Source organism: Camelina sativa, chromosome 4, assembly GCF_030686135.1.
Source record: "Camelina sativa cultivar CO46 ecotype springtype chromosome 4, ASM3068613v1".
Taxonomy (NCBI): Eukaryota; Viridiplantae; Streptophyta; class Magnoliopsida; order Brassicales; family Brassicaceae; genus Camelina; species Camelina sativa.
Window position 1 is genome coordinate 6,759,963 of NC_141883.1, and position 140,369 is coordinate 6,900,331.

Genomic DNA, 140,369 nt, shown 5'->3' on the forward strand with positions numbered 1-140,369 from the left:
GAATGATTTTTTTCTGACCCATTTTCTCTTGTGACACTTGCTACATCGTGGAAACGTAACGATTAGTATGATGGGTGGGCTGATCAGTCTAGCCTTTTCTTGAAACACTAACTTCATGTTTCTTCTTCTAACCTCCAATTTTGACACAAACAAGCCCCAAAATTTTCAAACTCCAATACAACTTCATAAAACTTGTATAAGACACAAGACACGAAAAAAAGACACAAAAAATCCGACAAACGATTCAAAACGAATACTACATGAATCACCAAAAACGCTAAAACACCATATATCAACTTAGTTGCTTAGGTGAAGAGGTGAGCATTAGCTTGTTTCTCCTTTAGTGAGCATAAAATGATTTTAAGATTATGAACCGGTTTTTTAGAGGGGTTATGTTTTTGTGAAAGTGATACTTTACATTAATTTGGTGGTACATTGCTATATTTTTAATAGAAAGAAAAAAACTAAATCTCAGACATAATATCTTAGTGTTCTTTTTAATGGTATTTGTATATTTTTTGTTGTAATTCACAGAGATCATATCTAGATCTCTCCAACTCACGCCTCCTTGATTATGCATGAATAAAATTATCTTAAAAATATTTAATAAGGTCTAGTTACTAATTGTTGAGTAGTTTGATGGAGGTCATCCAAGTTGTTAATTGACAAGTGACAAACTATTTCAAATCAGATAGAATGTTGCTAGTCATGGGTATGACAAATTAGCTTTTGTAATGTATCACAACTATGATGTGAAAGCATGCAAGACATGATCAAACAATTGATGGTTTTATATGTACGCCCAAATTTAATGTTAGAGAGTCAATGAAGGAGCATCCAAAATTTTGTGAACAAATAGTCAGTGAAATAAAGAGTTCGTGAGTTGAGAATTCTAAGACGGAAAATAAAATATTACATGTATTTGAGAATTTAAATAGACGATAATGAATGATATCTCCTGTAGTCATTCTTGTTGGGTATAACTTAAGAGCCCATTAATACTTAATGTTCCAGAAACTTGGTAATTCTTGGCTTCTCTTAATGTAAATTATTTAGATGCAATATTTACTTGTCATGTCGTGATTCATAGGTAAAAACAACATCTCTCACAATTTCCTTATAATTTATGGCATCCTGGTAGGGAGTGTTACCATTATATTATACGCTAGCTAGGAATGATTTATCGGTTGTTTTCACAAATGAGTCGGTTTTGTTGAGATTATATGAAATACTCGAACGAAGAAGCATACAAAATGAATACGCTCAAAGAAGAACATATCATACAAAAAAAAAGTGGAGTAATGCATTGAATGACCCCTCATAACGCTTTGGTTAATTATACATTGTATAAGCTTTTCCTGTACAATAAATTCACTTTCATAAAAATAAAGTTTCAAACTTAATCTACTATTATTTAGTTGATTCTAAATTATGTATTAAGATATGGTGTTGTTGAATCTGATATTTGTAAATCATGCAATGATATTTTTATAATTTAATGTTGCAATATTAGAATTTTTTTCTATTTTTTACTAAAATTTGGTCTTATCTTGAACTCAAGCGTTTTTTATTATTTGCATACCAGAAAACAATAGTAGAGATAAATTAAAAACATAATTGTTATATATATACATATACATATATTTTGATCACCGATGTGGGTAATGATTAACAGGAGAGATATGTCGTATCTTATGAGGGCTTGACCAACATTTGTTCCCATTTTGGTATGTATGGACATTTGGTTCATTTGTGAACGAAAGAGAGAAGTGAAAGAGTTGTGGTTCCAACACCGCCAATAGTGATAGATCTACCAAGTACAAATGGGATAACTCAGTCCGATGATGGGTTCGTTTGTGTGAGGCAGAGGGGTATGAAATCTGGGTAGAGTATACTGAATGGGAGAACCGTGGCGGAAGGGATGAATCTAGAGATGGGAAGAAATCTTCGGGATCTACGGCGGATGAATGATTTGGAGAATATTTTGAGTACAAACAGTTTTGGAAAGTTGAATGAGGATTTGGCGGATAAGGAAATTAACGCATAAGGTTTTCGGAAGGGGACAAATAAGGAAAACAAAGATCCTAGAATGGCAATATTTCAGGGAAAGAGTAAAGTGCAAACAAAGGCTTTCGTCGTTGGGTCTAGGCCTACGGTGAAGCATAATGGACCGGTTGATGGGGGTAGAGGTAAAAAGAGTGGTAATGGTAAAGGGGTCATCTTAAGATGCCCAAATAACATAAAATTGCTAAGCCTGATAAGGGTTTGTGTTTTGCCCAACGAAAGAATAAATTGAGCACTTTATCATTGGAAAGAGAATAAGATTCTTGAACAAGTATGTGGGAGATATGGGGGCTGTTTCGTTAATGTGAGCACATGTAGTAATGTAGAGGGGTTGGTTCTCTGATTCGGGGCATATTGTTCCGATTGCGATGAAGGAGGCGCATGAGACGTCCACGGATATATCCCAAGAAGTTAACGTGCCATCAGAGGTGGCGATGGAGTCCCCCGATGCTTGACGTCTTTCTCTGGTTATTTTAATCATGAAAAGATTTTCAATGATTAATTGTCTATTGTGGAATTTTGGGGGCAAATAAACCTCAATTTTGACGATCGATTTGTTATTTACTCAAGAAGTATCATACAAATGTATTTGCTATCTTTAAAACCCATGCTGGAGGAGATCGCGAGGATCAAATTTTTCAAGAATTGGGATTTGAAGATAAGTTCAAAGTAGATATTGTTGGTTAAAGTGGAGGCTTATGGTTGTTATGGCGATCGGGGATTGGGGATGTCGAGGTGGTTGAATCTGTTGATAAGTTTATCCATGTTGTTGTGGTGAATAGAGTGGATATTTCAAATCTGATTGTGGTTTATGCCGCAACAAGCATGAGAACTAGCTTATGAGGTTGGTTAAAGGAGTTAGTTCATGATTTGACTGGACTAGTGGTGATTAGAGGTGACTTTAACATGATTGTTCGCTTAGATGAGAGTACGGGGGAATGGGAGATTGACGTCTGACTCTTTGGCATTTGGAGACTCGATTAATGAGATGTCCTTGATTAATATGGGCTTTCAAGGGAATCAATATACTTGGCGGAGAGGAAGAGTGGAAGCAAATTTTGTGCATTTTTGATTGGGTGTTTTGTTGTCCACATGCACGATTAAAATGGCAGAAAGCTAGTATTAGACATCTACCTTTTGGCATCTGATCATGCACCTCTTTATCTGCAATTGATGTCGGAGATGATTGGGAACGTGAAGCGTCGACCATTGGAGTTTGAGGCTACTTGGCTGAGTCACCATGGGTTTAAGGAATTGTTGGAGACTTCATGGAATAGAGAGATTGATACTCGAGTAGCTTTGGTTAAGCTCCAACAAGTATTGAGAAAGTGGAACCGTGAGGTATTTGGAGAGATTCAGGTTTGAAAGGAGATACTGCTGAAAGAGATGGTGAAGCTGCAGATTCTCATAGAGCGTAATCAAACAGATGAATTGTTGGAGAAGGAGGCGACTCTGGCCAAAGATTTGGATGTTGTATTGGAACATGAAGAGAAGATATGGTTCCAGAAGTCGAGAGAGTTTCATGGAGATAAGAATACGAATTTCTTTTACACTTCTATTATTATTCAGAAGAAGCGAAATATGAGATGTTGAAGGATGAGGCGGAGAGTTGGATAACAAATGGCCCGGAGCTTAAGAAGCATGTTGTGGAATATTTAGGCGGTTGTATTTTTGTTATGTGGATCAGATAGGCGTTCAACTCTCATGGGACGGCTTTATTAGGTTGTCATTGGAGGAACAGACTAATCTTAATAAATATTTTCTAGTGACAAAGATAGAGAAGGCTATTCATAGTAAGGGGAAGTATAAAGGACGTATCTGGATGGGTTCCAACCCGTTTTCTATCAGAATTTTTGGGAGGTTGTTGGAAAATCAGTGGTCCGCTTTGTTCTTGATTTTTTTGCCATATAGAGAGTTGCAAGAGGAGAATAATGATGTTATTGTTGTGCTTATTCCAAAGATGGGGAAACCAGAGAATATAGCACAGTTCAGACCCATTAGCTTGTGTAATTTCTTGGTTAAGATTATTACGAAAGCAATGGTTAGGCGGTTAGAGCGGGTAATAAATAAGCTAATTGGACATGCACAACCGAGCTTTATTTTGCGGCGCTTAAGCACAAACAATATTGTAATTGTGCAAGAATGTTCACTCCATGAGACGTAAGAAAGATACAAAAGTTTGGATGTTATTGAAGCTTGATTTAGAAAAAAAAATTATGACATGATTCGCTGAGATTTTTTGGAGGATATGCTGAAGACGGTTAGGTTATCAGAGCAATGGTTCAGCTGGATAATGAGTTGTGTGCCAGGGGCGTCTATGAGTGTCTTGTGGAATGGAGAGAAGACATAAGCTTTTAAACCATTAAGAGCTCTAAGGCAAGGTGATCTGCTGTCTCCATATATATATTTGTGTTATGTATGAAACGATTATGTCACTTGAATGAGGTAGAGGTTGAGCGGAAAGCATGGAAACTGATCAGTTTATCTAGAGGTGGCCCTAAACTTTCTCACATTTATTTCACGGATGATCTAATTTTATTTGATGAAGCCTTAGTAGCTCAAATTCGAGTGATAAGGAGTGTGCTGGAAAAATTCTGTTTAGCATATGGCAAAAAAGTAAGCTTGAAAAAGTCTAAATCTTTATTTCAGAAAACGTATCGCGGTAATTAGGCAAGTCAATTAGTTATGAGAGTGGGATTGGATCGACTTGGGAATTGGGTAAGTATCTTGGCATGCTGATTCTTCAAAAACAGATTATTAATAAAGAAACGTTTGGGGAAGTATTGGAGAGGGTTATTTTGAGGTTGGTGGGGTGGAAGGGGAGAACGCTAAGCTTGTCAGGTAGAATTACTTTACTAAAATCATTGTTGGCTTCAACTCTCGTTCACTCGATGAGCACAATAAAATTGTCGTCTCACACTCATTATAAGCTGAAGTTTCTAGATATTTCTTGTGGAGGAGCACTGCAGATAAAACGAAAATGTTATCAGTGGCATGGGAATCAGTTTATTTTCCTAAAAGTGAAGGAGGGCTTGGTATTCGAACAGTGGGTGTTATGAATAAAGCTTTGATTTCTAAGATAGGGTTGCTTTTATTGCATGATAATGATAGCTTATGGGCGAGAGTAGTTCGCAGTAAGTATAAAGTTGGAGATTTTAAGGATAGATCTTGGATAATGGTAAGAGCAATTGGTCTTCTACTTGGCGAACCATTGGTATTGGCTTGCAGGAGCTGGTCTATAGAGATTTGAGTGGGATCATTGGTGATCATTGAATGAGCCTTTGTTGGATACGGTTATTGGTGGACTTCCCACTGGGTATGAGCAGTTGACAATTCAAGAGCTATGGAGAGATGATATTGGCTGGGATCTTCCTCAAATAGTATCTTATGTGACAGAAAACCGGCGGTTGAAACTTGTGGCCATTATTTTGGATAATTGGACAGGGGCGAGGGATCGATTATCGTGGAGAGAGTCACTGGATGGGAGATGCACTATAGTTCTGCCTATACCTTGTTGACAAATAATGGGTTATCTTAACAGAGTAGGAAAAGGTTCTATTCTAGTGTATGGCGTGTGGTGGTCCAGAGAGGGTAATGGTGTTTCTTTGGCTGGTGGCTAGACAATTGAATATGACAAATCAAAAACGCAATAGACGTCACTTATGTGACACTAATGTTTGCAAAGTGTATAAAGGAGGGATGGAAACAATTCTTCATGTCTTGCGTGATTTCCCCGCAATAGCTGGCATATGGACTCAGCTATTATCGGGTGCAAAGGCGGCAACAATTTTTTTGAGATTTCTCTGCTGGAGTGGCTTTATGAGAACTTAAGAGGGGGTTGTAATAGGGCGGAGGGGACTTCATGGTCAACAATGTTCTATTTGGCTGTTTGGTGGGGTTAGAAGTGGAGGTGTAGAATTGTTTTTGGAGACACTACATTATGTAAGGATATAGTACAATATATTAAAAATCTCACAAAAGAGATTATTTTCGTTAATATAGTCACTAGAGCTGCAGCCTCATCTTCGAGTAGATTCGAGAGGTTGGTTTGCTTGTTATGCCCGCAGGCAGGTTAGTATAAGTTGAACACAGATGGGGCGTCTCATGGGGATCCAAGACTGGATACCGCGGGGGGGGAGGTGGGGGGTGTGTTCTACGAAATGAGGATGGTATGTGATGTGGAGGTTTTGCGTTGAATAATAGGAGATGTTTGGCAGAGTTATGGGGGTCTATTATGGACTTTAAATAGCTTGGGACCAAAGGATAATGCGGTTGAAAGTTGAGGTAGATTCGGAAATGGTAGTAGGATTTTTTAATAAAGGATAGGGGATTCGCATCTGCTATCATTTTTGGTACGTTTGTACCATGGCTTTTTATCAGAAAACTGGATAATCCGTATGTTACATGTATATAGGGAGGCCAATTCCCTTGCTGATGGATTGGAGAATTATGTATTTTCATGACAGTTAGGTTTTATTTCTTTAAGTATAACCCCAAGTGTGGTGGCATCAATAATTATTGATGATTTGTCGGGACCTGGACGTCCCATTCGTTTGTAATCTTTCTACATTTTTAATAATAACCGGGAATATTTTGCTCTCATTGTCCGACCAAAAAAAATTATATATGCTTATATTGTTCAAAATATAATATAATTTATTGTGCTGCTTTTATATAGAGAGTCTATAGAGATATTGTTGAGAAAAAAAAAAAGAAAAAAAAGTCTATAGAGATATTGTGAGGTCTATTGTATGATGGAGCATACAAAATAAGTGTGTTAGAAGGTAAATAAAGTATTTTCTTGACAAGGAAAAGGTTAACTACATTGTTTTTTATTGAATAATAACTTTTAAAGGCTAAAACTTGGGTTAACCACTAGATAAGAGGCTTACATGATATAATATTTATCTGGTATTATTTAGATCATTAAAATAGTAAAAAAACAAAAAAAATAAACTATAATTTATTCTTACAAAATAGAAAAGTCTTAATTATGTATTTGAATAAAATTGTTATTTGATGTGATATTGGTAAATCATGCTTCAAAAAAATGTAAAATCTTCTGTTCTTCTGAATTCAAATGTTGTAAAAATCTTAGTATATAAAATTATTTGAAATAATGTTTATTGAATTATCATGAGTAAATTATATATATATAACTAATTTATTAAAGTTATATAAAATATGTGAAACTAATTTTAAGTTACTAAAAATGACTCTACCTAATTTAATAAACTAAAATAAAATTAAAAATAAAAAAATAATTAGTAATTTATAAGTGAATTTAAAACATACAAGTTTCAATAAGAAATCAGACAAAAAGCACATGTAGTTTGTGCAGTGACCTTAGATAAGAATATTGTGGGTGTTTGCATGATGTACACTTGTACATAAAGGAATTTTTTTGTTTTGCTTAAAATTTGCTATAAAAATGGCAATTGGAACAATCCAGGAGAAAAATAATATGAAATACAAAAATTATATTTATTTTTTAAACAAAATCCAGTAATAAATAACATAGAAAAGTATAAATATAAAAACTTTGAGAAATAAGTGTTTATTGTGGGATCCAAACCCTTGACCTTCCAATTAACGTGGGGCACTCTTCTCAAATGAGTTAAGAAATTGTTACTGATAAATTATTACTTAAATGATTTTTATTAAGGTGTATGGGGCACGTGCCCCACTTAATGCACACGTAGATCCGCCCCTGCATAAGTGTATAAACTATATAGACACCAAAAAAATTAGTTTTTATACTTATCAAGTTTTCGACAAAGCATATGTATTAAATTCATGTATGTTATATAATATTCAAATTTCTTCTTAAATTTTTGATATAAAAAATTTCTCCACATTTTCTATTAAAATAAAATTATTTTTTAATAGGCCTTCTAATTCTTTAAGATTGAAATAATGTTATTTTAACTATTTCAACGGAATTTTTTTTCTTGTATATCACTAGTTAAGTAAAGTGACTCGATCATTTTTCATAACGGACTAATGTGTTAATGTGTGTTCGAGATCTGATATGCATAACTTTTATAAAATTTTAAATCATAACCAAGTAACAATAAATAATAGATTTAACTCATATTTTATTCATCTTTTCTATGTGTAATAATTAGCTTAGCAATATATGTTTGAGGCATTTGCAAAAATATCATTTTTCTATAAACTTTTACAAAATATCCTCTTTTGTTTTCTATTTTCAATAATACTCTTTTCTATGTATAATATTATTAAATTTTAAATTTTAAACTCCAAATACTAAACCCTACGTCCTAAAAACTATCTTCTAAATGTAAAATAAAGAACTCAAATCTAAAAAAAAAAATTAAAAATTAATATTATACAATATAATTATGTAAAAGAGAATAAAAATAAAAATGACTATAAAATAGATATTTTTGAAAAAGTGTATTTTTTTTCTACACGTGAAAAGAGATATCTATAAAAAAGTATTAGATAATCAGCAAGGGAAATGTTTGTTTACTGTATTTGTTTGTTATAAAATAATAGTACAAGTTTTATTTAATTTACTCTATATATTTTAAAATATTTAATATTTAATTTACTTACTTTATTTGAATTTAACTTGGTATATGATACAATGTTCAAATTTGTGAGTTATATAAAGGTAAAATCTATAAAATAAAACAAAACTTGTATTGAAGCGGTCGTGTTTAAAAATCTCGATTTAAATTTTTATTTTTTTTAGTTGTATATGTTATTGAATAAAATCTAACATTTGTGATTTCTTAGATTTTAATAAATTAGATAACATATTTTATATTTTTAAAATATAAGCAATATTATATTTTAGTTTTAAAATGTTTTTTTCATTATTAAACATTGTAGATATGCAAATATTTAATTTTAGTTTTATAAATAAAATTAAGTTTTATAATTGTTCTAAATAGTTTGCTAACTATTTGTTTCCAAAGATTTTTGAAACAATAAATAAATCTGTTAAATAATTTTATTAAATAATTTTGAAAATGTCGCTTTATTATTTTATAAATCAATTTAATTTTTTTTGTTAGTTATTAAATCAATTAAAATGTAATGACTTTTGTAATATATCATATGATAGTAGGATTAAACTTTAACAACATTGCTTAAATAAGTATATAGAGATTTCTAATTATTTCTCCATATGTTTTATCATAATTAATATTTATAAAAGTTAAGTGGTAAAGAAAAGTAAATCTAAAAAAAAAAATTAGAATCTTCAATTAATTGTTTATGTTTAAAATTACACACGTATTTTAAAATTACACACTCGATAATGCCTTTATGGATTAAGCATTTTTATGGGTTAAGCATTTTGTATCAATGGATAAACAGAGTGTAACATGATCCGTGAATGAAAGTTATTGTAGCCAAAAAAATAAAATTACACACGTAATTTAGATTGTTGGAATCTCACATACACACTCACATAGTCACATGCGTGTGTTGTTCCTTCTTTCAAGGTCCCCACACATATCTTTAATTGATGATCCTTAGCTTGTCACTCTTATAGCCACTCATATAAACGAAGCTTAAGCCACTTGACACTACCATTAAAACCCCATAAGCTTTGTTTTTTCCCACTTAGAGCTTTTCCATCAAAACTTCCATGACATTACATAACCTAAAAGCAAGACGCTTTTACCTTTTTTAGACATTTGCTTATCGTGAAGATGAGAGGAGTCCACGTTTTCAGTTTATGTTTCTTCTAAGATTCCTCTTCTCCACGCGTCTCTTAACGCGTATCCTATCACCGACTCTTTTCCTTAAATGTGTACGAGAAACCATTTTCATTTCTTTTCCCAATAAAAACTTGTGAATCCCAACAATTCAAAGTTTCTTTATGATTAAATAATTACAACAACATTAAGCGTTAGGAATTTAAGTTCTGTACGTTTTCTCTTTTCTTGTTTCTATTAACTTAATAATGATATGGATTTTTGTGTAACAAGAAAAATAAAAGACTGATTTGTTTTGAGAGTTGACATTAAGGAATTGCATGTAACGCGCATAAGAGGTAAGTAATTAAAGTAAAGAGTTGTTTCCACTTTTAATTAAATCGCAGCCACAAATAATGGGGTTTCTTAAAAATGGCTTAAGTGTACTTAAACTTTTGTATGATACGCCAAATCAAGTGCTCATTCAAATATGGAAACTATTTAACTTTGCTTTAACGAGTAGGTTTGCAATCACTCATAGTCCTTTTTTGTACATTTAAAACATAATAATTATTTAATTATTGTTGCGATAATGTAATACATGTTATAATAGTGTTATTACTTATTAACCTCACAAGATTATATATGTTTCAAAATAGGGTTGGGTGTTACGGGTCTGATGATACGTACCAGCATGGACTTGGGGGTACCCATATACAACATATTCAACTCGTACCCAAATCAAATGGGTCACTCAATATTTTCGTTCGTATCTAACGCACATTTGCATATGTATGTTAGTCCATTTGAATTGAGGACTAAGTAACTAAAATACAATAAATGATAAAATTCCTATTTAAAATAAAATATTAAAGTTACGTGGGAATTATATTTCTAAAACCCTCACTTATTTTGTTATTTTTAATAAAGGTTAGTGTATTTTTTTCCTTTTGAAATACCCAAAACCTAATTAAGCATCTCTTAATTGATCAAAATTTATTTGCTTAATAAAGGTTATTTTTAATAAAGGTTAGTGTATTTGTTTATTTTGCGTCTGTACTTTACAAAATTATTTTATGGAAAAGTTTACATGATTAAATAAGTAAAAAGTGTTAAAACTTTGCTTATAATTATTTTTTAAGTACATTGAGTTAATCAAAGATTAGATGACCATTGATCATGTTTATTGGCAAGCAACGAGGTCGCAAACTGTTATTTAAAGAAAAGAAAAAAACTCTTGGTATATATAAATTGGTTACGTCAAAGTCCATCTAATCACGACTTTTGTTTTTGATCAAGATAAAAGCATGTTAACGCGCCTAGGAAAAAAAAAAAAAAAAGAGAAATAGAGAATGGATGTGGCAACAAAAGCAAGTGAAGGGTCATAAATTTGTATTTGGATGTAAAGGGCTATATTATTAATTTTTTGTTAGGAATTAGTCACTTTTCACTTTATGATAAGTGGATTTTAATTTGGTTAGGGATTAGAGTGAAGTTAACTTTTAGAGTGTCAAGATCGTTGTGTGTCTCCATCTTTGTACTTTCTTTTCCATGTCCTTAATTTATTTTTTAAACGAATAGAAATAGAGTATAAGTTCAAGTTATCTATATTTAATTCAGTTAATTAGAGTCGTTATTTTCTTAAAGTTAAAAATTAATGTACTTTTTGTTGATTTCTTTATCAGAGATGCCCTACAAAAGCATATAGTAACGATCAATCGAGTTGTTGAAGTACATAGCGAATTTATTCTACATTACCGGGTTATACCGTCAAATCTTTTATGGTCAACGATGATGTGAATGTATCGGATAATCTAGATGTTGACTGTGTACAGATTGAGTTTATTAAGTACTAGGATCCTTTCAACCGGTATGCAATCCGATCTAAACCAATATTTATAAGACCGATTCAAGAATCAAGCTTTACACTTAGTTCACTAATTCAGCATAACTGGTTTACTACTTTTTCTTAGTCAAATAGTCAAACCAAACCACTACAAAATAAAATTAGAGAACTCTAAACATAAATTGAAAATTTTTAATATTAATTTTTTTTTTAACTCAAGTTATGCGAATTGTGTGTTAAAGATAAGTGCGAAAACGATATCGCACGTTCGGTCCAATAGCGATACCACTAAATCATTTGGCTTACGTACTAACTGTCTTCGTAATATTTGGTAATATCATGTTGGAATGCAAAACTGAACAATGAAATATGTGCCACTATGTAAATTTTGTTAGTACATATAAGAAGGTAAAGTTGATAAATCGACTGCTAATCAAAACTAACATGATGATGATGGTCAGTAAATTTCATTCTAACAAAGTTAATATATTGATTTCAATTTATAATAAAATGTAACATGTACTTAGCGCGTTAACGTGTTTGGGAAATCAGCATGAAAGTAAAACAACTGTATAATCTACGTAAGCATTTACTAGCTTAGACAAGATGTTTTTTTTTTAGTTACTCGACCTCCTTTTGTCTTTTTGTTTGGGACAAAAATATCTGATCATCTCATGGTAGAAAGCCCAAGAAGGCCTCCTCTGTACAGATTTTAATTTTTTATGTAAATTTTCAATATATGTATACTACCACTCTTGAAATCAACTTCATATATCATCCATGGTTAAGTGGTAGTAACACCATGAGTTGGTGCGAGAATAATAATACATACAAATCAAGTAACTATGTATGTGAAACTATATGGGAGTATATGCATGTATGCGTGCATCATCCATGCATTAATGCATAAAAGACACTTCAGTCTAATACTTATATATATACATATGGCATGATGGATGAAACCATGTTATTATAGATGGTTAGGTTTAAAAGATACAAATACATAGTCCCCATGTGGGTTATAAGTATAGTAGAATGAAACAAACCCTAACGAAATAATAATTATGATTAATTAACACTCTAAGATTAAGGTAATACATAATTAATTAAGAAATGAGATTAATTAAAGGTTGCTAATCACGCGGTGAATTTAGTCTCTATAAAAGCAGTAGCTCACCTTCCACAACCTTCAATATCAACTCACCACAACCTTCTCTCTTACTCTCTCACTCCTTTTATATTCCTCTCTCTCTATCTATAAAATATATATATATATATATAATTAAAATTCGATCTTGTGTATATAGAATCAAATTAAATAAAGAATAACAAAATGGAGAAAAGAGGAGGAAGTAGTGGAGGTCCAGGAACATCAGCAGAAGCAGAGGTAAGAAAAGGACCATGGACGATGGAAGAAGATCTTATTCTCATCAACTATATCGCCAACCACGGCGATGGTGTTTGGAACTCTCTTGCCAAATCTGCAGGTAGTTCGTTTAGTTTCCTTTTGAGATCAAATCTAGTCACAAATAATTTATAATTACAAACTAGCTAGGGTTTCTTCATAACATGCAAAGGTAGATTTTACTTTACACGGTAAAAATATACTTTTACCTACGTTCGTTAATTTCTTTTTGTTTTTACATAAATAAATATATGTATATACACACAAATAAACAATATTTTCATAACAATTATATGCTCTACTTTTTTTGACATCGTATAATATGTATGATCTATTATAATCATTCTTTGTTGAAGAATCAATCTAAAAAACGTTTTTGTATGTGGATCATATATATATATATATATATATATATGCTTAAGTGATGGCCTAATGATAGAATAAAATTATGTAAAATAATCAAAAGAGTTCTATATAATGATTAATGATGTTATGTGTACGAATGTATAGGTCTAAAACGCACCGGAAAAAGTTGCCGGCTCCGATGGCTAAACTATCTCCGCCCCGACGTACGACGGGGAAACATCACGCCAGAGGAGCAACTTATCATCATGGAACTTCATGCTAAGTGGGGAAACAGGTTACTATAATTTACTTGAGAACATCAACTTTGAATCGTTTTATATACTCTTGTAGCTATATGCCACGTAGATCTTTGAAAAGACAATAAAGCAAGACATTTGGTGACTAAAGCAAAAAAGTGTTTATTACCTTTGTGATAAGCTTTGATCGAATTTTGTTCAGAGACGTACGTAGCTCGCTAACAAGAGTTTTTTTCTTTTTGTTTGCACGTGTTGGAATTTTTATAGCCACTAACATTAAACCTCGTGCGTTTTATCAAAAACAACATATATAACTCGTGCCTATATTTCTCACCCAAACTTCATAGCTCTACATATTTTTCCCAAAAATCTTATATTTTTATGTTTTTACGAATAAAGTGTTTCAAACTTATTCAAGTGATTTTCCCATGCCTGTGTACTTTATTCGATTTCTATTTTATTTGTTTATATGTATAGAGCTGGAATATATGCACCAGTATACAAGGTACAATTCTCTAATTCAACAAAATAAATGGTATCTTTTTTTTTCTTTTCAAGGAAGTGTGAATATAGTTTCATTTTATCTGTAATTAACTAGTTACAGATTTGATTCTTAGGTTTAAGGTCAAAAAAATTTCACGGGAAGAGCCAAAATAATACTCATTTTCGTAACCCTTCTTTTCTTTAACTTTGGAGTTATTTTCTTTTTAAAACCTTCAAAATTTTAGTGACATCTTTTTCGTGTTAATCATAGAATTACAGTTTATTGACGCATTTTTTTTTGAGTTTTATCAGAAAAAAAAATGAAAAATGAAAATGAAAAAGATCCAAACATTGTACATGTAGCAATAGTACAAACCTAAAAAGCCTCGTGACAAACACAACTGAAATAGACGTAAACCTTAATGTTTTGGCTTCATCTAGACGTACTTACATTGGTCCTATGCATTCATATACTTAAATCTCTCTTACCCCACACCAATATACTTCATTATCAGGTCATAATAAACTTACGTTAATAGTTAAATGATGATGCCACTAATCAGTTAATATTTAATTGATTGTATGATTAGGTGGTCGAAAATCGCCAAACACCTTCCAGGAAGAACCGACAACGAGATCAAAAATTTCTGGAGGACAAGAATCCAAAAGTACATCAAGCAAGCGGATGCAACAACAACATCGTCCGTTGGGTCCCATCATAGCTCAGAGATCAACGACCAAGCTGCAAGCACGTCAAGCCATAATGTCTTTTGTACACAAGATCAACCGATGGAGACTTATTCTCCTACACCAACGTCGTATCAACAAATCAATATGGAATTCAACTACGGTAACTATTCGACGGCGGCCACGCCGACAGTGGATTATCCGATACCGATGACGGTTGATGATCAAAGCGGTGAAAACTATTGGGGTATGGATGATATTTGGTCATCAATGCATTTACTGAATGGTAATTGATTGATTGATCCGGTGGACACAACATGGAATATTAATTGAGTATTTATATATGATTTTTAGGAGTACTATTATTAGTACGTGACATGTATATGTTTTTGCCTCGTTGTCGAGGTTTGGGGATATAATTAAAATATATAATGTTATTTATCTGAATCCTTGATACATAGATTGGATCTTTATTGAACACATGCTATACATAAATAAAATTGTTGAAGGGGTCATATATTTTTTGGATATTTTTATGTTATTAAACTATATATAGATATCCGCAGAACATCAATTCGTATTTACGTATGATTAATAATTCGTAAATAAGGTTTGTTTATTTACTTCCTTGTTTAGAAGTTTTCACATATATTAAAAACATACAAAAATGTCTAATTAATCCTCATAGCACAAAACACTAAAGTTATACAAAAAGTGGGTTTGGTAATATCAAGTTATATATATACACAGAAACTAACGAAACATCAGTTTTCATAAAGCAACAAATTAACATATAATGATCAGTTATGAATTGTTTATTTCTGTAAAAGGTGTAATCTTAAGTTTATGTAATACTGAATTCAGTGCAAATGAATGCACCAATCTCGTCGTATGCATTTTTCTTTTAACTTATTAATGTACTATCAAAAGGTCATTTTTCTTTTCATTTGATAACCATAACATATGCGGTAGTTCTCTTAAAGATAAAAGCCTTTATCCGCATATCTCATGTCATACTCAATCAGTACAATTATCCATTAACCAATTGATATATAATTACATATAAAATTATAGTTAAAACATTCATACTATAATTTAAATATTTTTTTTTTGTTTTGTTTTGGAATGTAAAAACAGAGCAAGACATCAAAACAAATAACGTTAAAACAGAGCAATCATTTTGCGCGTATGATGAATACGAGAAGCAACTCTTCAACGTTCATCCATATATATATGTACACACATAAACATAGGAGTTAGGCATGTATATAGCCTATAAACATGTGGATCGATGTGTGTACCATATCACATGATGACGTACTCATCATGAAACATACATAACCTAATGTTACCAATCACAACAAGACACGTATCACATCGTGTCTAAAAATAGATAGTTTTTGGTACAGTTCACGTTGCCCTTATTCAACAATTTTTATCCATTTTTGGGCATCGCCATTCAACATGTAGAACCCGACGTGAGCCTAACTCCACGAATCATAGCCACAACCTCTAAAACCGAAAATATCAACTTATCTCAATAAATGAATAAAAGTTTACATAATGGTTCCGTTTCATTATTCTATCCATACTTCGAAACCAAAAACATTTAACATGAAAAGAATAAGATTCAATGAGGTACGGACGCAAAGGCTAGCTAATTGTGAGCCGCAATTATATAGATTGCCATACATGTTGATAATGATAAAGCCAAAAAGAGTCGACTATAGTCTACAGATGATATAAACTCGTAGAAATATGTACATCTTATTTATTACTATGTATGAATCGGGTAGATTAATTGGGACATGATGTTAGGTTTGGAAGTGTTAAGCACTATAGAACGAGACGGCAAAAGCATTAAAAGCTTTACCGAACTTCTTAACTTTAGTCTTTAGGCAACGACACATTTTGTCCGAATGAAGCATGTGTAAAGGATAAATCCAAACTCCACTTACTCTTCTCTATGCATTGGCTAGATTAGGAATAAAATGTAGTATGTTTCAACTATTTATTATTAATAACGCGCAACTATATATGTTTTCTAGATTTATGCCTAAGATTCCTAATAAAATTTAAGATTATGTTATTATTTTAACAAGCAACTATTTATGCCACATTATATTTCTTATAGAATATCAGAAAGTGAGAAAACTCGAATTATGCTTATTCTAGATTCTATATTCTCAACTGTAAATTTATGAATTCGAAATATATAGATATGGAATTGGGCCACATGTTTATATATATGATTAGGCCAACGTTTTTATCATGTGGGAATTGTCGACTTCCCATGTGAATAATAAAGGAAAAATCACATGGCGGGTCGGTCATCACGAACATATATATATACAAGTTGTTTATATATAAATTTACAATATAGATAAACGTGGAAGAATTGGGTTTTTTATCTTCTCTATATTTGTGTGTTTGCTTGTGCATTGTTCTAGCCTTATGCCTTAGCTGTACTTTCTATATATAGCAAAAACCATTTTCTTCCCGTCTCAATGAGTTTGACATTGTAATCTTTTTTCAGTTAATGTTGAAGTCGGCTCACATCTATCTAAGAAGATTTTGACTATTATCGATGGAGTTACTAAAGTAGCTATAGCTACGTTTGTAACTAATTATCATATCACTAGTTAATTGGTTGATACTATTATTAGTTCGGTTTTCTCAACACTTTTCTCTAAGTGATGTTCAGCACTCCGATCCCAGAAATACACCGACGTGTAGTAACGGATACACAAAAGAAAATAATTCTATGTGAATACGGTTTCACCAGGCTAATTATTCCAATTCAATTTCGATCAGTCACTTGGTTCCGGTTTGATCAAGGTTGTTTGTGGTTTAGATCGACTAACTCTATCGGTGCAAATCATGCATTCCACGCGAAACTCTCTCTGATGTTGAACGTGAAGGGTCGATTTGAGAGTAACAACTCTTTCGATAAAGAGCAATAAGTCATTTGATCGATTAATACGTATAATATGAAATTTTCGTGATTAAAGAGCGTTTTCGATTTGAAAGCTAGGGTTCAAAACTCAGTCTGAAGATTTTCGGTTCCCACCTAATCCAATTAAATGATATATGCTATGTTAACCCAAGGTTAACAATGCTAAAACGTCGTCCACTGGTAAAAATAGCCTACTACCTTACACGAAGGAGACATCACACGATATGGCTTGCATGTAAGAGAAGGCCCATATGTATTTGGTGAAAGAGCCCAAAAGGTAGGCCATATCCAGTCGTCCACTGTTCATGAACCAGATGATCTATTTGAGTTTCTTTGTCTCTCTGTTCCTAAGCATATTATCATAATATACCATACCATTCTTTTTTTTTTGCTAAATAGTTAATATCATATAATGAAGGATGATTATGAAAATATACCATACCATTCAAAACCTAAATATTGCATCAAAATGTTTTCAGTCTACAAAAAAAAAAAAAAAAAAATGAGAACATCATGTGGTTTTTGTTTACTTCACGTATCCTACCATTCAGAAACAAAAGTTATATAATTTAGTGATGATCTTATGTACTCTACAATAAAGAAAGGATGATTATGAAACGTATGAGCCTCTTGGCCGAGATATGTATCTACGTTTTTCTCTATAAAAACTTCGTTTTCTGACTAGCCATAAAATATAGAAGTATTCGTTTGTAACGTTTTGGATTATATTATCTTCGTTCGGAACATGATCCTCATCTCGACCACACATCCCAATACGACAACCACCTCATGGTCTATACACGTGACAAACTACAATTCGTCATATCTATTTTTTCTTTCTGGTTTTTAACGCTCTACACAAGTCTCCAATTTGTTTTTTCGTATCTTTTAGAGTCAAATTGACAAAGAACAATTGAAACGGTTGGACAAAGATGATAAAGCTTCTGTTATCCGGATTCTCTCACTCACCGTCTTATATTGATAGTCATTGTTATCACGATTTCTCGAGTGTAAAACAATCACAAAATTTTAACTGCGTTTTACTTGGATGGCAAATTTTGTTACGACAATAATTTATGTAATATTTAAATACTACACATTCGGTATGAAATCATAACGCACATTAGTTCATGCACTATTACTTGTAATAGCATGCAAGAAAATTATTATTTTAATATATATATATATATATATATATATATATATTTTTTTTTTTTCTAGAATTCAAAACCAATTCCTAATTGGCATGTAGAAAGTTAGTCCCTTGAGTGTTTCTCAAAAATTCTAAAATGAAAATATTTTCTCACTTTTATTTTATTATTATTTTTTATATATATTCTTTAAACCTCTAATGAAAATTCTTTAATGCACATGATCTAAATGTGAACAAATTTTTTATTTATCTAATATGTTATTACTATTTGAATCATATAGTATTTTAGCACAATTCATTTGTTATAATTCAGAAATTAAAAACTTGAATGGATGTTGCACACAAAACAAACTAAACCGTTAAAAAATGAATCACTTTATTTTATGACAAATTTGAATAATTATTGCAGACAAAACAAATTAAATCGTTTGAAAATAAAATCAATTTATTTTTAGAATGATAATAGTCTAAATGCGAACAAATTTTTGAATAGATGTTTGAATAACAAATCACTTGAAGATAAAAATCACTTTATTTTTCAATAGATGTTGCAGAGAATTATTTAATGCACATGGTCTAATTGCGAACAAATTTTTATTTATCCAATATTTTATTACTATTTGAATCATATAGTACTTTCGTACAATTGATTTGTTATCATTCAGAAATTAAGAACTTGAATAGATATTGCAGACAAAACAAACTAAACCGTTAGAAGATGAAATCATTTTATTTTAAGACAAATTTGAATAATTATTGCAGACAAAACAAACTAAACAGTTTGAAGATAAAATCACTTTATTTTTAGAATGATAATAGTCTAAATCCGAACAAATTTTGAATAGATGTTTGAATAACAAATCACTTGAGGATAAAAATCACTTTATTTTTGAGTAGATGTTGCAGAGAATTCTTTAATGCACATGTTTTAACTGCGAACAAATTTTTTATTTATCCAATATTTTATTACTATTTGAATCATATAGAACTTTCGTATAATTGATTTGTTATCATTCAGAAATTAAGAACTTGAATAGATATTGCAGACAAAACAAACTAAACTGTTAGAAGATTTAATCATTTTATTTTAAGACAAATTTGAATAATTATTGCAGTCAAAACAAACTAAACCGTTTGAAGATAAAATCACTTTATTTTTAGAATGATAATAGTCTAAATGCGAACAAATTTTTGTATAGATGTTTGAATAACAAACCACTTGAAAATAAAATCACTTTATTTTTGAGTAGATGTTGCAAAGAATTCTTCAATGCACATAGTCTAAATGCGAACAAATTTTTTATTTATCTAATATTTTATTACTATTTGAATCATATAGTACTTTAATACAATTGATTTGTTATTATTCAGAAATTAAAAACTTGAATAGATATTGCAGACAAAACAAACTAAACCATTAGAAGATGAAATCACTTTATTTTAAGACAAATTTGAATAATTATTGCAGATAAAACAAACTAAACCGTTTGAAGATAAAATCACTTTATTTTTAGAATGATAATAGTCTAAATGCGAACAAATTTTTGTATAGATGTTTGAATAACAAACCACTTAAAGCTAAAATCACTTTATTTTTGAATAGATGTTGCGGAGAATTCTTTAATGCACATGGTCTAAATGCGAACAAATTTTTTATTTATCTAATATTTTATTATTATTTGAATCATATAGTACTTTCATACAATTCATTTGTTATAATTCAGAAATTAAAAACTTGAATGGATGTTGCACACAAAACAAATTAAACCGTTAAAAAATGAATCACTTTATTTTACGACAAATTTGAATAATTATTGCAGACAAAACAAACTAAACCATTTGAAGATAAAATCACTTTATTTTTAGAATGATAATAGTTTAAATGCGAACAAATTTTTGAATAGATGTTTGAATAACAAACCACTTGAAAATAAAATCACTTTATTTTTGAGTAGATGTTGCAAAGAATTCTTCAATGCATATAGTCTATATGCGAACAAATTTTTTATTTATCTAATATTTTATTACTATTTGAATCATATAGTACTTTAATACAATTGATTTGTTATTATTCAGAAATTAAAAACTTGAATAGATATTGCAGACAAAACAACTAAACCATTAGAAAATGAAATCACTTTATTTTAAGAATATTTTAAATAATTATTGTAGACAAAACAAACTAAACCATTTGAAGATAAAATCACTTTATTTTTAGAATGATAATAGTTTAAATGCGAACAAATTTTTGAATAGATGTTTGAATAACAAACCACTTGAAAATAAAATCACTTTATTTTTGAGTAGATGTTGCAAAGAATTCTTCAATGCATATAGTCTATATGCGAACAAATTTTTTATTTATCTAATATTTTATTACTATTTGAATCATATAGTACTTTAATACAATTGATTTGTTATTATTCAGAAATTAAAAACTTGAATAGATATTGCAGACAAAACAACTAAACCATTAGAAAATGAAATCACTTTATTTTAAGAATATTTTAAATAATTATTGTAGACAAAATAAACTAAACCGTTTGAAGATAAAAGCACTTTATTTTTAGAATGATATAGTGTACCACAATTTTATTTCTTAGTTATCAAAGTTGTTTTCTTTTTATGCATGTTAGATGTCTAAACGTCGTCTTTGTCGGGACTTACCGTTTGGTTAACGTACTTTTTGATTTTTTTTAACAAAAGTTAAGCTATAGTTAATCTCTAGAATAACACGATTCATTGAATCAAATTTCTGTGAAAAAATTTGTAAAAATAAACCGTTAACCATTAAAGTTTTTTTTCAGCAAATTTGATTTTATTAATTATAGAATCTGTCAATATACAAAGGTTCTAACATCCGACTTGGTGGATTGGTACAATCACTGTAAAAGTCAGTAATCATTATAAAAGTCAGTATTAAGGCATACTAATTTTACCATTTAAGTAAAAACATTTATGCCAACTAGTTTGAGATAAACAATTTCTAATTTTTTTTAGGCTATAAAATATAATTTATAACTAATAAATTAAAAAACGGTGAATTTTCAAACTAATATTTTCGACTCACACCAATCATATATATGGTATTTATAATAATCTCATTTACCAATGATGATGGGCCGAGCAAGTCGTGCAAGCAAAGAGTTAAGCTAGGTCCACAAATTTAACGGTCCAGATCCTTCGTTAACTTAATCTTTACCGTTGGTTTATTAAAGAAGTCAAAGAAGGGTAAAATTGTAAAATGACCAATACGAAATCGTCGAATATCATTCACTAAAAGATCCATAGATAACAGAATTTTCTATTTTCTTCTGTGCCTCAAAAAAAAAAAAAAAAAGTATTTTGTTTTCTCGGAAAATTAAAAACAAAAAATATACAAAACCATCGTCTTTTTTTATTTTTTATTTTTTTGTTGTTGTCAAGCATACAAAACCATCGTCATGTTTAGGATTTTCTCGGGAAAGTGATAAGGAAAAAAACATGGGGAGAGCGTTCGTGTATGTAATTCTAGGTGGAGGTGTTGCTGCTGGTTATGCAGCTCTCGAATTCACGCGTAGAGGTGTCTCCGATGGCGAACTCTGTATCATTTCCGAAGAACCCGTAAGCAACCCAATTCTATCTCTTTAATCTCATCGATAGATTTTGAATTTTTATTCTTGTTTCGATTGCGAAATCATCCTTGTTGTTTTGGAGTCCTGTATCGGCTCTGAATTTATCAGTTTTTTCTCACCTGAAGAGTTTGAATTTATTTATTTATTTTTCTTTTTTAAGTGACTCTGATGTTTTGTATAACTATGTCACTAGTTTTTGGAATTCTTGGTGTTGATTGAAGATTTGGGTTTTGGTGGTTAGGTATTATACTTTGTTAATTGAAGTATCAGAAGCTCAAGCAACAAACCTGATCAGTTTCAATCAAATCTTACTTATACGTGTTTAGTTCGAATTTTGTTCAAGGTCAAGATTTTTGATATTATGTGCAATTTGTATATGGATGTGATATAATTGGGGTATTTGGTAAAAGTTACACTACTTGTAGAGTAGCTTTGCAAGAGTCAATACATTGTTAGCGTCTAGCCTTGAAGGACAGTACAATTTTGTGGTTTACCTATTAGTTCCAAACAGCCCTTGACTCACTATTTTCTGGTTTGTGATTCGTGTTTTTTTCACTCATGCTTGTTTTGTTATGAAGTGTTGGTTGTGGATTCTATGTTTGTTTCGCCCCCTGTAGAAAATAAGCTTTGGTATTTGCTTTTTTTTTTTTGTTTGTTTTCTAGGTTGCACCGTATGAGAGGCCAGCCTTAAGCAAAGGTTTTCTGCTGCCAGAAGGTAAGAGAAAACCTGGTAGAGTGCTGTTTCTGCATTTGGAGTTAGGAAATGCATATAAGGAATTTGGTTATAGTTTACTCATTAGGCTTTGTAATGGTTACTCATGATCTTATCTGCAGCTCCTGCACGGCTTCCTTCTTTCCACACTTGTGTTGGTGCTAATGATGAGAAGCTCACCCCGAAATGGTACAAGGATCATGGTAATTACTTCTGCACATTTTTATTTATTTATTGAGAAAGTACTGTTTTACTTTGGCTGTGACTACACACACTACATGATTCTTTCAGATAATTTTGTGAAATACTTTTGTCAGGAATTGAATTGGTTCTTGGAACTCTTGTTAAGTCAGTTGATGTGAGGAGGAAGACTCTTTTATCTAGCACTGGGGAGACTATAAGTTACAAATTCTTGATCATTGCAACTGGTGCCCGGGTATGGATTGCACAAGAATATTTATGTTTGTAAATATTATTGTCCTTGGGATTTATTTATCTGTGATTCCTTATTATTAATAACTGAAGTCTTCAGTCTGAAGACAATGATTTGTAATTGTGGAATGTCTATTAGATGATATATGCTAATCAGCTCACTCCTGAACACTGTTAAAGGAATTAATGTTATTTTAATACTTTGAACACTGAAATGCTAAAGTCATGTCCTTATTTTTAATGTATGTGGCTTGTGCAAGTAGGCGTTGAAGCTCGAAGAATTTGGGGTGGAAGGCTCAGATGCTGAAAATGTTTGTTACTTACGAGATCTGGCCGATGCAAACAGGCTTGCCACTGTGATTCAATCAAGCTCCAACGGGAATGCTGTTGTTATCGGTGGTGGCTACATCGGCATGGAGTGTGCTGCATCTTTGGTGATCAACAAAATCAATGTGACGATGGTTTTCCCAGAGGCTCACTGCAGTAATTACTCTTAATTATTACTCAACTTACGTGTAAGAGAGAAAGCTTGTGTATTTGGCTTGACTTTTTTAGTTTCTTATGACAGTGGCACGTCTCTTTACGCCCAAGATTGCAAGTTTGTATGAAGACTACTACAGAGCTAAAGGCGTGAAATTCATAAAAGGAACGGTTTTAACATCATTTGAGTTTGACTCGAATGGAAAGGTAATCTTTTCTTCTTCAGCTTGAGATTCAACTTGAAAGATGTCTGCTACTTTGCATCTATGTATAGAACTAAAGATGGGAAGAATCAGGTGAACAATGGATACTCTTGGTCCAATGATGAAACTATGAAAGAGCCTTGTTCTGTTCAGTTTGTTTGTTTATTGTACGAGCTTTTCTGGTTTTTGATTTACAGGTCACTGCGGTCAATCTCAAAGATGGGAACCAATTACCAGCAGATTTGGTTGTGGTTGGAATCGGGATACGACCAAACACAAGCTTGTTTGAAGGACAGTTAACAATAGAGAAAGGAGGGATAAAAGTGAACAGCAAAATGCAGTCAAGTGACAGCTCAGTGTATGCAATAGGCGATGTAGCTACATTTCCAGTGAAACTATTTGGCGAAATGAGGAGGCTTGAGCACGTGGACTCAGCTAGGAAATCAGCGCGACACGCAGTTTCAGCCATCATGGATCCAGTCAAGACCGGAGAATTTGACTATTTGCCATTCTTCTACTCAAGGGTCTTCGCCTTCTCATGGCAGTTCTATGGAGACCCTACAGGTGATGTTGTGCACTTTGGAGATTATGAAGACGGGAAATCGTTTGGAGCGTATTGGGTTAAAAAGGGTCACCTTGTTGGATCTTTTCTTGAAGGAGGGACTAAAGAAGAATATGAAATCATCTCAAAGGCGACACAATTGAAACCAGCTGTGACTATTGATTCGGAAGAATTGGAAAAAGAAGGACTCGGGTTTGCTCAGACCGTAGTGAGTCAGCATAAAGTTCCTGAAGTTAAAGATATTAAGAGCTCTGAGATGGTGAGGCAATCTTCAAGCGTGGTGATGATGAAGAAGCCTTTGTACGTATGGCATGCTGCTACTGGAGTCGTTGTGGCTGCATCTGTAGCTGCGTTTGCGTTTTGGTATGGGAGGAGACGCCGTAGATGGTGAGAAAGCCACCCACTTCAAGTGATTTTGAAATGTGGGGTGTTGGATTCATTGGAAATGGAACTTGTTTGTTGTTTGTAGCATTGGTGGGAAAAAAATATAGAAGGGAGAGTCCAAACTACTCGATGTGATTACACAACATTGGTATACGATTATTATATGCTTCTTTTTAATGCATAAATGTTTTCCACTACAACTTCGATCCAAAGTCTTTGAACCCCTATTGGTACTTTTTATTGTTTAAGGATAATAAAGTGTTGATAATCTTTTCATTAAAGACTTAAATTAGTAATGGATATATAAAGAGAGAATAATGAATATATAAAAAGAGAGTAAGTTGTGATTATTACAATAAGGGCGTTTGGTCTAGTGGTATGATTCTCGCTTTGGGTGCGAGAGGTCCCGAGTTCGATTCTCGGAACGCCCCTTTCTTTTTTTAATCTTTTCAACATCAAGGGTATTATCGTCAAAAGAAGACTCGGACAAGCTCATTTATGTCTATACGCGCATGATAGCAAACCTACGCCTTAAATAATTTCCCAAATTACCCCTTATCTTTTATTTTTCTATCCCTCATCTTCCTCCTATAATCCAACCAAACACTCACACACAGAGAGCGAAACTCAAATCCGAAGAAGCCAAAAGAGTGAAACAATGGCGTCGACGACTCTCTCAATCGCAAGCTCAATCCGTTCCTCATCTTACCCAACCCTCGCTTCCGCTAATCACTTCCCTTCCCGAACCACCTCATTCGAATTCCCCTCCCGCTTCGGTGGTGCTTCGTCTTCCACACTCACTCACCGCGCAACTCACCTCCGTCCCATCGCCGCCGTCGAAGCTCCGGAGAAAATCGAGAAAATCGGATCCGAAATCTCCTCCTTAACCCTCGAAGAAGCTCGCATTCTCGTCGATTACCTCCAGGACAAGTTCGGTGTCTCCCCACTGTCCTTAGCTCCTGCTGCAGCGGCTGTTGCTGCTCCGGCGGACGGTGGTGCGGCGGCTGTTGTGGAGGAACAGACTGAGTTCGATGTGATTATCAACGAGGTTCCGAGTAGTTCGCGTATCGCAGTGATTAAAGCTGTGAGGGCTTTGACCAGCTTGGCGTTGAAGGAAGCTAAGGAGCTTATCGAAGGGTTGCCCAAGAAGTTTAAAGAAGGAGCGACTAAGGATGAAGCTGAAGAAGCTAAGAAGACTCTTGAAGAAGCTGGTGCCAAAGTCTCCATTGCTTAAGGTTTTTTATAAAAAGTTCTTCTCTTTTCAGGAAATTTCGGGATCTTTTGTGTTGTTTAGTATAGTTTGCTTTTGGAATTGTTGATTCAACTTTAAGAAATGGTTGTAATTTGAGTAAATTTGGCTACCCATATGCTGATTTAGCCATTGTTGCGTAGATTCACAGTAGCTGCACATAAGATGTTTGTTGAAATGCCTAGCTGAGGATAAGATAGATCACTCACATACGAAGTTAGGAGACACATTTAGTTGCTTAACAATGAAACGGTAGCTATAGTTGTGATTGACCCATTAGCACAAACATAGTTGCAGTATAAGTTCACTGAGATAGGATCTGTAGACTTATTGAAAGTGATTTGTTTGTGTTTTGCCATGTGTAATACCACATAGGTGTAGATTCTTATCTAACCATGGAAAACAGTAAAGAAAGAAACATATTATTCATGAAAATGGATTCTTCAGCAGCAAACTAAAAATCCATGAAAACTATCTCTTCGGAAATCGAAGTTGCGATGAACACTAAATCAACCTCGGGCATGCTGAAATCAAGATTAGTACATTTTGGAAAGAAGTTCTTCTAATCTCTGTTTTCTTTGAGAGCTTTACTTTTCCTCTTTTCACTTGTTACCAAACTGCCTTTTCTATAGCCGTTGAAAGACCTTTAACGGCCTTATTGAAACGATATTACCAATCGGAACCATCATTTTATCATTGTTGTTTAACCTATGTTAATGTCCGGGCCGTTAACTACAAATGCATATTAGATATAGAACTGAATTTATTAAGATATGACTGAAACAGAGAAACAAAGGGAGAAGTTATGCTTGAGAGCCAGACAACAACTTGTCCCTATGAGGGCTCTAAACCATTTGTCAAACGACTTTCCAAAGAATATAAAATTCTCACATTTAACTTCCTTGCCTTCTCTTACACAGACCTAACTTTAGAAAAGGTAACAAATCGAATGACTTTTAAAAAAAAAGGAAACAAATCGTGACTTTAGAAAGTAAATATTATCTAAAACCTATCAACCAAAGTTTAGGAATCAATAAACTTAGGGTTTGTATCTTTCTATAAAAAAAGATAAGGGTTTTTTTTATAAGGATGAAGATGCGATCACCTCTCTTATCTCTCTTCTCAATAGAACTGAATACAAAACTCTCTTATTCTCAATACCAATTGTTGTACAAAGCAGAGACTAGAGCAACAGCTTCTCTAGCTCACTACCCTTAGATCCCACGCAGGAGAAATCATACAACATTCAGCATACCGCTCTCTAAACAACGAGAGTGAGTATTTATACTATAAGAAAGAGTTTGTTGCAGATATTTTGAGTTACCAAAATATCTTCTTCTTCTTCAAGCAAGCTTCTCACGTGCCTCCTCACATGTTCTCTTATGCCTCAGATAGACTTAGACTATGAGCTTATCATTTTTCTTGTTTATCTTCCTCAGCTTCTTCTCTCGTGCAGTCTAAGAAACGCACACACAGATACTCATAAGACAAATCTATAAAGAAGAAGAAACCGAAGAGCTAATAAATGGCAGCTACGACTCTTTCCAACTCGACCACAATCGGCTCCTCCTCTTGTTCTTCCGGTCTTGATGCGGAACATCACTTCCCTTCTCGACCCATCGCAATACAACTTCCGTTTGGCTTTGGTGTTTCTTCTTCTTCATCTTCCACGCTCAGCCACCGTGCAATCTACCTCCATCCTATATCTGCAGTCAAAGCTCCAAAGAAAATCAAGAAGATATCTCGTCTCTAAACCTGGAAGAAGCCAGCATCCTTGTCGGCTACGTCAAAGACAAGTTCGGTGTTTCAATACTCTTTTCAGCGCCTTCTGCTGCGTCTTTCCCTCCTCCACTTAAGACTGGCGGTGTGGTGGCTGCTGGGAATAAGCAGACCAAATTCGATGTGGTTATCGACGACGTTCCCGATAATTTGCGTATTGCAGTGATCAAAGCGATTAGGGCTATGACTAGCTTGTCGTCGATGGAATCGAAAGAGCTCATCACAGAAGGTTTTCCGAAGAAGTTTAAGGAAGGCGTGACAAAAGATGAAGCAGAAGAAGCCAAGAAACAGCTTGAAGAAGCTGGCGCCAAGGTTTCCATTGTTTAAGTTTTAACAGTTTTTAAAACATGAAGTGTTTTTTCTTTTTTCTAATAGACTTTCATAAAATTATTTTGGTGTTTAATAGACTTTAATAAACTTTCATGTTTTGGTGTTAGGTACCGTATATCCGTATATGGACCTAATGGTAGTGTCTATGCTAAATTCTACGATAGTGCTAGTGTTTGCATTTGGCCACTCCTAAAACTCTGAAACAGATCAATGTGTGAAAACCAAAGTGGATCACAAGGTGCTAAATCCGTTGAAGTTCCTTTTTCTAGCATGGAATTATTTACTTACCTTTCAAAAATTAGTGTAATTTTAATCAATTTGGCTTCTCGTAACTGGTTTTGCCTAGGTTTTACATAATGTTTGATTATAGTAAAAGAAAATATAAGTATGATTTCACACAACAAGGGCGTTTGGTCTAGTGGTATGATTCTCGCTTTGGGTGCGAGAGGTCCCGAGTTCGATTCTCGGAACGCCCCTGTTTTTCTTTTTTCCCAACTTCTCAAACGTATTCACGCACATGATAAGCAAAACGTACGCATTACGTTAAATGACTATAATACCCCTTATCCTTTTGTTTTTTTTAATCCTCATCTTCTACAAACACACTCAAAGAGAGCGAGACAAACAAAAAAAATCCCAAAACACTCAGAGGAAGAAGAAGAAGAAGAGAGTGAAACAATGGCGTCGACGACTCTCTCAATCGCTTCCTCAATCCGTTCCTCATCTCATTTCACTTCCTCTTCGACCCATCACTTCCCTTCAAAACCCACCGCAATCGAGTTCCCATTTCGCCTCGGAGGTGCTTCAACCCACCGTGCAATCAACCTCCGTCCCATCGCCGCCGTCGAAGCTCCGGAGAAAATCGAGAAAATCGGATCCGAAATCTCCTCCTTAACCCTCGAAGAAGCTCGCATTCTCGTCGATTACCTCCAGGACAAGTTCGGTGTCTCCCCACTGTCCTTAGCTCCTGCTGCAGCGGCTGTTGCTGCTCCGGCAGACGGTGGTGCGGCGGCTGTTGTGGAGGAACAGACTGAGTTCGATGTGATTATCAACGAGGTTCCGAGTAGTTCGCGTATCGCAGTGATTAAAGCTGTGAGGGCTTTGACCAGCTTGGCGTTGAAGGAAGCTAAGGAGCTTATCGAAGGGTTGCCCAAGAAGTTTAAAGAAGGAGCTACTAAGGATGAAGCTGAAGAAGCTAAGAAGACTCTTGAAGAAGCTGGTGCCAAAGTCTCCATTGCTTAAGGTTTAAGGGTTTTTAAAAATGTGATATTTCGGAGTTTATGAGTCATTTTGGTGTTGTTTAGTATAGTTTGCTTTTGGAATTGTTGAGAAATTGCTCTACTTTGAATCAATTTGGTTTCCCATTAACGGTTTAAGTTTCCCACAAAGTGCTTTGTTTTGATGCACATAACGTGTTTGTTGAAATGCTTAGCTCAAGATAAGACAGAAAGAGAGTTTGAGGAATATGGCTTTGCCATGAAATTTTGATATTTTAATCGCAAAAATCGGATCGAGAAAACCAAATTAAGAGAGATGACTTGATGATGTTATAGAACACGAGTTTAACATGTTATTAGTTAATGAACGTATGATAAAACGAAATCGAAAACGAATATTAGATGATTATCAGAAAAATGTACATAATCAAATCAAAAGCCTTAATTAGTCACACAAAAGTCTAAACCTTTAGTATTATTATTCTTGAGAGGACAAACAAACATAAAAAAAACGAAAACTTTACGCCGCAGGAAACGAGGAAGAAGGTGTTGTTTCTAGATTCGCTGCTTCTTCTTCTCAGGTGATTTTGTTTTTTTCTTAATTCTTCGAAAAGGTGTAACCTTTAACGTTTTTTTCTCGTGAAGATATTAAAAAATCCCGTCTTTTCAATTGGTCTGGTACTCGTAGGTTTTATGTTTGGGGTTTTCTAATCGTTGTTGTTGTCTGAATGTCTAGAGAATAGAGAAGAGAATCTTCTGGTTCGATGGGGAATATGCTAACGGCTGGTTCTAGGGTTTCTGAAAACAGAGAACGAGGTGGTGATTCTGATAAGCAATTGAAGGAGGAAGATGATGTTAAGATGGAGGATGTTAACGACGACGACGACTCTGAACGAATCGAAGATTATGTGATGAGTGAGGTTTCGTCTTTGAGAGATAATTTTGAAGAAATAGAGGTTTTAGAAAACGGGTTCCATGTGGGAGATTTTGTGTGGGGTGAAGGAGTCAATGGTCAACGATGGTGGCCAGGTCAGATTTATGATTCTTCACATGCTTCAGACTTGGCTTTGAAGACAATGCAAAAGGGTAAATTACTTGTGGCTTATTTTGGTGATGGGAGCTTTGCTTGGTGCAATCCATTGGAATTGAAACCGTTTCTTGAGAATTTCAACGAGTTCTCGAAGATGAGTGTTTCTAGAGGGTTTCTAAGTGCTGTGGAAGAAGCTGTGAGAGAGATTGGTGAACATGTGGAGCAGTTTTTGGTTTGTGATGATGCGGCGGCTTTGGTTAGTTCTGTAGCTGTTAATTCTGGAGTTAAGGATGGTGTTGTTGTACCTGATGTTAGAAGAGAGATTGTGTCCTCTTTGGTTCTTGAAAAACCTGGTGTTGTTCTTGATGATGTTAAAGGCCTTGCGAAGACGGTTTGTTATAGTGATTTGTTAGAGTTTGAGGTTTTGAAGAGGAAAATATCAGCGTTTTATTGGTGTAAAGGAAGATTTGATTTAGCTAAGTATGTTGAACATCAATATATCATAGGACTTGAAGACAAAGAGGAGGATGAGATCATTGAGAAAGTGTTCAGGGTTTGCTAGGAAATGTGGTGATGTAGCAACCACTGGTTCTACTACCCGGCGGTGGAGGAGACTGAGTGAAGTGTCGAAGGTTGAAAACGCTGAGGAAGAATTTAGCAACGGGAAGAGTTTGTCGTCGAGGAAGAGAAAGAGCAAAAAGGGTGTTGTTGATAGTAATGATGATGAGGAGATTGAGAAAAGAGTAGAGTCAAATGACTCAAACCATTTAGAAGAGAGTGACAAGAAAGATGATGGTTCAGGTATCGAAATTGATGTTAATTTAGCAACTCCATTTGCTGCACTTAGCAAAAGGCTCAGGATTGATGTTTCGTCAAGTGTTGAAAGGAACAATGACAATGGCGAGACTTTAGTGCAGACAGGTAAAAGAGAGAGGAAGAAAAGCAAATACCTTTCGCCTGAATACATGACAGATTTTAGTTGCAGAGCGAGGAAGAGCAAATTAGAATCAGCAGAGCGAGTGACGCCTGAAAAAGCCGTTGATATTGTGAAACTGGGAGCTACATCAGTGGAAATGCTGGATCTAATTCGAGGAGTGGCTCTCAGTACAAAATATCCAGAAGACTACAATAACTCGTGTGACATGGTGAGAGAGTTTGTGTCCATGTATCGAAGCTTTACATATCATAATGGGGCCAATGACAAGATTCACAAGAGGAACCTTTCAGATGGAGAGAATCAGCCTGAAGTAATGGATGAGAAAGAGCAAACTAGAGATGAGCCGAATGAGAAGCAATTTTCAGGTGTTGAGCTATTAATCAAGACTGATCTTGGTTCTACTCTGCCTTCAAAAGATGATTTGATCAAAACATACATAAAGTTTGGAACTTTTGACATGGAGAGAAGCTATACATTCGACAATAACTCTAGCGCAATCATTGCATTCTCGAATGTATCTGATGGAGAAGCTTGAAGATATGAGATCATTGCTGGATCAATCAGAGGGAATGATTACAGAAGAAGTGAAGATGAAGCTTGAAGACGAATCAAGAAACTTGCTTGACAAGGTAAGCAAGTTGATTATTGTTCGTCCGTCTTAAATTAGTTTGGTTGAAGTAGACTTTTTTCACTAGCTTTGCTTTTAGGAGAGACAGAAAGTTTAGAGTTCCAAAAGCCTGTGACATTTGTCGAGAACAAAGGAAAAGAAAAAGAAAAAAAAAACTTCATTCCTTTTGTCAATTGGTTAATTTCTAGGCCCAGTGGGCTTCTGATCTGAGTCTTTCTCTAAAATAGCTGATTTCTTTTGCCGGCGGAATAGTTAAGAATTTAACCTAAGAAGGTAACCCGCTAAAACGACTCCGAGGGTTAGGGTAGTAATACTTTAATGGGCCTTTTATTGAATAAGCCCATTAAGTCTCTATCTATAAATACCGTACAAGGTTCATCTTCTTCAACATCACCATTAACCTAAACTAAAACCCTAATTCTTATGCATCTCTCTCCGCCGCTTCTTTGTTTTTGCTCTTGCTGATTAGGTTTAGGTTCTATGTGAATGTTTTTTTTTTACTTTAGTTAGTGTCGGTTGAGTTTTGAGAATTGTTTGGTTGGTGTATGGCGAGGATGATCAATGCTTAAATTTCTGACACCTCTTGTATGAGAAGAGTTTGATAGCCTCTTCTTTGAGCATATTATGCAATACTCTGAGCCATCCCACCAAAAATTTCTTCTTTTTATTTGTTTTATTGGATCTGAATTGGGTTTTTTTTGAGTGCAGTGATTGTAAAAGTAATTCCTCATACTGAAAGCCATTGGCTTGATAGACTCACATTACACCCATAGAATATGAGCACTCAACCCTTTTCTTCAATATCCGTTTTTTTTCACTTTGGTTTTGCTGTTAGGAATCTGTTAGCATTTGGAATGTTATGGTCTTAATGATTATTATGTTTCTCTGGTATGTTATGGAATCATTTAGCTCTGTTTGTTTTGGTTTGTTGCAAGAGTATGGTTTCAATTTCATTCGTCAATGCCCATTTGTTAGGTTGGATGTAACTAGTCTTGTGTTTTTTTTTTTTTTTTTTTGTAGTAATAGTTATGGCGAGGATGATTAATGCTTAAATTTCTGACACCTCTTGTATGAGAAGAGTTTGATAGCCTCTTCTTTGAGCACATTATGCAATAATCTGAGCCGTCCGTTACAATTTCTTTTGATTTTCTTGATACGTTTGGTTTTGTAGAAGACAAGTAGGATCTGAATAGGGGTTGGTTGCGATGATTGTAAAAGTAATTCCTCGTACTGAAAGCCATAATGGCCTGATAGACTCACATTACACCCATAGAATATGAGCACCCGCCCCCTTCTATTTTTTTTCTTTGTTTTGTTTTCTAAAGTTTGTTTTGTAAATCCATTTTTACAGTTATCCTTTCTGGTGAGAAAGGATGTTGCTATACTGTACGAAGTAGTAATACACCTAATCTTTGAATGTATAACAAATACGGTGCTCCCCTCCACCAGCTCAATCAAATTAGCTATTTACAATGATGGAATTGGTAGAGTTGGCGTACCATGTAGAGCCTGAGAAGGTGTCATTCTTGTTTGAACATCTACTTTTGAGTTTTGATGAATGGATGGTAGAGGTCCTAGAGCAGTACCTCACTGTTTGGTCAATGTTGAAACAATATACCTGTGGTGTTAACTGATAACTATATGGCATAGTCAATTTCTATTTGTTTTGGGATTCTTATCCACCATTATCATGCATTTGCTTCCTTTTTTTTTGGATCAAAGATATCAAATCTTTCAGTCTCATTATTTCAAAGGTCGTCGGACTGTAACCTAAATTTCAGATTTGCATTTCAGATTCTCTTATTGTTTTTTTTTTCATCGTCATTTTGTATATGAAAACCCAACAAGAGATACAACATTTCACAAACTAAACAAGGTCATAGAAATAAGTCTTCTCTAAAGTCAACCAATACTGTTGATTCTTTTGTAGAAAACTAGAAACCGCTGTAACACGAGGTTCTATCTTCTCCCACGTAAGTTTATTGATTTCGGAGTTGCAGTTTCTGCTGGGAAAAAAAATGTAACAAACTAGCAATGATGTCGCATTTTCTGCTGGGAAAAAAAATGTTGCAAACTAGCAATGATGCAATGATGTCTGTATATTACTACATCAAATTTCTCCTAGAGAATTTCAAGAAAGAAAAAAAAAATATTCAAGTATACCACCTACTAGGCACTAGCACACTTTTTGTTAAGTGATTTGACTTCGTTTTCAAAATTGATCAATATTATCAATCCACTCCTCCTTCCTGGAAGTAGGAACCTATAATCTTTAGTCTCAAAGGAACGCATTGGGTCTTGTATAAAGCGGTTTGATATTCTTGACATAGACACTCACCTGGAATTCGTTAGAGAGTTGGCCAAACAGAAATCTTGTAATTGTGCTTTTACCAATCCCGGGAAGACCCCAAATCCCTATTATCCTCACTTCATCCAAATCTAGGCTTAACAACTGACTCCTCTTTTCCATATGAGCTCTCATCCCAACTAAGTCGTTGACACCAATTGATGATCATGGAAAGAGTCAGTTTTCTTGAAACATCAGTGGCTATATTTCTCGATCATGGCTGCTTCTGTGTTCCTGGATATATCAATGCATGCAGCGCATCAAGCAATGGTCAAAAATAACATGTTTGACATGCAAAAAGTGTTTTTCTTTGCCTTAATACTGTTTACAATTAAGCTACAAAATGTTAGAAATTTTTGTAGGAACAGTGTCGCAAAGGACCAACAATAGTTTATAAGAAACATTGGTCAGTCCACTCATTCCCAGTTAGGCTTTAGTTGGGGTGCTCATGATTCCTCATAGAATCTACATATTGATTTTTTCTTATAACATTTGTATGCCCTTAAATTGAAGAAAAAGACTAACCAGTTGGTTGAAGGGTAACCAGCAATTGTGGCTACTTCTGCCAAAGCTGTTCTCCACCTCCTAATTTCCTCCTTTGTTTTACCGCCACAAGTTCTTCTAAAAACCTTCCCAAAATCTTCGGTCTGGTTACGTACATTAGAAGGATCCACTTTGTAAAAAATGGCTATCACTATTTGACCTAACTCTCGCCTGCATTTCATAATCTCAACCAATTCATCAAGACACCATTTTGAAGAAGCGTAGTTCCTCGAGAACAAGACGACGGCGATTTTAGATCCTCTAATCGCTCTTGTAAGTTGAACAAAACATCATGGATCCAGTTGCGAGACAAAGAAGATGGAGGTGATGAAAGACATAACGGAGAAGACAAATCAAGATCTTTGTTGTCTTGATAGAATATGAAATTTCCATAAAGCACGAGGAAGCCTATTGCAGCAACAACAATTGTTAGTAAAAAGGAAGAATCCATTAGTGTCGTGGAGAGAAAGATCAAGGACCTATACGGAGGATTGATAGACTCCAAAAATGTATTGACTCTCGACGTTGGCTTTGAAAATTTTGCGAATTATTACATCGTTGTCCCAGTTTGGTTTTCTTTGAACAAGTCATGATTGTGATTTCTTTGGAACAAGGAATGTTTATTGGGTATTGGAGTTGATGTCAATGTCGTTTGTGGGTCAAACATGGTTTTCTCTAGTTATAACGAGGTTTGTACGGCGGGAGAATTTTTTAGTTATTGTATTTTGAATAATAATTTTTATTTTATTTGGTTTCTAAATTTCCAATCATTCAATATTGTGTATTAATTAATCATTTTATTTGGCCCTATGCTATAACATGAAACACTGTTTTTTTCTTCTTATTATGTTTTATATATAGTTTATAACTTAAAAATGTGTTTATTTTTTGCATTTGTTATCAGATAATAAATATTGGATTTTTGTTTTTTTTTGTAGAATAATATATAGATATATGGTAGATTAATGTGATTTTATTTGGGGATTTCTAAACATGGATTTTTATCAATTACAAGTCTTTCTGGAAAAAGTCGCAATGTTATTCTTCTTTCTCCTGAGAAACACTCCAAATCTCTTTAAACAATCGTCCTTCCCCCGTCACGTCGCGTGAGTTTGAAATTAATATAACAAAATATAATTATATACTTTTAAAAGAATTTAGTAACTTATTGAATAAATTGATTATTTAATAGTTTATATTACATAAATATTCTTTTAAATAAGTATCTACCAAAACTTGTACAAAAATTATAAAAACATTTCCCTCAATTATGGCTTTATCGCTTTCTTATTTCCTTCAATAGTTTTTCCACTGTCATACAAATGCAAGAAAACTTACCTATTATTCATTATATTATTTAGATTCACTATGAAAATAAATATTATTCGAGATGATTAATCGAAAACTAAATATGCTTTTCGAGATGATTAATGAAGTCATATATAAAAATCATATGGAAATGATTCAATTATACCAATATAAATGAGACCAAAACCTAACTTATATATATTTATAATTCACAATAATTTAGTTTTAATAAATTAATATAAACATATTATATATATATGTTAATTAACTATATACTGATAAATGATATATGATTAGAATAATATTAATAAGTGAATACACATTGGAAAATAGTTACATAATAATTTTATGTGAATTATTTATCTTAAAATGAATAAAAAATAAAAGCAAAATATAAAATATGTGACATATGAAAAGTAGAATTCAAAATAAAACTATACATCTTGATGTTCATAATATAAGAATAATATATATGTACTACTAATATCCAAAAAAATTAAGAACAGTTTAGATGATAGAAAAGTTAAATATTTCATCATATTTTAAAACAAAAATATCACATATATATCATATCTTACATATATATATTCCCTTTGGACCACACCACTACAGATTACACTTAATGAATGTTAAATAAAAAGCAGTCTAATCCGCAGATGAATTTGTTCGCCCCAACCGCTGCAACCATTCACACCCAATACAATTATATGTATAAACATATATACCATTATTAAAACTCTAAAGTATAACATAATTAAATAATTAGAAATAAAAAATGTCTCCGCGGTGTATTGCGGGTTCGTATCTAGTGTATTATTCTTAATAAATTTTTTTAATTTTTATCCGCTTAATAACACTCATATATAAGGGGTTGTTAGTGTCATTTTTTAATTGTTTTATGCAGGATCTATTAGTGTATTAAAAAGGTTTTATATAAATGTAAAATAGAGAAAAAAACCTTTATTTTTAAATTTTTTAATAAATTTAGAATTGACATGTGTCAACATCTGAATGATACAATTGACACGTGTCACAATCTTGTTAATGAGTAACTTTGACATCAGACTTTATATAATAAGATTAGTTGTTGGAAAAGTAAGAATGTGTTAATATGGACTTTGACTCAGAACTTGATAGGCATAACATATATATATATATATATATATATATATGTATATATATATAATGTTTTGTAGTTCATAAAATAAATATGGATATAATTTTAAGTTAATTAATTCCAAACTATGGTTACATATATAATATAGAAAATAAATTAATAGTTTTTATGTTGGTTTAATGGTTAACTCCGCTATGCTAGACAGAGATTTAAAGATTCTTAATCAAGAAAAAACATCTTATGAATGAAATCCGCATGAGTAAATAGTATATCCACATTGAACTACGAACATTTTACTAAATCACTTTTCTAATACTGTTTTAATAATATCACTTTTTATAATTTATGTAATACATTTAAAGCAAAAATAACTAATATTAATAATCCACTTCTTCACTATCTGTATCTGTATCCATTTTTTCGAAGCGGATACGAATATCCACGGATAACGGATATTAATCCTAAGCCTACTCTAAAGAGGTGTTGAAATCTTAGCTACAGTTTCTCTTTAAAGGCCAAATTCATCTCATCTCTCTTCTTTGTTGTGTTTTGCTCTCACTCACAAAACCTTTAGAACACTTAATACTTTGGTTATGTGGCGAGGATGATAAATGCTTATTTTCTAACACCTCTTGTATGAGAAGAGTTTGATAGCCTCTTCTTTGAGCATATTATGCAATACTCTGACCCTTCCGTTACCTTTTTCCATATACTTTTGGTGTGTAGAAGACAAGTTGGATCTGAATAGGGGTTGGTTGCGATGATTGTAAAAGTAATTCCTAGTACCAATAGCCATAGTGGCATGAAAGACTCACGTTAGTGCATCTCCAACCCATTTCTTCATTTTTTACTCTATTTTGGAGATGGTTTTACTCCAACCTATTTCTCCATATTTGACTCCAAAAGAGAATATTCTTAGAATATTCTTCGTATATCTTATTATTAATTTATATAATGATCCTTTATTTATTAAAATTACAAATTTGACCCAATTATTTTATTTTAGCAAAAAAGACAAATTTTAGCATGTTATTTACATTTAAAATTTATTATTGAACAACATTACATTACATAACATTCATCAATTATTAGTATTTGTTGTATTAAGTTGTTTTCAATCTTCAGTTTAAGTCATATTATGTGTTTTAAATTTTATTGGTAGTAATGTTATTTTGTACCTTTGTTTGTATTGTCTATTTTCTATGTTATATTTGTTAATTGTTGATTTTTAAAATTATTATTTATAAGTTTAAGTAGAAAATAATAATATTTAACTGTATTTAGATATAAAATATAAATCTATATAAATTTAAGGGACTAGTTTGCAAATAAAAAAGCTCAACTCCAAAATGGAGAAATGAATTAAAAGTCTCCAAGTATAGAGATCTCCATTTTGGAGATGGAAATGGAGTGGGGTTGGAGAAGGTTTTTCTCCAAAATAGAGTTTGGAGGTAGAAATAGAGATGGATTGGAGTTGGTCTTAATAGAATATGTCAATATGAGCACTCGCCCTCTTCTAGTCTGTTTTTCTCAGTTTTTTTTCTTCTTCTTTATTTTGTAATCATAAAGTTTATTTTTTTAAACCATTTAACAATTATGTGAAGTCTGGTGAGAAAGTGGTGTTGCTAATTGTGCTTGTGATAAACTTTTTTTAGCTTGTAAACTCGATGAACTAAAAGCTTTTCCCATTTATACTTTGATACGATTATTGGGTTTTGATATTCTATTAGAATTATATTATAAGATGGTTTGATTCCTTTTTAAATTAGATTTAAGGTTTAATACAATTTTCTTTGAATATAGGAAATATAGGTGGGTTTGTAAGTTTATATAAGAACCCTCTTATGCTAATGAGAATTTCAAGTTTCCAACAATTAACCTAATTCTCAAAGAGAGAGTTGGGTTAAAGGGAAGTTAGCTCTTAATCTCTTGTTCTTAAGTTTAAACAACGAGTGTAACAACTAGAGCTAAGGCGAAGGCTTTGGCTCATAACATACTTGTTTATATCTCAATACAAGCTTAAATCCAGAGAAACAACAAGAGGTAATTAAACACTCAAAACTCTCATCAGATTACACAGATAGATTATGTAGAACAAAGTAAAAGATGAGATCGACAATCCTCGCTCATATCCCTCGGATGCCTCTCTTTACCAGTAGCCTAATGTCACCTAACCTCTCACAACATTCATCATGCCTTCTCTGTGATCTTTCCTTCTTTACAAACCTCAGCTTCTTTTCCACGCTTATCCTTAACCTATCACACGTGTGATCTCTGATATTTATTTACTCATTAATCCCCTTATCCTTCACACGTGCTTATCAGCTTGCTTTGGACTTGTAAATAAATTTAACCTTTAAAGACGTAACTTAGATTCCCGGCGTTTCAAAATAGCCTCCAATTTCTGTTTGCAGACCAATATGGTCGGCCACCTACACCTGCCATTATATGAGCTATTTAGTTGTTGTCGTAATTCTCTCATATGATGGTGTTTGCTTGATGTCCCTATGAAGATTATGAAGCCTAAGAAAAATTATTTTCCCCGTCCACCATTAAGGAAGTGTGTTCATTGCTTTATACTCATCAAAATGTCCTTTTTAAAACATAGATTAGTTTCATTTTTGTAATGAAGATTTTGATTCATCATAATACATTTGCTTGCTTTGATTTTTGTTTAAGACATGAAACCTTTTAGTTTCTTCAATGTCGACCAACTCTCTTTATGCCCAAAATTCAAATATTTTTTGCCGTTGTCATTTTCTCTTACTCTTGTTAATTATTTGCTTTTCATTGTCCTTAAGTTGAGAGTATTGATATATATATATATATATAAACACATTAACAAAAAAAAAGGAACACTTCACAAACTAAGCAAATATAATTAAGACCCCCAAGACAACTAATCGGATATATAGTAGACATTAGGGAAGAAAGTCTTCTGTTTGACAAGCAAAACGGGTTCGTACGGTCCATGTAGCAATAATAATACTTGTCCCCTCGAATCCTTTATAGATTAATCGCTGTCTCATTTGCCAATTCAACTGCTTCGCATTCTCCTGTTATAACATTGTCGAAGCAAACATACCTGCCAAACGGGGCCTTATTCATTTCCTCGTATACCCGCACATGTACTTTTGCTAGCGTGTTAACATCCACGGTGGCTAGTACACCATTTCGATACATCTCCTCGCCTCCTATATAATAAGATTAACTTATAAGAAAAAAAGTGTATGCAAGAGCCCATTTCAAATATTGTGAAGAAGCTCATGTTCTTTAAAAAAAAAGCTCATAATTAAGACAGAGACTCCTATCTTCATAATTAAGACAGAGACTCCTATCTTTTTTAACATTATCCCCGAAATGACCAAATCAAATAAATAGTATACAAGACATTTCATTTGTCTGCCTTAAGATTCCCAAGTTCATACACCACGTACAACTTTAAATTTTCCATTAATTATTGAGTTTTTTTTAATAATGTTATTTAAAGTTTACCGTGGCAAAAATGAACAATTATCATTTATAGAATTTATGTAGTTAAATTATATAAGATAAATGAAAATAACTAGTAATACATACCTTTAAGATAAGCTATTGTAGGGGTAGGATTATGTTGAAGTACGTTAGGGGACGTGACAAGAGCCGCACATATTGTTACGAGTTTGAATCCTTTATTTTCTGCAATCTTCCATGCAATTTTTTCTGCTTTGAGCTTCCCTAATGCATACCACAGCTACACAATATAGTCCAAGAATTATGCGTAAATATCAGACAACAATTCATACGTAAAAATAAAATAAATAGTATAAATCAAGAATCAAAAACTACTAATGTTAGAGGGAAAACTACTTTTTTGTCCTTGCAAAGAGACTCGTCGCTCCAGCTAGAGTGAACAATCACAGAACGGCGATCCAACTGCGTGTTGTTTTGCCATAGGCAAGCTAGCAAGGAAGAAGTCATGAGGCATCTCCTCACCGATTGTGTCATCGTACACGGCTACACGCGTTCATCACGTTTTCACTAACTTTTGCTTCTATCTCAGCCATATATTTCTGAAAATACAAAACTAAATTATTATCACATTTTGATATGTCTATACAACATTTTGCATGCGTTCATCTCATTCTCTTAATGGCAAAAGGTGATGAGTTTAAGTCTTGCCTAAGGAGATTTTTAACAGTTTTTCTATTTTTGTTTGTAAATGCGCAACGCAATTTAATTTGGGCGTTCACTTTAGATATCAAAATATTTTGGATCGGCCTGAATTTTTGTGAAATGTGGAACTGTGAAACGTATTCTAAAGATATCCTAAATTTGCTAAATTCTAAAAATAATAAGACGTGGAACTGTGAAACGTAAAGTATAAAAAGAGCTCACGTACGGAGTAGCCAGAGACCCCAGAGGGGTCTATGAAACCGGAAGTGTGGAAAACGCCGTAACACCCATCAAATGCATCAACTAAGCTCTCTATTTCTGTTAACTTGGCCGACACAGCTTCGATCCTCCCATAAAACTTAGTCGTCTTGATACAAGACTCGGTGGTGAGACTTGTACCGGGATAGAGATGATGGCTTCACAAGCTGACGGTCGCTTCTCTCTTGTGAAGGAAAGATGGTTGATGATGTAGATCTGACACGATGGCAGTCGCTTCTCTCGTGTGGGATCGGTAAAGGGGAGCGTTGGCCGAGCGAAGTACACCACAGAGATGTGACTGGTCTCTGATACAGTATACGAACTTAGCCTTGTGGAATCTCACACACAAGACAAAGAACAAGCTTATTCTCTTAAGAACACTTAAAGAGAAGAAGTAAGAAAATTCAACGTTTTATTAATATCAAAGGTAAAATTCGTACAACTGCTGCAGGGGGACTTTATAAGAGTCCTTCAGCTAGCCCTAAGGCCGAAAATAAATGCAAAATAGTGCAACAAAGGAAAGAAAATAAAATCAAACACAAAACCATTGTTTTTGGAAAGTAAATAAACTAATTAAAGAAAATACTAAAGTAGACTTGATCTCTCTTGATGAGCACGCTTTCTAGCCATTTGGGGTTGGCGGAACCTGCAAGGATCGAAAATATTGAGTAGAACTTACCTGGATGCGATCTAGGCCCAATAGATGTTCTCTGAACCACTTCTTGTACTATTCGATGAACTACTTCAGGAGTCTTGTCTTGTATTTGTTTCTTGGCTTGTTTCTTGAAGTAGGGGTCTTCCTGGAGTTCCTCTAGAGTATCTTGATCTGTCTCTTGATGCTCGTCCATGTCCTCTATGCCTTGGTCTTGATCTTCACTATCTTGATCGCTTTCGGAGGTGTAGCTTGTATCAGACGTCTCTTGCAGATCCAATGTCTTCTCTTGGCTTCTTGAGGTTCCTTGACCTGCCAAAAGAGGTTTCATACCTGGGAAACTGGTTTGATCAAGGCTCATTTGGGTGAAGGCTTCAACAAGCTCTTCCTCGGCAATGTGATAATATATGTTGTGGCGGCATGATGGTGGTACAGACCAGTTGACGTCCTTCTGCTCTAGGGAGCTTACGATGTCTTGAACGGCTAGGTTAAACCTCATCCTTAACTGTTTAGCCTTTGATCGTGTCATAGGGCCTTCTCGTACTTCTGGTACATGATGTGGTACAGGATCTGGTTCAACGGTTTGGTTGGTAGGATCGATGTCCGCATCATTCCCTCCCTCTTCAGAAGGTTTTGTCCTCAAAACTGAATCTCCTGGATCATAAGCAGACAGGTCAGCTACATTAAAAGTGTGAGAAAGTTTTACCTCATTTGGTAGTTCCAAATGGTAGGCGTTGTCATTCATCTTCTCAAGAACTTTAAATGGACCGTCGCCTCTTGGTGATAACTTAGAGGCTCGTTGTGTTGGAAATCTCTCAGGCCTCATATACAACCAGACCCAATCTCCTGGTTTGAACAACATCTCCTTTCTTCCCCGATCAGCCTTGCATTTGTTGTCAGCATTCTTCTTTTCCAAATTTGCTTTGGCTTTGTCATGCAACTTCTTGATGATTTCTCCTCTTCTTAGCCCATCTTGACAAACCTGTTCTATCTGAGGCAAGGGTGCTAAATCTAATGGAGACAAAGGGTTAATTCCATAGACTATCTCAAAAGGAGATAGTTTTGTAGCCGAGTGGACAACAAGATTATAAGCAAACTCAATAAAAGGAATGCAATCAACCCATGTTGCCATAGTTTTACCAAGAGTGGCTCTAAGTAAAGTAGAGAGAGTTCGGTTTCCACTTCAGTTTGTCCATCCGTTTGGGGATGACAAGTTGTAGAGAATAGAAGCTTGGTACCTAACTTTCTCCAAAGTGTCTTCCAAAAGTGACTCAAGAACTTGGTGTCACGATCGGAGACTATTGTCCTTGGAATTCCATGGAGGCGCACCACTTCCTTGAAGAACAAATTTGCGATTTGAGTCGCATCATTGGTCTTGTCACATGGGATGAAGTGTGCCATCTTGGAGAACCGGTCCACAACAACAAAGATTGAATCCTTGTGTTTAACCTTTGGCAATCCTAAGACAAAGTCCATAGAAATATCTACCCAAGGGGCGTTAGGAATAGGTAATGGTAAGTAAAGACCATGAGGATGTAACCTGGATTTTGCTTTGTGACAAACAATGCATCGAGCACAAAATCTCTCAACGTCTTTCTTGAGATGGGGCCAAAAGAAGTGTTCCATTACCACAGCCAAGGTCTTGTCGACACCAAAGTGACCCATCAAACCTCCACCATGTGCTTCGGTAAGTATCAATTCTCGCATGGACCCTTGAGGGATACACAACCGCTTGTCTCGAAATAGGAACCCATCTTGTAGATAGAATGCTTGATATGCTCCTTTGCCATACTCCTTGTAGCACTCTCCTAATTCTGGATCATCTTTGTACAACTCCTTGATATGCTCAAAACCCATTACTTTAGCCTCCATAGTAGCTATAAGAGCATGCCTCCTTGACAAAGCATCAACAACCACATTCTCTTTGCATTTCTTACACTTTATCACGTATGGGAATGTCTCAATGAACTCCAACCACTTCGCATGTCTCCTCTTTAGTGAAGTCTGACCCTTGAGGTGCTTGAGTGTTTCATGATTGGTGTGAATGATGAATTCCTTGGAAAACAAGTAGTGTTGCCATGTTTCCAGTGCTCGAACTAAGGCATTAAGCTCCTTGTCGTAGGTCGGATAGTTCAACGTAGCTCCACTCAACTTCTCACTGAAGAAAGCCACGGGTCTTTTTCTCTGATGTAGTACAGCTCCAATTCCAAGTCCTGATGCATCACACTCTACTTCAAACATAACTTCAAAATCTGGGAGGGCTAAGACCGGTTCTTGTGTGAGCCTCTCTTTCAACGTGTTGAAGGACTGTTCTTGAGCTTCTCCCCATGAGAAAGGCACGTTTTTCTTGATCACGTCAGTCGTTGGTGCAACCACTGTACTAAAATCCCTGACAAACCTCCTGTAGAAGCTTGCGAGGCCATGAAAGCTGCGAACGTGTCCAATCAAAGTTGGAGTAGGACATTCTCTTATTGCCTTAACACTACAACAAAACATGGAATCGCCGACTACAAAAACAGCCACTATACAGTCGCAAACTACTTAGTAACGACTGATTGGCGACTGACATGCGTAGTCGGTAAACAGTGCGTCGCTAAAATAATTAGTCTCTAAACAGTCGACACGGAACTACTAATTGGCGACTGAAAATTGTGGTCGTTCTTCCATCACCAAACAGTCGCTAAATTTAGCGACTCAATTGCAACGCTTTAGCGATCGATCTGGTTACTCATTTGCGACTGTTTTGGTTACTGTTTTGTGTATGTTTCGGTGACTGTTTTATGACTGTTTAATTATCATGTTTTTAATAAAAATTTGGTAAAAAAGAATTATTTGATTTTGTAATACCAAAACTGATTATGAAAACTATAACTAAAACATAACAAACATAAAATTAAACAAAGATATAAATTTAATTTTACATCCAACATAAGTTCCAAAAAACATCCAAGAGTACAAGTCACAAATATTACAAAAGTTTTCATAAACATGAAGGAAGGAGGAATAGTGAAGGAACCTAACTTTGAACATCAGCAGCGAAATTCCATTTAGACATCTAAAGTTAGCAACAAGAAGGCAGCAAGCAGACATCAAAATTCCACATATGTGCCTAACGATCCAAGCTTAAGGGTGAGAACTTCGTTCTGTTGGAAAACATCAAAAGAACTGACTTAATAAGCACAAATGGATATCGAAACTAGGAACAAAATCTTAAAGACTTAAAAAGAGTTTATCTTTTACCCCATAGTCAATGTCGAAACCATCAATCTGAACATCATCACCATAATCCTGAACATGAATCATGTAAGTATCAACATAGTATAAGCTACTGCAATCTCAAGTAACACAAGGAACCCTAGAGATAATTAAAAAAAGGCTCCAGCTTTATTTAAATACCTCAATTTTCGCAAGGAGATCATTTATAGTGAAGTTGGCTAATTTGTGAAACTCATCCTCCTGCAAAACCGAACTGTTTTATTCTTCCCGTTTGTTTCAAAATTTTCATGAAATTAACGAAATCAGATAACAACAAATGAGGATTAAAGTACCTGTAATCGACAGAAGTAGGACCTTGAGAAGAGGAGAAACTTCTTGAAGTTAAAGAATCATTGCGGATTAGAGATCCTATTCGCCAAAAGAATTCCAAAGGTTCTAAAGAATCCTGAACCAAATTGCTTGAATACCTTATGCCATTGCTACGGAGAAGGGTTGGAGAAAGCTTGAGAAACCTCGGCAATTTCCGTAGAAACCTTGAAGTTGTAGCCATGGCTGCTTCTGTCTAAATTCTGTCGATTTGGGCCTAATAATGGGTTTAGGGTTGTCTCGATTGATACAAGGACGGGGATGAAGATTTAGGGTTTTCTCGATTGAGAGCAATTGAGATCTAGGGTTTTCTCGGCGGATGAAGAGAATGAGGGATTAGGGTATCTCGGGGATGAGGATGAGATCGATTTGGGTTTTCGCCGTTTTGTTACGGCCCAAATTTGGTTTAAGGCCCAAACTAAATATATCAGTCGCTAATGAGTAGCTGCTTAGTCGCAATGTTTGGCGACTGTCAAATTGATCTTGAAATTAGTCGCAAATTGGCGACTAAACTGCAACATTATGCATCAGTCTCGAATTAGCGTCTACTTGGCGACTGTTTTATTTTAATAGCCATTCAGTAGCAAAACAATCGCAATGCAGTCGCTAAATTTAGCGACTGCTTTTTAAGTCACAACTTGCAGTCGGCAATTCCATGTTTTCTTGAAGTGTAATCTTCTCCTCATCCACCTATAGGCCCTGTTTACTCACTACAAAACCTAAGAACACACACTTATCAGTACAAAAGGAGCACTTCTTTAGGTTAGCATAAAGGCCTTCCTTCCGAAGCGTTTTCAAAATTAACCCTAGATGTTTAATGTGATCAGAATGGCACTTACTGTAAATAATTATGTCATCAAAATAAACAACAACAAATTTACCAATAAATGACCTTGGAACCTGGTTCATTAGTCGCATGAAGGTGCTTGGGGCGTTGGTTAACCCAAATGGCATGACAAGCCACTCATAGAGACCTTGCTTGGTTTTAAATGCGGTTTTCCACTCGACGCCTTCCCTCATTCGGACCTGGTGATAGCCGCTCCTCAAGTCAATTTTGGAGAAGACGATTGCACCACTTAACTCGTCCAACATGTCATCTAGCCTCGGGATAGGATGTCGATATTTGATGGTGATGTTGTTGATTGCTCGGCAGTATACACACATCCTCCATGTGCCATCCTTCTTTGGAACCAAGAGAACTGGTACCGCACACAGGCTGAGGCTCTCTCTGATGTACCCTTTGTCCATGAGTTCACGCACTTGCTTCTCTAGCTCCTTAGTTTCCTCTAGATTCATTATGTAAGGTGGTTGTTAGGTAGAGCAGAACCTGGTACAAGATCGATCTGATGTTCAATGCCACGAATAGGGGGTAATCTTGGGGGTATCTCTTCCGGAAACACGTCTTTGTATTGATCTAGGACAGCTTGTACTTCAGCGGGTAGTTCAAGCTCACTTGTACCTGTACTTAAACATTCTTTGAACAACATTAGTAGCACGGTGCCTTGGGCACTCATGGTTTTACAAATTTCATTGGATCTCAAATAAAGGTTAGAAGTCCTTACCTCGACCTCTTTGTTCATGTGTTTTTGCAACTCATGAACTTCAGAAGGACTTAAAGGGGCAAGGTTGAACTTACAGTCATTGTGCGTGAAAGTATAATGGTTTGTTCGGCCGTCGTGAGTTATAGCTCGATCAAACTGCCATGGTCTTCCAAGAAGAAGATGTCCGACCCTCATTGGAACTACATCACAAATGACTTGATCCTGGTATTTCCCGACGCTGAATGATACAGTAACTTGTTCAGCAATTTCAGCTCGGTGTCATCGTTAAGCCACCTAAGTTTGTATGGACTCGGATGCTTTGTTTTCTGAAGACCTATCTGTCAACCATATACTTGCTAGCAACATTAATACAAGAACCTCCATCAATAATCAAATTACATACCTTGTTCTTGATTGTGCATCGAGTGTGGAATATATTTTCCTTTTGTACTTTCTCCTCGGGGTCGACAAGTACACTTAGCATACGCCGGATCACAAGGAGTTCTCCTACGTCGGGATACTCCACGTCATTCTCTGGATCAGTTTAGCACTCATCTTGCTCATCTTGAGACTCATAGTCTCCACTAGGTGTGACAATCATCATCCTTTGGTTCAGACATTGTCTCGCCATGTGTCCCCTGCCTTGACTTTTAAAACAAGTAATGTCACGGGTACGGGATTGACTAGTGTTAGGGAACTTACCTGGTTCGGGTTTAGAGGTTTTAGGTGCCTCACTAGACTTGTTCTTGAACCTAGAGTCGTTGTCTACGGTTTTGCCTTTGTCCATGCTCCGGCTGTTGCTTGCATTCCAAGGTGTGTTGTTTCTAGTACGGTTCCTTAATGACATCTTACGCTGGATTTGTTGCTCCACTTGTACAGGTTTGTGAAGTAGTTCATGTAGGCTGCTGTAGTTCGATGTCTCCACCTTTCGGGTTATACACTCTTGCAATCCATCAATGAACTGAGCCATTAGGGACTCACTCAATTCTTCTAGCTCCAAAGAGTTCATGAGATTCTCAAACTCCTCAAAATACTCATCCACAGTCCTTGTTCCCTGAGACAATTTTCTAAAACGTTTTTGTAAGTCTCGTTGATAATGATCAGGGACATACCTCAACCTCAAGAGGTACTTCATATCTCCCCAACTGCTGATGGTAGCAAACCGCTGCCTCCTTCTATCGGCTACCGTCCTATCCCACCATGACAAGGCATTGTCGGTGAGCTGTGCCGATGCGAGGGCTGCTTTTCGAGCTTCTCCATAGCCATAACATTGGAATATGTATTCCATACGTCTCTCCCAGTCCATGTAAACCTCCGGATTAGACTTTCCTGCAAAAGTAGGAGGTATTAGTTTGACATCTCGGTTTTGTTCTCGTGGTTCTACCTCTCGAGCGCGGTTCCGCATCAAAGGATCTTCTCTCCGCTGATGTTGACGCCATAATGGATCTGGTGGTGGATCAATATCATCGTCATCCATGTCAAGGGATTCTTCCTCCTCGTTGCGGACATTCCTACGTTCTGGGACTGGTCCATCATCAACCCTCGGCTGAGGTTGCTCCAAATGGCCTATCCTATCGCCAAGCCCTCTCAACTGCTCTATGAGGGTTCTCATCATTTGCATCATGGCGTCTTGGGGTATTTGTGCGTTTTCTCCCATAGTGAGTGTCTAGAACGGATCTGCGCTTAGACAAAAACAACAAAGTATCAACGTACCACAGAAATTGAAAGGAAATCCCAAAGAAAAATAAAAGAAACTTTTTTTTTTTTTTAAATGCGAGATGAACTAGTACAACAACTAATACAGAGACTGAAACAGACGACTTAAGGAAACAAACTGCAATATATATATATTTTTTTGATTTAAGGTTTGTAAATAAAACAAAACAACCTAGAGACAAGGCTGTGACGAACTAAGGTGCTTAATATATATATATATATATATTTTGTTAAATAAAACAAAAGCTACAAATCAAATGAGAGTAAATGGAAGAGATAAACCTGGCAAGGGAACAGCGTGAATTGTGCTCTGATACCAGATGATACAAGACTCGGTGGTGAGACTTGTATCGGGATAGACATGATGGCTTCACAAGCTGGCGGTCACTTCTCTCTTGTGAAGGAAAGATGGTCGATGATGTAGATCTGACACGATGGCGGTCGCTTCTCTCGTGTGGGATCGGTAAAGAGGAGTGTTGGCGGAGCGAAGTACACCACAGAGATGTGATTGGTCTCTGAATACAGTACACAAACTTAGCCTTGTAGAATCTCACATACAAGACAAAGAACAAGCTTATTCTCTTAAGAACACTTAAAGAGAAAAATTAAGAAAATTCAGCGTTTTATTAATATCAAAGGTAAAAACCGTACAACTGCTATAGGGGGACTTTATAAGAGTCTTTCAGGTAGCCCTAAGGCTGACAATAAATGCAAAATAATGCAACAAAGGAAAGCAAATAAAATCAAACACAAAACCATTGTTTTTGGAAGGTTATAAACTAATTAAAGAAAATACTAAAGTAGACTTGATCTCTCTTGATGAGCACGCCTTCTAGCCGTTGTTGGGGTTGGTGGAACCTGCAAGGATCGAAAATATTGAATAGGACTTACCTGGATGCGATCTAGGCCCCATAGATGTTCTGTGAACCACTTCTTGTACTACTCGATGAACTACTTCAGGAGTCTTGTCTTGTATTTGTTTGTTGGCTTGTTTCTTGAAGTAGGGGTCTTCCTGGAGTTCCTCTAGAGTATCTTGATCAGTCTCTTGATGCTCGTCCATGTCCTCTATGCCTTGGTCTTGATCTTCACTATCTTGATCGCTTTCGGAGGTGTAGCTTTATCAGACGTCTCTTGCAGCTCCAATTTCTTCTCTTGGCTTCTTGAGGTTCCTTGACCTGCCAAAAGAGGTTTCATACCTGGGGAACTGGTTTTATCAAGGCTCATTTTGGTGAAGGCTTCAGCAAGCTCTTCCTCGGCAATGTGATCATATATGTTGTGGCGGCATGATGGTGGTACAGACCAGTTGGCGTCCTTCAGCTCTAGGAAGCTTACGATGTCTTGAACGGCTAGGTTAAACCTCATCCTTAACTGTTTAGCCTTTGATCGTGTCATAGGGCCTTCTCGTACTTCTGGTACAGGATGTGGTACAAGATCTGGTTCAACGGTTTGGTTGGTAGGATCGATGTCCGCATCACGTCTCATCTTTCATCACCCTCACTCTCTCAAGGTCATCTACAAAACATAATGAGTAACTATATCATTCATATTACTCTTAGTAATGAACCATCAACCCGCATATGGTTTATATATTACCTAGCGTATTGACGATGACTCGAACGGTGTAGCCATGGAGCAAGAGCCGTTCTACAATGGCCCGACCGACAAATGTGTCACCGTCCGTTATGCATACAACCTTAGCATTGTCTTCATCAAGAATGTAATCATAAAATGCTTTTTTTCGGACCGTTTGAACCACTTTTCATCTTCTTGTTTTCTTCTCTTAGTCGCGGTGGAGACGTCAACGGATAAAGTTAGCTCCGCAAGCTCAGTTTCGTAGTTATCTGTCTTAGGAACGATTCTCATAGTTGTTTTTTCTTTTGGGTGAAGTAAGTTGGCAGAAGCCAGAATCCAAAATATAAAGGCGAGTAGAATTATGAGTTTAGGGGATTTTACGTATGTCTATTACAAGTGGGCAAGTGCCTGTCCGGCTCGGCTTTCATCTTCGGGCTTTATGGTCAAAGTAATCATGTTTAATAAGAAAATATCTCTCTTTTGCATGTGTAGAGAGATCGGAGAATGTGCATTTTTTTTCTCGGTTTACTGTGTAGTGCATGTTACAACTAGGGCAGAGACGCAGAGTAGATAATTTTTAAATAATTTGACTTAGTATTTGATTTCAGTTGATCTAAATGAGAGTTATCGGTAGTTGTATATATTGTTTTTCCTTGAGATTCCTTTGCAATTAGTTTATAGAGTAGATGTTATTAGTATTTTTTTTGTCAATAATTGGGCCACAACTCGTCGGTCTATTAGCCAAATTTCTACATTTGTAAGAACTGGGATTCGATCCCGAATGTGATGGTGCCTTCTACAAATGGACTTACTTCCTGCCACTGCACTAAGGTTATTAGTATTTTTTTTATGTTACTAAATTATACACCCTCTGTTTCACAAAGAGTGTCATTTTGACACATCTTTTTCGTTACAAAAGAGTGTCATTTTATGTTTTCAATGCAGTTTTAAAGATTAAATTCTCATTTTTATCCCTATAATTTGAGCTAATTTATTAGAAAGAGAAAAAATTTAGTGTATTTATAAAGGATAAAATAGAAATTTAGATAATTTTCTTAATTTGTGTGCATTATGTCAAAATGACAATCTTTGTGAAACAAAGGGAGTAATCACTTAGTCCAAATTCAGGATCATTAATTATAAATATAATGACTGTCTTTTTGTGTTATATAGGGATAAAGACTTTTTCTCATTTTTATCCACAATAAATTGATTTCCAAAACTCATTTAAGTTTAAGTTTGTTGAAAACAAAGCGGAACACATACATTAGATATCCAATTTAAGATGGATGAGGACATGAATGCATAATTTTCTTAGTTAAGCTCGAATTCATCAATATGTAAATATATCGGAGGTGATTTTGCATCTGCTTATTGATACATTAGACTTAATAAATCATGTTCCCAATCTGGTATACGAGTCCATATATGAGATATTTATTTTTGCAAAATTCACATTCTTTTCTATCTATACTATTAATTGGGAAGCACACTTAGACATAAAAAAAAACAATAAAACATATATGACATGAAATACTCCTACAAAATAAAAAGGGAAAGAACAAACAAAAACAATTGAAGACAAAGAAGTAATCTTATATATACAAAACACGCGGATCCTTAATAGTTCCACATAACCTTATTCGGGTCGTGTTTATGATACAAGCGTATCCAAACAAATTGTTCCACCTATATGTGTGAGCAAATTCAGTAAATAATTATGGAGATCAAATATGCAAATTTGTCATAATAAATACTGTATCACGAAGAATTAGGAACCAACCATATCAACACTCTTTGACATTAAAATCCCAAATAAACTGAATATTTGAAAAATAGAGTTTATAGCAACTAACCAGAAACTTACTCATTTCCAAAACTAACCAAATTGGAGTCTATCATCTCCGTAATCTCCGATTCACCATTCAAAACTATTTATAAATAGATCAATAAAATTCCTAAACATCCTCAGTATATTAACTTATCAAACCGAAATTATTTTCATAGCAAACAAAATATTAGGAAAATAGCAACTGAAAATCTTTAATTGATTACATAGAATAATCAACTATTTTTCTTAACACATAAGAGGATTATGTATGATTTTTCTACCATCGCAACAAACCACCTCCATTACTACTATAAAAACCAAACAAGACGTCATAAAAAACAAACACATCAAACCTAATATAACAACTCAGAAAGTCACCTTGATAGTATAGATGGCCGACAATGATGGTATCACTCATGTGTCCGATATTAAGCCCTTGAAAACTGCATCGAAGATCAGAGTCAATGGTAGATGCTATCATGATCATAGTTGGAAGGATTTTTCAATTAATTCTCTATCTTGAAAAAGGATACCATCTACAATGGACATGATAATTGCAAAGTTGACAAGGTTTGGTTAAGCATTTCTTACTGGCCATTGTATATCATTTGCTTTATAATATATTAAGTCTAACTGAAGGTGGACTAATCATGTTTGTTTTCTAAATTTTGTTCTAAAACAGGTTGATGGTGCTCTTCACAGATTTAATAGCATTCCAAAACAATGAATGCTGAAAGTGTCTAAGCGTTTTGATTAAATAGCTTTTGTCACGGATTTTTAGTATTAAGTCAAATCAATGTTGATTAGTTTGTAAATGAGAAGTTAAGAGGCTTAATAATACTAACCTCTTATTTGTATATAATGGCATATGCATCTCTTGCCTTGCTTCATATTGCTTATCTTTTGGTCTTACTTAATTAACCTGACAATAAAGAAACTGATTTTGTTATCATTGTCCAATGAAAGAGTAAACAAGAGAAAAAAAAAAAAGAGAGATTATATTAGAAAGGTCATGTAAATCATCTATTATTAGAATCCTATTAAGTAAATCATAGAATCACATTTATATTAACCATTGTCAGGTATGCAAGAGCCATTATCTAGATAAGCTAATACTAACTTTTCAGACTTTATAACTAAAAAGGTTGAATTCTAAATCACTTACTTTGGACCCTGGAATATGAGAATCTAATGTATATTAGATTAAGTTTAGCTTAAGTATGAAGTAAATCTTGGATTCAATAATCGCAGGAAAGAATAGATGATGGTGATAATGATACTATGCGAAAGCAATAAAACCAAGATTTCAAAGTCATGAATTAGTTGATTCAGTTTTTCATAGTTATTTGAGAACGATTTAAAGAAAACTGAACAATCAAAAACCCACTTAGATCCAAAATTTTAATAATTTTTTCCCTTAATCGATTTACGTCTTATACAACGAGAGAATATTAAAATTTTAAGAACCTGTTCAACGATGGTGAGCCTTGCTATGGGCGTGGATCGTGATTAGTGAGCTATATCGATCTGACTTTCAATCTATTGATTCCATGCAAGAACCTGAAAATCTATCTGTCTAACAAGAATGAATATAGATCTCAAAGAAATCCCAAAACCCAATCAAATAAAAGTAAAAATACAAATAGAAACTAAAATCAATTGTTACAACTAATTCCCATCTTTCTCAGGTGGTGTTTTCTCTGGAGATTGACTGATAGAGTAAGGTTGTAGAATCACATATTCACCAATTCCTTTCTGAAAGTTACCCATTTCTAATTTTTGGTAACGACGACGAAAATAATAATAAAAAGTTCTCAAAACCTTTTTTTTCTCAAGACCGATTACTAATTACTGAATTTAACATATATTCAACCAAACAGACCATTTAAAGCCCGATAGAAATACAAATTACTGAATTTTGTTTAAGTTCTTCTTAAAACAAAACTTTAAACTACGCACAAAAATAATTGATAACATGAACATCCCTAATTAAGGTTGGACAACAAAAATTTGAAAAAGAATTAGTTGTACATTTTAATTGCGGAACAAAAAAACGGGTTCTAATTGTTTATAATGGTTTTATATCCGGTTTAATAGTTCACGAATTTAATAACACTAACTAACTATTAATCAAATACATTTTAATTGCGTATGATTGTTGATTTGTTCTGAATTTTAGTATTGAAATATTAATAAACTAAACTGAAACCAAACTGAAAAGTAAACTAAATACCCAACTAATATATGTTTGGGTTATAAATGTTGTACCTAATCTCTTACCTTCTTTTTCCAATGTTTTAAAAATCAGGCCGGAAGGTGAACGTCTTTTGGGTCATTGAGTTAACGGGTCGGACCAGTTAAATAGTGCGGATCAATTAGTTTATCGTTTTGTTTACATTTTATGAATATATATACAATTTCTATAAATAAATGAACAAAACATACATAATTATATAATAATAAATTTAAATTAAAATTTTAAGTAATCAGATAAAATAACTAAGTGATTCTTTTATAAATAACAACATTTATTTTAAACCTGGTTTGAATTTGAAGTGTGATAAAAATAAAATATTTTAATTTGACTTCCACATGTTGGTTCAACCACCGGTTCACGGGTTTTTAGCGGGTTTTTCGGTTCTTCCCGAGTTTTTATTTTTTTGGTTTTTAAAAGTAACCTAAACCAGAATGTCTACCGGGTCGCAGTTGGACCGGTCCAGGTTTAAAACATTACTTTTCTGTTTTTTTTTGTTAAGAACCCAAACTCTTACATATTTCCTTATTTGTTGGACTAAAATATGCAATCTCAAATGGATAACTATTATTAAAATCACAGTTATGAGATGAGAGAACATGACATATATGAGATGAGATAGGGTTTGTTTTGTCTCGAAATAAACATTCCACATTTTTCTTTTTTCTTTTTTCTTTTGGAGCTATTTTTACTTGTAGCAAAAAAAAAAGTCGGCTTATAATTTTTGTCTAAACTAAATTAAAAACAAATATGATAGTAAACTCATATATATATATAATATTGCAAATTTGATAGTAAATTTAGTTTTTGAAATCAATTCCGCACGTACGTGCGGGTCCGAACCTAATTACAAATTAAATCCAAATATTGCTAATTTCCTTATGGTTCAAAATCGAATATTGAATTCTCTAACATTTCGTAGTTGTTATACATCAAACTAAGGAGGTACCCGCGCTTGAAGCGCGGTATTAAGATTTTAATAACAACTGTTTTTAACTTTATGATATGTTGCTTTTATGATTTAATATGTAATGATTAACATATTTAAATATAGTGTTTTATCTTTTGAAAAAGTTTGAATTGTTTTATTGGATTGTCAAGAAGTTTTTGTATTTGCATATATACAGAAATGTTAACTTAAAATTTTATTATATATATTTTATAAAAAACTATGTATTTACCGTGGTTGTTCATACGGTTCCTTTGCAAATATAAAATATCTTCGCACAATATATCTTTGAAAGGCACTGAAACACTTTTTGAAAGCAATAGTATGACAAACAACTTCCTTAGAAACGGTCCAAAACACCACATACTTGCCTCTTATATAGCTAGAATATATTCTTTGTCGTCATCCAATAATCCCAATGCAAAGCAGGCATCTTTAAATTCCTTGTACAGTTTACCTTTTACCGTTTTTAAAAAATCAAAACTTGTGGCCCCTAGAACTCTATTAAGTAAAACTCTCAAGTAATATGCCGGGCCTATAGAAGGTGGTACATATGTAATTCTGCCTACTGCAAAACTTTTTCTTCTCTTAGATCTTGGTTGACAGATTTTTTTACTATTAACCAACACAATCATGTTGGGAAATTCAGCATAAGTGAGACTTCTACCTTCCGGATGTTTTTTATTGCATTCCATCCAGGCCAACAGTTTAGATCCTCTGGCTGAACGCTTCATAACATCTGCAATAGGATCATCTTCGTTGTAAACTACCAATTCCTATCCAGGAAGATGAAACAGAAGTTTTTCAACGGGAGTAGTACGATAGCAAATCAGAAAAGACAATATTCGCCAAGCTGCTTCACATGCAGAGACATATCTAATAAAAGAATAATACTATTAATAAATATTAAATTAATAGGGTTAAATTTATATGAAATTAATAAACAGGCATACCTGCAGTTGTAGTATTTCTTGATTTCATTTTGATCGTCTTCCTCTCCTACGTTAGCTCTAATATAATCCAGCCCTTTGGTAATGTATTTGAAAAGATATTTTACTGAACATGACTGATTACACCACTCAACATTAATATGAGCACGATAACGGATATACAAAGTTGTACGGAATAACAAAACTGTTATCACAATCAAAACCTTTTTTATGCACAAATCTCCCGTTTTTCCTCTGTTTGTATACTGGATAACCAGCATCGTCGACGACAGTGTTTTCCATGAATGGTTTTGGAAAAAATTTAGTGCACTTACCATTATTCATGCAAACACTTCCTCTGTTATGAATACAGAAAGGTCCATGAATCATAACATCAGAAACAACTTCATATAAGTACTTGTCCAGTTCTTTATCAGGAATCTCAGCGCTTATGAATCTATCAATGTCTTCTGGTGTACGCATTTTATAGTCATGGATGCAAGAATAAAATCATGTGTGCATGAGGCAGACCTCTCTTCTGGAATTCTATTTTATACATAGCTGCACACACACACACAAAAGCCACTGTTAATAAGTTTGGGTTTTAACACGGTAACGTATAGAAAGTCGATTGATTAATAATATGAAACATACCAGAATTTACAACACCAAAAGTTTTTTCTTTAGTCACTTGCTCCATTAGTCTATCTACCTTCATTTTAAAGACCCGACAACATATATCTGGTCTATCTTCTTGCTTAAGACCATGCCTTGTTAGATATCGAACAACTTCAGGCCATTTGGGGTTGCAAGTAATTGTTATGAAAATATGGGGAAAACCATAGTACTTGCAAGTAGGCATCGGGTCTAAATAATGTTGCATCATATAACGTTTTCCACCTGTAAACAATGAAGGAATGTAGATTATTTTTCCGTGTTCTGCAAGATCTTTGTTTCCTTGATTAACAGCTTCAACTATTTTATCGATTCTTTCCGTCCGTAGTTTGTTTTGGTTCATGGAAATATATATCAGTCTGTTAGATTCCGTGGTTGTAAACGCGTCTACCAAAAATTGCTGATATAATTTCCCCGACATCACAATCGTAGAAGATTCTTGATATCTCTCAAATATTTGGAAAGCATAAAATTCTCTCATCGAGGCTGTTTTCCTTTTTCGTTCAGACGTATCTACAAAACCAATGTCAATGCCTAACCTATAACCATCCTCTCATATGGAAACAATAATGGATATTGAAGTGGCAAGTAAGCTGGATGGAGTTCACTTATTCTTTGCAGACCGCCAGAACGGCTTTCTATAACAATGTCACGCTTAAATACTCTAGGATTGAAATCACCTGGTATTAGTCCAGCAACCTCATTGTATGTAGGTAGATTATGAGTCCTTGCATCAGCAGTTCTTTCTCCAGGAATTCTTAACCTCAAATCTGCCACAGTATTGGTTAAATCAAATCTTTCTGACCTAAACGCATATACATGCGGATTATGATTATCAAGCATCCTTTTCAGAGGTACCCGCGCGTAAGCGCGGTAATAAGATCTTAAGAAAAATAGTTTTGATACTTTAGAATATGCTGCTTTTTTTATTTAATATGTAATAATTGACATCTTTAAATATGGTGTTTTATCTTTTGAAAAAAGTTTATAATGATTTATAGGATTGTCAAGAACTTTTTGTATTTGCATATATACAGAAGAGTTTACTTTCTAAAGATCCATAATATACTCAATGTAAAATATAAATAAAGTTTTATAAATAAACAATTAAACTGTAGTAAATTGATATTAAAATTCAATAAGTAAATTCAAAATTTTATTAAGCGTAAGCAAACTCCAAAAGATCATGTTATAATGTGTTATCTCAGTTACAAATTAAAGATGAGAGTAATCTATATTTGGATTTCAAGTAGCGGTTAGTACAAACATTCAGAATTTTTTAGACATTCAAAAATACAAAAAAAAAAAAAAATCTTCAAGGCTCCATTCTTTACATCTGAGTCCAGAGCTTTCACCTTGTTGCTTCATCACATGGTTTAAGTAAATAACGTCTAGCAAATTCAGACCTATAAATATATAAAGTGTTTTAAGAAATTTTACTTTAACATCATACATAAGTTGATTTAATATACATAATAACATCTTACATAGCTTGGTGATGCTCCAGTCCTTCGAACTCTGGTTTTATGAAGATCTTCGAAGAGGCCAATGTGTTTTCAATACATGGTGCACCTATAGACATTTACAATTGAAAGTGAATATATTGTTACCTTATGATGATTATATCAGAACTAATTTATGTTACATACTTTCATATTCTCTGACCTTCATAAACCGCATTACACAAAACACAGGTTCGGATTTGTATATGAGATGGCACCCGTTTGATTGCCATATAGACATGAATTGAGAAGCGTAGTTGTATTTGACACGACAGTTCACAGTCTCATTCCTACATGTTTATCAAATTAATAAAAATTTTAACAGAGACAATTTTAAAATGTAATTGTCCTAAAGGTAGAGTAAATATCTTTTACCTGCCATTCAACAGCATGAGAACAACTTCATTACTATTAGTGGCAGGTCTTTTTTTATCTTTCACATCCATTTGATCGACGTAGTTTGGTTTGTAATTCATATCAAATGTTAGGTTTACATATACACAAATAATTTCACATATGATCGACGTAGTGGAATCGTGGAGATTATCATCTTAACTGAGTGTAAATCAAGTTTGCTATTGCAATATGGTTTCGCTCTTCTTCTTTTACCTGTTTATTGAAATCATATCTTTCTGAACTGGTCCAGATGATAAGATATACTCCATAATTTAGTTACACAATCAAGATTTGGATGAGTAAAAATGGAACTAAGAGTAGATGCATTGGTTTAATGGTGATCATATGTTTTCATCACACGATTCACACCAAAGAGAATTGGATCTCATCTCAATCTATATTTCCATATTGACAAAAAAAAAACTTATAAGAAGACAAACCGTTGATGTAAGATTTGGGATAATGTAAGTCGATTAAGAGAATAGATCACCTCATGACCAAGTTGCTTTTAGTGTTTAGGTTGTATAGCATTCACCTCATGACCAAGGTTGCTTATTATATAGTGTTTAGATTGTATTGCGTACATATTCTAACTGTATCTAGAACATATGCTCAAATCATATTTGTTTTGACACATCTTTAATCGTAATTTATAAGATATAGGCATTAGATGCAAGTACTCTAAAACATAAAATTTATTGAATTAGGTTGCATTTTTTTGCCCACATGTTTTTCGTGTGAATACCATCCACCCAGAAAACAAACCATTAGTCATTAAAACACTCAAAAAGTTTATCATCAAATCAAAGAAAGTGTATTTAACAATATTCATACTCCGATACTCGATTGGGGGTTGGACTTTTGCTATTCCGGTAGTCCACTCGAGCTCTCTTCCGAACTACGCTTCTTAACCTGAGAAGGAAGATGTTTAGTAACAACATTCGTAATCCCCTGTACCACATAAAACACTAAACAATCATTGTGTTACATTAAGCAAAGCAACTTACTTTAGGATGATCACGTATCTTTATATAACTCATCTTCCACTCTGCTTCAACTCATTCTGAACCTCCTCTGCATCATCAATATTCCCCCCCCCCCCCCCCCCCATCTTCTTAGCCAATTCTCGTTCAATGTACTTTACCCTAAAGAATCAAAACAACCGTTATAACACTTGCAAAGGCAGCTCACTATAGTAAATTAGGTTAAATTTTTAAATGGAGAGAGATTTGCTTACATGTTGGGATCTTCAATCAAAAGAGCAGTCTCTTGAGAAAAAGTATCTTGCATCACAAGCTCCTCTTTCTCTGCTTCAGCTTCGGCTTTTTCCACTGGTTTCACTTGCTTTCTCCACTGGTTTCACTTTTCTGATGCTATATTGCGCCGCCGTTGTTGTCAAGTTAAAAAAAAACTTTGGCTCCCCTTCACAAATACAAATCACCACCCAAAGTTCTTTCAATCATAATATAAAGATATAGACATATCAATAGAAAAAAGAAAAAGGTAAAGCTTTAAGAACTTTCAATCAGAAAGCTTATTTACATTTGTATCGTATGAACAAAATATTAGGATTAAATAATGGGTATTTTTGATAACTTTTCTTTTGCGTAAATCATCAATTACTACTTCTCATAAGAAAATAATAAAGCATATACGACTAAGTAACTCAGGCACATACGAAACCAAAATGTTTTCATGTTCTTCTATTGCTTTTGTTGGTTTAAAGAATGATACAATTAAAATCTTAATAACAAATTACATAAAAAGATAAAATGTGATAAAACATAATTTGGTCTAGGGACTTAAAGTTAATCTTTGTCCTACTATACTTGACTCTACTACTATATGCTTCTCAAAACCCACTTATAAACATCAAACAAACCCGGTTTTTACGATCTAATGTATATCACTTACATGAGATAACAAATAAACTCTAAAATCAAATTATAAAAAATATATACCTTGACGACCTTTCCTGGCCTGACCTTCTCTCCTACAACTATTATCCCATAGATGAGCTTCATATCTTCTCGTCCATCTATGTCTGCATATCAATCAATCAAATAATATTACATTAGTACTTTTGCACTTAAACTAATAGTAATAGTAACCTTCAAGTCTATGACCAAAGGTCAAATAACACAAAATAGTTTAATTAATTAATTTCTTAATCACAACAAAACTGCCTTGGATTCTTCTTGTCATAATAGAATGAACTTACCGAGTAACACATCTGTAAATCGAAGTCCTTTGTCCAAACGTATCAGCGATCTTCTTGTTAGAACAATCCGATGTTTCAACAGCCACGTTTGGCTTCTCTTTCTCAGATTCTGTCTTCTAGTTGTTCTCATTGTTCTCATTGTTGTTGTTGTTTCTCTCACCACCAGCACGGTAATGATGATTAGTAATCTCATTATCATAATGATGTTGATTAGTACTGTTGTTAACGTTAACCGCAAGTGACAAAGCTCCGCCAGTGGTGTTGGTGTTATTAGATCCACCGTGAAACCCTAGGTCCGGTCCGGACCGGTCCGGAAGAAGATTCAACAACGTGACCCAAATACTCTCCAGCGAGATGAGTCCTTCCGATTGAAGCAGAGTCATCGACCTCAGAACCGGAGTTTGTAGAGAAAGCGGTTTGAAAACCGGCCATGGTTTTGAAATCGTGGTGATCGGAGTAGAAGCCGGTTTGGTTGTGGTTGTGGTGGGGACGTGAATCGTTGATTTTAGTGAGGGAAGAGTCTTGTGTTTCGGTTTGACTGTTGTCTGAGTAACGAACCATCGAAGAAGAATCACCGAGAAAATCTTCGAGCTTAGGGATGTGACTCTAAGAATGAGACTGCGGGTCTACAAACGTTGTTAAGATTGTTGAATCCGCCATTGAAGCTGCTGCTGCTAACTGAGCTTCTTCTTTGAAAAACTCTTGTGGCTTTTGATTCGTCCAACCTATATATATATATATATATAAGTTGATGGATTTAGAATTTTAGATACGTATGTTACGATGAAGGAATAACAACGCTGATAAACGATACAAAGCCGAGAAAAAAAGTAGAACACTAAAAGTAAAACCCTATAAATAAGGGTTATTGCCTAAATGGGCATTTATTCCCTAAAAACTTTGAAATTGAGCATTTCTTCCCGTACTCTCGGTTTAGGCATTTTAGGGTAAGCAGAAAGATGGTTCTACCCTTGATCGTGATGCACTGGATTTCTTCAGCTGCGAAAGCCTCCACTGACTTGTCGTTCCATCACTGCTCCAATGATTTCTTCAGATGCACTAGATTTCGTCAGCTGCTAACTGAAGATGTTGTTTAGTTAGGGATTGGTGAAGATATATATGAGGATCTCTATTTGTTTCTGTGGACAATGGTAAATGAAAAAAACTGCAGAGTAGAAGAATCTGAACAAAAGTCTTTGTCAGTTATGAACATGAGGTAAAGCACCATGATCATTCCTTCATATATTTAACAATCTCGTTACTAATGCTTTTTAAGATTATAGAATCGAATGATTTTGTTCTGTTAAAGAGTTAAAGGTTTGGTTCTGTTATGTTTAAGGTTAAAGAGTTAAAGTCTTGTTCTGTTAACTCTTAAATTTTTTCAGAGAAGCCATTGATGGAGGCATGGAGCTTTGCTTCAATGATAACCTCAAATTTATTTGATTGAATCTGAGAGCGAGAATAAGTTTACATATTGTTTCCTGTTTCCCCAACACAGTAGAAGAAGAAGTTTACATATTGTTTCATGTTTTAACAAAAGTAGAAGAAGAAGCATTGACATGGGGAAATAGGGGTTAAGATAGTCTGAAGTTGCTACTTCTTCCAGAACGTCTCTGCCTTTGCAAACATCATATTGATGCCACACATGATGTGAAAGCCAACTTACCTTATGAACAAGTTCCTTGCAGTTTTGACACCTGAAGAAGAACAAATATAGATGACCAAGTGACAGAGATGAAGATCAAATACTTACAGAATAAAGTTAAATGGAACATCTTTGTGCAAAAAACTCATGATTACAAAAGCCAGTATTTCAAAATCATGAAGTGTAGAAGTTAATGACAATGAAGATGTGCTTGTTTATAGTTTCTATGAAATTAGTGGTATCCAAAGTCAACTAAATAAGAAGAGTAAACCAAAGAGAGAAAGGAAATCAAAAGAGGACAACACATGTATTAAGGAAAAACTATAACCTAAGGACTGTAACAAATGGAACCCAAGGACAAATCAAACAACCATATATGAAGGAAAACTATACCCTAAGAACTATTACCGAGGGAACCCAAGAAACAAATTAACCACACTCTTAATTAAGGAACACTAAACCCTAAGGAACTACAACTGAGGAACCCAAACACCAAATGAAACACACATATTGTAAAGGACATGACTACCAAAGGAACCTAAGAAACAAATTAAACACACTCTTAATTAAGGAGCACTAAACCCTAAAGAACTACAACTGAGGAACCCAAACACCAAATGAAACATACATATTGTAAAGAACATGACTAACAATGCTTAAACCCATTAGATTCGTTTATCTAGTACGGAAAAAATCACAACCCAGGCAAAGATGACATAGAAATAGAGCACACATACCTCTCAAATTCTGGCGATTCTCAGAAGGCTTCCTGCGATACAGAGAAGCGATGAAGATGGTCAAGCGCTGTTGAAAAATGTAAAAAAATTGGGATCTTTTTACCTTTGAATTAGAGAGACATGAAGTGTAAGTTTGCTGACCCACAACGAACCTGAGAATTTGAAACTCTCTTTCTCTTCTACCTTGTCCATCTCTAAATCCCAATTAAAAAGGAGAAATTAAATTTCAGGAAAATTAAAAACCCTAGAAATTGAAACTTACTTCTCCATAACCTTCTCTTTATTGGCTTTTTGAAGAGCTAATTCCTTTGGGGGGGGAGGGGGGGGATCATGGTTGTGTGTAGTTGGAGGGAGAAGATTATTAGATCATTGGCTCTTTTCTATGGCTGAGTCGACAAAGTGAGAAACCAGAGTTGTGTCGAGAGAAAGAGACGATCAATTGTGTGATGTGAGAAGGGGTAATATTGTCTTTTCATCGTCTAAAAAAGGCCTAAATCTGTAAGCACGGAAAGAAAGTCTGTATTGAACAATACCCATGAGAATAAATGCCGATCTCGTAATTAACTCTATAAATAAAACCCTAAAAATTCAAGAAAAGAGAGTTTTTTTCTCTTTTGTTGAGTTATCGTGAACGCAAACGATAGCATTGTATTTATAGTTGTAAAGAATCTATCTTTTTAGGGTTTCCGGTAAGGAGGTGTATTGTCGTTGGATTTTTTTTCCCTGCAGAAGCCCATTAATTTTTAGATTAACGTCGATCTACAATCTAAGCCCATTAATTATATCAAATTTGTAGAATTTGTAGTATAAAACAGAACCATAGTTATAAAAATGGTGTTTTTCGGGAAATTTAGGGATTAAATTAGCAAATTCTAGTTTTGCAAATAATTTTTTATGCAATTAGATTTTTCCTGTCGATTTTGATTTATTTTTAATACGAAAATAGGTAAATTTACATGACAAAATGGTTATCCGTGCCTGAAATTGAATGTGGATGTTTTCACTTCTCTTTTAATATAATAGATGTAAACCATGACTTTAACATTATATTATTACGTCCAACTACGATGCATGTAAACGGGGCTATTAATCTATACGTAAAATCTAAATTAATATTTTATAACATTAGATTATTACTTCCAACTCCCATGTAAACTTTTATCTTATCATCACTTTCTAAAATAGTCAATTTAGTAATTCTGCCACTTATAAACGACATAAATTTGGTTTGTCAACCAGAAGATCCTCTTTATAATAAATAAAATGGAAGTACATAACATTATTTTATAGATTATATAATTTTAATAAGTTAGTTATAAATAGGTTATACATTAATAATAGATTAATTGGTTATAAATAGGTTATACCAAAAATCGTAAAGAGAATATTCTAATGAATCATATCATCTAACTTACCATATTAATTTCCTTTATTAAATTATTCATCAAATAAAATATTTTGATATTTAACTTAACATATTAATTTGTTAATTATCATTATACTTCACCTTTCATTTTTAGATATGAATCTATTTTGTGAAACAAATAAATTATCATATTATTTCTTATAATTAAAAAATAATTTTATTTTTGAATATACTATAAGTTGAATTTTTAAAAGTAAATAATTTTATTTTTGGTCAATTTTTTTTTTTTGTCAACTTTGGTAAAAAAATTCACAATACAATAATCAACGTCTTCTCTAAAACCAACAAACTTCAGCCGAACCAAGCTTGTGGTCGTGGAAGTAGATAGTTGACATTAGGAAGACCACACGTGTAAAAATTTCATTGGATCGTTTGGGAAAATTGTCACGGACATTTGTTAGGTACCTTAGGATAAGATTACGAACTACGAGAAGCTGTGGTGTTCCAAATTGGATTAGAAATATGTAAGACCAATATATGCTTTAAAAAAAAATTAATTTTGTGGTAGTATTGTTGATTGTTTATTTTAAATTATATATTCAACTTTAAATTATCTAAAATTCATATATCTTCATATTTATAATTTTATATCTTTCATATAGTCATGTCAAATTTATATTCTTTCAATTTTTAACCTTTATAAACATTTTGTAATCGAGTATATTTGTATTATACTTTTTTATAAATATATCATAAATTATCAAATGTGATATATTTTCTTTATTCGAAATATTTTTTAAATCAAAAATTTAAATAGTTAAAAAAACTATGCAAAAAAACATATATAGTTCGCTTAATATGTTCGTAAAGATATTTTGTAAGTAGTAGTGGTAAAAAGCATACCTCACCAATAAAAAAAAATTTATGGTTGTAAAAATACTTTTAGTGGTAAAATAGATACTTGATTTGTATAAATATTTTAAATAAGATAGCCGTTTGATTGGTGGTTGTATGTCAATTCTTTTTTGATAAAGTTATGCAATCATATTTTAGATGAGATTATTGACACATATAACTAAAAACTAAAATATATTGCCTCCTAATCTTTATAAAAACTTCAAAAATGGTCTAAATTATATTTCCCTTTAGATTATTGCCAACATATAGCAAAGGTTAAATTATACTGTCTCCTAATCTTTATAAAAACACTTTAATATTTTTGATTTGGAATTTATCTCAATTATCAATAATGAAAAAAGAAAAAAAAACTATTATGTATAGTTTTCAATATTTGCGTATATGGTGTGACTCTAGACGCTAATTATGTTCGGATTGAACATTTCTAATCAAATGAAACTGATGGCGTAAAAGTTACTGAACTATGTCAAATTAAATGTTTATTTCTCTCCACCCAATCAACTTCTGAAGTGTTGAATTTATTCAGATCATCTTCATATTCCATGGTTGTCTGAATTTCGATGTATTTTTTTTTGTAAGATGTCAACACCTCCATTTATTTTCTTCACTACACAACAAAAACAGGTTTTGAGTTCAGTCAAATCTCCCCAAATCTGTTTTTCTTTTTTTTTGGTGAACGACCAGGGGAGACACCCCCGGATATTATTATTAAAAAAGTTTGTACTCAACTACATACGGACTTGCCTATGGTTCCGAACATCACACGCATCATCACACAACAAAGGTTCAACTAAGTCAGGAAGTACATCAAAAACATGAAAATCAAAAGATAAAGAAAAGGATAGTTGGCTAATCCGTCTACGAGGCGATTAATTTCCCTATATACATGAACCACTTGGACTATTCAGTCCCTTCCAAGAAAGCCTTGGCACATACGTAGCAGAAAAGAAAAAGGATGTGACTCAGCAATCCCTTGTGTTAAGAAACCTACCACCATCTCTGAATCCACTTCCAGCTCCAATCGCTGTATTCTGTGCTCCCACGCCATACACAAACCATAGTACACACCCCAAAGCTCTGCTAATTGTGCCGAGCACCTACTAATAGTCATTGCAAAACCACCGCACCAGGCACCAGAAGTATCCCTCAACACCCCCCTCCCCGCCGCAGGTAGCCCTGGATTACCTCAGGAAGCCCTATCTGTATTCATTTTATACCAGCCAGAGACTGGAGCGATCCATCCTATCTCACGGTCCACACGTACACCACAACCATCCCGGGAACGACCCTGCACATTAGCCAATATCACCTCTTCTGCCAGATCCTTTACAAAGCGAACACGATCTCATCTCTCCAAGGCTTATTCTCACCAAAAACATTGCAACACCACCACTTCCATCCCCACCATACAGCGATAGCAAACAACATAGGCCATGCTCCCGCACTGATATGATCATGAGACCATCCAAGAAGATCCTTGAGCCTTTTTCCACACAAACAAAGTCAAAGATCAACTCTTCCAGCCAAACAACCATTTGGGATACATTCCATTTGCCAAAGGAGGTTAATCTAGCTGTTCACTTGAAGAGTTTTAGGTCCAATTGGTTTAGGACCTTCCAGAATTATGTGTGGCAACCAGGAGCGGTTTCTACTAAGTCCAAGATGAAGAAAAGATACAATCCATGTTGTTTCTCATTAGCAAATTGGATCAAGGAGTCAAAGAGATAAAAGATCAAGGAGGCACTTAATGGGCTAATTCAAGAGGTTATGACCAATGACAGCATGGGAAAATCTATTGGGGATAACATCTATCAAGTCCAGCCCACTTTGAGCTTAATTCAAGTCCAAGAAAGCCCAAATATAATCACTTTATTTTGTGGTCAAAGAGAAGTGACGAAAATTGGAGTTCAACTCACCTTGGGAAGGCAAACTTCAACAGTTGAATCTTCATTCAACTATCTATCTTTATTGCTCTTTTTAGTTTCAAGAATAATATTTAGCTTTGTTACCAAGTTTTCTTATCCTATATAAACTCATGTAAGAGTAAAGAAATATTCATTCCAACTTTTTTATAAAACCTTTTCTTTTTGAGAGTGATTCTCTTCTGTTCTTTGTGAACAAAACCGATTGCTTGGTGTGATTCCATCAATCAAAACCGACTACTTGGTGTGATTCCAATAGTCAAAACCCGATCTCCTTGGTGCGAGGCTGAGAGATCCGATCTTTTTTGTGTGAGGCTGAAAGATCAAACCAGTATATCAAGAGTCTTTCCTCAACTCTTGTGCGACCATTCATTCCACCATCCTTTTTCTTGAGGCTTCCTTGTCTTTAGAATCAAGGTGTATCTATCTACCAACTCGAAGGTGCCGATTCCTTGGGAGAATCATATCAAGTGGTATCAGAGCTTCAAGGATCACATCAAGTGGTATCAGAGCTCAAGAATCATATCAAGTGGTATCAGAACACACCTTTGAGTTTGGTATTCTATCATTCTATCATCTTCTAAATCTTTCATCTTTTTTCTATCATTTTCATCTTTTCATCTTCTATTTCTATTTTCTTTTATCTAGAAAACCAAAAAAAAAAAAAAAAAAAAAAAGAGAGACAAAAAAAGGGCAAAAAAAAAAGAAACAAAAAAAAAGACCAAAAAAAAAAAGGAGAAAAAAAAGAAAGAAAAACCCGTTCTATCGAAGAAAAAAAAGAGAAGAACCCGTTCTTATTAAAAAAAAAAATGTCTAATGATCAACAAGTTCAAGCACTTATGGGAGAGATGCGACGGTTGATGAGTGTTGAGATGAGTGCAATTTACAAGAGGTTGGATGAAGTTCAAGCGAAGGCACAACAAAGAAAACCACAAATGTTGCACCATAAAAGAGAAAGAGATCAACCTAGAGTAGCAAGGGCTGATGATTATTACACTACTCAATCATCAAGAACAAGCCATAGGAGGCCACAACACAGAGATGGCATGGATCAAACTGATGACAACATTAGAGGTAATAAGTTGAAGATTCCTACCTTTCAAGGCAGGAATGACCCAGATGCATACCTAAAGTTGGAGAAAAAGATTGAGTCGGTTTTTAGTTGTCAAAACTATTGCAAAATGAAGAAGGTACGAGTTGCAGTCACTGGATTTTGTGATTATGCTATTACTTGGTGGGATCAGTTTGTGATAAGCAGGAGAAAAAATGGAGAACACCCTATTGAGACTTGGACAGAATTGAAGTCTATTTTGAGGAAACGATATGTTCCCAACCATCACCATCGTGGTTCAAATCATATTCTAATGAGGACTTCTAAACAACCTGATGGAGCGTCTACTGTCACGCCAAGTTACCAACGAGAAAGGACGTCTCTTGTTTTTAAAGAAGAGAAAGCTGCTTTTGTTTCGTTACCATCACCAAAGGAGCACAAGGAGTTGTTGGTTCAGAAAAATCTGTTGGAAATAACAATTTCACCGAGTGAGCAAACAGAAGCCGAAGAACCAAAGCACAAAGAGATCATCGAAGATCAGAGTGAGGAATCTTCGAAGAAAGGCATTATCATCAATAACCTTGACAGTATGGATGATTCATCTGATGCACCAACAAGGAGAGAAAAGCCAACATTCCATTTATCGTCAAGCAAGATAGAGCAAGTTGTTGATTTTGTAGGAACCAAGAAGGATCTCACTATAAACAGTGCAAATCTTCCTCATGATAAGCCACCAGAGTCACTTCAACACTCTCCAACCCAAAGTCTTACAGTTTCGAGGACGAAACTTTTTCAAGAGGAGGGGTATGATATGATCATGAGACCATCCAAGAAGATCCTTGAGCCTTTTTCCACACAAACGAAGTCAAAGATCAACTCTTCCAGCCAAACAACCATTTGGGATACTTTCCATTTGCCAAAGGAGGTTAATCTAGCTGTTCACTTGAAGAGTTTTAGGTCCAATTGGTTTAGGACCTTCCAGAATTATGTGTGGCAACCATGAGCTGTTTCTACTAAGTCCAAGATGAAGAAAAGATACAGTCCATGTTGTTTCTCATTAGCAAATTGGATCAAGGAGTCAAAGAGATAAAAGATCAAGAAGGCACTTAATGGGCTAATTCAAGAGGTTACGACCAAAGACAACATGGGAAAATCTGTTGGGGATAATATCTATCAAGTCCAGCCCACTTTGAGCCTTACTCAAGTCCAAAAAACCCCAAAATAATCACTTTATTTTGTGGTCAAAGAGAAGTGACGAAAATTGGAGTTCAACTCACCTTGGGAAGGCAAACTTCAACAGTTGAATCTTCATTCAACTATCTATCTTTATTGTTCTTTTTAGTTTCAAGAATAATACTTAGCTTTGTTACCAAGTTTTCTTATCCTATATAAACTCATGTAATAGTAAAGAAATAGTCATTCCAACTTTTTTATAAAACCTTTTCTTTTTGAGAGTGATTCTCTTCTGTTCTTTGTGAACAAAACCGATTGTTTGGTGTGATTCCATCAATCAAAACCGACTACTTGGTGTGATTCCAATAGTCAAAACCCGATCTCCTTGGTGCGAGTCTGAGAGATCCGATCTTTTTTGTGTGAGGCTGAAAGATCAAACCGGTATATCAAGAGTCTTTCCGCAACTCTTGTGCGACCATTCATTCCACCATCCTTATTCTTGAGGCTTCCTTGTCTTTAGAATCAAGGTGTATCTATCTACCAACTCGAAAGTGCCGATTCCTTGGGAGAATCATATCAAGTGGTATTAGAGCTTCAAGGATCACATCAAGTGGTATCAAAACTCAAGAATCATATCACGCACTACCACCTCCCTGTCCTGTCAGATTATCATAAACCCACTCGAGCAAGGATAACTGGAAAAAAGATTGTCTTTTGGACTGCGGTATAATTTGAGCCCATAGACTAGCCATAGCAGGGCAGTCGCGGAGCACATGAATAATAGATTTCACATCTCCTCAACACACCTGACAGACATCAGAATCTGAGAGATGCCTCCTCTTCCTTTCTGCATTTGTTATAATCACCTGCTGAGCGACTAACCACAGAAAACACCTAACTCTCTCTGGTACCAACACCTTCCAAATGCGATGAAAAAAATTATCTATATTCTGCTTAGCTATACCATCTTTTGTCAACATCCTATAAGCCGACTTAACCGTAAACTTACCATCCAGAGTTCCCTTCCAAGACAATCTATCACGGGAACCCGTGAAGCTGTCCAAAGCCACATTAGCTATCTCCAGTCTTGTATTGTCTGTGATATATGGAACAATGCGGGAATAATCCCAACCACCATTATCTCGCCAAAGATCCCGAGCTGTAACAGCTTCAAACCCGGTAGGCAACACCCCAGTTATCCCATCCACCAGGGCTTTATCCGAGAGCCAATTGTCAGTCCAAAAACATATTTGGCGCCCGTCACCAGCAACCTAACCTTGTCCTTTAAGCACCACTTCACGCAGTCCCACACCCACACTCCTCCAAGTAGAGGACCATTTACTTTGTGCCACTGTCTAGGCATGATTATGCACCTCCCCAACCTTATACTTATGTCGAACAACCCGAGCCCACAAACTATGATGATCATGCAACACTCTCCATCCCACCTTAGCAATCATAGCTTTATTCATATCCGATGTTGCTCGAATACCCAAACCCCCCTCATCCTTTGGTAAACACACCCTCTTTCAGGCTACTAGATGTTGAGTACGCTTCTCTGCAGTACTACCCCACAGAAAATCCCGAGACACTCGGTCTAAACGGACCAGCGTTGCTTGTGGCAGTTTTATGGTACTCATAGTATGTACCGGGATCGATGCTAAAACAGACTTAGTCAGGGTTAACCTTCCCGCAAAGCTAAGCAAAAGACCCTTCCATCCTGCTAATCTCGAGGAAACCTTCTCTACACTCTCCTTTCCAAGGTATTTTCCCAGCTCTTTTGTCGACTTAATGCCACTCTCCGCACTAATCAAACTTTCCATCTCTCTAGAGACATTCTCAGAGAAGAATATTTTAGACTTCTCGAGACTCACTTTCTGACCCGAAACCTCCCAAAACTTCTCCAAAACCCCTCTAATCACCCGAACTTGCGCCACTGATGCCTCTGCAAAGAGGATAAGATCATCTGCAAAGCAAACATGGGATAACCGCGGTCCCGTTTGTGATAGTTTGATTGGCTTCCACTTCTTCTCCTCCATTGTGCCTTCAATCAAATGACAGAGCCGTTCCAAACATAACACAAACAAATATGGGATAAAGGATCCCCTGTCTTAATCCTCTTGAGGGTATAAAAACATCAGTTTTCTCACCATTCCACAACACATTCATGGATGGACCCGTATCCATCTCACCCAATTCTCTGATAAACCAACAGCTTTGAGAGTATCTTCCAGAAAATCCCATCGAATTCGATCATATGCCTTTTCCAAATCTAATTTCAGTAACATCCAACCTTTACTCCCCTTCTTTCGTCGCATAGAACGAACGGCCTCTTCGACAATAATGATATTATCGGAGCTCAATCTCCTTGGGATGAAACTCGTTTGTGCTGGACCAATAACCCGCCGTGGCATGACCCCTTTCAATCTCTCCACTATCACCATTGTAATAGTCTTGAACAGCACGTTACAAAAAACTCAGCGACTAATTTTTTTAAAAATTGTGTCGTCCGTTCACCTTCCCCTCTTTAATTTTCAGTCGCAGTCACTATTGCAGCGATCAGTAAAAAAACAGGGCTTCGGTTTACGACGGATATACATTTTTTTTAATAATTTTATTACTTGAATTGCAACTATGCGTGAGCTATTGCATTTTATCTACGTATATATACTATTTCCTTTAGCTTTTTTCTTTTCTTTAAAACTTACTATAACATCGTAAAACCTATAGACCCAACCAAATTTGTGATAACTACTAGTCTAATTGTATAAATGAATCAGCAAACTTCCTTAACGTGAGATAGCTAGAAAACGGTGCGATTATAGTCTAGATCCAAAACCAACGTTGCATTTCCAAATAATTTTTTTCACTAATGCTATACTGCCTATATGTAGCGTAATTAGTTGGTAATCCTTTAATTCTTTCATTATAATTTTTTTCATCTAGTATTTTTTTTTTCTTTCAGAATAAACAAAGCAATTGTTAGAATTTTACAAACGATGCACAGTTTGTAACTATAGATTAGGATAGGTTTGGAATTCTAGATTTTTTGGTTAACACTCTATTTTAATTATTATTCTATTACAAATTATTAGGAAATTCTAGATTTTTTATTTTAAAGTTAACACTATATTATCAAATAATATTTCTTGTTACTTATTATTTGGAAGATGCATATATGTCTATTAGTTTTCGACTTTTTCACATGAATTAAAAACATTTCTAAAGACAGTCTTCAGTCTCCATAACTCTAAGCACATGCATACTTTTGCTTGTAAGAGATCATATTACATAACCTTAAACCACCAATATTATAATATCTTAATATTTGTTTGGTAGTTCAAAACTATATATTGGTTTTTCTTTAATTCAATAATGTAGAAGTTACAATTAAAGTTATAAATTAAATATATTTGTGGTTTAGTCTTCAAAGAAACTAAATAACGAATAAGTTTATTATGTAAAGATGAGTAGACTAGTGTATGCTAGATTGTTAGGTGAGAATCCGTGTTACGTAAACACATTCCATGAATACAAACATTTTTACTTTTATTCATTTGAGAATTACTTTTATTACTCTAATTGTAACTTACGTGAGGTATATTACATTTCTATATTATTTGTATTTTTGTGTTTTTCTAGTAAAAGATGGACCAAACCGAATCTGTGACAAGGACATGTTTTACAAATTAAATAAATCAATCAGCAAAAATGCTCCTTAAATGTAAATAGTTAGGAAACGGTGCGACTCTAATCAACATCCAATAACAGTTACATTTTCTTCGCAATAATTTATCACTACTACTGCACGTGTCGCAATGTTCACGTTGGACTCGTGTAAGACCGACAACTGTCATAAGCTCTTCACTAAACTCCGTACGGTTAAGACAAAACACAACAGAGGAGAAAAGAATTACACAAGGTAAAAAAAAAAAAAAAAAAAAAAAGATAAATACAGATGAGAAAATGTTGAAAACTTTAAAAAGTGAAATTAAAAAAAAAAAAAAAATTTGACAATGCTTTTCGTTGTTTACTTACAAAAGAGGCAAAGTTGAGTAGTGCTCACAGCAAGAACACATTCTTTGCTTTATTTTACTCTTTTTTTCCTCTGTCTTCTCTGCAAGAAATAGATCTTGGGAACACAATTGGGACCAAGTAAGGGATCTTTTAATATACTAATAAATTGTTTTTTTTTCTTCTTGGTTTTCTGGAATAATTAGTTACTGTTAAGTGTAGCTTCTAGATTTCCTTATCCACACTATTTTGATTCTAGCTGGTTCTCTTCAGCTACTACATTTATGGCTTTGTGATCTTCTTGATCGTTCTTGAAGTTTTGTGCAAAAGTTTCTTGATCTATGGCTGGAGAGAGGAGAAAAGGGATGAAACTGAGTAAATTGTATTCTTTCAAGTGTTTTAAACCTTCCTCTAGAGATGATCATTCTCAGATTGGGTCAAGAGGTTACTCAAGAGTTGTGTTCTGCAATGATCCTGATAACCCTGAGGCTCTTCAGCTTAATTACAAAGGGAATTATGTATCAACCACTAAGTACACTGCTGCTAATTTCATCCCAAAGTCTCTGTTTGAGCAGTTTAGAAGAGTTGCGAATATATATTTCCTCGTTGTTGCTTTCGTTTCCTTTAGCCCTTTGGCTCCTTTTACCGCTCCTAGTGTTCTTGCACCGCTCTTGTTTGTGATCGGTGCGACTATGGTTAAAGAAGGTGTTGAAGATTTGAGGAGAAAGAAACAAGTATGTCTGTTTTTTTTTTCTTTGATGTTTTTGAGATTATGATGTGTTTTGATGATTTGTTAATGTGTTCTTGTTTTTTTAGGATGTTGAAGCTAACAATAGAAAGGTTGAAGTTTATGGTAAAAACAGAACATTTGGCGAAACGAAGTGGAAAAATCTTCGAGTTGGTGATCTTGTGAAGGTTTATAAAGATGAATATTTCCCAGCTGATCTTCTTCTTCTTTCATCAAGCTATGAAGATGGGATTTGTTATGTTGAAACCATGAATCTTGACGGAGAGACTAATCTGAAGCTAAAGCACGCGTTGGAGGTCACATCGGACGAAGAGACAATCAAGAACTTCAGGGGAGTGATCAAATGTGAGGATCCTAACGAGCATCTCTATTCCTTTGTGGGAACACTTCAATATGAAGAAAAGCATTATCCTTTATCTCCTCAGCAGATACTCTTGAGGGATTCAAAGCTGAAAAATACAGATTATGTCTACGGTGTGGTTGTTTTCACGGGTCATGATACCAAAGTGATGCAGAATGCTACTGATCCTCCTTCTAAGAGGAGTAAGATTGAGAAAAAAATGGATAAGATCATTTACATTCTCTTCAGTATCTTGATTGTGATAGCGTTTACTGGATCCGTGTTCTTTGGGATAGCAACGAGAAGAGGTGTGAGTGATAATGGGAAGCTAAGGAGATGGTACCTTAGACCTGATCAGACTACTGTTTTCTATGATCCCAAGAGAGCGGTTGCTGCTGCTTTCTTTCATTTCTTGACAGCTCTGATGCTATATGGTTACTTAATACCGATATCTTTGTATGTGTCAATCGAGGTTGTGAAGGTGTTACAGAGTATTTTTATAAACCAAGATCAAGAAATGTACCATGAGGAAACAGATAGGCCTGCTCGTGCAAGAACGTCTAATCTGAATGAAGAACTTGGTCAAGTCGATACGATTCTCTCGGATAAAACAGGTACTCTGACTTGTAATTCAATGGAGTTTGTGAAATGTTCCATTGCTGGAACTGCTTATGGACGTGGTATGACGGAAGTAGAAATGGCCTTGAGAAAGCGAAAAGGTCTTATACCTCAAGAAGAAGTTGGTGATGATGATTCTTTATCCATTAAGGAGAAGAAAACGAGTTCGACAAAGTCTGTTAAAGGTTTTAACTTCTGGGATGAGAGAATTGTTGATGGGGAATGGATTACTCAACCGCATGCAGAACTCATTCAGAAGTTTTTTAGGGTACTGGCCATTTGTCACACTGCTATTCCTGATGTTAACAGTGATACTGGAGAGATCACATATGAAGCTGAGTCTCCTGATGAAGCGGCTTTTGTCATAGCTTCTCGAGAGCTTGGATTTGAATTCTTTTCAAGGTCTCAAACTAGTATCTCCTTGCATGAGATAGACCATATGACTGGTGAAAAAGTTGACAGGTATCTATCTATCACAGTTCTTGATTTCTCTAGTAGCATGAGAATACAACATTTCCGTGGTCAATGAATTTATCACATTTTTGTTACATGTTCAGAGTATATGAGCTTCTTCATGTCCTAGAGTTCAGCAGTTCAAGGAAAAGAATGTCGGTAATCGTTCGGAATCCGGAAGACCGGTTGTTGTTGCTTTCAAAAGGCGCAGACAGGTTTACTAGTTTCTCCCTTTTGTCAGAACTTCTTGATTTGGACAAAGCTAGTCTTGAAAATATTATATGTTTACTTTTATTTTGATTTGTCATGTGTTCAGTGTAATGTTTGAAAGACTTGCAAAACACGGACGGCAAAATGAGAGAGAGACAAAGGAACATATCAAGAAGTATGCAGAGGCAGGTCTAAGAACATTGGTGATTACATACAGAGAGATAGATGAAGAAGAGTACAGTATCTGGGAAGAGGAGTTTGTGAATGCCAAAACTTTGGTTACTGAAGATAGAGATGCTTTGATTGATGCAGCTGCTGATAAGATTGAGAAGGATTTGATTCTTCTTGGCTCTACTGCAGTGGAAGACAAACTGCAGAAAGGTGTAAGTATAACAAAATGACATTTGTTAGTTATTTCAATTTCTGGCTACTTTAGCATATCATTTGTTTTTTTTTTTTTGGCATTTTTCTTGTTAACAGGTTCCAGATTGTATTGCAAAGTTATCTCAGGCTGGAGTCAAGATATGGGTTTTAACCGGTGATAAGACAGAAACAGCAATAAACATCGGGTATTTACAGACTTCTAATATATGATTTATCTTCTTTTTTTTTTCTGTGAAAATTCAAAATTCAAATGTACTAAGTTGTGCTGTTTGTGACAGATATGCTTGTAGTCTATTAAGAGAAGGCATGAAGAAGATTTTGATAACTCTAGATTCATCTGACATTGAAACCTTGGAAAAGCAAGGAGACAAAGAGGCTGTTGCAAAGGTAGTTTGTTTTTCTTGTTTCTGCCCGTTTAGTTGAATTTATATGTTATAATGGTAAATGATGTATGTTGTCTCTGTGTTTGTTACTAGGCTTCATTTCAGAGTATTAAGAAACAGTTACGAGAAGGAATGTTACAAACTGCTGCAGCAACCGATGATTCAGCTAAAGAAAACTCGGAAATGTTTGGTTTAGTGATTGATGGAAAGTCATTAACTTTTGCATTAGACACAAAGCTTGAGAAAGAGTTCTTGGAACTTGCGATTCGATGTAACTCTGTTATATGTTGCCGGTCTTCACCTAAACAAAAGGCTCTTGTAAGATTCGCTTTACCACTTCTCGTTCTGTTTTTTCACATATTGAAGTAATCTGATTGAGAGGGATTGAATATATATGTTAGGTTACAAGATTGGTAAAGAATGGGACAGGTAGAACAACACTTGCCATTGGAGATGGTGCAAATGATGTTGGAATGCTTCAAGAAGCTGATATTGGAGTTGGCATAAGTGGTGCTGAAGGAATGCAGGTACTAATTTACTTAGCTTCTTTTTTTACTATGTAATGATTATTAAAGCCATGAAGTTTTCTGTTACAGGCAGTGATGGCTAGTGATTTTGCGATTGCTGAGTTTCGGTTTCTTGAACGTTTGTTGCTTGTTCACGGCCATTGGTGTTATAGACGAATCGCGTTGATGGTAACAAGCTTTTAAAACTCAACTCACTGAAAGAATGGTTCAGAATCATTGTTCTTATTTGTGATTGTTTTATCTTGTCGTATTCAGATATGTTACTTCTTCTACAAGAACCTCACGTTCGGGTTCACGCTGTTTTGGTACGAAGCTTATGCTTCTTTCTCTGGCAAACCAGCTTATAACGATTGGTACATGTCTTGCTTCAACGTCTTCTTCACTTCACTTCCCGTCATCGCTCTTGGAGTCTTCGATCAAGATGTCTCTGCTCGTCTTTGTCTCAAGGTAAAAGTTCTCTTTCTCTCTCGACCGCGATTGTAGAAAAAAGTCACATTACGTTTCTTTTGGCGCAGTATCCGTTGTTGTATCAAGAAGGAGTACAAAACATATTATTCAACTGGGAACGGATCCTTGGTTGGATGTTGAATGGGATCATAAGCTCAATGATCATTTTCTTCCTCACAATCAACACAATGGCAGCTCAAGCTTTTCGGAAGGATGGCCAAGTAGTTGATTACTCGGTTCTTGGAGTCACAATGTACTCTTCCGTGGTCTGGACTGTGAATTGCCAAATGGCGATTTCGATAAACTACTTCACTTGGATCCAACATTGCTTCATATGGGGAAGCATTGGGGTTTGGTACTTGTTTCTTGTCATCTACGGTTCTCTTCCTCCAACGTTTTCCACAACCGCGTATCAGGTCTTCGTCGAGACTTCAGCACCGAGTCCGATCTGTTGGCTCACTCTTTTCCTTGTGACGTTCGCTGCTCTCTTGCCGTATTTCACTTACAGGGCGTTTCAGATTAAGTTCAGACCAATGTACCACGATATTATAGTTGAACAGAAGAGAACGGAGCGGACAGAGACTGCGCCAAGTTCGGTTCCCGATGAGCTTCCGGTGCAAGTTGAGTTTACCTTGCATCATCTTAGGGCAAATTTGTTGAGAAGGGACTCTTGGAATTGATTCATATTTTACGCAACTTAGGTTCATTGTTATTTCTTTGACAAAAAAGAAAAAAAAAGGTTCATTGTTATTCCTGATTTTGTAAATATAGATTGTAGTGTGACTACTTATTTGAGAGTGTGTTTAATTTGTTAGCTATTTTTAGGAAGTTCAATGCGATTTATCTAGAATATAACTGCTTTATATAAGTATAGTTATTTAACAAAAAAAAAAGGGTTCTAGTTATACTTTTTTGGATAAAGTTGGACTTTTTTATAGGTTCCATTTTATATATTCTTCCTAGGATAGGACGATGATAGAGTACGGATTGAAATTTATTTTATTTATATTATAATTTTAGAATAAAATATAATTTATATAATTATTTTTAAAATTTTTTTTGGATAAAACATTATGCAATAAAATCATATGTTAAATATAATAATTTGAAAAAAATACCTATTTTGTAAGTTTTATATTGTTAAATTTGTAATTTTATGTATGAGAAATGGTTACGTTTGTTATTTGTTTTTATTTTAATTTTTGAACATGTTTGATAAAAGTTTTTTAATACGACCTATGATTAGGTAAGATTTTATTTTCAGATGCACAATCAGATTTCGGAAATCACGATTAAGTGTAATAAATTGCCAAGATTTTATTTTTTTTACGCCTAAGAATATATTTTTATGGCTAACAGTATCTATATTAACATTTTTGAAGTACATTTTGTGTTATGCCCTTTTAGTTTTGCTTATTTAAAAATTTATTTACAACATTAATCTCTAAAAATTTCCAAAAATAACTTTACTTTAGATTTTGTTTCATAAATATTTTATGTACCATTCCAACTAAAACAAATACAGCAGAATAAATATAAAAACATAAAGTATGATATATTTAATCACACTTTCTATTGTGTATTAAATATATTCTATCTATGAATCTTTTGCAACCAAGAACAACAATTTGATTCCTATTTTTTCAAAACCTGTGAACTTTAATTCTTAACGTAAGAAGAACTTCGATTCATATTTATTTAAATATTATAATTCATATATATATATATATAAACTTAATAAAATTTTTAAATATTACAAATGTAAAATTAGTTTTTTTTTTTGAAATACTATATAATATGGTTATATAGTAGATGAGTTATAAAGAGAACATGTTAGAATTAATAAAATATCACTAAATTTGTGCTAACACAGGTTAAATCCTCATTTTATTATTTGTCAACATTATTAATATTAGAATATTTGACATATAAAAATTAAGTTGATTTAACTAAGATTGTGTAAAATAATTAAATCATTAGGAAAAATGTGAGTTAATCATACCTTATAAATGACTTTACTATGTATTTAGATTCCTTATTTTATGTTATAATAATTAACAATCAAAATAGAATCTCAAACACTAAACAAAACAAACTAAATATAACAAACAAATGATAATGAAATATATTGCAGATTAAAAAATTAATATAAATATTTAGCCATAGTCTTTTCTGAAAATATTAAAGTCACAAGCCCATTTTTTTGGTGGGGCAATTATACATTAATATTTTTTTTAAAAACTTGAAAACACAAAGAATACTTGAAAGATTTAAATCATTCACCTTTAGTACTAATGTCCTACCTTTTTACCGATAGAACTAATGAAGTTTTTAGGAAAAAATGGTCGAATATTCACTATTTTATTTGGAGGTCACAAGCATGTGCTTCACCTGCCTGTGTCAAGGGTCGGCTCTGCATTTAGCCGCACAAACGATCGGAAAATTTAGTTATTTCTCAATGGAAAACATCCAATATATAATAAACAAATACAATATAAAATATAAATAGTAATAAAAATTATATGCACGCGGTGTAGTATATTTTGTAACAATACATGGAATACTAAAGATTTTATTTAGAAAATTATATAAATCATTGAAATATTCTCTTTAATAAGATTTTTTGGGATATTCTTAACTGTATTCATATAGGCCATTGATTGACCAATTAATCTATAACGTTTTTTTGTAACCAACCTATATCTAATGTATAACCTATTTTGTAACTAACTTATAAAAGTTATATAGTCTACAAAAGAAGGTTGTATACTTCCGTTTTATTATATAGGGGATTTATTGTAAATTAATACATGTTACTTCAAAAATAATTTATTTTAAGAATCTATTATGGTTGGATAGTTTCACAATGATATTATGGTTGTTCCAATGCTATCAATTTAATTATTATTGCTTAGTATATAAAAAAAGTTCGACAATTTAAAATTTGTTCATGTATATATATATATATATATATATATATTTAATCTAATGTTAAATTATATTCAAACAAAAAATAGCGTTTTTACAACTAGTGCATCGGTTGGTCATGTATTTTTTTAATATCCAGAAAATAAATTAAGAGCTATAAGGTGTAGATGCTTGATTTGAATTTTGAAGAAGTGTGCTATTAGCATGTAATGTGTTAATTAATGAGTTAATCTTGCAACACCTTAGTATGATACATATCAGACGCTGTATAATAAAGGCAATGCAAATAAATGTTTTGATCAGTTAATTAATTACTTAACGCATGCTCAAGCACGAGTTTGATAATTGTGCATGAAGGCAATATAATTGGTTTGTGAACCAAGTATTTTTGTTCTAACTTGTTAAATCATATCATGGTGTGAATCTAGTTTTCAATGATCAATTTGGTTATTATTTTTCATATATACTATGACAACTCACAAGTTCTAGAGATACTGTTTCCTCGGTCAACGTTTTCTTAATCCGAGGTATGTTTCATATAACATTTTGATTTTTATACAACTACGCAAAACAATATTTAATCAAACAATATAGAATTGTATAACACTGAATCCGGATAATGTGACGATTTGGTCTTAATGGTGGAAGAAAATAATGTAAATAAAAATTGTTGATTTGATTTTGATAGCGATTTGCAAGTCTCTTTTACTTCGCTCACAAGACTCCGTCAAGAAATGTGATAACGACTTCTAGAAGTATTATTATACGTATATACAGATTGTACGTATATGTCCCCATGTGAGAAAAAAAAATCTTATAACATTATCGTATTTATTGCTCTATCAGTGATATATTATTGTGGTGGGTTAGAAAAATGAAATGATTCGGATTCGAACGTTCGTTTTCGAGAAGCTAAGATTACAATACATTATTATAACAAAAATGAAACAAAAATATTAGAATCAAACGCATCAGCCATGATTCATGAGTTCGTTCTATTGCACTTGTCAGCAATTACGTATGCATTTTCCTTTATATTTAGAGTGCTTGGACTACAATTCAACTTTGCATCACACACATACATCACAAAAGAATATGAAGATTTCAACAAATTAATCTTATAAAACATTGAAAATGTTAACTTAAAAATGGCTGTTGAACTAATGAGACGTGATCGATGATGTATGCATCTTAATATATTTGTCCTCTGTTTATTATGAAAACGAAATAGGAATATCCATAAAACATTATGATTAATATATATATTTCTATATATGTACAACGGTGACGGTCTTTATGAAACTAGTCTTTTAGCTAAAAAGTCTGCATCTTTTTTCTTGCAAAGGATTTTTGACACTTATTTTTCTTTCTCATATATGCACATGCTATAATTAAAAATTACCCCAATTTTAAATTTATATTACAGTTTTATCTGAATGAAACACATATCTTTTTCTGCCAACTAATTAACGGATTCTGCCATTTTACATAATTAAACTACCAAATGGGTTCTGCCAATTATTTATTTTGTATTTTACATAATTTAGCCAATAATAAATGATAAGATACTAATTAAATAAACATCAAATGAATCCTGAAATCATTAAATGAAATAGAACAAACATATCATTAAATAAAACGAACAATAGACTGATTAGCATGTTTCGAACACTCTTTTACACATATGAGCATTCAGTTTACGGATCAATTTCTATACAAAATTTGTCAGATTTTGGTAATTTGGTATGAAAGTTTAAATATATGTTCAGGTTTTATGACCGTTTGGTTCAGATAGGTATTGTTGAATTTGAATTGGATTCGGTTTAGCTTTCTAGATAACTAAAATTTTGTTAAAATTTAATAAAATTCGGTTTTCGGTTCGGTTCAGATAAAACAATTTAAACTCCATTCAAATTTTTATAACTATTCATAGAGCTCGGAATCAGATTTACATTAAAGAAACATAAAAAAAAAAAAAAAAAATCTCATATTACACCAAAACTTCTGGATCAAGTAGCGGGATTCGCTTCTAGAAACTCCACGTTATGCTTCTTCTTCCATCATCTCTTCTTTAGCTTTAACACAAATAAATGAGTCACAACATTAAAGAAAAACACTTTAACTCAGTTATTTACTGAAATTGCCACTATTTCCATGTGCCCCAACCACTTCCTCCTATATATACGGCTAATTTACACAACTTGACAAAAAAACTCCATTAAAGCAAAACCTCTCTCTCTCTCTCTTTCTCTCTCTCTCTCTCTCTCTCTCTTTCCTCTTCTTTCTCACGCTCTTTTCATTTGTCAACTGTACAATCCGATTCCAATGGAGCAATACGACGATTCTAGCGCTTACACGGCGTCGTTTTCACCTAGCTTCAGTACTTATTCCGGCGATCGATTAGCGGAGATCGCCGAGAGAGTTTGTTACAGAGAGAAATCAGACGAAGAATTCGAGTTTTCGTTGGCGGCGACGTCTTCTCCCGACGACGATGGACTCGTTTTCCCTGTTTTTAACCAGAATCTAATCTCCGGCGAAACATCTCCTCCGGAGGAGAAAGCCGTTATAGTTCCTTTGAAGGATCTCTTCCTCCGTGAACGCAACGATCAACCACCGCAGCAAGAAACGTATTCATCCTCTTCCGACGAGGATGATGATGATGATGACGAGTTCGACGAGATTCCAAGCGAGATCTATTGTCCGTGGACACCGGCGAGATCCACGGCGGAGATGTCACCAAGCGGAGGATGCAGAAAAAGCAAATCTACAGGTTCGTCTTCTACATCGTCATGGTCAACGAAACGGTGGCGTTTGAGAGACCTTCTCAAGAGAAGTAGAAGCGATGGTAAGCAGTCACTCAAATTCTTGAATCCAGTAGTAGAGGACGAATCTACGAAGAAGGCTTCGAAGAAGAAGAAGGAGAAAGTAGTAACGGTGACGGTGGTATCAGCACATGAGAAGTTTTATCTGAGGAATAAAGCGATGAAAGAAGAAGACAAGAGAAAATCATATTTGCCGTACAAGCAAGATCTTGTTGGACTTTTCTCTAACTTTAATCATCGTTACGGCAAAGCTTTCCCACCCTTCTGATCCATCATTTACTTTGGATCTTTACGGAGATATAAAATTAGTGTTTTTTTCTTTTTTTCTTTTACAATCAAGAAAAAAAAAGAATACGATTATACACACACATTCGTATCTAATAAAATTAAAGGAAATATCTCATAGTTTATATTATAAAGATGTAGATTGGGTAATTTTTTAATAAACCACATCTTAAATTATGTTTTGATCATGTTCATTTATCATATGTTGTTGTGTATGTATATATTTTTGTTCCTTTATAATTTGGGTGGAGGTTTTGATGTAAATTTATATAGTTGGAGATATTTTATTTGAATTAAGAATTGACAGGTTTAGTGTTTTTTAGTGTGCACTTGATGGTTGTTTTACGAAAATGATGGATTTAATTTAAGACATGTAATGCAAAAGAAGACAATTTTTTTGATTTTTATGTATGGACATCATTAATTTATACATTGACACGTACTCATTCTTTCTTTTGTTTTGGTAAATGATATAGATATTATATAGGCCCGTAAACGGAGCGGATATCCTGTTTTTTCGGATATCCATATCTATTTTATCCGTAATTTGTTATCTATATTCGTATCCGAAAATTTTGGATATCCGTTATCCAGATATCTGTTAAAAATTCGATTATCCGCAAATATCAGCGGATATCCGTAAAAAAAATTCAAAAAACAATATACGTATTTTAAACTAAAATACAGCGTATTTGTATAAAATACCATGTATTTTGGACAAAAATACCGGATATCCGTATACAAATACCGGATATCTGTGAAAAACCGAATATCCTTTTTAAAATTTAGTATTATCCGTATCCGTATCCGAATATAATACAGGATATCCGAGAAAAATGGATATTCGTTATCCGTTTTGAAATTTAGCACTATCCGTATTCGTATTCGTATCCGTTTTATCTGATATTTCACTATCTATATTCGTATCCGTTTATCTGGATATCCGTTTTTTTCGAAACGGATTCGGATACAAATATGGATATCCACAGATAGCCGATAATAATTTCAGGTCTAATATTGTATATCTACTTTACTGTGAATATTAAATTCTTGTCAAAATAATTGTGTTATAGAGTAGGGTCGTGTCTATAGATTAGAAACTACTTCCGTAGCTATGGAAATACATATTCTCCTTATTGATTTTTTTCTTCTTTTACAGGTTTAATTGTAAATAAGCTATCTTCATAGAGAGGATGTTTACAATGAAAGAAGTGAAAGATGAATGATTTCCCTTTGAGGAATTCATTGATTTAGAAGGCCTTATAAAGCCGAATAGGTTACAGAGGACTTCACATAATGTGGGATATATACAACGAGATATATACGATATCAGCTAAGTGGTTGTAACAGAATATCCTATATTCTATCACTCTCCCGCAGTTGAAGCATCGGGTGTCCTGATAGTTAAGCTGGTTCGAAACTCATTGAAGAGGTAAATCGGCAGACCCTTAGTGAAGATGTCCACATATTGCAGAGAGCATGGAACGTGTATAACTTTTACTTCTTCTATTGCAATTTTTTCTCTGACAAAAATGTATGTCCAGTTCAATGTGTTTGGTACGCTGATGCTGAACTGGATTATTTGCCAAGTAAACTGATCCTATGTTATCACAGTAGACCAGTGAAGCCTTGTGAAGTGGGAGATGAAGTTCTCGCATGAGGTTCCTTAGCCAAGTGAGTTCTGCTACGAATTTGGCAACTCCTTTACACTACTACAAATATCTACATTGATAGCAATAGAGGAGCGCTATAATACGCCATTTATAGCTTTTTTACAAACGCTATGTTAGGCTACTGTTATCGTAGGTACTAAATATACGATAGCGCTAGATATGTATGCTATGGTAGAGTTCTTTTACAATAGCACTACCGAAATGCTTTGTTATCATTTTTTTTTCTAATTTTTAAATAATGTTATAAGTCATTTTACACACTATGTTAGGTGTTTATACCGTGACTATATCATAGCTCTAATCGAATGCTATTTTATATAATGTCGTGGTATTTTTTTTTCAAAATTTATTCAATTAGATTTATATTTGTATATTTCAAAATCGTGAGAAGCCACAATATGCCATTAACCCTATAAGCACATAGCAATATGAATCCTACATTAAAGACAAGATTCACATAATGATAAGAATAAAGAATGACTGCCTAGATTGTGACCTTTTTGAGGGTCTACACACAAAAATTCTGACTATAAGAAACACGTTCAGAAACAAAGGAAGCAACTAATTACATGTTTCAATCCCTAACATATAACCCAAGTTTAGCCTAATAACACATGATACAATAAACATGACATAAAACAGAAAGAAACATAGCAAGGCTTAAAAACTAAAACAAATGGATTAAAAACCCAAAAGATAAAGAACTTTACTATGCTAGTAGGCCATCCGAAGATGAAGAGTGTGGTCTGTTGCCAGACTGCTAACTCCGATAATAAACATTGCTACATAAAAAACATAAGATTTTTAGTAGTTTTACGATTCCAATATTGCGCCTGAAGTGTCGAAACACCCATTCCCTGAAAAGTGAAGTCGCAATTGTACTTTGAAGTTGTGAGTTTTCCATTCACAAGTCCACGTGGGGTGAGTTTTTGCGTAACAAGACGTGGAAGAATCTACTTACCTTCCTATCCCATAGGTGAAGTCCTTAAAAAAATATAAAAATCATATATACAAAAATAAAGTTTCACTTTCAACTTATTAGTCTATTTAACATTTTTTTTTTAAAAATTGAATATTTATTTTAAATTAAACAACACATTTAATCATATACATTACATTAATGTATACTTTAAATTCATTCTTTATTACTAAATTATAACTGAAATTACATAAATTATGAATAGACTTTTTCTCCTCCATTCATTTTCATTGAAACACACTATTAACTATAATTGTCACTTTTCTAATTTAATTATTTTAGAAATGTAACTTCTATCACTTTTTATCCTATAAATAATCATTCACACATCCTTCTCCACCATATTTCAAATCCTAAATATTTTCTTTCTTTTTTATAATGTCCTTGCATAGGTTGAAAACCTAATTAAGAGTTTGATTATATTTTTTGTTTACTATATATTTTAGATTGTTTTGAATTTTATTGTTTCTTTGTTTTATGTACTTCTTCTTTTTTTTCTCGTTGTTTTCTTATCTTATTTTGATTTAAAATACATATGTATAATAAAAAAATTTATGACCATAATAATAATATTTTGGTTATAACCATCTCATAATAAGGGAATCAAGCTAAAAAAACATCTTAATTCATTACTTTAGATGTTTGAATTTAGATGTTTGATTAGTTCTTACAAATTCATGTATATTTATTTTATTCTTAAAATTTGAAATGTTCTCATGAAAGAAATTTTTGTAATATAATTATCAAATCAATTTTTCTTACCTCTCTCTTACCTCCAACAAAATTGTAATAAATATATTTTAGAATATTCATCATTATATTTAGTTTGTGATTCAACATATAATTATATAAAAGTCATTATTTTAAAATTTAATTCAAATATGTACTTTAAGGATTTTGATATATAAAAAAGCAATTTGATATTTATTTTCTTTCTAGCTTTTACTACACGAATGAAAAATTAAAACTAAGCCTAGAAATGTATCTTAAATTAAGGGGAATTTTAAAAAATTATAATATAATTATCAAATCAAATTTTCTTAACTCTCACTTACATCCAACAAAATTGTAATACATGTATTTTAGAATAATAATCATTATATTCAGTTTGTAATTCAACATATAATTATATAAAAATCACTATTTTTTAATTTAATTGAAATATGTACTTTAAAGACTTTCTATATAAAAAAAACAAATTGATTTTTTATCTTCTATCTAGCTTTTATTAAAAGGATTCAAAATTATAACTAAACCAAACAATATATCTTAAACTAAGGGGAATATAAAAAAAATCTTTGCAAATAGTATTTTAAAACTTTGATGGCACTTCACATGATTGTATAGGAAATATGTATTTTTTACTTTCAAAATAGTTTAGTTTTTAATTATTAAATATTTTAGGTTATGCGTTAGTTTATACAAAAAACTTAAATTATCTATTTAAATCACATAGTAAAATTTTGTTTTTATTATTAATAATATTTTTTTTACCTCCAATTCTCAAAAATGCTAATGAAAATTATTATCAAAGTTGAACAATAAAAACAAATAACTTTAAGAGATCTGTATAATGTATGTCAGATTATATTTAAACAAGTTATATATTTTGATATTGTATAATTTGAGTAAATAAATGTAAAGAAATGTTAATGATATTTAAATTAATTTGTTAAGTTTTTTATGATTATCAAATAAATTTAAATTAGTTAATATATTATATTATATAACAATCCGTGCATTTGCGTCGAATATTACCAAGTAATAATAAAAATAAAGCCGTTCGAGCCAAACACTATTTAATCAGTATGGATTAGTTCCATTTAGGGGTGGGCATTTCGGTTTAAGTTTGGGTTCGGTTCGGTTTGGTTTGTTCGGTTTTGGTAAAACTCTAACCAAACTCAACTGAAGTTAGTTTGGTTTGTGTTCGGGTCGGTTTATGTTTGGTTTGGTTCGGTTTGGTTTTAGTTTGGTTCGATTTTAATCGGTTTAAAAATCAGTTAATGTAACAAAATAAAATTGATTATGGTTTTATAATAGTCAACTAATCACATAAATTAAAAAGCTATAAAATTAAAATTAAATACCTAATATTAATATAACTAAATCTATATTTATATTTAGGTTTTATTAGAAAAGTTAAAATAAAGTAAAATAGAAACCAAATGCAAGTAGTAGTAAGTAAGAAGATCACATATTTATAAATTTAATAATATTTATTAATTAATTTAAGAAACACATTGGGTTATCCGAACCATTTGGGTTGAGAAGAAACATAACCGAATGGTTGGAGTGTAGGATTGGGTTTGGTTTGGGTCAGTTTGAGTTCGGTTGGTTCGGTTTGGTTCGGTTCGGTTTAAAGGTCCTCCCCTAGTTCCATTGATATATTATATTATTTCATGAAAATAGAAAATGCTTTATGACATTGCTTTCTGGAAAAATGGACTCTCCTGTGGACCATTCTGATCCACCCACCATGTTTGATCTTAGTCTCAGTCTCTCAGATAAAATCAGTCGTGACACTTAATTTTTGTTGGCTACAGTGTTTACATAGTAGAGCCGACTGTGCATGTTTCCAACAGATGATCCTCATTTGGCCAGGATCGATATTTGATCAAGGTCACTCTCCTGAAAGCGAAAGCGAAAGCGAACAAGAAGGGTAACCCCCCCAAAGCTTATAGCAGTTGACAAAGGCTCGGAAGATCAGAGCTGATCATACTGATTATGAGACGGTTTGCAGACAGATAGCGGGCGGCTCAAAGTAAAAAAAAAAAGACAATGATGGTCGATATTAAAATATCATCACTCGTTTGTGTATACCAATATTAATGAGAAGTACAAAGTGTACTATACGGTAAGTGAAACACACATTGTCATTATTTTCCATTTAACACAAACGATCTCTCACAAATGATCAGAGATTTGACCCACTTGACTTACTTACCTTGAAGTCGAAGTGTAAATGCTTGTAACGAGACAAGGACTTGTTTCAACCTCTCCCTAGCTGCTTCATCGACCAGGTTTCCTTCTTCGTCGAATTTCTGAGGCGGCTGAAACGCATTGAGAGTAAACTCAGGTTTGTTGATGAAATGAAGATCAAGGAATACTCCGATTTGTCGTAGATGATACTGTGATCTTCCTCCACCAAAACCTCCACCGGTGCTTATAATGGCAGCGGGTTTGTCAGCCCAAACATTAGGTGCTCTCGAAGCCCAGTCAAGAGCATTCTTCAGTGGAGCTGGTATATTAACATAAGAAATGTCACAACTTCCCACAAGATTTGAAACTTTATAAGCCAATAACAGTCAAAGAGTAATGTCACATTCCACAACACTAAGCAAAAGCATACAACTATCACAATAGCAGAGCTTGCATGGGTTAAATTTGGAATTGACTTTAAGTAATGTCACAATTTCCTAATAAATCGAAAAAATTCACAAGTCAACAACAGGCAAATTAAGAGTCGTGTCACATTCCTCAACACTAAGTAAAAGTCGTCTACACAGTTCACAGAAATATCACAACTTCTCACAAAATCAAAATTTCACAAGCCAACAACAACAGTCAAAGAGTGTTGTTGCATATGACTAAGACAAAGATGGACCATAGTAACAGTCACATATCTTAATCAAATCAAACTTGATGATAATTTGATAAACCAAAATCCTAATCTTTACGACATCTCACAACAAAACGAAACAAAGAACATATCTTCTTGAAACAAATTAAGAACTCTCTAAGACCAATCTTTAAATTTAAAGAACCTTTATATTAGAGTACCTGAAACAGAGAAATTGTATTCAGGAGAAGCAAACAAAATACTATCAGCTTCAAGAATCTTTTGCCGGAAAGCTTCAACAACCGGAGGATATGTACCGTTGACTTCAAGATCGGTGTTAATCAACGGTAACGGAGATATGTCTACATACTCAATTTGCATTCCTGGAACCGATTCTTTCGTTAACTCAATCGCTGCAAGAAACACACACAAAAAAAAAAAAAAAGAAGAGTTAGCAATAGCAAACGAAATCAAGTGTTGTCATATTCAAAAATTGCAAAGGTTACGGAAAACATAAGAATATACCGGCGCGGAGGAGACCAGTGTTGAAAGAGGTTTTACGGAGAGAGCAGCGACTCTGATTAGTGGCTTTATCGCCGTAACTGCTTCCATTTTTTTTTTCTCCGATTAAAGAGTTTGAGAAAGTGTTTGACCGATGAACAAGCATGTGAGAGAGGGTTAGGTGAAGGACGAGATCCCTCTAATTTTGGTTTTGGACCTTTAAAACTTTATTATATTCTCAAATGACATCATCCCAAGCATTATTATTGCGGGGGACTCTCACTTTGGACACTTTTTTTTTTTACAAGAAAGTACTAATTTCTGGAATTATGAAAATTCGACCAAACAGAAGAGTTTGAATGCGTTTTTTTAATGATTTAGTTTCACACTATTGAAAATAAAAAATGTCATACTTTGCTCGAGATTTTTCTCAAACGTTAATTACTTTTTCTTTGTTATAATTTCTTCTCTGTGTTACTTTTTAATGATTTAATGATTCAAACTATTGTTTATAATTTTTGTTAATTTATTTTTGTGTACAAATATAATTTCAAGGACCAAAATCGTATAAATTACATATGACCAGAAAAGAAATATTCAAAACCAAATATAATTTCAAAGACCAAATATCCATAAATTACATATCGACCAAATATAATTTCAAAGACCAAATACGTATAAATTACATATCGAACCAGAGAAGAAATCTTCAAAACAAAAACAAAGCTAATTATGGAAGAAGGTAAGAAACACTCAAAATTTTTTTTTTTTTGATTGAGTTTTAAATTTAATCAAACCAAAAAATAACGTTCAACCTTTACAATATTTGCAACTTCAAAGCTGAGAACAGTTTTAAATTAAACAAAGAAGAAACAGAGTGTTTAGTAGCGTGTAGCTAACCAAACACCGAAAACATCATCTGGTCGGGAATCCCCTACGGTGAGAGTTGACAGTCGGTTGCGGATGACACGGTCGAGCAGCTTAACGAGTTGAGCATGAGACTTCGGAGCCTCCCCATGACGGCGACCGTTGCGTTCACCCCAAATGAAGTGAATGGTGGCCTGAAAAACGTATCTGAGAATGAAACGATTAGTTGGAGGAAGAGCATGACCAGAGAGAAGCGATAGAATATCATCAAAGTTCAACGTATAGGGACCTGCAAGATTGACCCACACATTGGAAGAGTATGAACAAGTGAAGAACAGATGATCCCGCGTCTCCCACGGATCAGAACAGAGAACACAACGTGTTGAGACCATCCCCGTCCAGCCAGACATGCGATTACACGTGGTTAGACGATTGAGAGCAGCCAGCCAAGTGAGGAAAGCATACTTTAGGGTGGAGTTGGAGAACCATACCGCCTTGGACCAATATTGTGGAGGCCCCGGATAACGAATTTGAGTCCATGTCTCTTTGGTGAGGAACTTAGGACGAAACTTATCTCCCAGGCCTCGCCAAAGAGCAACATCTGCTCCATCGCTATGCTGCGGAATGCGAACTTTATCCAGTTCGTCCTCAATCTAATTCAAGATAAGCAAACGGTGTTGACGCCGCCTATGACCAAGAGCCTCGGCAACCGTAGCAGTACGACGTATACCAAGACTAATAAACCCAGAGTCCCCTGAAACAACATGTAAAGGACCTAGGGGGCACCAATGATCGAACCAGAAAGCGGAAGTGGTACCACTCTGCACTTCCTTACGAAAGAAGTCTCTCGCTGGCAGCCGATATTTAAGCAGTTTCCGCCACATCCAAGAACCGGAGATCATATTCCCCTTGACAGACCAGAAAGACTCATCCCGCAAAAGCTCCCGTTTGACCCAATCCACCCAAAGAGAGCTAGCAGAGACAATACGCCAAATGAGTTTGTAGCAATTGACCTTATTAGCTTCCAAAATCGATTTGAGCCCCAGACCTCCTTCGGCTTTAGGCCTACACACATCACGCCAAGCAACTTTGGCCTTGTTGGTATTCAAATCAGGACCAGACCAGAGAAACGCTGAGCAAATCCGTTCAATCTCTGTAATACACCCACTAGGCAAACGAAAAGCTGATATCCAATAATTTGTCAAGCTGGAGATGACTGAGCTAAGCAGCTGCAAGCGGCCTGCATACGAAAGGAACCGATTTTTCCAAGCTTGTATACGGGAACGTACTTTTTCAAGCAGAGGGAGGCAACCATCCAGAGACATTTGCTTGGTTAAGAGAGGTAATCCCAAATACCGAACAGGTAAAGTACCTACTGCAAAAGGGAACCGCTGAAGAATCTCTTCCCGAACTGAACCTGTAACACCCGCCAAAAAAAGAGTGGATTTCTCCAAGCTAATCTGCAAACCTGAGAGGTCTGCAAACTCAGTAAAAAGACTCAAAATTCGGTCCAGCGAGCTAGCCTTACCATCAGAAAACACCATGATGTCATCAGCAAAACATAGATGAGTAAGTTGCAAGTTTTTACACTTTGGGTGAAAGCCAAATTCTCTGTTCACAGCCGACCTATCCAGCATCTTTGACAAAACGTTCATAAACATGACAAAGAGGTAGGGTGATAGAGAACAACCTTAACGCAGCCCTCGCTTACTTGTGAAGAAACCTGTCAATTCCCCATTCACTTGGACAGAGAAGGAAGCAGTAGAGATGCAGAGATGAATCCAGTGAATAAACTGAGGAGGGAAGTTCAAAGCAGTGAAGATGTTGAGGATAAAAGACCATTGAACCGAATCGAACGCCTTGGAAATGTCAAGCTTCATAGCAAATCGAGCAGAGATGCCAGCCTTATGATAGTCCTTCACAAGCTCATTCGCAAGGAGTAAATTTTCCATCAATAAGCGATCCTTGATGAACGCAGACTGATTTGGAGCAATGAACTGAGGCAAGAGTTGTTTGATTCGATTTGCAAGAATCTTTGAAATGGCTTTATATAACACATTGCAGCATGAGATCGGTCGGTAATCTTTCATAGCCCGAGCGTCAACTTTTTTGGGGATCAAAGCAAGGATGGTCGTGTTTAGGCCCTTGGGGAGAAAACCATAAACAAAAAAGGATTGAACAGCAAGGATAAGCTCTTTACCGACAATGTCCCATGCTGCCTTAAAGAACTCAGACGTGTAACCATCCGGACCAGGCGATTTGTCTGCAGGCATTGAAAAGATAACATGCTTAATTTCTTCCTCAGTGACAGCAGCAGTAAGCTTAGTCTGGTCATGGGGATGCTCCAGTAAAACCCGATGGTTCCAAAGTAAGAAGATCCGAGAAAAAACGAACCGCTTCCGCTTTGATGTCATCAGGTTCTGTAAGCATTTGACCATCAGGGGTTAGAACCTCATGAATGGAGTTGAGCGCCTGTCTCTCCTGGACATTGTTATGGAAAAATTTGTTGTTCCTGTCACCAACTTTAAGCCAGTGCAACTTAGACTTCTGTTTCAAGAAGCGCTCTTCCAATCCAGCCACTCGTTCCCATCGTACATAGGCCTGTGATTCCTCCTGAACTGCTAAGGAGCTCATATTGGCAAACATGTTATTCTGAGACACACAGAGAGCCTCATAGGCATCCCGGGCGCGGCGTGAAATGTCTGATAAGCTATTGCAGCCTAACTCTCTAAGCACAGGATTTAAGAGTTTTAACTTCTTTGTAAACCGGAAAAGAGTGGAGGTGGACTGAAAAGAGGAGAAGTGCCCCTCCAAAACCTTTCAGCACACGGATTGAAATCAGACTGAGATGCAATGACATTTGTAAATTTGAACGGACCTCTAGGCCGAGAGAAACCCGAGGTAAAAGAGAGCACACCACGTAGGTGATCAGAAACACCAACTGGTTCCATTACACCATAGGACTGCAGAAAACACTGAAGCCAAGCAGTGTTGTGCAAAACCCGGTCTAATTTCTTACATATCAAGCTTGCATCTTGTTTGTTACTCCAAGTAAAAAACGGCCCGTGAGTACGTAATTCCGCTAAGGAGCAATAACGCACTATGTCTTGGAAATCTTGCATACCCGGAGTAACCTGAGGAGATGCCTTAAACCGTGAATGTTCTTCAGGATCCAAGATTTCATTATAATCACCAAATAGGACCCATGGCTTACCACGAAACAAGGAGGAGTCATGTTGAAGCTTAAGGTCTCGCCATAATTACTCCAGTTACCAAAAACTTTTTTAACAACAGTAGGGACCCTACTTTCCCTCACCTTTGTTTCTAGTAGACAACCAAATTCCATACTTGACTTAGAACGTAACCAATCACGAACCACCATCTGCTTACTATGCTTATTAAACCTCCGGATATTCCAAAAGAAACCGACATTAACGTTGTTTTTTTAGATACGTTTTTTTGAGCCTCTGCTGAGTAGAGCCCTGCCCTTTGTCTCCTTTTGATGAATCAACCAAGAACCGATGAGCACTCTTCGAATTCTTGGGAAGAACAGTCCGCAGGGAGACCTTGTCAGCTTTACTCTTCTGAGATGCAGGCCTCTCCTTCATGGAGCAGTCCGCAGTAGGAGCAATAGGGACAGTTTCCTCCATGGTATCCTCGACACTATCCTTTAGGATATCAAACCTTGAGGGGGAAATGAGAGTCCCAGGGACAGAACCCACCACCCTGGCAGAATGTTTGCCAGATTTCTTCCCACTACCCGCAACATGGGTGACCTTAGACCATTCCTCCTTAGAGGAGGGAGGAACAAATTCACCATCCTCTGTTTCCTGACCAGTAGAGGTCTCGCTTCCAACAGCAGCAGACACTTCTGTAGTCCCGCCTTTCTGCTCTTTTTGAGAATCAACAACTATTTCAGCTGAACTCCCAACTTCTAAATGCACACCTTCACTCACGTTCGCTACAACACCAGAAGACCCTTGAGTCGTTACAGTGACATCCTCCGAGACAACAGAAGGTGGAGCAGAGACCTCATGTTACTTAGTAGACAGATTTCCTGCCGCAATAAGACAACCATCTGTAGAGTGTCCCCATCTCCGACAAGAACCACAACGTGGAGGAAGCCACAGATACTCGAAATGAACACATGTCTCCAGTCCTTTGATTTGGAAATAGTAGTCCTTCGGCAACTCCTTTGTGAGATCTACCTCCACAAAGACTTTTGCCTCATCAAAACAAGTGACTAATTCTGTCTCCTGATGAAGTTTCTTTGGTTCACCAACTGGACTGGCAAGGAAGCTCAGTCCCTTCCAAGAGAACATAGACGAGGGAACATTCTTTAGAATGATCCACATTGGCATTGTTTTGATTTCCGGTTGAGCATCCTCCACTACCGGAGTCCACTTTGAAACAATCATAGGCAAGTCACAGATATTCCACATACCCCTACGCAAGACATGAGATTTGATTGACGCGTTACGAATCCAAAACTTAACCATCGTGTCATTGATACTGAAGACATCTATTCACAGAACGATCACCCAGATTCCATATTTTGTTTACTATAAAGTGAATCCTTCCCACATGAGGATCAGAACTTGGGAAGCGACCTACAAGGAAATCCTCCCACAAAGGGACTGAACCCTGCAGCACTTCATCAGGGACATCCACCACAGCTTTCCCATCCACCATTGTAACTTCTACATCAAACCTAGAGAGAGCCGATTTTCCAACCACATTTGCATACGTCGATTTGCTTGGCACCACTGTGGAGACCACCCCCTCGGGACTCCCTACCGTAACAGAGACACCCTCAACCACCGTGGTCATCGCTAGCCGGCGGCGAACCGCTACCCTTCAAGAAGAAACGAAACCCTAATCGCCTTTGGAATCGCCCTCGCTCTGCTGACGTGGCAATCAATTATTTATTAATTTAGACTCATAAACTCAAACACTCAAAATTTACCACAAAACTAAAATTTCATTGGACATTTTTCTGAAATTAATATTCAAAACATGGATTTTGGATCTATAATATTAAAAAAGTTAGAATTTCTAAGAAAATACGATTTTCCTTTCTTATTAACTTTTTTTTTGGCAAACAAGAAACTTATCATTCAAACTTAAACCCCAAGAAGAGGTGAGTTCTTACAACATGATTCAAGATAAATATAGAAAGTTAAAGATATGGGCTCCATGAGCTTAACAAAGGGATTTTCAAACTGAACAAGTTTTTACAATATTTGAGAAGTTTATTGGGACCAAGGTGGATTCGTACTCGAAGACAGGCTTCACGAAGTCCTTGACCAGCTGGTGGTCAAAAGTGGTTCTAGCGGATGACGCGTCTGAGCTTGTAAAAAGATGTTCCACAGGGGAAACGTTTATGGGGTTTTTGGCCAGCATGGGAGTGTTCCAAAGCATGGGAGCAAAATTATCTAAGCTTTTAGGACCAAACCACATGAATTTAGATGAAACTATAACCGGGGAACGTCGGGAAAGGGATTCAAAACGTAACAAAGCAGGTGGATCATCCCTCACATGGCAATGGAGGTAAATGAATTCCACACAAAGCTTGTAATCGGTTTGAACCTGGAAAAATTCATTAAAACCAAGCTTTCAATCTAGTGGCGGTAGGGGATAAAAGGGGTTAAAGGGTGTAAGAGAGGGGATCAAGCGATCTGCCGGATCAGAGTCATAAATGTGTTTACCCAAGGCAAGCATCCAGATAGAGCTAATAGGCTGAACTCGACTAACAAGACTATCAAGCAGATCTAAAGCCACAAATGTTCTGTTACCGAGGCAAACTCGACTTGACCAAACTGATACAGACAGTACTAAGGAAGATGGACTTGACTCGAGGTTCTCAGTAACAGATCTAGGTAGAGAAGTTCTAGGACTAGTCATACAATGTCGAAAGCGGATCAGCGAATTCATACACTCATAAGGCAAGGCCAAGCAAAGATCGGCAGGGATTCAGGGTAAATAAGCGAGTGTATCCAAAGAAAAGATGGCCTAACTGTCAGGTATTTGGGTAAAAAGTGAAAATCAAACCTGGGCCATAACAGAATCAATGATGTGCTAGTGAACGCCGAGGAAGTAGGTTTCACTGTCAAAGTCCTCATCGACTCTAGTGTCAAAATAGAGCTCTCGTCCAGCTGCATCCAAGCAAAGCACTTGGTGAGGGGAAAAACTTCCCAGGAGCGGAGAGTTGTTGAGGTTGACAGTGATAAGAGGCGGTAAGACCGGCGGGGACCAAGGCAATTGGGGCGTTTAGGGGTCTCGGAGAAAACATCTCACTGTTGGGACCACACAGGAGCCAGCTTATCGAGAAGGTTCACCGGATGCGGAGGTAGGAGAAAGGGAGAAAGAAGCTGAAGCATTGTCAGAGTTGAGATCCAAAACCTCGAAGGGACTCCGAGAGAAACAAAGAAACAAGAATCAAAAAAACCAAAGACGCAACAAAAGAGTGTAGGGATTGAGAGATCCCGACGCCGGCGAGTCGGAGCTCTACAGGCGTCGAGGGAAAAGATGTTAACGGCGCCTCGGTAATAATGTCTAGGAGAAAAGATATTAGGACGAACTCGTTTTTGTGCTTTTTTAAATTGATGATGTTCTAGACTTCTTACTTCCTTTCTTATTAACAAATTATTATATCTATAATATCGTATAGCTTACTTAAATTGTGGATGGGTAATTTTAATAAATTACATCGGTAATGTATGCTTTTAAATTCAAGTGTTACATAATCTCAAATAATATATAGAAGATGTATTTACAATAAAAATATATAAATCATGAGAATCTAATCTTATAGAATATCAATTTTACAAGTTAATTTAATTACATTTAGTTACAATAACCACACACTATCTAGTTGATTTTGTTGAATAAACTCATAAACATACATATGTATCATGTACAATTATTGATGAGAAATGGAAAGGGTTATACGGTAATTGAAGCACACTAATTATTATCACAACAATTGGGATAATTTTCATCACATGAACAAACTCACAAATGATCAAATATTTGACCCACTCAACGTAGTTACCTTTGTAGTCGAAGTGTAAATGCTTGTAAGGAGACAAGGACTTGTTTCAACTTCTCCTTAGCCGCTTCATCGACCAGGTTTCCTTCTGCGTCGAATTTCTGAGGTGGCTGAAACGCATTAAGAGTAAACTCGGGTTTGTTGATGAAATGAAGATCAAGAAAAACTCCGATTTGTCGTAGATGATATTGGGCTCTTCCTCCACCGGAACTTCCACCGGTGCTTAGAATGGCTGCGGGTTTGTCAGCCCAAACATTAGGTGCTCTTGAAGCCCAGTCAAGGGCATTCTTAAGTGGAGCTGGTATAGTAACAAGTAAGGTAAACCAACAAAAAAAAAAAGAAGGTTGATTAGCATATGTTTTTGAATCATATGTTTCCAACATTGCTGACAACTGATATAAGTCCTGTCACATTCCTCAACATTAAGCAAAATTCTAAGGTTTACAGAAACAGAACTTATATCAAATCTATATATCACAACTTCCCACAAAACCTAAATTCACAAGTCAACAAGAATATGCAAGAGTTATGTCACATTACTGAACATTAGGAAACAGCAGACAAGGTTCACAGAAAATGGAATTTTTACGTAAGAAATGTTACAACTTGCCACAAAATCAAAACGTTAAAAGTGTAAATCCCAAGCAACAGAAATGATGAGAGTAGTTCAATTTGAGCCAACGATGGTATGATACCATCAGTTATACAAGCAGAAATCGCATCATATCGAAAAATATATAGGGATTATCATAAAAACAAATCGTCATAAACTCCACAAAAGCAATATTTCACAAGCCAACAACAGTCAAAGAGTGTAAAAAACCAAGAAACAGAACTGGCAAGAGTCTTTTGAGTGGAGCATTCGTTGCATATGACTAAGATATCTTATCAAATCCAAAGTGATACTACTTGATAAACCAAATTTCTAATCCTTCAGACATCTCATAACGAAAGAAGACAAAGACAATATCTTCTCGTAGCAAAATCAAGAAACCTCTTAAAGACCAAACCACTAAAGAACGTTGCATTAAAAATAACCTTTCCTGAAATACCTGAAACAGAGAAATTGTATTCAGGAGAAGCAAACAAGATACTATCAGCGTCAAGAATCTTAAGCCGGAAAGCTTCAACAACCGGAGGATAAGTACCGTTGATTTCAAGATCGGTGTTAATCAACGGTAATGGAGATATGTCTATATACTCAATCTCCATTCCCGGAACTGATTCTTTCGTCAAATCAATCGCTGCAAGAAATCCAAAGAAGAGTTAGCAATAAGTAACAAACGGAACCACAAAAATTTGCAAAAGTTAGGAAAAAAAGGGAATGTACCGGCGCGGAGGAGACCAGTGTGGAAAGAGGTTTTACGGAGAGAACCGGAGAGAGCAGCGACTCTGATTATTGGCTTAATCGATGTTGCTGCCTCCATTTTCCCTGATTGGAGAGTTTGAAAAGTTGACCGATGAAGAATAAGGATAAGAGAAACTAGGGTGGAGGAAGGCACACACACAAAAAAAAAAAAGTGTAACTGGCTAAATGTCTAAATGAGTAATGACATTGCAAACATTAAAAAACAAAACTTTTTGTTCTGAAAAACTTTTGCACAAAAACACTATTTAAGATTGAAATGTAGAAATAAAAAAAATCTAAAATAACATTTTGGAAACGCATAATTCCAACTTTTTATATTCGATTTTATTAAAAAATTAATTTTTATAATTAATAATATTTACTTGTATTACACAATCTAAAATATTTTTAAATAGATTCCGACTATGACTTAGTGGAAGCCTAATCTTTTCGTTTCTATTTTACTCAATCATATACTCCCCTCACTTTCATTCTATAAATAATCATTTTCCAATTCTCCATCTCCATATCTCAAATTTTTCTCAGTTTTAAGAATGTAATTTATACTAGTAGTATTTTTGAAGTACAATTTAAAGAGTAACCTTTGTTTTGTAAATAATTATTTGAAATGTCTTTGATTTAAAGTTACAAATTATGAAGCTAATTAAGGATAATTATGGAATATAGAAATAATTTTATTCATGTATCTAAACAACACTTATAATTTATTCCATACCATCCATATAACCAACACAATTAAAAGATTTAAATTATAATTAGAAATCAAAATATTCATTTAATGTTCTAGAATTAATAGTATGAATATTTAGAAGAGTTTGTTAATCAAGATATAATATTATTATTTTCTATTATTTTTATTTAAATATAATTTTAAATGTTTTGAGTCATCATATACATAAACTTAATAAAATTTTAGATGTTTTTCATTCCATACGTTGTGATTCAAATTTTTTTAAACGGATATATATTATTTAATCAGTTGATGAAAACATGTGTATAACATCCCATCGAATAAAATTTTAGACAATGATTCATAATCATATTATAAATATGTTCAAATAAATCCCAAATCAATTGAGCTGAAAGTTTAATTTAATACTAAGTTTAATAATTTAAAATTTATATTTGGTTTCATTTTTTTTAATTGAACCATTTAATTATACCAAATATAAAAAAAAATTAAAGATTGAAAAACTCAAAATATTATAAATCTCTAAACCTATAAAAAAACTAATAAGATGGATTACATGGTGGGACATGTTCGGATCTCATATAATAAACATGTTAAAATCAATACAGTAAAAGTATGTTGCTCTCCTCTTCTGACTCAGTATTGGAGCTGGTGTTGACACCTCATAAAAAATCAACAACCTATCAAATTAAAACAATTAATAGCATTTTTTTATTATGTGGACAAAGCAAATCAAAAGAGTTTTGTCGAACACTGTGTTTAATCAATTGGTAGATTTATTTTCTTCGTCGCCGTGATACCAATCTTCAATGCTCGCCGTGATACCAATCTTCTTCACTGCGTTTAATCAATTTATTTTATTTCACTAAAGTGTCTTCCCGTTATGATCCAATCAAATCCTAATCCATTGGAGCGTGGTGGTTACCGAGGTGGTCGTGGTGATGGTAGTGGCAAAGGCGGCGGAGGTCGTGGCGATGGTGGTGGTGGAGGTCATGGTTATGACGGAGGAGGAGGAGACCGTGGTCGCGTTTTGGCGGCGGAGATCGCGGTCGTGGTCGCGGCATAGAGCAAGACGGCGTAAATCGTAGTCAAGGTCGTGGTGAGCAACAAGATTTCAGAACCAGGGTCAGTGGAGACCTCCATCTGGTCACAGTGGTCGTGGGACTCAGTTTCAGCAACCTCGACCACAGGCGGCTCCTTAGCCACCGCAGGCTCAGGTGACACAAGTAAGTCATGATGGAGGCACCAGTAGGGGAGCTTGGTGTCGTAAGCCACAAGTTTCTCCAGCTTCGGCTTCTCCGTCATGGTTTCTGAACCCGTTCATGGTATGCTCTCAATTTATTCATAGCTTCAATTTTGGGAATTGAGATTGGGGAAAATTTCATAAAACAATTACAATAAATGATTTCATAAAACACAAAAAAAAATAAAATTTGAAAAAAGAAAAAACCACAAAAACAATAGAAGATTCCGCAGCTACCGCAGCCCCTGCTTCTTCAGGTGGAACTCCGGGTTGAGGAGTTACTCGGAATGCTGCCAAGATATCAGTATCCTTGGTTTCATATTCAGGAGTATAATAAGTCAATTTATACTCTTTAACACCAGCTTTGAATCCAACACTTGCTTTAGTCTCTGTTTGTGGTGACATAAGTCCCTCCCTACAAGTCATGAATTTAGAATTCTTGCAATAAAACAAAACAACAAGGTCTACTCGACATAAATTAGGAATAGATTTAATTAACCTTTTTCACAGGAATCTTTCACAAAATTATCAACTAATCAGAATGATTCTTTATTAGACCATGATATTTGATTCGCCAAATACATCATTATTGTATATTCTTTCATATGTATAGCGCAACCTAATACTTCTTTTTCAAGTTTTGAATATTTGACTTTTAAAAAACCCAAATATTTCATATTAAAATATTAATAAAACCACTCTTGACAGTAATATATGTTGTATATGTAAATTCTAGATATGACAATATGCGGAATTCATCCATGAAAACGAAAAATAAGGGGGGTTGCTAAAGGGATGAATAAATGGGACGCATAACCGGATATGTTAAAATTAAAATACGAAAAAGGGCTCGTGAGATCGAAATAATGAATCATAACTAGAGTTCCGTTTCGAATTTGCTAGATAAAACAAAGTCTTGCCTATTCTATTATGATAAATCAATCAAAGACTTTCCGCAAAATTTTTTTTTATTAATATATTTTTTATTTTAAAACTAGGTTTCAGTTAATTGAGCTTGAAAATGACTATTCCTTCATTGAATAAGTAAAAAAATTGAATTCCACATCCGCTTGGGTAGTATCAACGAAATCGAGTGCTTACTCCTATTTTTTATTGAATTAACCGATGAATTTGCTATTGAAGATTTTTTCTGTATTCAAAAAATTTCGCAACAAAATTTAACATTTTTTTAATTATTTATTATGAGAATAATTCCTACTACTTCGGATCCAGAGGTTTCGATACGTGAAAAAAAAAACCTGGGACGTATCGCCCAAATCATTGGTCCAGTACTAGATGTAGCCTTTCCCCCGGGCAAAATGCCTAATATTTACAATGCTTTGGTGGTTAAGGATCGAGATACTCTTGGTCAAGAAATTAATGTGACTTGTGAAGTACAACAATTATTAGGAAATAATCGAGTTAGAGCTGTAGCTATGAGTGCGACAGAGGGTTTAAAGAGAGGAATGGATGTGGTTGATATGGGAAATCCTCTAAGTGTTCCAGTCGGTGGAGCGACTCTAGGACAAATTTTCAACGTGCTTGGGGAACCCGTTGATAATTTAGGTCCTGTCGATACTCGCACAACATCTCCTATCCATAAATCCGCGCCTGCTTTTATACAATTAGATACAAAATTAGCGATTTTTGAAACAAGAATTAAAGTAGTAGATCTTTTGGCCCCTTATCGTCGTGGGGGAAAAATTGGACTATTCGGTGGGGCTGGCGTGGGTAAAACAGTACTGATTATGGAATTGATCAACAACATTGCCAAAGCTCATGGTGGTGTATCCGTATTTGGTGGAATAGGCGAACGGACTCGTGAAGGAAATGATCTTTACATGGAAATGAAAGAATCTGGAGTCATTAATGAACAAAATCTTGTGGAATCTAAAGTGGCCCTAGTCTATGGTCAGATGAATGAACCGCCAGGAGCTCGTATGAGAGTTGGTCTGACTGCCTTAACTATGGCAGAATATTTCCGAGATGTTAATGAGCAAGACGTACTTATATTTATCGATAATATTTTCCGTTTCGTACAAGCAGGATCCGAGGTATCCGCTTTATTGGGTAGAATGCCTTCCGCTGTGGGTTATCAACCCACCCTTAGTACCGAAATGGGTACTTTACAAGAAAGAATTACTTCTACGAAAAAGGGTCCATAACCTCTATTCAAGCAGTTTATGTACCTGCAGATGATTTGACTGACCCCGCTCCTGCCACCACATTTGCACATTTAGATGCGACTACCGTACTATCAAGAGGATTAGCTGCCAAAGGTATCTATCCAGCGGTAGATCCTTTAGATTCAACGTCAACTATGCTACAACCTCGAATCGTTGGCGAGGAACATTATGAAACTGCGCAACAAGTTAAGCAAACTTTACAACGTTACAAAGAGCTTCAGGACATTATAGCTATCCTGGGGTTGGACGAATTATCGCAGTTAACTTTATAATTAAAATATTTCTGAAAGTATAATTTTACGTTAGTATCTAATAAATTATTATATCATTATTAATTACAGCTTATGTAATATGTTGATGGGATATCATATAGCTTATTTGATATAATTATAGTTACATCTTAAAATATGCTTTATTATTCAAATTTGAGAATTTGACATATATATAATCTCAAATATTCTCATAGATGTAATTACATAAAACTATATTATTGCACGAGAACCTAATGATATAGAATATCAGTATTTACAGTTATTTCACATAACTCACAATATAACTTGTTGGAGTAACTCAGAAACATATACATATTAGTGACGGATCCGCACGTATGTGCGGCGTTTTTTTCGAAATTATTTTTTTTTCGAATGTGTTTCTCAAACTAATACTTGTTTAATTTTATATTTTTGTAATTGTATTATTACCATAGGTTTTTATTAAGTTTAGTAGTAATTTTAATAAAAATATTTTTAGTGATAGTATTGGATTAGTTGGTAAGGAATACCCACAAATTGCTAATGGGCCTCGATGATTTCAATTTAATTGGGCTGTAGAAAATCTTCCATTATTGACTTGTGAATGAATAATTGTAGTAATTAAAAAAAAAAAAAAAACAGAAAAGAAACGAAAGGACAAAAAAAAAAAAAATTGGGTCTTCTTCTCTACTCCTCTTCGACTTTGGATTCACAGCTAAACAAATACGATTCCAGCTGAATCTAAATCGATATTCCCTTTTTCATATAACCCAGATACTTGATCAATATCTTTCGAGGTTAGAGAATTAATTTTGTGAACAGGTAAGTTAAAAGTTAGAACAGTATTTTCAATTTCGTTTACCAATTGAATTTGTTGTTTTCCTTGGAACCTTGATTTTATCAATCGTTTAAATAGATTTTTGGTGTTGGATTTGTATTTTTACAGATTGTTTTAAATCTGGATCTTGTTGTTTACGCAGATTTTAATTTCTTTTTTTTGTTCTAGGAAAGTGGCTTTCTAAACAGTGCTCTTTATATTTCATCAATCAGGTTAAACGATTTCTCTAGGACAAACTCAGATCTACCGTTACAATCACTGCTTTTAGATGTTCTTGGTAATCGATTGAACTGGTAAGTAAATGGTTTGATCTATTTCTCTATTAAAACCAAAATTTAGTTGTTATTTGATTCGTAAACTAATTGATGTCTTTTGTATGAATATAGCCTTAACATGGAATTTTGTCCCATGTAAACCCGGTATGAGACTTTTTTTATCCTTTAGATATTAGTCTCTTTCATATTTTGTTATAATTTTTTTATGAAATTACATTGTTTACTTGTCAATTCTTCTTTCAAAATCTGTGTATTTTTTACCTTGTCAGGATATAAAACAGTTGAGGACTATGATTAAACCAAAGATAAGTATTGAAATCAATGTTAAGTTTAAACAGTTACAGGTTTTTAAGTTTACAAAACACTAATACGAATTTGTTTTTTGGTAGGCTGATTGTGAATTTTGGTTAAGATGACTACACTTAGAAACTGGCAGACGAGTAAAGAATACATCAGCACTTGATATTTGTAAGTTTTTCAAGTTCCATATTCATCTCAAATCTTTGGCGTTTAAATCTTGTCTAAACTTTTTAATTGTTTTTGATTAAGAAAGAAAAATTAAAGAAAATACTTTTATTTGAGATTTTTTCAAATTCATTAACAAAGGAAACATTTTTTTTGTAGACAAAATTACTGTAATAAGTTTAATTTGTTATTTGATTTGTAAACTAATTGATGTCTTTTGTATGAATATAGCCTTAATGTAGAATTTAGCCCATGTAAATCCGGTATTCAACTTTTTGATCCTTTAGATATTAGTCTGCCTCATATTCTGTTAAAAAAATCTTGTATAATTACATTGTTTAGTTGTCATTTCTTCTTTTAAAATCTGTGTATCTTTTACCTTGTCAGAATATAAAACTGTTGAGGACTACGATTAAACCAAAGATAAGTATTGAAATCAATGTTAAGTTTAAACAATTACGTGTTTTTAAGTTTACAAAACACTAATACGATTTTTTTTGTAGGCTGATTCTGTTTTTAGATTATGATGGCAGCACTTTCAAACTGGCAGTCGAGTAAAGAATACATCATCACTTGATACTTGTAAGTTTTTCAAGTTCCATATTCATCTCAAATTGTTGGCTTTTAAATCTTGTCTAATTTTTTTTAATTGTTTATGATTAACAAAGAATAATCAAAACTCACTAGAAATTCAATTCTCAACTTTGTCACTAATTGTATTGAAATGTGGGGACTATTGATTTCCTCAGGATATCAAACAGTTGAGGAACACAATATCAAATATAAGAAACAGATTCAATTTTTTGTTAATACAATTGCGGTTTTAATTTATATAACTAAACTCTGATTACATTTTTTTTTTCTTTAGGATGATCCTGTTTTTCCAGTAAGATGATCAAAGTTACAATTTGGAAATGAATCAATGAAGAAGACATCTATACTTTATATTGGTAAGTTTTCCAAGCCTCCTTATTCTTAGTTTTGTTATATCTTTAAAATTCTCTCAATTTGTGATTGTTTATGATAAAAGTAAGTAATATATATGCACGATTTCTAAAAAATTATTTTTTAAAAAATAAGCTTTGCATAGTGTGGAAAAAATGAAGTTAAAACCATGAAGGCTCAGTTGGTTTACTTCAAACAAAAAAAAACCACACTATCAAACAACATAATATCTATAATTAAAGATAAAATACTTGGTCCTTAACATCAGGTCTTTAACATAAGCTTTCACTGCTTACCTTCTCAAAAACGTTTCTCTGTAACTGGCACCATACTCTTCTACACCATTCTCGGTTCCTTTCATCCACTGTAACAATCCTTTTGAAATACCAGAAGTAGTAATAGGTTATATATTCGAAAAAACGTAGAAATGTCATATTATTTTATTTTTAAAAATAGAAAAAATACGATATGAAAAAATCGTACCTTTTTGAAAGATTTCTGAGCGAGTTATTTCAAATTCTGAAACACTTCTTTGAATACAACATTCATTGTTTGCTTCTGAGGGTTTCCTTCTTTATCCACAATCAAAATCTTCAATCCTTTTTTTGAAGTCACTCTTGAAACTGCAACATATAGCTGACCATGTGAAAAACATGGTCTAGGCAAATAGAGGCCAACAGAATCTAAGATTGTCCTTGACTTTTGTTAATAGTCATTGCAAAAGCAACAACTAAAGGTAATTATCTTTGAGGCATTTTGAAAGGTAGTTTAGTGTCTGAAGGAGTGAGCAATATCCTTGGAATTAATACGTTGTCTCCAACTCTGTCTCTTGTAATCACAATAGCTTCTAAAACAAACTCAGCCATTTGTGTGATCTGCAACCTTGTACCATTCATTAGCCCTCCCCTTGGATCTAGATTTCTTAACAACATAACTGGACAACCAACCTTCAATCTTATTCGATGATTAGGTACTCCAGAGACCTTTAGGCTATTTAAGAAATCAGGTGTAAGCACTGGATTGTTTTCATAACGTTTGTCAGCTGGATCTATAGAATCTGAACTTAGGTATGTTCTCTCCTCACCTATAGACATATAAACACGGGTCAACATTAATGGCAAACTTATTATGTATTAGAACCATCGGAATTTGAAAACAACAAAATAGAAAAAGATTTACCTTCTAACTGATCAAGCATATACTCATTGATAATGTCAACTTCCTCATTGGTGGGACATAAGATTGCTCTTTCTTGAAAGAACAAAGGATCTTTTTTATCTTTCAAAAACTTAGGATCTCCATAAATCTCTTTGCTTATTACCTCAATAGGGTTGTCTGCTGATGTGATTAATAATTCTTCTGGGATATCTATCATAACTTCACCATCATTAGGTTCAGTTATCTTCCCATCACCCACTTTCAGTATCCAATCTGAAAAGTCCTTTAGCTCTTTAGCAGCTTTGGGATTCAAATCCTTTGCAAGAAGCCTCATATTCTTGGTCAACCTCAACACTTTACGATGTTTCCATATGTATGAAGCATTGAGTGCACTCATACATATTTCTGCTCTTCCAGCATTTGGGATAATGGGTAACACTTGTCTGAAATCTTCTCCAAAAACAACCACTTTTCCACCAAAAGGTCGATTTCCTGTTCCTTTCATAATATCTGACAAATTTCTATCCAACGATTCAAAACAGTGTTTGCTCATCATGGGAGCTTCATCCCATATTATCAAAGATGCTTCAGCCACCAGTTGAGCTTGATCCGATCCAGGACTCATTGTACATACACTACCTTCATGGGGATTAATTGGAATTCTGAATCTAGAATGTGCTGTCCTTCCACCTGCTAGCAAAAGAGAAGCGATTCCACTGGAGGCAACGTTTTCAAGTAAATAGGAAGGCTACCATTGTAGATTCAAGTAGATTTGAAATAGTGCTTCGTGGGAAGTGGTTGATGTAATCTTCCTTGTCATTTTGTTGGTTCCCACCATTGCAGTTTCTTTTCCCGATAGTAACTTTCAAATTATCACTTGGCAACCTATTAATTAAATTTGAAAACAATTGTTTTGTTAAAAATATTTAAACAAAACAATTTAGAGCCTAGTTTAGAAAAATACTCTGCAACAAAATATTGAACAGGAGAGTAGTCTGGGTTGATTAGCATCAAGGACATATCATATGCATTTGAAACTGTTCGTTGGCCTACATAAGTTGAAATCGAGTGAATCCAAACATGAACCTTCATACTCCACATATAACACAAAACAAATTGACAAAACTTACCATTGTATGTATTTATTTTTGCACAAAGCATCAAGCATATGACGATTGAATTATTTGCATTTTGACATGCTGTCCAAATATTGTCAGCAAACTTTCCCCAGAAGGTGCATGACAAACGCTGATCACTGTTTTGTTATGACCATCAAAAAGTAATGTTTAATGTTTATTACTTGCAAGGTAAACAAAATTATTGAAAACTGAATTTTCTACCTTGTGTCTCGTAGCTCAACCTCTAATCTCTTATTCGGTTTGTCATTGACTTCTGACATCTTCATATCACCAATAGAAACCACCTGACCAACAACATCTGTAATAGGAAATATGTAGCACATACTCATATTAAAAATATTAGTCCACATATCTATAGCTATAAATTTTAACCCAATAATATAATAGATGTACCTATTAGAATGTGTTCATTCAAACCATCTTCTGCAAGTATGTTCTCATATGAAGCTAGATCAAGATAAAAGTCATTGGACAAATCAGGACTACGGGTTATGAGGGTTGAGTTCATGATGGTCATATTGTATGGATGTTTGGTAGCCCGAAACTTTCCAGATGCTCTTGTTAGTAGAAAATTCTGAATAATTCTCCACTCTCCAAAGACGATCAGCCTTTGGAATTTCTTCAACTGCTGCTTCTTGACCGTTGCATGAATTAGAGTACCCTAATAATGAAACAGTCATGCTATTTTAGAACATATAATCATTGATTTATCATAGACTATGATGAAAAAATAAACTTACTGCGGTATCAGCCAATATCATTTCTATAGTCTCTCCAGTGTATGTCGTACACTGCTTCCACGTATGAACGATCTTGACTCTAATTTTCCACGTTGTTTTGAAGGTCTTAAGATCAGAGAGATTTGTGAAAGCATCATTGGCGGCCATCTCTTCTTAAAAGGTGATTATCTGACTTATTATTGTAGGTCTTTCTCTGTTAGATCGTTTATGTCGTCTACGCTTGTTTATATAGAAATTTGACTTGTGAATTGTTGTGATTGTGTAAATGGTAGAATATTTTGTGAATCAATTAAAGATTGTCAGTTAATATTTTGACATAGACTTTGATCTATCATTTATTTATTTTTTAAGTTATCATTGATTTGATTAAGGATGATTTTTCATGGAAATAGATTAATTAACGTTTATGTTTGCTATGATTGATATTACATTTGGTAAGTTTTTAAAATCTGAATTGTTCAGATTCCCTGAGTTTTTGCAGATTAAATGACGAAGTGATATGGAAATTATTTCCTTACAGCAAATGGTAAGTTATTTAAAACGAATCCCTGTTTTGTTGGAGATTAAACGATAAACTATAATGATATGATTGGTATTCCATATAAACCTTTTTTGATTTGTTGAGTTTTTGCAGATTTTACAATCCGGATACTTTGACAATTATTTACTACCTTGTGTCTAAGAGCTCATCCTCTAATCGTTATGGAAAATGGTAAGTTGTCCAACTCGGTTATCTCTAAAATCCCGGATTTATTGGAGATTAAATGATAACAGAAAAGATTGTGGGTGCTATTAATTTTAAACGCAAGCTGTTTGATTTTTATTTACCTTGTAGGATTATGGCAAATAAACTGTTTGGATACATATGTACCATATCAAAGATCCGAATATGTTTATTGCCAAACAGAGAGGATCCGTGTGTTTTTACCTTCTAAGATTACCTCTTTGTCTTCAAATTTTTTTTCCTTTGTTCTTTGCTTTTTTATTTTGTATGGGCATGTAATGAAATATTTGTTTTTTTTTGTTTTCAAGCGTGCTTCCCAATTAATAGTATAGATAGTACAATTATTAATGAGAAATGGAAACTGTTATACGAAAACTTCAACAGACGATTAAATTATTACAACAATTGGCATTATCATTCGTCACATGACACACTCTCACACATGATAAAACGTTTGACCCACTCAACTTACTTGCCTTGAAGTCGAAGTGTAAATGCTTGTAACGACACAAGGACTTGTTTCAACCTCTCCTTGGCCGCTTCATCGACCAGGTTTCCTTCTTCGTCGAATTTCTGAGGCGGCTGAAACGCATTGAGAGTAAACTCGGGTTTGTTGATGAAATGAAGATCAAGGAATACTCCGATTTGTCGAAGATGGTATTGCGATCTTCCTCCACCACAGTCTCCACCAGTGCTTATAACGGCAGCTGGTTTGTTAGCCCAAACATTAGGTGCTCTTGAAGCCCAGTCAAGAGCGTTCTTAAGTGGAGCTGGTACAGAAACACAAGATAGGTAAACAAACGACTAACGATCGAGTCAACATATAGAAAGAGTTTGACTTAACGTTAGCAATAACGAGTTTTATAAGCATCAAATCTATGAAGTTTGGAGTTATACCATAAGATCTTTCAACTTGAACATAAGTTGCATATATGACTGACAGAAATGAAGTATAGTTACAGTAACATATATATCTTTAACTCCAGTTGAGTATATAGACATATATATAAAATCAATTCTTAATCGTTACGATACCTCACAACGAGGAAAGACAAAGAATATATCTTTTTGTAATAAATCAAGAAACCTCTAAGACCAAACCTTAAAGTAAAACTCATTAAAGAACTTTGCATAAGAAGAATCTTTTTTAAAGTACCTGAGACAGAGTAGTTGTACTCAGGACAAGCAAACAAGATACTATCAGCTTCAAGAATCTTCTGTCGGAAGGATTCAATAACCGGAGGATAAGTACCATCGATTTCAAGATCGGTGTTAAGCAACGGTAACAAAGATATGTCTATATACTCAATTTCTATTCCCGGAACCGATTCTTTTGTCAGATCGATTGCTGCAAAAAAAAGAACAGTACAAAGTTTAGCAAAACAAAAACCCTAAAAATTGATGAAAAATTAACGAACATATATATACCGGCGCGGAGGAGACCAGTTGAGAAAGAGTATTTCCGGAGAGAACCCGACAGAGCAGCTACTCTGATCAATGGCTTTATCGCCCTTACTGGTTCCATTTTTTTCGATTAGAATTTGAGAAAGTGTTGACCGATGAATAATGATGAGAGATTAGGTGAAGAAACGTGTATTTAGAAAACAAAAAAAAAAAAAAAATCCACTAATCTTGGCTCGGACCTATTAAACTTATTATATTCTTAAAAAGTGTAGCTAATAATTTGATCGAAGGATCCTTTTGAAATCATTAACAGATTTGATGCTTTGTGTCGTTTATATGATGCTTTGATGCTTCTCTTGCTCCTCAAGTCAGTTAAAAATTAAGGCTTTCTATTTATGCATGTGAGTGTGAAAAATAGGTTTACATGTCTTCTCATTGACAGGTTTATGGTGAGCTTTATCAGTCTATTGGCCTTTGGGAACTGTCTCTCATGGTAGATGAAATCAAGCAAACAATTTGAAGCTGGACAAGAGGTATTTGTGAGCAGAGATATGAGATGTGCACTTATTTCGTTTTCTATTCACATATCAAGATTAGTTAATAAAATCAGCAGAATCAATATGTATCAAAAATGATTTTCCAAGGACCAAGGTCATGATCCTAGGTCTCAAATGTTATAACATCATATAGTAGATATATGTTCGAGTTTGGCGGTATAAAACCCATTCGGGTATTCTACATCTTTTGGAAGAAGAAAACCGAATCCATCCAGAAATAAACGGTTCGGTTCAGATACGGATCCTCTATAATACTCGAATAGTTTTAGGTTCAATGTTTGCTGAAGTTACAGATGCATAATACAGTTCTCGTCCCTTGCTAAAAAAAAAAAAAAAACAGGGAAGGAGGGATCGTTGACAGTACATGAGTAGGTAGTCTAGTCATATTTCAACCAAACAAGTAGAAGATCCCTGAACTTTCGTCTCTTCTGCTTTGTTTACAAAATTGATTTAGTTTAATCCCCAATTGCTCAAGGTATAAACCCTATGTCGATGTGGCATCGTCTCATCCATCCAAGTCATTAAGGAGATAATCACATGTACCTTCTTCCTTTTCTTGAATCTTCTTATATCTTCATACTTCACTCTAGTTAGAAATATACTCATTGATTAACATTAGAATTTAGAGTTTTTAGTTTAAATTACGGTCTTTGTACGGTTGATTACCTGTAAACCCGTTCTTGGCTTTAATGTTGATTGATTAGGGTCTCAGTCTATTTTTGGTGTTACTGTTCATTGCATGTTAAGATGGAAGTTACTTTCATATATTACTTTTTTTTGTCTTAATATTTTCATTGGGATTATCATCATCTCCAAATCCAGATAACAAAGACATATACATATGTACATGTGTATATCACCAAGAAGAAGAATTTATGATTCCATACTCGAATCAAAGGGGCAAGAGGAAATAAACAAAAAAGGATACTCCCCACAAGGTTAGATATATCGTCTCATTTCACAAGACTAGAGAACACATATGAAAAATGTGTATGCATTCACTAGTAAAACATGTTCATCTAGCTACGGAAAGAGTTGTAGCAAACTATAACCACAGAAAGTTGCAAATTAGTGACAAAGTATTAGTTAATATAATTTGTAGCTAATTAGTTACCAAGTGTAACTATATAGTAACAAATAACAACATATATATAATTTGTAGAAAAATGTTACATATTTAGTGACATAAAATATTGTAACACTATGACACACAACGCTAAATGTAGCAAATTTGCAGAATTTTTCTTCACAACACTAAACACTTGAAACATTTTTCTTTGTTCGAGCATCAGTGACCTAAATTTTTCTTTTCCCCCAAATTAAAATTAGAAGAGTAACGAAGAATTGGAAGAGGCGGATCTGGATGAGACGATGGGCTGGAACTCCTATGCAAAAATTGGTTCAACAAAGAAGTGGAAGAGGCGGATCTGGATGAACACGACGGTCCGTCCTACTGCAATCCCGCCGGTCTCCATCGTTCTTCGTCACGTGCTAGAGTTCTCTCCATCGCTCGGGGCCGTGTCCCTTGCTCCGTCATCGTAACACCAGCCATAGACGTAATCTTCTTCTTCTTCTCTCTGGTTTTCAATTAATTAAATCATATGGGTTTCGTAAAGTCTTGATCTTTGATTTGTAAAGTTTCTTTAATGGAGGAGCAGTCACATCAATTGTAGAGAGACTATCGATCAGGTTAATTTACTTAAGCCATATCTTTCTCTTTCTTTCTTCTTCTTCTCCGATTTGAGTATATCGGCGATGGAGACGAGAACCCGGCGATTGTAGTGGCCAATCGTGAAAGAGATCGAGAGCTTTTGACTCCCGTCGCTGATTTCGGCGACAAAGACGATGGTTCTTCTTCAAGCCTTCTTCTTCTTCTTCTTCTTCTTCGCATCAATCCAGCCACGAGGTGTAGTTTTTCTTTTCACCTGATCTATATGAAGTATTGTTATATGTTTTCTCATTTCAAGATTCATGTGAAATTAAAAGTAGAACTGGATTGATATTAAGCTCTTAGTTCGTTTGAAGATTAGGATACCAAACCAATCGATTCTAGAAAACAGCTTAAAAAGGGAGTATCTTGACCTCGAAGCTAAGGTAAATGGCTTTAAAAAAAGAGACATCTAGACAACTTTTCTGAACGTGCATAATAAAGCAGAACATTCCTAAGCTTGATTCCAACTGCAGAGCCAAAAGCCATTCTATTCACAGACATAAGGTATCTCCAGGTAAAGTTACAAAAAGCATGCCTGTTCTCTTTTAGAAGTTGAATTTGAGACTGTAAATGCACTTTTATTATGAGTAACACTTATTTACTCTGTCCTGGTTTGGTGTTCGGATCCAGGAAAGACGATAAAAGAGTGAAAGAACTATTTGAGGCATTGGACAAATAGGCATTGTGGATATGTCAGAACAGTTGATCTAGGGTATAATAATTAATCTCAAGTTAATATTAAATTTTGTTATGTTGTTGGTGTAGGAGCTGATGGAGGAAGAGGAGAGTATATCTTATTTACTACTATCTAACAAAAATGTGTCCGAGTTCCAAAGTATACCATAAAAGGATATTGTACGTTAATTTTCTTTCTTCTTTTTGAATTTATTAATATGAAATATGATCAAGTGTAGATAATTTTATGGCCACCCAATAAGTTTTGTATATACTCTTTCCCGGCAACATTTTTTTGGTTTTTCTTCGCCGTAGATTAGAATTACTTATATATTTATTTTATTTTTCATTCTTGTTCCTATGTGATAACTATGTTTTTCTAAGTAAAGGATTACCATCAATGCATGATGACTATGATTCATGTTCTGCCTTGAAAATATTTTCCTAGACAAAAAAAAATTATGAGTGCAATTGTTCTTGTGCATGTTATATTGGTTCAAAATTTGAATGGGATGTGCATTCACTGTGTCAGTATGTTCAATATGGATATATAAATGCATTTGTTACCTCACACAAAACAATGTGTTTATTGCTTCTTATTGAACGCACTAAGAAAAAAGTGTTTGAAACTTTTTTCTTAGATAGAATTCTCAAGTCATGACCATTTTCCTCTTTCTCTCTCTCTCAGATCACTGGCAGCTCCAACTCGGTTTCTAAATCATCTGCCATGAATTCACAGGCTTGTGTACTTCAGCTCAAAGGTATACACAAAACCACACAAATCTTTGACAAATCTGTTTGGTGTTGTTCTTTGTTATTGAATTCGATTTGTTTTTTGATTTGTTCAGATCTTTGTAAGCATCCTGTAGATCGTGATTTGATTCTTCGACAAAATTTATATATTTTTTCGAAAGGGTTTCTCTGAATCTGTCTAAGTAGTAGTTTTGATGCTGTATAAGGATTTACTTCATGTGTGTCATTTATCCTCTGTAGCTATTCTTGTGAATATGGTTATTGTCTTATGTTCTAACGCTGGTACTTTTGGTCATTTTGCTTTTGTGCGGTTTAGGTCTCGAGATAAGCAGAGGAAAGATGCGTTGAAAATTTGGTTAGTGAATATCTTCCTTTACTTTACCACAAAATCACCTTAGTATTGTATTAATGAGTTGAAAGTATTGTATTATTTTTGATCAACTTCACATTCTTGTGGATTTTATCTCAGTTTGTCAAGTGGAATCCAAGAAGATAACAACATACAATAAAACTCTCTTCTCCATTGAGGTATCTACTAATATGTTTGAAACTGTTTGTAACAAAACCTTGTAAATAATTGTAACATTTCGTAACAATTAGCTTTATTTTTTTGGTATCAAAATTGTAACAATTTGCGACGAACTGGTAGAATGGGAACGTTGCAGCGACCAAATAGTTACAAATTTTATTGGTGTCAAATATGTTGCAATTTTTTTCCCTACGGATTTCTTGTTATTCCTATAAATTTATTCGTAATTATACAACTTTTTTTAACTAGTGATTTATTGCTAGAAGGATTTCGCATGTCCTACAAAGTCACGAACTACAAAATTATGGAATCATCTGCAAATATGTAAGCGGTACAAGACATGGGTAGATGTGCAAAATACGACTAAGAGTCAACATGTTATTAACAACAATGAGCAGAATCTGAAGATTGCAAAGGTTCATTAGGGTGGCTCGAGAGAAGCAGCAAATGAGATTCTAGTGATAGGGAAGTTGGAATTTAAACATTTCTACAATAAGATTGGCTATCATTATATCTATATATGTTTGCTTATATTTGCTATTTGAACATAATGTATATTATATAAGATAAGAAGTTTTTTTTCTAACTTTGCTTAACAATGCGATATTTGATTATCTATTTTTGTGACACATGTCATTCTCATTAATGTAAAATTTAACATTTAATTTTTTAATTTGACTTTATTTTATTTGTATCTTATATAGTATATAGTTTGTTAAAAAAAAAATTGTTTAGTTTGCTTTTGATATATTTTTTACATTGTTACAAAAATATATCTCTTCCACTTTTTAGTTTTAACATCTAATATATTTCATAATGAAATCATACACCAAATAACGTTAAAAAAAAAAATTGATCAACACAACTAAAAGAATATAAACAAATGAAACCAAATTAATTTATACCAATAAAAATATGTAAATGGTTTCATACTGTAACATCGATGAACCGATTGTAGATTTTCGGTAAAGGTGTCGATCGACATTAGTGGTGGAGGGAGTTCAACGACAAGTACTTTCCACAGGAGGCACATAAACGCATGAAGGCATGGTTCTTGGTGTTTACCCAACAGAACCATATTGTGTGTGAGCTGGATGCAGAGTTTGGTCGGCTTATGGTATATGCAGGCTGGACTTTGGAGCCAGAGAGTCGGCTAAGGTGCGGAGATTCCTGTTGGCTCTTTGCGAAGACCTGTGGACTCAGTGTAGGGTGAGGATTTTTGCTACGAGAGCGGAGCTGGTGGAGACTGCAGTTTGGTTAGAGGTTAACTTGAGGGCACAAGTGGTGGTGGTCAGTCCTCCACTGCAGCCGAAGCGGACTCAGCCGCATTCCCTTCCTAGCAAGGGCGACAAGCCTGTGCAGGAGCAGAAACAAAAGTTTGATACCATGCAGAGGACTGGTTCCAGCGGTGTGGGATGCTTCAGAAGTGGTAGCTTGGAGCACAAAGTATAGATTGGTTGCATCAGTATAGAGTACATCTGTAGATAACTTGGGTGTGTTACCACTGTAGAGAGGCAGGACACCTGATGACTGTGAAGGTGGTGCAGCCAGGAGTGCAACAGGTTGGTCAAACGGTGTTGCCATTACCAGCGGCACCGCATGTGTACTCGATCATGGAAACATGAGGAACCAGTGCCAACGCGATCACGAGTATAATTTCTAACTTTGGCTTTGTGGTTTATATAAATTTTGGATATTATGGTTGCCTGTGATGAACGTTGGGATTCTTAGCGCATAATGTTTGTGTATGGACCTTATTGGTGGGAGGAACTTCGTCCTACGTGTTGTTTGATTATGGAGCAATTCATTGCTTCATTACCCCAAAATGTACTAAGAGCAGCAACATTCGTGGACATCCCAATGAGCGGTTCAGGGCTGTCAAGGTTGCTGGAGGCAGGTTGATCAGGGTCCATGGACGAGCGAGAGGTGTGGATATTTAGGTTGCTGGGGAGTTGATGTCGGTAGATCTGGTTATCAGTCCAGTTGAGTTGTATGATGTTATACTAGATACGGATTGGTTGCATCTGTGCAGAGTACATCTGGATTGTCAACGGGGTAAAGTTGTGCTTGAGCGGCCTAGGGGAAAGCGGTTGGTTTATCAGGGAGTGAGACCGACTTTAGGGAGTCTGGTTATCTCGGCTGTGCAGACAGAGAAAACGATCATGAAGGACTGTGAGGCTTATCTGGCTACTATTTTTATGTTGGAGTATGTATGTCAGCTGAGATCCCTGTGGTTCAAGAGTTTGAGGATGTATATTAATAGTTGCAGGGGTTACCACCATCTCGGTCTGATCCCTTCACGTTTGAGTTGGAACCAGGGAAGCCACCTTTGTCTAAGGCACCCTACAGGATGCACCAGTAGAGATGGCAGAGTTGAAGAAGAAGCTGGAGGATTTATTGAGAAAGGAATTCATTCGTCCTAGCGTCTCACTGTGGGGAGCGCTAGTGTTGTACGTTAAGAAGAAGGACGAGAGTTTCTGCTTGTGCATTGATTACCGGGGTCTGAACCGGGTCACTATGAAGAACAAGTACCCTCTTCTCAAGACCAATGAGTTGTTGGATCAGTTGAGAGGTACTACTTGGTTCTCCAAGATTGATCTAGCACCAGGTTATCATCAGATTCCGATAGATGAGGCAAATGTGAGGAAGACATCTATCAGGACGAGTTATAGGCATTATGAGTTTGTGGTGATGCCTTTTGGGTTGATTAACACACCAGGAGCGTTTTTGAGTGTAACACCCGCGAACCGGATTTCTGGTTCGAGCATTGATCGATGCCAAGGAAGGGCATCGATCGATGCTTGTAGTGGGTTCACGTGCAATGTCTCCAGTTTGATGTGGTTTGATGAGGAAAACCTAGGTCCTGCCGTTAAAAGGGGGTTTGACGCCATAAAGTGTAGTTTAGCTGTTTGTCTTTTCTGAAAGTTGAGAGAAAGATAAATCTTTGTAAAATCGTTATGTGAGCAATTTGTGCCTCTTTCTAGAGGGATATGTCCGTAGGTGTGGAGATCTGAAATAAGGGGCATGAGAGAAGCTTGTTGCAACGTGTTTTCGTTGTGGTTGTTCTAGAATCTTCTTGTTTAAGAGGTGAGTGTGGGACCATGGCTTATCTAAGCGATTAAATGTGTGTTTTGTGTGATTTTGAGTGATTTATTGCTTTTGTGCTTGTTTGTGCTTTGTTGTCGTGACCTATTGAGGTTAGATTTGACGTCACTGATGCTATGGGGATGATTGGAGCCTAAAGAAGTCGAGAGAGATCGCGTTCAGCGATGATATTGGTAGAGACGCGAGGTTATGTCGATCAATGAAAGGAGTGCGTCGGTCGATGCAAAGGCGTTGCATCGATCTATGCAAGGAGTGTGTCGGTCGATGCAAGGGTTCAGCATCAATCGTGACGACGAGGAGTGTCATTTGCAGCTTTGCTTGCTTTTGTGCATTGCTTGTGTTTGTCATTTCGCTTGTGTGTATAGTCGAGTAGATGGGAGGATTGCCTTACTGATATTTTTGATGATACTTACACATCTCAATTGGTGTTTGTGGTGCTGATATATGACGTGGAATCATGGCAATGAGGAGGAATATGATCTAGGGTCTCGAATGTGTTGATGGTTATATTTTGTTATGTTGTTGGAACCTTGTACAAACATATACTGGGTTGTTGGATAGAATGGTTAGGAATGTTTTCGTCGTGTATATAAGGAGAACTCAACGCAGCTAGGGGTTTGTTTAGCCTTTTTCGTTCCCGAGAGAGAGAGGAGAATGAGAATTCCTGAAGAAAATGTTTTATGAGCTTTATGTGGCTGTTTCTTGTGAGATCTGTCCGTGATAACTCTCTAATTTACATGTTTTTAGCATCTTTTTTTTGTCTACATTCTGCATTGTTTATACCCTTACCTTAGCATTTTTAGGTCATTAACTGTAGGAATTCACTTTTAGGCCATTTAAGGTGTTGCATTCTTGCATCTCCATACTTTGGATGAAAACAGGTGCTTTAGAGCCTAAAATGGGGAGAAACAAGGACAAATCCGAGCATGTACCGGAAGGAGCCATCAAGCTGGGAGAACAGTCCAAACCCCAACACGATCGAGGAGGATCCAAGAGCAGGAAGAACAGCCCGAAGATCTATCCGAGGAGTAACCCGACCTTATCCTCGTGTACCCCATCGAGTAGACCCTCGAGCAGGACTGGGAAGCTAGGTCAAAGGGGTTTCCATATATAAACCCCCCTCTTCTTCCTCGCAAACGAGCACGCCGCAAACCCTAGAACAGAGAGCGAGAGCTTCTGGGAGAGATCTAAAGCGACTCAAAACACTTTTCACTTTTGATAGGATTTATCTTATAAGTTTTTGTTATTTCAGATTTCTACTTTGTACTCTCTATTCTCTTCTCTATCTTTTAATACAATGCAATTTTCGTTCATGCATGTTTTTATGTTTCTTGCAATGATTTCTGAGTAGTGTAGCAAAGTTTCTAGGGATGGGATAGATGATTTTATGTTCTTGATCGGTTAGGATGTCTTAGATTGATTGTATATGTTTTATAGATTCCCTTCTAGGTTAGTGTTCTTAATGCTGTCAACAAACCGAGAGGGTGAGATTAGATCTAAGGTGTTTTACCACCGAGAGGTGTAGATGAAATGCTTGAATCAACCAATGCTAGAGATTTACTCACTTGGCCTAAGAGATTAGATGAGTAAGGGGTTTATTGACAATAATGAATCGGTTCTCAATGCCTGCTTGATCATGTTTCTCCAACGAGAGTTGGGTAGGGAAGTGTTTAAGGTTGATTGTTTCTATCACGAGAGTGTTTTAACAAGATTTTAGAGATTCATTGTCTAGGTAATATTTGCTTGAGGCATGTAAGACATCTGTATTGGTCAGGGACACTTAAGATTCGATTATCCCATCCTTAGAAGCGTTCGTATTTTAATTGCTTGCATTTTTATTCATCACTCGATCCTTTACCCAAAAAGGTACACGATCACCTGTTTCGTGTAACACCTTGAGCTGTTCTTGCTTATCTTGCTTACTCGATCACCCCACCCGATCCTGTACTCGAATGCTTGCATCGAGTGCTTAGGTCGTGTGGTTCCTTGTTTATATTCGCTTTCTTTTATTTATTCTAGGATTGTTAGATAAGACCCAACTATTGCTTTGCTTGACTTGCATAGTTCTGATTGCATCTTATCTGCTAGCATAACAACCATTTGGATTGATAACCCTTTGTACTACAACTGCATAGGGAATTGATACCCTGGGTGAAAATCCTGTTATCAGTCCGTGAGAGTGGAGATATGTGGCTAAGGACGTGGTGGGGAGCTTGTTGTGGTGGGAAGCTTGATGTCGTGTGTTTCTTGTCATTTCAGAGTCAGATCTGCTTGTTTAAGAGGTGAGTGTGTGACCATGGCTATCTAAGCGATTAGATGTCTGCTTTGTGTGATTTTGAGTGTTGATTGCTTTTGTGATTTTTTTGTGAGTGTTTTGGCGTGGTGTTCGTGGCATTTAGAAGGCGGTTTTGGCATCACGGACCCGAGAGGAGTCGGAGAAGATTTGACTTGGAGACGCGCGACTACATCGATGACGAAGCTAGGGATTTGACTTGGAGACTTGTGACTATATCGGTCGATGCAGCTAGGGATTTCATGAAGACGTGAGGCTGCACAGCCAATGATGTTCTGCCCAAGCGTTGATCGATGCACATACCGGAAAATTCGGTTCGCGGGCGTTATAATTCTCTCCCACCAACAAAGATTCATTCTCAAATCTCTAGCAACCATCAGCCAAGGACTCCTGTGCAATCGTATAGACTCACTCGTCACACATTATTTACTCTCGACTTTTGGACATTCCTTACTCATAGGTCGCAACCTTGAGTTTTTATTGCCTCTTCATCAGTCCTTAACCTACATACCATGATAGTGGCTCATTATCGGGCCTAAGCCCGCATGCCATAATATAGAAAGGGAAATCCAATATTCGTCTCTCGGGTAGCCACCCTACAATGCTCCCATGGATCGTCATCCAAAGTCAGTATACCAATCATACTCTCAAGCCACAAAGTCCCAAAATATAACGGTACCAGGAGAACTAAAACTCTACAAAGAGTCGTTCAGGACCAACTGTCCATAGAGCAAACAGTTTTATATACATCTGAGTCCTATCTCCTAACCATGTCTCCCTCATGTTGGTCGCGTAACATCACAATGTCCTACCAACCAAATATCCCCTCACTGGAATACCTCATGACCACACAAGGGTCATCAGAATGCCACAAGGGCCGCCACTAAGGCCAACAAATACATTAAACAGGACAACCACCAACGCCAAATAAAAGGCTAAACAGCCCGCCACCAAGGCCAAACAAATGTCCTAAATAGGACTGCCACCAAGACCAAACAAATGTCCTAAACAGGATCGCCACCAAGGCCAAATAATTTTCCAAACAAGGACCATCATCAAGGCCACACATCCCAATAGACCATCACAAAGACCACACATCCCGAAAGACCGTGAAGAAGACCACACATCCCGAAGGACCGCCTAAAAAAACCACACATTCTGAAGAACCTTTACAAAGATCACACATCCTGAAAGACCACCTAAAAATGCAACATTGGCTAAAAGTCCCGCCACAAAAGTCACACAAATAGCTAAAAATCCCGCTATAAAGGCAACAAAATTGGCTACAGAGCCTGCCACAAAGGCCACACAATATCTCAAAAGACCGCCACAAGGGCTGTACAATGACTTAAAAAATCTGCCACGAAGGCCACAAAAGCGCCACCAAGGAACAAAACAACTAAAAATTGACAAATTCTTACTCATATAAACTTTCCATTTTTGGAACTTTCCACTTTTGGAAACTTTCAACTTTTATAATTTTTCATTTTTGAAACTTTCCACTTTTAAAATTTCTACTTCCAGGAAGAAACTTCATTTTAAAACACGTATTTAGAACACCACTTTATCTTGGTTTTTATTCACACAACCAACTACCCTTAAGCGACCAACTATCAAGAGAGATGGGATGGAATACTCCATTCAGCTCCAGCCATAGACTTCATCTCACACAATCAGAACGACACTAGGACCGAGGTCGGACAAGCTCAAGCCTCAACCTGCTTCTCGAACCACTTCTTGAACCTTGCCTTCATCCTCACCTCTGGCTCCCAAGTCTGCTCCTCAACACCGTCACAATCCCACAAGACCCTCATCAAAAGAATCTTCTTCCGCCAAAGTTCTTTGACTCTCCTTTCGAGAACATTACTGGTCTCGCCTCCAAATTCATGTTCGGCTGAAGATCTTCAGGAATCTTACCCAACAACTGATCATCTTTGTGAAGACACTTATGCAGCATCGACACATTATGGAACGCACGCATAACATCAAGCAAATCTAGCCTATGTACAACCGGACCCACCCGCTTAACCACTCTGAACGGACCCATGTACCTTGGATTCATGTTAGTCTATGGCAATGACCTGTTCGGACCTCGCAACAGGGTCATATTGAGGTACACTCTATCACCAACCTGAAACTCAATATCCTTCCTCCTCTTATCTGCATAACTCCTATGCCGATACTGACCCTCCTTCATGTTCAGCTTCATATCCCGAATCTTCTCTAAGGTCTCCTGAAAAAAATACGCACCATATATGCTACTCTCCCTCACCTGAGTCCAGCATAACGGTGTACGACATGGCCTCCCATACAAATCCTCATAAAGAGTCATCCTGATACTCACCTAGTAGCTATTATTGTAAGCAAAATCTACCAAGCTCAAGTGATCCACCTAGTGGACACACATCCTTAGCAAATTCTCCAATGTCTCGATCGTCCTCTCCGACTGCCTATCTGCCTAAGGATTGTAGGTTGTACTTATATGTAAATTGGTGCCCATTTCTGCCCGAAACGCTCTCCAAAACACAGAAGTAAACTTGGTATCCCTGTCAAATACAATATTCGCAAGCACACTGTGCAATCTGAATATCTCCTTTACATATTTCTTAGCCAAAACTGTTGCGCCATCGGTCTTCTTGATGGCCAGAAAATGTGTCGAGTTAGTCAACTGATCCACAATGATCCAAACTGCTTCAAAAGTCCAAGACACTGGTAATCCTACCACGAAGTCCATCTGCAACAAGCCGCCCGAAATATGATGCTCAGCCTTCAACATACATAGCACTTCGCGACCCAACTAACTACACCCTTATTCATCTGTACCCAATGATAGTATTTTTTGAAGTTACGATACATCTTACTCGCTCCTACATTAATGGATAACATGCTTGCATGAGCCTCCCTTAGAGTCTCCTGCATCAACTCCTCACCCTTGGACACACAGATCCAACCGTGCAAAAGAGTGGTACCATTGGCGGATCATAATCCACCACCAACTCCATCCACCACCTCTATCTCAAACCCAACTCAGATTGAGTGAAAATTCACTTCAGGCTCTTATGATATGTAAACACGTGTACCTTCCCACCATAAAAATAAGAACTCCAAATCTTCATGGCGAAAACCACAACAACCATCTCCAATTCATGAGTAGGATAGTTGTCCTCATGCTTCGGTAACTACTGCTTCCAACTTGTTATTCAGGTCAGTAGAATAAGAATTCAACGTTTGGTGCAGCTCAGCAAACTTCTTTTCTTCTTCAATCCGCCCATTTGCTTGTCCTAGTAAAAATTGTTTCATCATAGCTCTTAATTCAGGTGCTTGGGCTTGTGAGGTCTGAAACCGTGGAGAGGGATACAATTCAGCCTGGTATACTGGTTGATGTTGCATGGGTACATAATGGAATATACTGTTGTGGAACATCTTTACTGACTCGAATAGATACTCGGTCGAGCACAGGCTCGAGTTGAAGGTCGAGCTGACTGAGAGGAGAAGACAAATGTATTCGGGTTGTGACTCGATCAGGTACTCGATAAGCAGACGGTCGAGTGGTAGCTCGAGTGGATGGTCGAGTTGGTACTTGAGACTCAACACAGACAAGCAGATGAAAAATCGAGATTAGTAGTGAACAAGGGAACAAAGGAACTTAATCTTAGACTTATGTGGATCCTAAATGTCACAAACAAACACTCAAAAGTGGCAACGGCGCCAAATTGGAACTCTGCGTTTTTATGATGGGTGATGATGAATGAGATGATATGATGTGATGATGAACAGGTGGAATGCAAGGAGTTTCAATTTCCCTTATGCTGTTGTAGTATAAGAGATGTCAATCCTAAATGAGTGTTATGCAAGCAATCAGGTTATGAATATTTGTCTAAGTTAAGCCAAATATGTAGGATGTTTGTCACTAACAACCTAATGATGAATGTAAAATGCAGAATGTAAAAGCTTATAAAACTAGATGCTAAAAGTAAAGAGAACAGGATGATCTAAACAACAATGCAATGGAATAGAAATAGAAACTATAGTAATACAAGTAATAAACTAATGCAAGGCAAATAATGAACAGGAAACTAAATGAATGTAACAGAAAAGCAACTAAAATGAAATAGGAATTGAAACAGGACAAACACAAAGCATAAACAAGAATTATGGGGATGAGCTCGAGCAAGCACTTGATCGAGTGTGCGATCGAGTACAGGGTCGAGTCAGACAAATGTGAGAAACAGAGCAATGCAAACAAAACAGAGTAAGACAAAAGTAAAGCAAACAACGACCAACGACACGATTTAGACTAAGAAATCAATAGACAAGGAAGGTCTTGAGGAGGGATTCATGGGCTGGACTAATGATTAAGATCATCTAACTTGGTCAACAAATCTCAATCAACTTGAGCTAATCTCTAGACAATGATCTCCTAGAACATGTTAATCCACTCTCATGGCAAAAACAATCAAGCTCATATATTTCTAGACTTGTTCTCACAAAGCAAAGAACTTATACAAGCAAGCATTAAGCAACAGATCATTTATGTCAAAAATCAAACAAGACATCTAATCTTTTAGCATGCCTAATGATAATCTCTAGATCTAGCCTTATCTTACAACCTAGACATTGGTGTGATGCTAAGAAGCTTAAAATCAAATCCTACCCTCTCAGTTATAGGATCAGCATAGAGTACATCTAGCCTAGAAGAGATCTATAACAATCAAGCTTGACCTAGCTAAACAAACCTTAACCACAATCTAGCCTAACCCATCCTCAAGATCCTAAGCAACTACTCACAAATGCTAAACATGATGAACAAAGTCATAAACCTAGAAAATAACAAAACTTGCATCATAAGAATGATAAAGCAGAGATCTACAATATTGAAGAAGGAATCAAACTCGAATTATTTATACTTTGAGAGTTATTTAACAAACAAGTATGACGAAATCTCTTGTTTTCTCCTTTAAAAGTAGAACAAAATCTAAGAAATGTAAAAAACAAAAAGCATAAATTCCCAAAAGGGTAAAAACTAAGTTTTAGATTTTATCCAAGGTGGCTCTCTGGTGGCTGAAGGGTGCAAGGCCCTTTTATAGAAAAAGTAGTGGAAGCCCTAAAAATGCAAAAAGAAAAAATAGCTAGGCGGCTCGGTCAACTCGACCTGGTGCTCGATCGAGTTGGCTCTTCTTGTGCTCCTTCCACTCGGTCGAGTCCTTCTCCGCACACGGTCGAGTGTATGGTCGAGTGGGCGGTCGATTGGAACTCCGGACCTTGATTCTTCACCTCTAACTCCCTTGCTTTCTTCTCTTGGTAGCTTCACTCCTCTTCAAAATTGCTTCCATGCTCCTTAGGCTCCAAAATCACCTGTTTATGCAAGAAAATATGCAAATGAAATGCAACTATACTCTAATGCATGAACAGTCCTAAAAGCTATGCAAATATGGTAGAAAAGGATAGCAAAAGATGCAAAAGATGTGAATATATTAAGGAAAAACAGGGTAAAATATATGAACATCAACACCCCCAAACTTAGTATTTGTTTGCCCTCAAGCAAATAAACAAGACAATCAAGAAGGTAGGTGAGGTTTGAAAGTGGGATCTCAGCTCCTAAAGCTTGCCAATAAACTAGCTAGAATCAATGTCCAAGTTACTAGTACTATGATGCAAGTTGAATGAGTTGTACTTAAAGATTTTAGACAAGCCTATCACAACCTTTACTGATTTGAGCCTTAAATGTCCACATGCATTCAAATCAACATTTCCTTTAACATTCATTAATCAAGAACATGAATCAATCTTATGCAATGCTTAAACTTATTTGGCTTGGTAATAAAGGTTTAGAGACAATGATGGTCTCTTTTTAGAGTAGGGCTTATCAATATCAAGGTTCTCTCATAAAAATTGGATTGAGCTTTAGAAGAATGCTAAAGGTAAGATCACTTAGACACATACAAGAATAAAACTTTGTCTACCCAAAGGTACCCAAAGTGTTTATCCTATCAATCTAATCCCAAATTGTCCTAGTTCTACCCTTTAACTTCAACTTTTCTCAAATACCCTTTTCTCTTTTGTTTTTAAGCCTTAGGAGAGGTTTCTTATTTGATCTTTCTAGTGGAATGGGAGATTCTTACTTATTTGCTATGGTTCTCTTTTCTTCTTATTCTTAAGACATAAAAGCATTTTGCTATACTCTTCTTTTTCTTTCTTTCTTTTCTTTGACTGGAACCATCTTTAAACAATATCATACTTCCCATTCTTTCACTAGACTTTGATTTTACTTAAACACATTCCCCTCCTAAAGACTCTAACCTTTTCTTTCTCTTTTCCTCTTTTATTTTCTTTCTTTTTCAAACAACCAAGTCCCAAACCCAACAATGAAATCACCTAGTCCTATCTAGTTTGGAAAATGCAAACTAGAACTACACAAGGCATTATTCTTGTTAGTTCAAACCTAACACTTTCTACCAAGCTTAATCCCAAAATAGGCCTTACACACTCAAGAATAAACATGGCTTGAAAGAAGGGTTGGTTAAGGGGTAGGGAAACTGATTTTAATGGCAATCAGCTACTTGGATCAACAAGAGTGGTAAAAGGAAAAATATGATCCAAATATGTATATGGTATCCATGAGTTTAAAGCAATGCACAAGTTGATAATTGAAAGTCAATATTAGGTTCTTATAAACAGGAATTCAAGGCTTGGTTCATTCTTATGCTTCTAACTACTCAACTAGCATCAAAGTACTATTAACTTGGGCATTGATCCTAGTTTAGTGAATTAAGCAAGCTAATAAGGCAAAACTCATTATAGATCCCTAATGCAAATATTAAACAGTCCTACATGAAACATGCTAAACAAGATCCTAATATGCAATGCAAACTACATGAACACTCTTTTTTTATAAAGATTTTTGCAAAAAAAATTCAAATTTTTAGGGTTTTTCTATGCCTTAGATGCAATGCAAATACTAACATGATTATGCTAAAAATTTGAAATAAGAAAACAAAACACAACATCAAATACTATCTCAAACCCTCCCCCAAACTTAAATTACACAGTCTCTGTGTAAGAAAAATTTGAATGAGGATTCAAGACTAAAAACAAGATGAAACTAGACAAAATAAAACTAGAGATGCAATAGTATTTACAAAGGTAAGGTGATAGTGGTACCTCATGGACTGTGGAAGAAGCTATCCACATCCTCATTCATGCTCTCATATGTGTAGTTGGGGTCTTGTTGCTGACTTGGGGAAGGAGATTGGGGCAACTCGACTATTGCCATCGAATGGTACTCGGTCGAGTGGGGGGGGTTGAGTTGGTGCGCGAGGCTTCTGTTCCTCTTTTATTTAGACTCCCTTGCTCCCCTGACCATGAAAACACCAAAACAAAGATCAAAATACCAAAACCTTAAACAATATGTACAAAGATACCTTAGGGACTTCCTCCCTAGTGAGCTTGTTTAAAGTCACTAAGCTTGACTTTGATGCCTTTTCAGGCTTGGTTTAGAGACCAAGGAGGTGATGAAATCCCCCTGGTTCTACTTGATAACCTTGGTGTTCCTTCTTGATCACTACTTCCTTGACACTTGAACCATGTTTCTTCTTAAACTTGAGTCTTGGTCTTGCCTTCTTCAAAGACCTCTTGTTGAGCTGAACTTGAAGATCTTTCACTAAACCAGCTAACACTTGAACTGAATTCTTGAGATGTTCAACTGATTCCTCATGAGATGAGAGCTTAGCTTTTGAAGTCTCTTCTTCTCTCAAAACCCCAAAATCAGCCTTATTTTCAATCTTAAATGGTTGACCTCCAATGGTTGGTTGGTTAGATGGATCTCTAATATCAAAGTTCATGGTCAAACTTTCAGATATGTTCAACCTTATCAACCCCTCCTTAACATCAATGACTGCTCCTGCTGTGGCAAGGAATGGTCTCCCAAGCAAGATTGGATCCTCTAACTCCTTATCCATCTTTATTATGATGAAATCAGTGGGAATTCTTGCCTTGCCTATCTTGACTAGGAGGCTATCCAATTTACCAACTACATCCTTGTGTGAACCATCAGCTAGACTTATGTAGATATTGGTTGGCTTGAATTCAGTGTGTCCAAGCTTTTCTGCTATAGAGTAGGTCATGACACTAACAGATGCTCCAAGATCACACAAGCATTTGTTGAAGTGAAGGTAGCTGATGGAGCAAGGTAGATTGAATGGACCTGGATCTTCAAGTTTTGTTGGAACAATAGCTGTCCCTATCTCCTCTTGATCTCTCATGTTTTGATTCTGAGCCTTCTGCTTGGATATGTCAAGTAACATGCCTTTGTAGAGAGGATATGGGGCATATTGTTCCAAAGCTGGTCCTCTCTCCTCTTCATTTTTTTCAATGACAACCTCGTGTTGAATGGCCATCACTTCCTTCTTTTCAAACACAACCTCTTCCTTCAAAGCCATCACTTCTTCCTTCTTAATGATTTCCTCTTGTTGTAAAGATAACTCCTTCTCTTGTTGCAAAGCCAACTCTTCCCTTTTCTCAATAATTTCCCTGAGTTCCTTCAGCTTTTGTACCTTGAAACGTACTGGGAATGGCAGAGGTGGTTTGTAAGCAGGGGGAATGTACTTAACTGGCTTAACAGCTTCTGGGCAGCAATTCGATCGGTCACTCGAGCAGGTACTCTATCGTGTGTGTGGTCGAGCACTTGGTCGAGTGCTTTGCTGGATTCAGTTTGCTGTGAGAAATCTTTACTCCGGGCTTCAATAAATGATGAATCCTCCCCAGCTTGAAATTTATTGTCCTCAGTGACAGCTTCTTCATGGAGATGAATGGCTTTAACTGCAAATTCCCTTAGGTGTTGAAGTTGGTATGGCTTAGGAGCAGAAGTAGAAGCAATGCAGCTCTCCATGTACGTGATCTTAGAGCTCAGACTCTCCAACTTGTTATTCAGGTCAGTAGAATAAGAATTCAACGTTTGGTGCAGCTCAGCAAACTTCTTTTCTTCTTCAATCCACCCATTTGCTTGTCATAGTAAAAATTGTTGCATCATAGCTCTTAAGTCAGGTGCTTGGACTTGTGAGGTCTGAAATCCTGGAGAGGGATACAATTCAGCCTGGTATACTGGTTGATGTTGCATGGGTACATAATGGAACATACTGTTGTGGAACATCTTTACTGACTCGAACAGGTACTCGGTCGAGCACAGGCTCGAGTTGAAGGTCGAGCTGACTGAGAGGAGAAGACAAATGTATTCGGGTTGTGACTCGATCAGGTACTCGATCAGCAGACGGTCGAGTGGTAGCTCGAGTGGATGGTCGAGTTGGTACTTGAGACTCAACACAGACAAGCAGATGAAAAATTGAGATTAGTAGTGAACAAGGGAACAAAGGAACTTAATCTTAGATTTATGTGGATCCTAAATGTCACAAACAAACACTCAAAAGTGGCAACGGCGCCAAATTGGAACTCTGCGTTTTTATGGTGGGTGATGATGAATGAGATGATATGATGTGATGATGAACAGGTGGAATGCAAGGAGTTTCAATTTCCCTTATGTTGTTGTAGTATAATAGATGTCAATCCTAAATGGGTGTTATGCAAGCAATCAGGTTATGAATATTTGTCTAAGTCAAGCCAAATATGTAGGATGTTTGTCACTAACAACCTAATGATGAATGTAAAATGCAGAATGTAAAAGCTTATAAAACTAGATGCTAAAAGTAAAGAGAACAGGATGATCTAAACAACAATGCAATGAAACAGAAATAGAAACTATAGTAATGCAAGTAATAAACTAATGCAAGGCAAGTAATGAACAGGAAACTAAATGAATGTAACAGAAAAGCAACTAAAATGAAATAGGAATTGAAACAGGACAAACACAAAGCATAAACAAGAATTCTGGGGATGAGCTCGAGCAAGCACTCGATCGAGTGTGCGATCGAGTACAGGGTCGAGTCAGACAAATGTGAGAAACAGAGCAATGCAAACAAAACAGAGCAAGACAAAAGTAAATCAAACAACGACCAAACAACAGGATTTAGACTAAGAAATCAATAGACAAGGAAGGTCTTGAGGAGGGATTCATGGGCTGGACTAATGATTAAGGTCATCTAACTTGGTCAACAAATCTCAATCAACTTGAGCTAATTTCTAGACAATGATCTCCTAGAACATGTTAATCCACTCTCATGGCAAAAACAATCAAACTCATATATTTCTAGACTTGTTCTCACAAAGCAAAGAACTTATACAAGCAAGCATTAAGCAACAGATCATTTATGTCAAAAATCAAACAAGACATCTAATCTCTTAGCATGCCTAATGATAATCTCTAGATCTAGCCTTATCTTGCAACCTAGACATTGGTGTGATGCTAAGAAGCTTAAAATCAAATCCTACCCTCTCAGTGATAGGATCAGCATAGAGTACATCTAGCCTAGAAGAGATCTATAACAATCAAGCTTGACCTAGCTAAACAAACCTTAACCACAATCCAGCCTAACCAATCCTCAAGATCCTAAGCAACTACTCACAAATGCTAAACATGATGAACAAAGTCATAAACCCAGAAAATAACGAAACTTGCATCATTAGAAAGATAAAGCAGAGATCTACAATATTGAAGAAAGAATCAAACTCGAATTCTTTATACTTTGAGAGTTATTGAAAAAACAAGTATGAAGAAATCTCTTGTTTTCTCCTTTAAAAGTAGAACAAAATCTAAGAAATGTAAAAAACAAAAAGCATAAATTCCCAAAAGGGTAAAAACTATGTTTTTAGATTTTCTCCAAGGTGGCTCTCTGGTGGCTGAAGGGTACAAGGCCTTTTTATAGAAAAAGTAGTGGAAGCCCTAAAAATGCTAAAAGACAAAATAGCTAGGCGAGACCGAGCACCAGGTCGAGTTGACTCTTCTTGTGCTCCTTCCACTCGGTCGTGTCCTTCTCCACACACGGTCGAGTGGGCGGTCGAGTGGAACTCCGGACCTTGATTCTTCACCTCTAACTCCCTTGCTTTCTTCTCTTGATAGCTTCACTCCTCTTCAGCATTGCTTCCATGCTCCTTAGGCTCCAAAATCACCTGTTTATGCAAGAAAATATGCAAATGCAATGCAACTATACTCTAATGCATGAACAGTCCTAAAAGCTATGCAAATATGGTGAAAAAGGATAGCAAAAGATGCAAAAGATGTGAATATATTGGTAAAATATATGAACATCAGTAGGCAGTAAACTTTCCATGTTGCATCAACTCACACCCTAAGCCAACTCTAGAAGCATCTGTATAGACCACATATGACTCAGTCTACTCTAACAATTCCAACATTGGCATAGTAGTCAACATCTCCTTCATGCTTGTGAATCCCTCCTCACAATCCTGTGACCAAATAAAAGGAACATCCTTTCCTATCAACCTAGTCATCGGTCGGGCCTTACTCACAAACCCCTTCATGATCCAACTGATCCAACAACTCATCGATCCTGGGAAGAGAGTATTCGTTATTCATAGTGACCCGGTTCAGACCCCGATAATCAATGCACAAGCGGAAACTCTCGTCCTTCTTCTTAACGAACAACATCGGCGCTCCCTACGGTGAAACGCTAGGACGAATAAATATCTTGCTCAACAGATCATCCAGCTGTTTCTTCAACTCTGCCGTCCCTGCTGGAGCCATCCTGTAAGGTGCCTTGGATAACTACAGTGTCCCTGTTTCCAGTTCAATCGTGAAGAGATCAAACTAAGATGGTGGTAACCCCTACAACGAATGGAACCCTAATACTGCCAACCATAAACTGTCCCACTATTCCTGTATTGAAATTGTAACCAAGTAGGCCTTGCACCCCTTCACGATCATCTTCCTTACCTTGCATGACCAAATTCAGTCGCATTCCCTCAAATTACCAACTTCCCTTCTGGAAGCTCAAAAATCACTCTACCCCAATGACAATCTAGGTGTACCTTGTGCCGATGCAACCAATCCATAGATAGGATAATATCATACAACTCTACGGGACTGATAATCAAATCCTCTGGCACTAACTCCCCCGCGATCGGAATAACAACATTCCTCGCCCATCTAAGGACCCTCAGAAACTCGCCTCCTATGATCCTAACAACACATGATCGCTCTCCAGGATCCCCCCCCCCAAGATTGGTGCTCTCAGAGCACTCTAGGGTAATAAAGCAATGAGTTGTTCCAAAATCAAATATGAAGTGGGACTTAAACCCATCCAACAATAAGGTCCATACATAACTTTCATGTGCTAAGATTCTACCAACAAAGTTCATCTGCAATTAATTCCAAGCACAATGGTCATCGATTCAACACGCCTGAAGGCTTCTTATAAGCCTCCACACCTAGGCACACATTCCCTCCTTGGCTTAACTTGTGCACACACAAAAACGATTTAATTTGTCTCAAAAACCATCCCATGTGTACGCTGCCTAAACTCCGTTAAATGCAATATCCCTCCTCCTAAGATGTGCATCAACCTCTAGATAGTAGATTACATGAAGTTCCAGCATCCGACTGGAACACTCAACTAAACGGAAAAATTCACTCCAACTACATCGATCCAACCATCCGTCTCTTTAGGTTTGATACCTCCCGAGAAGATTCTCGTACCGATCATCTATAGCTGCTCCATCCTCCTAAGATAGGATGGAAGCTCCTCAACATGCACAACCCTCAGGCCTCAGCTGCACCCCCGCCACCGGCAGTACAACTGGAGCCTGAAATGGTACCGCTCTTGGTAACATGCTCCAAAAGAAACGCCAACAGATACGCCAAACAATCAGCTCGACCCTGGGCTCCACCTACTATAACCTCAAACATGGGTTCCTAGAACTCCTGGCAAGCTTATTGGCTAACCCCTATGGTCCCTCCAGATACACTTGTGACCCTCTAACATGCCTCCACGTGGAAATCTGGGCCACACACTCGCTGGCCTCGGGAATCCACCCGACCACAACCACGCCCATGTCCACGACCACGCCTATGTCCACGACCAACAACTCCAGCACATCTAACCACTGAATTTCCAAGACCAGAGGCTAACAAAGTAAACCAAACCTCATAGAAAGATATACAATTTATCGTGGAATCTGATTGAAGGCTCAAAGAGGATGTTCTAAGACTTCATGCCACAAACAATTGACTAAATCACATAAACAATCAAAGTATGCAATATACAACATCAACATCACAAAGCAAAATGAACATGTACCTAGAACCATAATGGCTCTGATACCTAACTGAAATGACCGGCCCAATTTTTTTTATATTTAACTAGTGATCTCATACTCAATAACAATCTAACAACATACAATACAATCAGCAGAAATAACAACGAAAATAAACTATCAACTATCCAACAAATAACTCTAATAATGAATAATCAATTATCATTCCAACATAAACCAGTTATAAATCAACCAACAAAGTCAATAAGCATTAAACCAGCAACCTAGCCAAAGTTTAGTGACCCGACTCTAGCAACCTAACAGAAGCTAGACATCAATCATAAAAGCCACTAAAACATTTTCCTCTTGATTCCACGATCAATCCTTGCATTTACCTGCACCACAAATAACAATTTGAGATGCGTGAGTATTATCACAAATACTCAGTGAGTCGATCCTCCCATATACTGGGGGGCTATACACACAAGCAAAAAGACAAATCAAAACAATTTACAAAACCAAGCAAACCAGACAAATCTGAACAAATACATCGTCACTGCTCCCTTATGTCGACCGATGCACTTCTTGCAACGACTGATGCAACGTCTATGCATCGACTGATGCACTCCTTGCATCGATTGATGCATGCTCACATCTCCATGAAATTCCTAGCTGCATCGACCGATGCACTCCTTGCAACGACCGATACAGTCGCGCGTCTCCAAGTCAAATCCCTAGCTGTGTTTACCAATGCACACCATGCATCGATCGATGCAGTCGCGCAAATCACTGTCAAACACGATATACTCCGACTCCACTTGGCTCCGTTATGCCGAAGCCACCCTCTAAAGGCCACAAACACCACACAAAAACACAGACAAACAAGCACAAAAAAAATTAACACCCAAAATCACACAAAACACACATCTAATCACTTCCATCCATGGTCATACACTCACCTCCTAAAAAAGTGGATGTGACTCTGAAACAGCAAGAAATACACCACATCAAGGTACCCACCATGTCCTTAGCCATAGATCTCCACTCCCACAGACAGATATCACAAGAAACAGCCACAAAACCTCATAGAACATTTTCTCTAGGAATTTTCTTTCTCCTCTCTCTCGGGAACAAAAACAGCTAAACTAACCCTTGCCTGCGTCAAGTTCTCCTCATATACATGAGCCCTAAGTTTCCATCAACCAAACCGAACCAAACCGGAGGAATATAGAACTAACCCGAGTATAAATCGTATAGTTGCATCGATCGGTGCCCTCCCTTGGCGTTGATTGATGCACGAACTGGAAAATTTGGTTCGTCGATGTTTCAGGTGGTACCGACCCTAATGTAGCTGATGTGTGGAGGACGAGGCTGGAGCGCAAATTCCAGTCTCTCAGGTGTCCTGACGAGTATCATGCGGCATAAGGGTCCACAACTTGGCAGATGACACTCATGTGTGGTGCAGGTTAGTGGCTACTAGGAGGGTGCAGAGGAACATGACTTGGGTTGACTTTTTGGAGGATTTCAACCGTAAGTATTTTTCTCGGGAGGCACATTACCGGATGGAGGTGTGTTTTCTATAGTTGATGTAGAAGCTTAGGTCAGTTTGTGTATTGGACGTGGAGTTTAGCTGGTTCTTAATGTATAGGGGTTGAGAGATGGAGTCTGTGGTAGTTCATGTGAGGATCATGAGGGTGCTTCGTGAAAACTTGAGGATTCACTACAGAGGGAGGAACTTCGCCACGAGGGCAGAGCTAGTGGAGATTGCGGCTGAGATCGAGAACGACCAGAGGGAGTAGGCCGTGGTGGTTAACCCAACTGTTCAGACAAAGGAGACACTGGAGCAGAGCATTCCGAGCTAGGGCAGCAAGTCGGTGCAAGGACATAAGAGGAAACGAGAGGACATAAGGACATGCCAAGGTAGTCAGGGATGCTACGAGTGCAAGAGTGTGATACTCCGGTTTGCGGAGTGGATTAAAAGAATTGATTTGGTCACTTATGTCACCAAAGTACAATTATCTTTTTGGTCAAGGGTCTTGAGAAAACACCAGAGTTAAGCATACTTGAGCTGGAGTAGTCTCAGGATGGGTGACCTTCTGAGAAGTGATTGTCGGAACTGTGCGAGTGAATACAAAACAAAGAGAAAAATCATGTGGTTATTTGTAGGGATAGTAAACAAGTCTTTAAAGTCTCCCAGACATAGCAAACCGAACGTCAGATAAGTAGAAAGTTTTTTTCCATAATAGAAAATAAGATATTACAAAATAAGCCAAAACCAACAAACTGGGACTATAATAGGCAAGATCAAGCCCTGAACTGCTTCTCAAACCATTTCTTGAACCTTGCTTTCATTCTCGCCTCTGGCTTCCAAGTCTGCTCCTCAACACCATCACAGTCCCACAATACTCTCATCAAAGGAACCTTCTTCCTTAACTATCCTCTCGAGAACCCTCAGCGGTCTTGTCTCCGAAGTTATGTTAGGTTGAAGATCTCCAGAAATCTTAGCCAACAACTCATCATCCTTGTGAAGACACTTCCTCAGAATCTACACATAGAAAATCTTGTGGAACGCACACATAACATCAGGCAAATCCAGCCTTTATGCAACCGCTTCCACCCGCTCAACAACTCTGAACGGATATATGTACCTTGGACTCAGTTACGTCTCTGACATTCAGACCTTGCAACATGGCCATCTTGAGGTACTCTCTGTCTACAACCTGAAACTCAAGATCCTTCCTCCTCTTGTCAGCAAAACTCCTCTCCTGATCCTAAGCCTCCTTCATGTTCAACTTCAAAACCTAAATTTTCTCTGAGGTCTCCTGAATAAAATTCACACCGTATATAATCCTCTCCCCCACTTGTGTGCATCATAATGATGTAGCCACTAGAGACTCCATATCCTGCTCCTGAGCCGAAGCCACTCGTTTTTTACATAGAGCATCTGCTACCAAGTTAGCCTTACCAAGATGGTAAGCTATCTCCAGATCATAATCTGCGACCAACTTCATCCACCGCCTCTGCCTCAAATTCAGCTCAGGCTGAGTGAAAATATACTTTAGACTCTTATGATAAACACGTGTACCTTCCCGCCATAAAGATAAGACCTCCAAATCTTCAGGGCAAAAAGCACAACAGTCATCTCTAAGTCATCAGTAGGATAGTTTTCCTCATGCTTTTGTAACTGCCTCATAGCAGAGGCGATAACCTTCCCATGCTGCATCAAAATGCCCCTTAAGACAATTCTAGAAGCATTTGTATAAACCACATAAGGCTCACTCTACTCTGGTAATGCCAACACTGGTGTAGTAGTCAGCATCTCCTTAAGACTTGTGAAACCCCCCTCAGACTCTGGTGACCACACAAAATGAACATCGTTCTCTTTCAGCCTAGTCATCGGTCGTTCCTTGCTCTCAAAACCCCTCACAAAACTCCTGTAGTACCCTGCCCAACCAAAAATACTTCTGATTTCCGTGGCATTCTACGATCTCCGAATCCACAGAAACTCCCTCTACAGAAATGATATGACCCAAAAATCCTATCTCCCTCTGCCAGAAACTGCACTTACTCAGGTTAGCAAACATCTTCTCCAACACTGCTCTCAAATGCATTGTATGCTCCTCAGGGCTCTTGGAGTACAACAAAATATCGTCGATGAAGATAATGCCAGACACATCTAGAAACTTCTGGAATATACTGTTCATCAACCTTATAAACTTTGTTGGTGCGTTAGTCAACCCGAAATACATCACCACAAACTCATTATGTCCATACCCCGTCTTGAAAGACGTCTTCCTCACATTTGCCACGTCTATCAGAATCTGATGATAACCCGACGCCAGATCAATCTTGGAGAACAAAGTAGCACCTCTCAACTGATCCAAAAACTCATCGATCCTGGCAAAATGGTACTTGTTCTTCATAGTGACCCGGTTCAGACCCCAGTAATCAATGGACAAGCAGAAAATCCCGTCCTTCTTCTTAACGACTAACACAAGCGCTTCCCATGGTGAGACGCTAGGATGAATGAATCCCTTGCTCAATAAATCCTCCAGCTTAGATCTCCGCCTCCAATCGCCTCTTACTCAACCAAGGCATCCGCAAGAGCGAAACTAAACTACAGAGAACACGAAAATCACACAAACATTCAAGGTAATCAATCACACAACTCATAGAACACCAAAACAAAGAATATCAAGCTTAGATCAGCCATTGTCATGCACTCATCTTTTAGCAAGAAGATTGTGACTCTAAAAGCACGCACCAACACTACAACAAGCCTCCAACTCGTTCCTAGCCTCAGATCACCAGTCCACAGGAAGGATCTCTCAAGAAAAGGGACAAAACTCTCCAAAACTTACAACTCACTGGGGAAACTTATCCTTATCTTCTTTTCTCTGGAAACAACAAAAGAGGCTGACCAAAGCCCTAAGTCGACTTCCAACCTTAAATATTATGGTTTAAGGTTTTTCCTAAACAAAACCGCTTTAATTCAACTATTAAAAACAAACCAACTGAACTAGGAATTGATGGTGTCAACGGACACCCACCTTGGTGTCAATCGACACCCATCCCAAAACCA

At 35.5% G+C, this 140,369-nt stretch overlaps 11 protein-coding genes, 4 long non-coding RNA genes, 7 other non-coding genes and 6 pseudogenes across 49 annotated transcripts; 18 read left to right on the forward strand and 10 right to left on the reverse strand.

The window, feature by feature from the left end:
* The first annotated feature begins 12,542 nt into the window (after positions 1-12,542).
* LOC104780023 (transcription factor MYB21-like) lies at positions 12,543-15,279 on the forward strand. Its single transcript, XM_010504483.2, has 3 exons — positions 12,543-13,070; positions 13,499-13,628; positions 14,664-15,279. The coding sequence occupies exons 1-3, from the start codon at positions 12,917-12,919 to the stop codon at positions 15,052-15,054; spliced, it is 675 nt and encodes a 224-aa protein (XP_010502785.2). The 5' UTR covers positions 12,543-12,916; the 3' UTR covers positions 15,055-15,279.
* A 6,840-nt stretch (positions 15,280-22,119) lies between these two features.
* Positions 22,120-25,453, forward strand: LOC104780024 (monodehydroascorbate reductase 4, peroxisomal). Its single transcript, XM_010504484.3, has 7 exons — positions 22,120-22,472; positions 23,147-23,198; positions 23,318-23,398; positions 23,513-23,631; positions 23,891-24,110; positions 24,196-24,314; positions 24,508-25,453. The coding sequence occupies exons 1-7, from the start codon at positions 22,353-22,355 to the stop codon at positions 25,261-25,263; spliced, it is 1,467 nt and encodes a 488-aa protein (XP_010502786.1). The 5' UTR covers positions 22,120-22,352; the 3' UTR covers positions 25,264-25,453.
* A 162-nt stretch (positions 25,454-25,615) lies between these two features.
* TRNAP-UGG (transfer RNA proline (anticodon UGG)) lies at positions 25,616-25,687 on the forward strand. Its single transcript has one exon. It is a non-coding gene; the product is annotated as a tRNA-Pro (tRNA).
* Positions 25,620-26,637, forward strand: LOC104780028 (large ribosomal subunit protein bL12cz). Its single transcript, XM_010504487.3, has one exon. The coding sequence runs from the start codon at positions 25,915-25,917 to the stop codon at positions 26,488-26,490; it is 576 nt and encodes a 191-aa protein (XP_010502789.2). The 5' UTR covers positions 25,620-25,914; the 3' UTR covers positions 26,491-26,637.
* Positions 26,638-27,950: 1,313 nt separating this feature from the next.
* LOC104780027 (large ribosomal subunit protein bL12cy pseudogene) lies at positions 27,951-28,704 on the forward strand (annotated as a pseudogene).
* Positions 28,705-29,018: 314 nt separating this feature from the next.
* On the forward strand, positions 29,019-29,090 carry TRNAP-UGG (transfer RNA proline (anticodon UGG)). Its single transcript has one exon. It is a non-coding gene; the product is annotated as a tRNA-Pro (tRNA).
* Positions 29,091-29,172: 82 nt separating this feature from the next.
* On the forward strand, positions 29,173-29,982 carry LOC104780026 (large ribosomal subunit protein bL12cx). The gene has a single exon (XM_010504486.2). The coding sequence runs from the start codon at positions 29,293-29,295 to the stop codon at positions 29,854-29,856; it is 564 nt and encodes a 187-aa protein (XP_010502788.2). The 5' UTR covers positions 29,173-29,292; the 3' UTR covers positions 29,857-29,982.
* Positions 29,983-30,272: 290 nt separating this feature from the next.
* LOC104780025 (PWWP domain-containing protein 6 pseudogene) lies at positions 30,273-32,599 on the forward strand (annotated as a pseudogene). The gene is made up of 2 exons (XR_015596617.1): positions 30,273-30,412; positions 30,568-32,599. The product of XR_015596617.1 is annotated as a PWWP domain-containing protein 6 pseudogene (transcript).
* Positions 32,600-32,973: 374 nt separating this feature from the next.
* LOC147945515 (small nucleolar RNA snoR1) lies at positions 32,974-33,067 on the forward strand. The gene has a single exon (XR_015597959.1). It is a non-coding gene; the product is annotated as a small nucleolar RNA snoR1 (small nucleolar RNA).
* A 57-nt stretch (positions 33,068-33,124) lies between these two features.
* On the forward strand, positions 33,125-33,212 carry LOC147945516 (small nucleolar RNA snoR8a). Its single transcript, XR_015597982.1, has one exon. It is a non-coding gene; the product is annotated as a small nucleolar RNA snoR8a (small nucleolar RNA).
* Positions 33,213-33,456: 244 nt separating this feature from the next.
* LOC147945517 (small nucleolar RNA snoR1) lies at positions 33,457-33,550 on the forward strand. The gene has a single exon (XR_015597962.1). It is a non-coding gene; the product is annotated as a small nucleolar RNA snoR1 (small nucleolar RNA).
* Positions 33,551-33,622: 72 nt separating this feature from the next.
* Positions 33,623-33,711, forward strand: LOC147945518 (small nucleolar RNA snoR8a). The gene has a single exon (XR_015597981.1). It is a non-coding gene; the product is annotated as a small nucleolar RNA snoR8a (small nucleolar RNA).
* Positions 33,712-34,190: 479 nt separating this feature from the next.
* On the reverse strand, positions 34,191-35,862 carry LOC147945519 (putative disease resistance protein RPP1; annotated as a pseudogene). The gene is made up of 2 exons (XR_015596618.1): positions 35,299-35,862; positions 34,191-35,007 (listed from the first exon to the last, which is right to left on the reverse strand). The product of XR_015596618.1 is annotated as a putative disease resistance protein RPP1 (transcript).
* A 2,476-nt stretch (positions 35,863-38,338) lies between these two features.
* LOC147945520 (small nucleolar RNA snoR1) lies at positions 38,339-38,431 on the forward strand. Its single transcript, XR_015597963.1, has one exon. It is a non-coding gene; the product is annotated as a small nucleolar RNA snoR1 (small nucleolar RNA).
* Positions 38,432-38,492: 61 nt separating this feature from the next.
* On the forward strand, positions 38,493-38,574 carry LOC147945521 (small nucleolar RNA snoR8a; annotated as a pseudogene).
* A 7,321-nt stretch (positions 38,575-45,895) lies between these two features.
* LOC104783636 (frataxin, mitochondrial-like) lies at positions 45,896-46,572 on the reverse strand. The gene is made up of 4 exons (XM_010508768.1): positions 46,355-46,572; positions 46,203-46,275; positions 46,047-46,094; positions 45,896-45,949 (listed from the first exon to the last, which is right to left on the reverse strand). Exons 1-4 carry the CDS (start codon positions 46,570-46,572, stop codon positions 45,896-45,898), a joined length of 393 nt encoding a protein of 130 aa, XP_010507070.1.
* A 1,111-nt stretch (positions 46,573-47,683) lies between these two features.
* Positions 47,684-48,124, reverse strand: LOC147945522 (uncharacterized). The gene has a single exon (XM_087509283.1). It carries the CDS (start codon positions 48,122-48,124, stop codon positions 47,684-47,686), a length of 441 nt encoding a protein of 146 aa, XP_087365409.1.
* Positions 48,125-50,250: 2,126 nt separating this feature from the next.
* LOC147945523 (uncharacterized) lies at positions 50,251-51,533 on the reverse strand. Its single transcript, XR_015596120.1, has 2 exons — positions 51,239-51,533; positions 50,251-51,157 (listed from the first exon to the last, which is right to left on the reverse strand). It is a non-coding gene; the product is annotated as an uncharacterized LOC147945523 (long non-coding RNA).
* A 9,084-nt stretch (positions 51,534-60,617) lies between these two features.
* LOC104783638 (AP2-like ethylene-responsive transcription factor AIL6) lies at positions 60,618-63,202 on the reverse strand (annotated as a pseudogene).
* A 188-nt stretch (positions 63,203-63,390) lies between these two features.
* LOC104780029 (uncharacterized) lies at positions 63,391-64,848 on the reverse strand. 2 transcript variants are annotated; one of them, XR_766623.3, is made up of 4 exons: positions 64,619-64,848; positions 64,460-64,550; positions 64,357-64,388; positions 63,391-63,671 (listed from the first exon to the last, which is right to left on the reverse strand). It is a non-coding gene; the product is annotated as an uncharacterized LOC104780029 (long non-coding RNA). The 2 variants fall into 2 exon arrangements; XR_002037671.2 differs by having other exon boundaries at positions 64,630-64,793.
* Positions 64,849-74,670: 9,822 nt separating this feature from the next.
* Positions 74,671-79,738, forward strand: LOC104780030 (putative phospholipid-transporting ATPase 8). Of its 3 annotated transcripts, none has more exons than XM_010504490.3 (12): positions 74,686-74,941; positions 75,060-75,534; positions 75,617-76,968; positions 77,064-77,174; positions 77,276-77,552; positions 77,650-77,738; positions 77,832-77,940; positions 78,030-78,254; positions 78,338-78,463; positions 78,533-78,631; positions 78,719-78,910; positions 78,979-79,738. In XM_010504490.3, the coding sequence occupies exons 2-12, from the start codon at positions 75,142-75,144 to the stop codon at positions 79,588-79,590; spliced, it is 3,585 nt and encodes a 1,194-aa protein (XP_010502792.1). In that variant the 5' UTR covers positions 74,686-74,941; positions 75,060-75,141; the 3' UTR covers positions 79,591-79,738. The 3 variants fall into 3 exon arrangements, with proteins under 3 accessions (XP_087366152.1, XP_010502792.1, XP_010502793.1); XM_010504491.3 differs by having other exon boundaries at positions 74,714-74,941; positions 75,074-75,534; XM_087510026.1 differs by having other exon boundaries at positions 74,671-75,534.
* A 4,001-nt stretch (positions 79,739-83,739) lies between these two features.
* LOC104780032 (uncharacterized) lies at positions 83,740-85,122 on the forward strand. The gene has a single exon (XM_010504492.3). It carries the CDS (start codon positions 84,164-84,166, stop codon positions 84,926-84,928), a length of 765 nt encoding a protein of 254 aa, XP_010502794.1. The 5' UTR covers positions 83,740-84,163; the 3' UTR covers positions 84,929-85,122.
* A 5,264-nt stretch (positions 85,123-90,386) lies between these two features.
* On the reverse strand, positions 90,387-91,886 carry LOC104780033 (NADPH:quinone oxidoreductase-like; annotated as a pseudogene). The gene is made up of 3 exons (XR_015596619.1): positions 91,682-91,886; positions 91,378-91,569; positions 90,387-90,835 (listed from the first exon to the last, which is right to left on the reverse strand). The product of XR_015596619.1 is annotated as an NADPH:quinone oxidoreductase-like (transcript).
* A 7,509-nt stretch (positions 91,887-99,395) lies between these two features.
* Positions 99,396-101,163, reverse strand: LOC104780034 (NADPH:quinone oxidoreductase-like). Of its 3 annotated transcripts, none has more exons than XM_087510028.1 (3): positions 100,906-101,163; positions 100,724-100,819; positions 99,396-100,627 (listed from the first exon to the last, which is right to left on the reverse strand). In XM_087510028.1, exons 1-3 carry the CDS (start codon positions 101,000-101,002, stop codon positions 100,518-100,520), a joined length of 303 nt encoding a protein of 100 aa, XP_087366154.1. In that variant the 5' UTR covers positions 101,003-101,163; the 3' UTR covers positions 99,396-100,517. The 3 variants fall into 3 exon arrangements, with proteins under 3 accessions (XP_087366154.1, XP_010502797.1, XP_087366153.1); XM_010504495.3 differs by having other exon boundaries at positions 99,396-99,873; positions 100,628-100,819; XM_087510027.1 differs by having other exon boundaries at positions 99,396-99,873; positions 100,906-101,162.
* Positions 101,164-102,353: 1,190 nt separating this feature from the next.
* Positions 102,354-111,974, forward strand: LOC104780035 (uncharacterized). Of its 4 annotated transcripts, none has more exons than XR_015596620.1 (10): positions 102,354-102,960; positions 106,366-106,446; positions 106,540-106,572; positions 106,698-106,896; positions 107,281-107,475; positions 107,762-107,843; positions 110,979-111,035; positions 111,357-111,401; positions 111,510-111,587; positions 111,711-111,974. It is a non-coding gene; the product is annotated as an uncharacterized LOC104780035 (long non-coding RNA). The 4 variants fall into 4 exon arrangements; XR_015596622.1 differs by having other exon boundaries at positions 102,365-102,960; positions 111,338-111,401; XR_015596621.1 differs by having other exon boundaries at positions 102,365-102,960; positions 107,397-107,475.
* On the reverse strand, positions 111,920-113,311 carry LOC104780036 (NADPH:quinone oxidoreductase-like). Its single transcript, XM_010504496.2, has 3 exons — positions 113,028-113,311; positions 112,756-112,947; positions 111,920-112,369 (listed from the first exon to the last, which is right to left on the reverse strand). Exons 1-3 carry the CDS (start codon positions 113,122-113,124, stop codon positions 112,068-112,070), a joined length of 591 nt encoding a protein of 196 aa, XP_010502798.1. The 5' UTR covers positions 113,125-113,311; the 3' UTR covers positions 111,920-112,067.
* Positions 113,312-114,718: 1,407 nt separating this feature from the next.
* LOC104780038 (uncharacterized) lies at positions 114,719-120,740 on the forward strand. 17 transcript variants are annotated; one of them, XR_015596609.1, is made up of 8 exons: positions 114,740-115,116; positions 115,219-115,654; positions 115,745-115,775; positions 116,037-116,126; positions 116,635-116,707; positions 117,016-117,054; positions 117,169-117,333; positions 120,707-120,740. It is a non-coding gene; the product is annotated as an uncharacterized LOC104780038 (long non-coding RNA). The 17 variants fall into 17 exon arrangements; XR_015596599.1 differs by having other exon boundaries at positions 114,766-115,116; positions 115,745-115,785; positions 115,902-116,126; XR_015596605.1 differs by having other exon boundaries at positions 114,766-115,116; positions 115,745-115,785.
* A 3,699-nt stretch (positions 120,741-124,439) lies between these two features.
* On the reverse strand, positions 124,440-124,958 carry LOC147945524 (uncharacterized). The gene is made up of 2 exons (XM_087509284.1): positions 124,708-124,958; positions 124,440-124,626 (listed from the first exon to the last, which is right to left on the reverse strand). The coding sequence occupies exons 1-2, from the start codon at positions 124,956-124,958 to the stop codon at positions 124,440-124,442; spliced, it is 438 nt and encodes a 145-aa protein (XP_087365410.1).
* Between the last annotated feature and the right edge of the window lie 15,411 nt (positions 124,959-140,369).

Coding starts and splice junctions, on each gene's coding strand:
- LOC147945522 (XM_087509283.1), bottom strand. CDS start 48,124: ATGAGGGTCGGACATCTTCTTCTTGGAAGACCATGGCAGTTTGATCGA.
- LOC104780030 (XM_087510026.1), top strand. CDS start 75,142: ATGGCTGGAGAGAGGAGAAAAGGGATGAAACTGAGTAAATTGTATTCT. Junction 75,535..75,616: donor ATTTGAGGAGAAAGAAACAA/GTATGTCTGTTT, acceptor TTGTTTTTTTAG/GATGTTGAAGCTAACAATAG. Junction 78,464..78,532: donor GTGGTGCTGAAGGAATGCAG/GTACTAATTTAC, acceptor TTTCTGTTACAG/GCAGTGATGGCTAGTGATTT.
- LOC104780023 (XM_010504483.2), top strand. CDS start 12,917: ATGGAGAAAAGAGGAGGAAGTAGTGGAGGTCCAGGAACATCAGCAGAA. Junction 13,071..13,498: donor CTCTCTTGCCAAATCTGCAG/GTAGTTCGTTTA, acceptor ACGAATGTATAG/GTCTAAAACGCACCGGAAAA. Junction 13,629..14,663: donor CATGCTAAGTGGGGAAACAG/GTTACTATAATT, acceptor TTGTATGATTAG/GTGGTCGAAAATCGCCAAAC.
- LOC104780026 (XM_010504486.2), top strand. CDS start 29,293: ATGGCGTCGACGACTCTCTCAATCGCTTCCTCAATCCGTTCCTCATCT.
- LOC104783636 (XM_010508768.1), bottom strand. CDS start 46,572: ATGGCTACAACTTCAAGGTTTCTACGGAAATTGCCGAGGTTTCTCAAG. Junction 46,276..46,354: donor CCTACTTCTGTCGATTACAG/GTACTTTAATCC, acceptor AGAATAAAACAG/TTCGGTTTTGCAGGAGGATG. Junction 45,950..46,046: donor GTTTCGACATTGACTATGGG/GTAAAAGATAAA, acceptor GTTTTCCAACAG/AACGAAGTTCTCACCCTTAA.
- LOC104780034 (XM_010504495.3), bottom strand. CDS start 101,002: ATGGAGGCAGCAACATCGATTAAGCCAATAATCAGAGTCGCTGCTCTC. Junction 100,820..100,905: donor CACTGGTCTCCTCCGCGCCG/GTACATTCCCTT, acceptor GATTTCTTGCAG/CGATTGATTTGACGAAAGAA. Junction 99,874..100,627: donor ATACAATTTCTCTGTTTCAG/GTATTTCAGGAA, acceptor TTACTATACCAG/CTCCACTTAAGAATGCCCTT.
- LOC147945524 (XM_087509284.1), bottom strand. CDS start 124,958: ATGACTCTTTATGAGGATTTGTATGGGAGGCCATGTCGTACACCGTTA. Junction 124,627..124,707: donor CTGTTGCGAGGTCCGAACAG/GTCATTGCCATA, acceptor GGTTGTACATAG/GCTAGATTTGCTTGATGTTA.
- LOC104780032 (XM_010504492.3), top strand. CDS start 84,164: ATGGAGCAATACGACGATTCTAGCGCTTACACGGCGTCGTTTTCACCT.
- LOC104780036 (XM_010504496.2), bottom strand. CDS start 113,124: ATGGAACCAGTAAGGGCGATAAAGCCATTGATCAGAGTAGCTGCTCTG. Junction 112,948..113,027: donor AACTGGTCTCCTCCGCGCCG/GTATATATATGT, acceptor TTTTTTTTGCAG/CAATCGATCTGACAAAAGAA. Junction 112,370..112,755: donor GTACAACTACTCTGTCTCAG/GTACTTTAAAAA, acceptor TTTCTGTACCAG/CTCCACTTAAGAACGCTCTT.
- LOC104780028 (XM_010504487.3), top strand. CDS start 25,915: ATGGCGTCGACGACTCTCTCAATCGCAAGCTCAATCCGTTCCTCATCT.
- LOC104780024 (XM_010504484.3), top strand. CDS start 22,353: ATGGGGAGAGCGTTCGTGTATGTAATTCTAGGTGGAGGTGTTGCTGCT. Junction 22,473..23,146: donor GTATCATTTCCGAAGAACCC/GTAAGCAACCCA, acceptor TTTGTTTTCTAG/GTTGCACCGTATGAGAGGCC. Junction 24,111..24,195: donor TTTCCCAGAGGCTCACTGCA/GTAATTACTCTT, acceptor TTCTTATGACAG/TGGCACGTCTCTTTACGCCC.